The 141,190-nt window shown below is 30.6% G+C and overlaps 20 protein-coding genes and 2 non-coding genes across 27 annotated transcripts; 12 read left to right on the plus strand and 10 right to left on the minus strand.

Annotated features, from left to right (window-relative positions):
- Nucleotides 1-9,276: 9,276 nt before the first annotated feature.
- On the minus strand, nucleotides 9,277-16,065 carry GA2ox1 (gibberellin 2-oxidase). The gene is made up of 3 exons (NM_001247936.2): nucleotides 15,617-16,065; nucleotides 11,686-12,076; nucleotides 9,277-9,704 (listed from the first exon to the last, which is right to left on the minus strand). Exons 1-3 carry the CDS (start codon nucleotides 15,976-15,978, stop codon nucleotides 9,408-9,410), a joined length of 1,050 nt encoding a protein of 349 aa, NP_001234865.1. The 5' UTR covers nucleotides 15,979-16,065; the 3' UTR covers nucleotides 9,277-9,407.
- A 1,936-nt stretch (nucleotides 16,066-18,001) lies between these two features.
- On the plus strand, nucleotides 18,002-19,377 carry LOC101248580 (desiccation-related protein PCC13-62). Its single transcript, XM_004240172.5, has 4 exons — nucleotides 18,002-18,337; nucleotides 18,527-18,752; nucleotides 18,833-19,064; nucleotides 19,143-19,377. Exons 1-4 carry the CDS (start codon nucleotides 18,033-18,035, stop codon nucleotides 19,277-19,279), a joined length of 900 nt encoding a protein of 299 aa, XP_004240220.1. The 5' UTR covers nucleotides 18,002-18,032; the 3' UTR covers nucleotides 19,280-19,377.
- Nucleotides 19,378-20,008: 631 nt separating this feature from the next.
- Nucleotides 20,009-23,380, minus strand: LOC101265439 (uncharacterized). 2 transcript variants are annotated; one of them, XM_010323112.4, is made up of 4 exons: nucleotides 23,084-23,380; nucleotides 21,435-22,076; nucleotides 20,561-20,702; nucleotides 20,009-20,448 (listed from the first exon to the last, which is right to left on the minus strand). In XM_010323112.4, exons 2-4 carry the CDS (start codon nucleotides 21,967-21,969, stop codon nucleotides 20,394-20,396), a joined length of 732 nt encoding a protein of 243 aa, XP_010321414.1. In that variant the 5' UTR covers nucleotides 21,970-22,076; nucleotides 23,084-23,380; the 3' UTR covers nucleotides 20,009-20,393. The 2 variants fall into 2 exon arrangements, with proteins under 2 accessions (XP_010321414.1, XP_004239881.1); XM_004239833.5 differs by having other exon boundaries at nucleotides 20,009-20,453.
- A 2,214-nt stretch (nucleotides 23,381-25,594) lies between these two features.
- LOC100750256 (zinc transporter 6, chloroplastic) lies at nucleotides 25,595-27,545 on the plus strand. Its single transcript, XM_010322986.4, has 2 exons — nucleotides 25,595-26,504; nucleotides 27,156-27,545. Exons 1-2 carry the CDS (start codon nucleotides 25,833-25,835, stop codon nucleotides 27,468-27,470), a joined length of 987 nt encoding a protein of 328 aa, XP_010321288.1. The 5' UTR covers nucleotides 25,595-25,832; the 3' UTR covers nucleotides 27,471-27,545.
- A 985-nt stretch (nucleotides 27,546-28,530) lies between these two features.
- LOC101264826 (probable WRKY transcription factor 48) lies at nucleotides 28,531-31,204 on the minus strand. Its single transcript, NM_001365810.1, has 3 exons — nucleotides 30,800-31,204; nucleotides 29,383-29,526; nucleotides 28,531-29,108 (listed from the first exon to the last, which is right to left on the minus strand). Exons 1-3 carry the CDS (start codon nucleotides 31,174-31,176, stop codon nucleotides 28,742-28,744), a joined length of 888 nt encoding a protein of 295 aa, NP_001352739.1. The 5' UTR covers nucleotides 31,177-31,204; the 3' UTR covers nucleotides 28,531-28,741.
- A 2,351-nt stretch (nucleotides 31,205-33,555) lies between these two features.
- Nucleotides 33,556-39,019, minus strand: LOC101265132 (prefoldin subunit 3). The gene is made up of 6 exons (XM_004239832.5): nucleotides 38,671-39,019; nucleotides 36,413-36,470; nucleotides 35,002-35,073; nucleotides 34,435-34,554; nucleotides 34,245-34,346; nucleotides 33,556-33,883 (listed from the first exon to the last, which is right to left on the minus strand). Exons 1-6 carry the CDS (start codon nucleotides 38,817-38,819, stop codon nucleotides 33,806-33,808), a joined length of 579 nt encoding a protein of 192 aa, XP_004239880.1. The 5' UTR covers nucleotides 38,820-39,019; the 3' UTR covers nucleotides 33,556-33,805.
- Nucleotides 39,020-42,209: 3,190 nt separating this feature from the next.
- LOC101248301 (zeatin O-xylosyltransferase-like) lies at nucleotides 42,210-45,394 on the minus strand. The gene has a single exon (XM_004240171.2). It carries the CDS (start codon nucleotides 43,630-43,632, stop codon nucleotides 42,223-42,225), a length of 1,410 nt encoding a protein of 469 aa, XP_004240219.1. The 5' UTR covers nucleotides 43,633-45,394; the 3' UTR covers nucleotides 42,210-42,222.
- PHYB2 (phytochrome B2) lies at nucleotides 42,313-51,921 on the minus strand. Of its 4 annotated transcripts, XR_003246725.2 has the most exons (5): nucleotides 48,759-51,921; nucleotides 46,926-47,730; nucleotides 46,264-46,557; nucleotides 45,899-46,163; nucleotides 42,313-43,187 (listed from the first exon to the last, which is right to left on the minus strand). XR_003246725.2 is itself a non-coding variant. In NM_001330171.1 (4 exons), the coding sequence occupies exons 1-4, from the start codon at nucleotides 50,821-50,823 to the stop codon at nucleotides 45,962-45,964; spliced, it is 3,366 nt and encodes a 1,121-aa protein (NP_001317100.1). The 4 variants fall into 4 exon arrangements, 1 of the variants encoding a protein (NP_001317100.1); XR_011220953.1 differs by lacking the exon at nucleotides 42,313-43,187 and having other exon boundaries at nucleotides 45,700-46,163; nucleotides 46,736-47,730; XR_011220952.1 differs by lacking the exon at nucleotides 42,313-43,187 and having other exon boundaries at nucleotides 45,700-46,163; nucleotides 46,655-47,730.
- LOC112941599 (small nucleolar RNA R66) lies at nucleotides 44,542-44,617 on the plus strand. Its single transcript, XR_003247022.1, has one exon. It is a non-coding gene; the product is annotated as a small nucleolar RNA R66 (small nucleolar RNA).
- On the plus strand, nucleotides 44,722-44,810 carry LOC112941613 (small nucleolar RNA snoR118). Its single transcript, XR_003247034.1, has one exon. It is a non-coding gene; the product is annotated as a small nucleolar RNA snoR118 (small nucleolar RNA).
- A 3,628-nt stretch (nucleotides 51,922-55,549) lies between the features above and the next one.
- LOC101248012 (DELLA protein RGL1-like) lies at nucleotides 55,550-57,142 on the plus strand. Its single transcript, XM_010323301.1, has one exon. The coding sequence runs from the start codon at nucleotides 55,550-55,552 to the stop codon at nucleotides 57,140-57,142; it is 1,593 nt and encodes a 530-aa protein (XP_010321603.1).
- A 42-nt stretch (nucleotides 57,143-57,184) lies between these two features.
- Nucleotides 57,185-61,268, minus strand: LOC101264221 (DNA-directed RNA polymerases II, IV and V subunit 9A). Its single transcript, XM_004239829.5, has 4 exons — nucleotides 61,127-61,268; nucleotides 60,954-61,029; nucleotides 58,344-58,502; nucleotides 57,185-57,527 (listed from the first exon to the last, which is right to left on the minus strand). Exons 1-4 carry the CDS (start codon nucleotides 61,153-61,155, stop codon nucleotides 57,447-57,449), a joined length of 345 nt encoding a protein of 114 aa, XP_004239877.1. The 5' UTR covers nucleotides 61,156-61,268; the 3' UTR covers nucleotides 57,185-57,446.
- Nucleotides 61,269-62,071: 803 nt separating this feature from the next.
- LOC101263912 (large ribosomal subunit protein eL29y-like) lies at nucleotides 62,072-63,228 on the plus strand. The gene is made up of 3 exons (XM_004239828.3): nucleotides 62,072-62,177; nucleotides 62,280-62,407; nucleotides 62,983-63,228. Exons 2-3 carry the CDS (start codon nucleotides 62,306-62,308, stop codon nucleotides 63,061-63,063), a joined length of 183 nt encoding a protein of 60 aa, XP_004239876.1. The 5' UTR covers nucleotides 62,072-62,177; nucleotides 62,280-62,305; the 3' UTR covers nucleotides 63,064-63,228.
- Nucleotides 63,229-64,278: 1,050 nt separating this feature from the next.
- LOC101263613 (late embryogenesis abundant protein 1-like) lies at nucleotides 64,279-65,794 on the plus strand. Its single transcript, XM_019214003.3, has 3 exons — nucleotides 64,279-64,400; nucleotides 64,712-64,846; nucleotides 65,441-65,794. The coding sequence occupies exons 1-3, from the start codon at nucleotides 64,353-64,355 to the stop codon at nucleotides 65,522-65,524; spliced, it is 267 nt and encodes an 88-aa protein (XP_019069548.1). The 5' UTR covers nucleotides 64,279-64,352; the 3' UTR covers nucleotides 65,525-65,794.
- Nucleotides 65,795-77,897: 12,103 nt separating this feature from the next.
- LOC104647673 (S-protein homolog 18-like) lies at nucleotides 77,898-83,474 on the minus strand. Its single transcript, XM_069298612.1, has 2 exons — nucleotides 83,064-83,474; nucleotides 77,898-78,489 (listed from the first exon to the last, which is right to left on the minus strand). The coding sequence occupies exons 1-2, from the start codon at nucleotides 83,113-83,115 to the stop codon at nucleotides 78,005-78,007; spliced, it is 537 nt and encodes a 178-aa protein (XP_069154713.1). The 5' UTR covers nucleotides 83,116-83,474; the 3' UTR covers nucleotides 77,898-78,004.
- A 15,901-nt stretch (nucleotides 83,475-99,375) lies between these two features.
- Nucleotides 99,376-105,539, plus strand: LOC101263320 (chaperonin CPN60-2, mitochondrial). The gene is made up of 18 exons (XM_004239826.4): nucleotides 99,376-99,525; nucleotides 99,671-99,695; nucleotides 99,797-99,928; nucleotides 101,841-102,000; nucleotides 102,111-102,286; nucleotides 102,526-102,621; nucleotides 103,014-103,118; nucleotides 103,232-103,318; nucleotides 103,400-103,489; nucleotides 103,580-103,660; nucleotides 103,746-103,814; nucleotides 103,960-104,037; nucleotides 104,127-104,222; nucleotides 104,384-104,483; nucleotides 104,570-104,673; nucleotides 104,799-104,904; nucleotides 104,995-105,073; nucleotides 105,182-105,539. The coding sequence occupies exons 1-18, from the start codon at nucleotides 99,488-99,490 to the stop codon at nucleotides 105,279-105,281; spliced, it is 1,722 nt and encodes a 573-aa protein (XP_004239874.1). The 5' UTR covers nucleotides 99,376-99,487; the 3' UTR covers nucleotides 105,282-105,539.
- Nucleotides 105,540-106,009: 470 nt separating this feature from the next.
- On the minus strand, nucleotides 106,010-108,401 carry LOC101263028 (hydroxyethylthiazole kinase). Its single transcript, XM_004239825.5, has 2 exons — nucleotides 107,791-108,401; nucleotides 106,010-106,678 (listed from the first exon to the last, which is right to left on the minus strand). Exons 1-2 carry the CDS (start codon nucleotides 108,268-108,270, stop codon nucleotides 106,289-106,291), a joined length of 870 nt encoding a protein of 289 aa, XP_004239873.1. The 5' UTR covers nucleotides 108,271-108,401; the 3' UTR covers nucleotides 106,010-106,288.
- Nucleotides 108,402-108,993: 592 nt separating this feature from the next.
- Nucleotides 108,994-115,401, plus strand: LOC101262722 (beta-glucuronosyltransferase GlcAT14B-like). The gene is made up of 4 exons (XM_004239824.5): nucleotides 108,994-109,779; nucleotides 111,167-111,242; nucleotides 111,400-111,515; nucleotides 114,318-115,401. Exons 1-4 carry the CDS (start codon nucleotides 109,152-109,154, stop codon nucleotides 114,842-114,844), a joined length of 1,347 nt encoding a protein of 448 aa, XP_004239872.1. The 5' UTR covers nucleotides 108,994-109,151; the 3' UTR covers nucleotides 114,845-115,401.
- A 3,076-nt stretch (nucleotides 115,402-118,477) lies between these two features.
- Nucleotides 118,478-121,255, plus strand: LOC101262419 (GATA transcription factor 1). Its single transcript, XM_004239823.5, has 2 exons — nucleotides 118,478-118,953; nucleotides 120,535-121,255. Exons 1-2 carry the CDS (start codon nucleotides 118,789-118,791, stop codon nucleotides 121,111-121,113), a joined length of 744 nt encoding a protein of 247 aa, XP_004239871.1. The 5' UTR covers nucleotides 118,478-118,788; the 3' UTR covers nucleotides 121,114-121,255.
- A 407-nt stretch (nucleotides 121,256-121,662) lies between these two features.
- LOC101247428 (DNA-directed RNA polymerases II and IV subunit 5A-like) lies at nucleotides 121,663-124,019 on the minus strand. Of its 2 annotated transcripts, none has more exons than XM_026031259.2 (5): nucleotides 123,818-124,019; nucleotides 123,345-123,560; nucleotides 123,011-123,190; nucleotides 121,990-122,103; nucleotides 121,663-121,788 (listed from the first exon to the last, which is right to left on the minus strand). In XM_026031259.2, the coding sequence occupies exons 2-5, from the start codon at nucleotides 123,546-123,548 to the stop codon at nucleotides 121,663-121,665; spliced, it is 624 nt and encodes a 207-aa protein (XP_025887044.1). In that variant the 5' UTR covers nucleotides 123,549-123,560; nucleotides 123,818-124,019. The 2 variants fall into 2 exon arrangements, with proteins under 2 accessions (XP_025887044.1, XP_004240216.3); XM_004240168.5 differs by having other exon boundaries at nucleotides 123,345-123,557; nucleotides 123,818-124,018.
- An 11,522-nt stretch (nucleotides 124,020-135,541) lies between these two features.
- LOC104647566 (uncharacterized) lies at nucleotides 135,542-137,887 on the plus strand. Its single transcript, XM_010323108.4, has 3 exons — nucleotides 135,542-135,726; nucleotides 136,301-136,426; nucleotides 137,618-137,887. The coding sequence occupies exons 1-3, from the start codon at nucleotides 135,607-135,609 to the stop codon at nucleotides 137,714-137,716; spliced, it is 345 nt and encodes a 114-aa protein (XP_010321410.1). The 5' UTR covers nucleotides 135,542-135,606; the 3' UTR covers nucleotides 137,717-137,887.
- Nucleotides 137,888-138,841: 954 nt separating this feature from the next.
- On the plus strand, nucleotides 138,842-140,838 carry LOC101262116 (uncharacterized). Its single transcript, XM_004239822.5, has 2 exons — nucleotides 138,842-139,114; nucleotides 140,426-140,838. The coding sequence occupies exons 1-2, from the start codon at nucleotides 138,913-138,915 to the stop codon at nucleotides 140,614-140,616; spliced, it is 393 nt and encodes a 130-aa protein (XP_004239870.1). The 5' UTR covers nucleotides 138,842-138,912; the 3' UTR covers nucleotides 140,617-140,838.
- Nucleotides 140,839-141,190: the final 352 nt, after the last annotated feature.

Below are 141,190 nucleotides of genomic sequence, written 5' to 3' on the forward strand. Positions count from 1 at the left end.
TACCATATAATGCTTCAAATGGAGCCATATCAATGCTTGAGTGATAGCTATTATTGTATGAAAACTCCGCTAAGGGTAAGAAGTTATCCCAATGGCCACCAAATTATATCACACACGCACGAAACATATCCTCCAACACTTGAATCGTTCGCTCAGACTGACCATCGGTCTGAGGATGGAACGCGGTACTAAGGTCCAACCTAGTACCCAATTCCGCATGCAATGTTTTCCAAAACTTAGAAGTAAACTGCTTACCTCTATCTGATATGATGGATAGTGGAACCCCATGCAATCGAACGATTTCTGAGATATAGATCTTGGCTAGCTTCTCGGCATTGTAAGTCACCTTAACCGGAATAAAATGAGCAGACTTAGTTAACCTATCAACAATCACCCAAATAGAGTCGTACTTACCCATCGTCTTTGGAAGACCAACCACGAAGTCCATTGCGATTCTTTCCCATTTCCATTCCGGAATGGGCATTCTCTGAAGTGTTCCTCCGGGCCTTTGGTGTTCATACTTTACTTGTTGACAGTTTGGACATTTGGCAATAAAATCCACAATATCACGCTTCATTCTACTCCACCAAAAGTGTTGCTTTAGGTCACGGTACATCTTGGTTGCACCCGGATGTATCGAATACCTTGAACTATGAGACTCTATCAGAATAGTGTTGATCAAATCATCGACGCGGGGTACACATACCCTTCCCTTAATCCTCAAAACACCTTCCTCATCGATTGTCGCTTCTTTAGCCTCTCCTTGCAACACTTTATCTCGGATCCAGATCAATTTTTCATCATTAAACTGCTTTCCCTTAATCTTGTCAAGGAAGGAAGATCTTGCCTCCACACAAGCTAAAAATCCTCCCTTCTCATTTACTTCTAATCTCATCAAGTCGTTAGCTAGAGTCTTAACCTCTCTAGCCAATGGACGTCTAGAAGCTTGCAAGTGAGCTAGACTTCCCATGCTTCCCGCCTTTTTACTTAAAGCATCCGCTACAACATTCGCCTTCCCCGGATGATACAAAATAGTAATGTCGTAGTCCTTCAGTAGTTCCATCCATCTCCTCTGTCTCAAGTTCAAATATTTCTGAGTAAAGACATACTGTAGGCTACGATGATCCGTATAGACCTCACACTTAACCCCATATAAATAGTGTCTCCATTGCTTCAATGCAAACACTACCGCGGCCAATTCCAAATCATGAGTTGGATAATTACGTTCATGCACTTTTAATTGTATTGAAGCATAAGAAATCACATTCTTTTCTTGCATTAGCACTGCACCCAAACCCGAATAGAATGCATCACAATAGACAATGAAATTCTTACCTTCCACTGGCAAGGTGAGAATTGGTGTAGTAGTCAATAGAGTCTTGAGCTTCTGAAAGCTTTCCTCACACTCATCCGACCATACAAATGGGACATTTTGCTTAGTCAAGTTCGTCAGTTGGGAAGCAATGGAAGAGAATCCCTTGACAAATCGGCGGTAATAGCTAGCTAAACCAACAAAGCTCCTTATTTCTGACACATTAGTAGGTCTTACCCAATTCTTCACTGTCTCAATCTTAGAAGGATCCACCATCACTCCATCCTTAGAAACCACGTGCCCCAAGAAGGACACTGCATCTAGCCAAAACTCACACTTAGAGAACTTGGCATAAAGCTTTTTCTCCCTCAACATTTCCAATACCATTCTCAAATGCTCCTCATGTTCCTCCTTACTTTTAGAGTATATCAGTATGTCATCAATAAATACGATCACAAAGAGATCCAAATATGGCTTAAAAATCTCGTTCATCAAACTCATGAACGCAGCAGGGGCATTCGTAAGATCAAAAGACATCATTACAAATTCGTAATGCCCATACCTGGTTCTAAAAGAAGTCTTTGGCACATCCGTTGCCCGTATTTTCAATTGATGATAACCGGATCTCAAGTCAATCTTAGAGAAGACACAAGCACCTTGTAACTGATCGAACAAGTCATCAATGCGAGGAATGCGATACTTGTTCTTTATGGTTACCTTGTTCAACTGCCGGTAGTCTATGCACATCCGAAAACTCCCATCCTTCTTTTTCACAAACAAAACCGGAGCACCCCAAGGAGATGCACTTGGTCTAATGAAGTCTTTGCTCAACAACTCTTGAAGTTAGGCTTTTAACTCCCTTAACTCCGGGGAGCCATTCTATAAGGGGGTATAGAAATGGGGCGAGTACCCGGTTCAAGATCAATGCAGAAGTCAATATCCCTATCTGGTGGCATACCAGGAAGATCTGCAGGGAACACGTCCAGAAACTCACGGACCACCGAAACCGACTCAATCGAAGGTACTTGGGTAGTGTCATCCTTGAGATGTGCCAAGAAAGCTAAACACCCTTTACTAACCATTTTCTTAGCACGAAGAAAGGAGATGATACGCACCGGATTGGAAGTGTAGTCACTCTCCCACACTAACGGATCTGTCCCAGGCTTGGCTAACGTCACCGTTTTAGTATTACAATCCAAGATCGCAAATTGCGGAGAAAGCCAAGTCATATCCAGAATTACATCGAAGTCAACCATTTCTTGAAAGGATTTTGCCGTAGCCACTACCTGTAAGGCCGAGATCCGCAATTCTGACCTCAACCCCTTCACAAAATGGCGAATTCCGCTCTTGTGGACTGAAACAAAGTTGGGTGGCATACCTTGATAATGCACGAAACTTAGTCTCATATGCAATAACCGACATCCTACCTTGCTCTAGGCTCAAGAACTCATCTCTTTTCCTATCCCTCAAAGTCCGGGGGATATACTTCTCCATAAACAAGCTAGAGAATGAGGCCCAAGTCCTAGGTGGTGCCTCTGTTGGTTGACACTCAACATGTGACCGCACCACATTTTGGCGTTCCCTTGAAACTGATAACTCACGAACTCAACACCAAACCGTTCTACTATACCCATCTTGTGTAGTAGCTCATGACAGTCAACCAGAAAATCATAAGCCTCCTCAGATTCAGCACCCTTGAAAACTGGAGGTTTTAATTTCAAGAACTTACTGAAAAGTTCATGCTGATCATTTGTCATTATAGGCCCAGTAGTCAGACGTGGAAACGTGCCTATGTCCAATGAGGCATCCATACGAGGAGTCATAGTGGTTGCATGTTGTACCTCTGAAATCGGAGGTGTTGGTGCAGAAAACACTGGAGGTGCCTGACCTTGATCAGACAACCCACTAAGATAAGCGAGAACCTGATTGATCGTCTCTAGGGTAGGTTGGGGTGACAATTCCTCATTTTACACTTGTTCATTCTCCCCTTCCTCACCCTCTCTTACTACTTCCTCAGTCGGTGGAGGAGTCACCGCCCTAGCATCAGATGGGCTAGGTGTTTGTCCTCTTCCTCTAGAGGACGTCCTCCCACGACCTCTACCACGGCCTCTTGCCGTTGCTCTTCCTCGAGCCACAGCCCCAGTGGCTGGCTCAGACGCTTCTTGTCTTGCCGATGTTGGTGTTGGCGCAGTCGTGGTTCTAGTTCTAACCATCCGCGAAATAGAGTGAAGATGGTCAGATACCAATTTGTATCACCTAGATACCAATTGGATTCAAGTAGTAGCACGAAAGAAAGAAAGAAAGAATGGAATTTTCCTAAAGTCTTATAGCCTCTCAAAGAAAAGTAAAGGTGTCCCCCTACCGTTCCTTAAGACTCTACTAGACTCGTTCTTGTGTGATGAGACCAACGAACCTAATGCTCTGATACCAAGTTTGTCGCGACCCAAATCGGGCCGCGACTCAAAATAGAAATCAATATATATCAAGTAATATCATAAAAGCAACTATGATACTCAACATGTAGCAACAGCAAGTACTATATCATTAACAATTACCGTCAAGTTCACACATGAGGACTCAAGCCTCAATACCATACTCATTTGGGAATTATGTTCGTTATATTGAGTATATTAACATCTTTCAAGATTCATTATCTTTATTTCTCTTGTGTCGGTACGTGACGCTCCGATCCCCCTAATTCTACGTGTCGGTTCGTGACACCCGTCCCACTAATTCTACGTGTCGGTTCGTGACACCCGATCCACTAATTCTATGTGTCGGTTCGTGACACCCGTCCCACTAATTCTACGTGTCGGTTCGTGACACCCGATCCACTAATTCTATGTGTCGGTTCGTGAACCCGTCCCACTAATTCTATGTGTCGGTTCGTGACACCCGATCCACTAATTCTATGTGTCGGTTCGTGACACCCGTCACACTAATTCTATTTGTCGGTTCGTGACACCCGATCCACTAATTCTATGTGTCGGTTCGTGACACCCGATCCACTAATTCTATGTGTCGGTTCGTGATACCCGATCCACTAATTCTATGTGTGGGTTCGTGACACCCGTCCCACTAATTCTACGTGTCGGTTCGTGACACCCGATCCACTATTTCTATGTGTCGGTTCGTGACACCCGTCCCACTAATTCTATGTGTCGGTTCGTGACACCCGATCCACTAATTTTATGTGTCGGTTCGTGACACCCGTCCCACTAATTCTATGTGTCGGTTCGTGACACCCGATCCACTAATTCTATGTGTCGGTTCGTGACACCCGATCCACTAATTCTATGTGTCGGTTCGTGACACCCGATCCACTAATCTCATCACTTTAGTTCATCAAGCCTTCTTTCTTACCAAGGCATCATCAATCTCATTACTTTAGTTCATCACGCCTTCTTTTATACCAAGGCCTCATCATTAACAAAGAGATTAGGGATTTTCAAGATTTGGGATTTAATAACTTCATCATGCTTATATAATCACAATTATATAATTACATTCATGCAAGCATACAATTAAGCACATAGCAGGGTTTACAATATTATCAATATATATCATTCGCTATTAAGAGTTTACTACGAGTATGGTAAGAGAAACCATAACCTACCTCCACTGAAGACTAGTGATCAAGCAAGAATTTCCCAAAGCCTTGTGTTTTTCCTCTTCGTTCGTCTCTCTCTATCGATTCTCCTTCTCTCTCTTTCTGTTCCTTTTCTTTTTCTTATTCAAACCCTCTTTCTTTTACCCTAATTAGCATATAATTAAGAATAAAAGATGGAAATAATAACCCACTAATTTACTCAAGGTTACCTCTTTTAACCCCCAAGTAATTAGACTTATTAACATAAACCCACTAACTTTATAATTAAAGTAGGAATAGTCCAAAACGTCCCTTAAAACGTGTAAAGAAATCCGACCCAGACTGGGATTACGCAACCTGTGACGGCCCGTCGTGCCTGCGACGGTCCGTCCTGCAGGTCGTCGAAAGGCTCAGAGACTCAATTTCCACCAAAGAGTCTGTGACGGTCTGTCACGCCCGTGACGGCCCGTCCTGCCATTCCGTTACGAAGTTCAGAGAGTCGATTTTCAGTATCCAATTTCAAAATTTCTAAGTGAAACGAGACCCCTCGACGGTCCGTCGTGCTCATGACGGTCCGTCGTGGGTTTCGTCGTCTCAGCCTGTTTTTTCAGAAATAAAATCTGCTGCTCAAAACGACTAAACAGGTCGTTACACACGTAGACCGAAAAGAGATAAAATTATACTTATAAAATAAGTTCAGGAAGTAATAATACCTTAATATAGTATAAGTGCGTCTCTAAGATTTCGAACATAGGTTAAGGGGGTACTTGTGCATTTTTCCTAATTTTTTTTAATCAACTGAACATAAAAAGTATTGAAGAATAATTTAGTATCATACGCAAATTTTTTTTGCAATTTAGGGTACTTTACGTTTGCGCTTAATTATATTATCAAGGTTGAGTATAATATTGGAGCATATAATAATTAAAGTATGTGCATTCACTTATAACTTATAATTAATTATAATAAAGCTAGTAATTAGCTCTCCTTTCCATTAGGAACGAACATGCTCGATGCATTAAGTAAAAACGTGTGTAAGTAAAATTAAAAAATAATTAATTAGCTGAAAACATATGTTAATAAGAATGGAAAGAAGCAAAAGAATAAAATTAGTATCTCCATTGACTATAATTATTAAACAAGAACAAGACAAATATTGATCAATCCTTTAAATTAAAATTTGAAAGCCACATTACGAGAACAATAGTGAATGCTTTTTCATTTTTAATTAAAAATTTTAAATACAAATTTTAAAAATAGAGTCTCTTATTAATAAGGAGTGCTTTATTCTCGATAAGAAATTTCAACATGAAATCAAATTAGTTGATCACAAATCAAGAAATTAGGATCAGGTATAAAAAAAAATTAAAAAACATATTATTGAATAAAAATAAAAAAATTTGGTAATTTGGCATTAGGTAAGTTAAAGACTAAACATAAAAATCTAAATACAAATATCTTTTTGTTTTGTCAATTTACCTTTTTTGATATCTTCTTATTTATGGACCTTCTATTATATCGTATCAACACAGAAAAATATAAATATAAATAAATTTAAACATTCTTAATCGAATACCAAATGTCCACTCCTTTGTTCTAATTGTCAAATGACCGAATAAAAACAAAAAAACTTTACAAACAAAAGAATTTCAATTTCCAAAAACTAATCTCAAACAAAAAAATAATTAAACTTAATAGTCACTCATCAATTACTAAAAATTATATCTCAATAAATATATAATACCAAATATATCCATAGTGTATTCTGTCAATTATTTTTATAAAGATCCCTCTCCAAATTTTTTAAATTATACACTTGAGGAAAATAATAACAAAGTATACAAATCATATTGGCAAGCCTAAGATTAAAAATTAATTTGATACACTATGCATGCGTTGTTAACTTTAAGATCGTAAGATTAAAAGTAATGTATAAACGTGTCCTTTAACTTAACATATGTTGATATTTATACCCTCTAACTTTAGGTGTGTACAAGTAATTAATTTTAAATAGTACATGCCTTACGTGACAATTCGTGTGAGCTATACTCATCCTACCTGCCCTAGACGACTAATTTATATTATCTCTCGTCAAACATATGCGTCTATTTATTTAATTTTATACAAATTCAAATAATTACTTGTTCATATCTATAACGATCCAAATGTGTCATTCAACTTTATTATCAAATGACACATTTTCTTATGAATAAATAAATAAAAAATGGGGTCAAATAACACATTTTTATTTATTATCATGGCTAGAGTTTGGGAATTTTGGATGATATAAAATAATGGCTTGCGTAGTTAGATTAACTTTGACTAAAATTATTGTTTAACACCAATCCAAGCAATTAAAAAATATTCTTTAATTCTGTCAATTTATTTGATATCTTTTAAGCTCTAAAATTGCAAGTTGTAGAGCCTTTTTTTTTCAATTCTCACATGGTATTTAATTAAGTTCCCATTTCTATTTACATCCGTCACTTAAGAATACCTTTCGATTTCAATTTATAAGTTATTGCAAACGTTAAATTATAATCTAACGTTTCTTATAAGTTTGAGCAGTGTTATTAGAACGGAATCTAACACTAATATCCGAAAAATATAGTTTTTCAAGTCAATCAATGGATCCTGAATAACGAACTATTCAATATATAGATTTAACTATAGACGGGTTATCTATCATTATGGACTCGGAGATAATAAGCCCAAATACTTTTTTGGCCTTTGGGCTTGGACCATGGGCTATTTTGACCCGACCCGTCAGTTGGGCCTTATTGGGCCATTTTCCAGGCCATAAAGAACTTGGGCCTTTTTAACTAGCCTAAGTTAGTAAACATATACTGATTCACGATTTAAAGTTTATCAACTCTTAGTGCTCGTTTGGATTGATTTATTTTAGACACTTTTAAGTAAAAATAATTTTTAAGCAGTTTTAAAGTGTTCGAGTAAAGTTAAAAAATGCTTATAATATTTTAAAGTCAAAATAACAAAAATAAACAAAAAACCAGTAATTAAAAATCCTAAAACTATAAAATTATTTAGAATAAAATATTTTGTGAAATCATCCCAAAGGACCCCTTGGATATATAATCATATCATAATGAATTCTTGGCCAAACTATAGTACTGTGTCAGTTACAGTTCACTATTATTATTATCGACTTACGGAGTCAGAATTGAAAATAAAATTATGTTTGATTATATGTTTTCATAGAATATATTTAAAACATGTTCATATTTAAATGTATCTAAATATAATTTTATAAGTGAAAAGTAAGTTAGAGATTATGTTCTGACTTATTTTCAAAATCTAATTTGAAATTTTTATTATTGAGATATACTAATTTTCAATATAAATAAATAAATAAATACATAATTTATGTGTGAATTTAAGAATTTTTTAATAGTTTAGGGTATCTTTAATCTTTCAATGGATATCACAGTTAGTTTCTATCTGAAGTAATCATTAATTAAATTTCAAAGTTTGATTAAGTTAATGATATAGATGTTTCTTTTTTCTACTTGATCTAGTATTATTTACTCATCAAGGTGTATCCTAATTATATATGATGGTTCAGATAAAAAATAAGAAATATTTGATTTTTGGGATAATGCCCAAGTACCCCCTCAACCTATGCCCGAAATCTCAAAGACATACTTATACTATACTAAGGTCCTATTATCCCCTGAACTTATTTTATTAATAATTTTTTAGCCCTTTTTAGCCTACGTGACACTATCTTGTGGGCCCAACGATGGTTGACTTTTTTTTCAAACTAGTGCCGTGTAAACTAAAAAGGGGTAAAAAATTACATAATAAAATAAGTTCAGGAGGGTAATAGGGTCTTAGTATAGTATAAGTGTGTCTCTAGAATTTCGAGCATAGATTGAGGAGGTACTTGTGCATTTTCCCATAGTTAGAATGTAAAACTCATAAAATAACAATAGTTTTAGAGAAAATAAATTAATATTTAGAATTTATCTGATATAATTGGAGTTCGATCCATACATCACTATTAAAGAAGATAAATATCTACATACATGACAGAACATGTGAGTGATGAACTATGAATGAATTGTAATTTTAGAAATTAAACTTTTATTTGGACATCTATTTTACTTGATGATTCCTTGAATCTTCGAGAATTTGAAATATTTTATTTAATATCATGGATAAATAAATATTTGAAGATTAATTTTTTAAATGTACTCTCAAAATCTATACTCAAAAACATTAACTTAGATATGAATTTGACAAATTTGGATCAATAGTGTTTATTTAAAACATGAATTTATATTAAGAAGATCTCTCTAAATGTATATAAATATTTAATTGAGTAACTTAAATATGCAATGCATCCCCTAAGAAGTTATGAACTTGTAAACTTCACATTTGGACTCCACATAATTACATGTTTCATCAAGGGTTCGATATCTGAATTACATAATTTATTGCTAATAGCGTCATTCTCGAAATAAAAAAAATTCCAAAATTTCAAACTTAAGACGTTTGATTATTAATAGTTATTGTTTCATCATTTTCTGATTGTAGTCTGAAAAATTGATCAAGACGAGTGTCCCCAAGTCTCATCGAATAAGTAGCTTTCTTGTACTCACCCCAAGTGAATGGCCTATATAGATGATAAGGTTTGTGTGGTGTTGTAGTGACCAATTCTAAGGGACAACAAATTCTAGCATGGGGTGATGGGGCACCAAAGTACACCATTGACATCCTAGGTTTGCATGAATTCACCATGGCCCTATGCCTCACACTCTTAAACCTTCCATTTGTCAGAGCCTACACACAATCAGAATCAAACGTGATATTTAAAATTTCAACTTTATAGATTCTCAATTTCACAATGATAATTTTACTCGTAACATAAATATATTATTTGAGCAACAAACTACTAACTACGCTCCTAATTAGATCTTTTTATAATAGATTATGAAAGACAGTTCTACAATAATACTCTATAATATCGAATTATCATGACAAGTACATATATTAATTTCTCTAATACATTCAACCAGACGAAATCGATGGACCCTCCAAAATTTGAAAGTGATGAGTTATTATCAAGTAGAATCTTACATAGTAACCAATAGTTGGGCATCTAAAACCCCCCAATGAAGTGACACTGAATATTTGCAGTGTATGAGTTCAATTTTTGGCTCCCAAAGCACATGTAGCTTTCACTTAGGTCTACATACATACTTCATTTCTTTGCTTTTATTTTTTATCATGAGGGGTGGGGTTATGATAACTATGCACGAGTACTACTTCTACCTACTAGTATTAGTATTTCGTATTTTAATTTATGTGACATGATTTAATTTAATATATGATATAAAATGGTCTTTGACAATTTATATGGCTATGAATTATTTTATTAAGATAATGAAAGCAATTCTTTACGTCGTGCTATTTATCTGAATACCGAATCTAAAAATATTAATGGGTATCGATTAAAATTCAAGTTTGATTTGGTTGATTGATTGATTGATTAATTAAAGGGGTCCAATCAGCTCAGCTAGTTGGCTTTGTCACTATCAAAGCATAAGATAACATTCTATTGACTCTTTTCCTTATTAGAAATTATATTCCAAATTATTAGGGTGAAGCTAAGATAAAATTAATTTAATCGAAATTCAAAATAATTGATTGTTAATAAAATGACACTAGAACCTTGAGTAAGTTTTAAGAAACAAGACTTAATTAGTTTTACGATTAATCAAAACAATAAGGAATTAAAAGAATCCAAAAAAAAAAAATCGACATCTAAATCACATATATGAAAACTATCCTTCTAAGTGATTAGTAATGAGATTTCATATATCTTTTAATTAAAATAAGGTGAGATATTTAAAACATGATATCATTATATATATATATATAAGTTTTGAAATAACATAAAGTTAAAAATATATCGAACAAATTAAAATAAAGTATAGTTAAACGGAATAGAAAAGTGATATGCATTATTTGAAGAAAGAATGGGCTCAACATCTCATGAAGTATTGTGGAGTAAGGACCACATTGTGTTACCTCAAATAAGTCAAGAATTACTATGATGTTGATAGGTTCATTTATTCGAGTTTCTTTAGCACACTATTATTAAGAAAGAAATTCTTTCATCATAAAGTCTGTGTCCATTTAATCACAGTCTCTATGATGATCACAACATTATAAAGTTATATCGATTGACAAAATCGTCCTCTAAACAATATGAATTGACCCGCTAACACACGAATCATAACTTGTTGAAGGTCCAATACACTCAAATAAAATTGAATACTCAATTTCTATGTTACTCGAGGATTGATTTAGTCTTTATAATATCTAACTAAATATATTTAGTTTGATCTATTTGCAATTTTGCAAATATATTAAAAGAATAATAATATTCATTTTAATTAATTACAGATCAAATATGCTGAATTATATATCATAATAATAGTCAAGATAAAATTTATCCATTATACTCAATTTTTTCATAAATATTATCGTATTTCACTACTAAAAAGTAAGGATTTAGCAAAAAGTAAAATTCAACAAATTATAAAAACATCCAATTTAACTAGAGTCTATTTAAGCTACATATAAGTTATGGATTATCGATATATTTTGTAGTTAATTTCATGTATTCAGATAATATTTGTGCCATAGCTTACAAAGTACATTATTTTCAAGGAATTTAACATACATTCGATCAACGATATATTTTATATTTTTCGTAAAAAAAAATTATAATGATAAGATGAAAGAAATTACTGACCTGTAAAGTGTCTCCAACGAAGATGGAAAAAGCAGTATTCGGGTGAGGTGATACGGGGACCCACAATCCTTGTTGAGTTGATATTTGTAGGCCAGGAGCATCGTTTGATCTTAAGATGGTCAAGATCTGAGGGTCTGTATGCTCTCCAAATCCAATTTTACTTACCGTGGAGTTGCAAGAGTTAGGTGACGTGTCACAATCATGATGGAGAAGATGTGGGGTCCAGTTGAATGGAGGGTAGTGATTAATCCGTAGTAGAGAATCAGAATGAAGGTCCATGAGAAGATTACTGTAGACTGAAGTTTGTTGGACCCTTAATCCTTGTGCCATCAATTCTAATATCTTACATGCCAACTCCCTCACTGATTTTACATATCCATTTACTGCACAACTGTCATTTTACGAGTTCGATAGAATTTAATAATTTTAACGTTTATTGAAAAAAATATAAAAATATGAATTACGGTAGAAAATTAATAAGTAGAAATACATTCATACTAGTAGGTATGTGTACATTGTCTTATTGTACGTCCTTACTAACAATTGTAGTATTGTATTTGTAATTTTTGGTTTTTTCGTTTTCTGTTACTATATATTTGTTGTTTCACGTAGCTTGATTATAGAAATTATTTTTTTGTTGCAGCATTGTTCTGCTACTATCTATTACTTCATCTGACTTATTTTTCTTTTTAATCAATTAGAAAAAGAATGACACGATTCTATATTAAGTAACAATTTAGCTTTAAATGTCAATTTTATCCCTAAATGAAATGATTTATAATCACAAAAATATCGATTATTACTTATTTTAGATCACAAATTTCCCAAAAAAAAAAGAAGAAATTTTTAAACTTCATACTGAGTAAAATTAACTCATATAAAATGAGACAGAAGGGGTATTATTTTAATTTTAACTACTTCATGTTAACTCTTTTTTAGATTGTTTTTATCTTGAATTATCTAATAAAGTAGCTAGAGATAATATATGTATATACACTATTCTCTGCGAGCTTTACTTTATAAATAATATTAAATATATTGTTATAATATATAACATATTTGAAATAGCATATTTCAAATCAAAAAGTCAAATAAATTAAATATTATCACATCATGATGTAATTAGACTTTAATTTGTTGATAGATGTATAGTCACTTGGCAATCATCTTTAATAATTAATAAATAAAATGTTATTTTCATGAGTACATAACTTTTACTGTGTAAATAGGATGATCAACTATCACAAGCACATCATATCAATCATTCAATTATTATTATAGATTTTGTAGTTATGGATAAACACAAATGCCTATTGTGCCCCCAACTCCCATATGCTAGGAGCCTCATGTTAAAGGGGTTGTTTGATATATGAGATAAATCGAGATAGTTCTTGAGTACGAAATATATTAAAATAATACGATTCATAATTCTAAAAGTTTTTGGAAATTTGTATCTAAAACACGTAATAGACATGATTTACTATTACAATAAGTAATGTTTGACCCTTGCCCCATCTTATCATTTGAGCCTTGCCTTAGGCATAAGTTTGGTGTTACTCAATAATAATCGAATTTATAATGATCTTGACTCGGATATAATATGTTAGAATTATGAGTACGCTACTATGGCTGGAGTGGTATCTGATAGCAAGGTAAGTTTATTTCTTAACAAAGTTCATTAAGTATGTGTCATGTTCGATTATGATTCAGACTCATTCATCTCCGTCGAAGATGTAATTAGAATTTAAACTCCATCGGTGCAACCTTTAGGGATGGTTGTGTGTGATATATATTAGAAAGAATATAATACACGTACCAACTTAATTTGGTATTTATTTAATTCTTTATTTGATAGTGTTTTCAACCTATGTATAACTAATTATATATCTAAATATATTTTATTCAATATTATTTTTATATACCTAGTAACCATGTCATCTACCATACAAAAGTATTATTTTTATTCTAATTCATCCTATAATTTCTATTCTAATATACCCTAATCCATTTTAATACAACAAATTAAACAGTAGATAAGAAATTATGTTAGCAACTTAGCATAACTAATCTTATCATTACTAATACACCCTATTCAGTATAACTTCGACGCAACTAATTTAATATTTTACATATCTTTAGTTTAATTTCACAAGATTCAAAAGTTCTCTTCATTCTCGTTAACTTCATACAAAATCAAAACAAAACAAACAAATCGAAACAGAAAGATCGATGATATATGTATAGACAAGATTTACATGATGTTTTTTTGAAATTGAAGTGAATGTGTACCTAGTAGGATTCCCTTAAAAAGATCAAACATAGTGAGTCAGGTTCAAAGTTGTTACAGCTGGAACAACCAAACAATTCCCAAACACAAACTAGCACAAATTGACATATATATGTACTATATGGTTACTACTCATTCTATTTATTTTTATTCCTAAATTGACAAATAACAATGTTCATATCACTCTACTCATAGTGTCTTTTATTTAAAAAAAAATAAAAAATTATTGTGTTGTTCGGATAAATTTTTATGTATTTTAATTAATTTTATGCGATTAATATCAGTTTCCACCATAACAGATATCAGATAACTCTGTCCTATGATAGATGAGAAGAATTTATCTAGTTTTTTTTTTTGTTTTCGCTGAATTTTGAACGGTTCCCAATCATTACATTGACAACTAAGTCACGACATCCTAGGGTGCATGATAATGTTATTATTTCAATAGTCATTTTCATTTTCTTAAATAAGAAACAATAATTTTTATAAAATAATACTCCCTCCGTTTCATAAAAAATGACTTGGTTTGACTTGACACGGAGTTTAAGAATAATAAAGAAGACTTTTCGATCTTGTGGTTCTAAATTAAAAATAAGTTAAATGTACAAAATTGTCCTTTGATCTTGTGCTCTTAAACATGTCACGTGTAAAGTTTAAATTAAAATATTACCAAAATAGAAAAAAATCATTCTTTTTTAAACAGACGAAAAAAAACAGGTTATTCTTTTTGAAACGGGAAAGTAATTATTAGTTGGGTGAATATATAAAATATCAAACTCACAAGCTAACATGATACAAGTTAATATTCTTCAACTTCCTAATCCTCTTAAATTGTACAAGTAGTAACAATTTAACTTTATTACAAGTTAACTAGCACACAATCAATTATGCACAAAACATATAATAAAAAAATATAAAACATTTAATGAGATTCAATCAAGTTTATGAATAAAAATAGATTTCCACTATAAATTAAAATTAAAATTAATATAAAAATATCCAATTAAGGTTCATGAAAAGTACTAACAAAACTTATACTAGCTAATTATTTTTCAAATCTGCTAATACCATATAATCGAAGTCTTATATACATGATCCAACTAAACCATATATTATTTTACTAACATAATATTATTGCTAAACATATATCTCTCTCCAACTCACATAAATGAGATTTTACTCTAATAATATTTAATTGCATACCAAAATTTTAAAAACAAAAAAATTCAAAATATATGTAAAAAAAAATCCTCAAAGAACATATGTTATCGAAGGTAAAACAAAAAGTTCAATATGAAAGAATTTTTCGATACGAAAATCATTCTTTTTAAAATCGACAGAAAACTCTCAATCTTTTAATAGTTTAAGTTACATATACATTATTAGTTTACGAAAATTTCACACTATCATGTCTGTCATCTCTACTTGTTACACTATATAACATGTCTTATTCTCAAAATTACGAATCTCACAGTTTGATAATAAGAAAACTTATATGGATACATGAAACATAACACATCTTATTTTCAAAATTACGAATCTCACAGTTTGATAAGAAAACTTATCTGGATACATGAGACATCTGATCATCATACTGACAGTGTATATAACTTAATAATAAGTTAAACCAAAGTTTGAAGGTACCTGAACATTAGTGGATCACTTGAAATATTTTTTGATATTTGAGAGATGGACATATTAGGATTGGCATGAAGTAACAAATATTCAACTTCACCATTATCTCCATTAAACCCTATATTTTTGCAACCATAACCATATGGATTTGCTGGACCAGCACATTGTTTTTGAGAAAAAGATTTGGAAAAAAAATTATAACTTTCATCTTCCATTTTTTTTATAACATTTGTGTCAACACCATGGTTAATAACTTTGAAAAAACCAAATTCTTCAGAGGCTTTCACTATGAGTTTTAATATTTGTGATTTCTCTAATGAAAGGTCAATGATTGGAAGTTTAATATTTTCTTGAATTTTTTCAGAAACCATGTTGGAAGTTGAGGAATTATAATTATGATAAGATGAAAGAGAATTATGAAGAGAATTAATAATGTGTGTATATTTATATATTATATTATATTATACATGGAAGATATATATGGTATTTATAATAAATATATATAAGAAGAGGAGGGGAATCTATGAGGAGGGAAAATGAGTGGCATTGTATGGGACAAAGGGTGGTGTGTGTTAGATTAGGGTCCAGTGTTCGGTCTGTCTCGACTTAACTCATTTCAGTTTAATTTATAATATTTTAAAAATTAGTAATTTATTTATTTATAACAGACGATTTACAATAATAACCTTAGAGGTAGATATTTGAGCTTTTTTCGTTGTGTGTTTTTAAAATTACAAAATTTAAGAATATTTTAGTACATTATATATTTCTATATTGCTCTTACTTTTCTTAAACTACATATACAATTAAACTAACATGTATAAAATGAAATGGACCTAAGAATGAATTTTGTACTTCAAATTTAAAAATGAACATAAATATTTGGAAGAATTAAAATAAGAGGGTCAAAACGATTGCCAGTTGGTGTGTCTGACTTTTATCGATCAATTAGATAGGCTCAATCTAATTTTATTTAATTTTAGAGAATAACGTCATTTGTCTATATATTTGCAATTGTTAATTGATTCCAAGAATAACTTAATCATTACAAAGAAATATTTGAAAAATATCGATATAGTAGTTGGTTGTTACAAAAATGTTTAATTATAAATAGAAAAGAGTACTAATAAATTCAATATATTCTTCATATAGTAGTCAATAATTCCATACTAAAATGTTTCCCTATTGTTCTAAGGTTTTGATTATAGACTACTTGAATTATTATTCATTTTTATATCACTCGGATTTAATTTAACTCGTCTATTTATACGGGCATTTTGCCAACGTGATGCACTAATTTTCAGCTGAGCAAATAAGTTTGATCGTAGGGATGTCAAATAGACGGATTTAATTAAATTCGAACGATTTCAAATTCTGAAATGATGGTTTAATAAGATAGATAGAATAGGGGATAATATTAACATATCAATCCAATATCAAATGTGAATATGAATTTGAAGTTTACAGATTCTAAACTTATGATTAAACCCCGAATTTTTCAATACAAATACATAGTTTAATCAAGCATTTAAATTCGTCTATATCTGTGGATAATACATTGGGCTAACCCATAATTTCATAATAAATTTCAAGTGAGGTATACCTCGATACATGTTTATACACTAAGATACGTGTTTTTTGATATCATATACATTGAAATAGGAAAAGAGGTCAGCGGGAATAGGATGGAGGCAAGCACATGCAAATTACACTTAATATACACTAGATACATGTATTTGTATGTATATATATATATATGTGTGTGTGTGTCTAGAAAACCAGATATGTAAATGAGTGAAAATTGAGATGCGAGAGAGGCGAACGAGATTTGTATATACACCCCAGATACATGTGAATCTAGTTGATTACCTCTAAAGCAAATAAACTAACATAAGATTCACAATATTGCAAATTAACATACATCTACGTAATTATCTTCTAAACTATTGGAATTTATGTGAGTTACCCTTCTTTTTTCCTGCTTCTTTTGTAAAACATTGTGACGGTGTCAAAAGGAAAGTATCGAGTATAGATCCGATCAAACTCAATAGATTTAGTTCAAATTTTACATTGGTAGTACCACCCCTTAGAATAAGTCCTGCAATGTGTAATCTGAATTTAATCAGAGCTCCAATCCAAACTTCAGTAGCTACGACCCAAGAAATGTAGCGGTACCGCTTTAATCGGCATGGCTTACGGTTGTAATTACGTAAACAAAACAAAAATACAAAAAGAGAATAGAAAACTCCAAATTATATATTAACTTTTGATCCAAAACTTTCTCAACTGCCACTTTCCCACCTATACTTTTAGAAACTTGAATTTTATTACACAAACCAACAAAATAAAACATCATCATTAAGTAATAAAATAGATAAATAAATAGTTCCTTTCTTCTTTCTTTCTTTCACATTTAGCTTCAAAAATGATACTTGTTTCTCTTTTACTATTAATTTTGCATCTGTTGAGTTCAAGTTGTGATGAGTATTTTATAAATGATGGAAATAATTTGACTAAATCAGATGTGGATTTAATAGAGTTTCCATTAAATATAGAGTATATGGAAGCTGAATTTTTCTTGTGGGGTTCTTTGGGGTATGGCTTAGATAAGTTTGCACCTCAACTTGTTGATGGTGGACCAAAGCCTATTGGTGTTAGAATTGCTAAACTTAGTCCTCTTATAAGAGATGTCATTGCTCAATTTGGATTTCAAGAAGTCGGTCATGTCAGGTACATTTCCTCGTTTTAATTTGTTTGTCTGATTTCAACTTGACAGAAAGAAAGCGTTGGAATCCGTTAGTAGTCTTAATAAACCAAGGATATGTAAAACATACCATGGTTTCGTAACTATAAAATTATGGTGGAACAATAACACTTATCATTCTTTTTAGAACAGACTAAAACGGACAATTTATGCAGGGCAATCAAGAGTACAGTGAGAGGATTTCCAAGGCCACTCCTAAATCTAAGCATAGAATCATTTGCAACAGTGATGAATGATGCATTTGGACATCCATTACAACCATCTTTTGATCCTTATGCTAATGACATCAACTATCTTCTTGCCTCTTATGTCATCCCTTATGTTGGACTTACAGGATATGTTGGAGCTAATCCTAAACTCCACAGTCCTAGTGCCAAAAGAGTAAAAATTATAGTTTTGACTTGGGTACATTATTTATAATGTTTTTTCATGATCTGATTGTGTAAATATTTCAATGACAGCTAGTAGCAGGACTACTGGGAGTAGAATCAGGTCAAGACGCAGTTCTAAGAACTTTGTTGTACGAGCGAGGGAGAGAGAATGTAGAACCTTATGGGATAACGGTAACAGAGTTCACGAACCGAATATCAGAGCTGAGGAACAAGTTGGGACGCCAAGGAATCAAAGATGAAGGACTTAGAGTGAAACCAAAGTTGGGTGCTGAAGGGAGCATAAGGGGCAACATACTTGCAGGTAGTGAACGAGTCTCAGAAAAAAATTTAACATAGTTTTCTTATTAGTGAAGAATATTCAACTGACCGTTCATCGCAGGGGGCAAGTACTCGCTTTCCTATGACAGAACGCCGGAGGAAATACTCCGGATAGTGTATGGGAGTGGGGACGAGAGTAAACCGGGTGGATTTTACCCGAATGGAGCGGAGGGTCGGATAGCCAAATCATATCTTTGAGTTGGATGACTCTAGTTAAATCAGAAAAATGTAAAACTGTTGCTTCCTGCCTATTCAATGTCTAATAAAAAAGTGGGTAGAAGTGATTGTTGGGTATATTTTTGGTGTGTTTAATGTCAATTTATCCCCATTTTGATTCTTCATAATGAGATACCAATAAAATAGGTTCATAAATATCCTCGTCTATCTCATCCCGATAACCAAACACCTACTTAAAGTATTATGCTTCTACCTTGCACTCCCACATGACCCCAGCAACAGCACTGAATGTGTCCAAGGTATAGCTGAAAACAAAAAGATAACACCTACACGCCTATAGTATACATAAGTCTTTACACCGTCATGAAAAGTATTGCTATTGAACTTGTGATCTTGAGCGTTCCATGACGTTCAGGTTATACAAAGGGAAAAGGGTCTGAAGAATACTCCAACTTTAGCCGAAATTTTCTGTTACGATACCAAAATTTTTGGAGGACCTTTTACCCCTACAATATTTAATAGTGTATTTTCAAGGTAGATATGTGCCCACGTGGACATATTACAATTTATATTTATGCAATATTTTCTATGGACTTTCTCCCTACCATTCTTCACTTAAATGTCAGGTGAGTTCGCAAGGCAAAATGCTCCTCAGACCCTCTAGGCAATCAGTACATAGTTAACGCAAGCAAGCAAGTAAAAAAAGATACGGTTAGTAAACAAGTTAAAAGTTAAACGCAAGCAAGCAAGTCAAACAAGATACGGTTAGTAAACAAGTTAAAATGGTTGATCCGAGTTACACGGTTCTCGTTGTGAGTGTAGTATGCACCATTTAACTAGTCCAAATATCATAACATTTGTCTACTCAGAACAACACAGAAATTAGGCTTAGAAAGCTATTTTCCAATTTAAGACTAGCTAGTGATTAGCAATTCCGACCCATCCTTAAGAGTGCTATGCCAGGCATAGTGGTTATTCATCTCAATCAACCAGTATCAATCACTGTACAGGGTATACAAATTAGGCAGTCGTGCCGAGTCACTTACATAGAACTTCTTCAGGCAGGCACAGTGTGTACCAGAAACATAGTGGCAATCGTATTCATATTTGCATAGTTTGACAATGTCACTGAATTTCAGCTTGTGATACTTTTCGGACTACTCCATGAGTTAAACCAGAAGCCTGCTCCACTGAACTACAGAATAAGAAGCAAATGAAAACTTAGCCAGCTAGAATCATCAATAAGTACAGAATGTAAAGTATCCTTTTCAGATGATTATAGATTTATAGGGTAGTACATACTCAGAAGAGCCAGACCCCGCGATGCTGGCAGCACTGGTGGATAAATTAGAGTTTCCCTGTACAATAATGAACCTATTCTCCCTTACCCCGCCCGGTTGGACTGAATCATAAAAGTTCATAGTTGAACTTCTATATGATATCCCTGCATACAATATTGTTAACACCTAATCATCAGAAACTTTGCACCTTGAAACAAAATCTTGGTTCAGCAGTATGAAGAAAAAGAGGGAATGAATGAAAAGGAGAAGAAAGAAAACAAAAGGTTGAATCAATTGCAAAAAATGTGGTTTTCAAGCGACACTTAATAGGAAAAGGTATCTATATCAAGAGAGAGAAATAGAAAAGGAGAAGAAAGAGAATAAAAGGTTGAATCAATGAACATATATTTCATGCTCACTGATATTTTAGCATCTTCTTACAGTCATGAAGATGCTCACATAATAGGAACTGCCAAACTGGTATCTATTTCAAGAGAAACAAATAGAAGTTCCCAAACAAGAACGTTGACATATATAAAGAAGTAAGGAGATAACGGACAGCTCCATTATGATTTTGCTTATGTGGTGACAAGTTATAAAGCCGTTATTAGCATTATCTACTCAAGTAACACCTTATGTAGTCACTTAAAAGCATTACAAAAGAAAAAAACTGACTGCAGGTATAAAGTGTAATTAACATGACTTGACATACTGAAGAATAAGGGAGAGTGTAAATCAATTACTTTGGCATTTCTTTTGGGGAAGTCAAATCTGTCTCAATGAATAACGAGGAGGCAATATTTTGGTGTGAAATTGCATAAAAACTTGAGCATTGATATATTTCCACTCTAAAAATAGGACATAGGAAACACAAACTAAGAAATCAAGATCTTTACCTTGAAACAATACCACAAAAAAGAAAAAAATAGTAAAGAGCAATGCAAGGGAACTGCCATTCAGTGCTGATGAAGGCGGTGACGCTTTTACTGCTTTCATTTTCTTCAAAGCCTTCATTCGCTCAATCCGTGCACGTTTAATCATTGCGAGTTCCGCAATCTCTTTAATCAATTTCTGGTCAGCAGCATCCAATGACAATCCTCTGGGAGGTCTAGGAGGTTTGGGAGGCTTCTTAGCACTCGTGGATTTACGTTTTTCTTTGATTTTTTTCTTCTCTACTAAACTTGCCTCGTCTATAAACACACTAACACTCCCCTGAGTAAGCTCATCTCCATCCTGTGTATGGTTTTTCATATTCAATCCATTTTCAGCTTTAGAAAGTTGTTCACCATCTCCATTACAGACACTAGTGAAAAGTACATTCCCTGCTTTAGCATCCAAAGTAGAATTATTATTTCCGGCTTCTCCACTCGTACTCCTACAGCTCTCAAGATCGACCTCAAAATCACCTTCTCTAAATAAGATATGATCCATAAAAACTTCACTCAACAAATCTCAATCTCGTTACATTTAAACTAAACCAAACTCATAAATCGAGAGACACGGCCAGCTAATATCCGCTATCTGCTTCAAAATACCATCTGAAGTGGGGAAAATAACATTTTTTTGCAAAGAGTGTTAAATTCCAAAGGTTAATAACAAATGCAACAAATTTACGATCTCCTACTGATGAATTGGAGCAAGTGTATCAATTCTCTAATTCTTTTTAATTGAAGTGCAGTCTACTCAGTTTAAGTACTATTCAGGCATAAGTAATAAGTCCATGTAAGTAGCTTTAGTTCAAACTTTAATATTTTTTTAATAACCCTGATGTCTGTACTAATTTAACAGGATGCTTGTCAACTCCCACCAACAACAGGTACGAGGTAACTGTGTCTACAAAAGCTAGGACAAATGAGAAGAAATCGCCTGCTATTTTTCATCTCCGCTGCAATTTGGACCTAACCTCATGGTTCTCAACCCACCTCATTGATCACTAAGTCACAACCTTGGGTGCTCAAACTCCATATCTATATTACGAAATTCACCAAATATGTACAAAAATTAAGTTCAAAATCCAGTTACTACTAACATCTGATGTCACTCCTCTAGAATTTAGAACCCATAAAGCTCGAATCTTGATTCCACTATGGTACTAGTACTTCAAAATTCAGTACAATCACCAACTATAGATTCACTACTGTAGGTTAAACAAAAAGGAAGTAGTCCTGAATTGCAAAAGAAACAGTTAAAGATTTAAACTTTAGACACAAATGAATCCTACCATCTCAATAAAACCAAAAAAAAGTAGTAGTTCCTTTTGTGAAAATAGGGAAGGAGATTACGAAAACTGGGAATCGAACTCTCACCAACAAGCACGAAACTTTATATAGTCAACCAACTAAACTACTAAGATTCTCAACAAAAGTAGCTCAATATAATCAAATCACAAAGAAACAGAAAACCCCATCAGCTAAAGATTGAACAAAAACAAAACTTATTTATCAAATCAAGGCATTCTAAATCCTCTTCAATTAAATGAAAAAAAAAAACATAGAAAATTAGTGCTAAAATTCAGATAAAGTGAATTAGGGAAAAAAGAGAGTACCTTGAGAAAAAAAGGAAGACAAGAAGCAGATAGAATAAAGTGAAAGGGCATGAAAGAAGTTTAAAATACTTGAAGGAGCCCTTTGTTGAATACTAAAATATATTAGATCTCAAATAGTACAAGTTTCATTAAATGGGGTGGGTGTTCACAGTTTGGAATAAAATATTTATATCAAAAATAATCAAATAAAATCGATAAATTTTATATATTCTTGATAGTTATGTATATAAAATATAGAGCTTGTTATTAATATTTTTAATTATTTTATATACATTTTCATCGATCATTATTATATTTATTCTAAAAAGACAAAGAGCCTATTAGGAGATATTTATATTGTTGCATGTCTATTGTCGTTTGTGCAGTTCTTGGTAGGACTACAATTGACATAGACATATAACTATTATATACATCGATAATATATAGCTTAATATTAATTAGTAATTAATAGCCTAAAAAAAATATAACGAATTGTTTATATTTTTTTTTAAATCACACGCAATCAACCGACATCAATAGAAGATGTAGAATTATCTTTTCTTTCTTAATTTTAAATTATATAATTAAAGACGTTAGCTTTTCCGTTTCTTTAAATTCTCAAACTCAATTTTATTATTACTCTAATTTTAAAAAAAGAAATATTAAACACAGTTTACAACAACATAATGCATATTTGATTGTAATTTCATCTTTTTTTTCTACCAACCGATAGCAATTAGTTTATTAGAAAATGATTACCTACTTTTAAGAAATGAAAAAATATATATTTTTAACTAACCCATTAAGAAAAGGTTATATCAACTTTTAAGGAAGGATTATTTTAATTCTTTAGACGGCGACTACTTAGGTAAATATATATATATATATTAGTGCTCAATTAATCGTGTATTAATTATCAAATAATTGTAAATAATTAATCAAATAATATAAGAGACAATGTTTTTAATTAGAAACTATAATAACACATATAAAAGAATTATACAATAATTAAAGTTGTTATTACATAATGTATACGTAAAAAAATTTATATGTATACGTAAAAAATCATTCAAAAAAATATGAGTGTAAATTTTATTGATGAATACAATAATATATAAGAATATTACCAACAATTATAAGTTATAACTTAATAATAAATAAAGTTACCTTATCAAGAAAAAAAAGAAGAAGAAGAAGAAATAGAACCTGTTTAGAGAAAAGCAAGGGGAGCAAAAATATAATTTTAAAGAAAAAAAATAGGCTATTTTATGTAAATTTAGTCTACCGCTTGCTATATATATATATATATGTTAGTGCTCAATTAATCGTGTATTAATTATCAAACAATTTAAAATAATTAATTAAATAATATAAGAGAAAATGTTTTTTATTAGAAACTATAATAACACATATGCAAGAATTACACAATAATTAAAGTTGTTATTACATAATGTATACATAAAAAAATTTATATCTATATATAAAATCATTCATAAAAATAAGCGTGTAAATTTTATTGATGAATACAATAATATATAAGAATATTATCAATAATTATAAGTTATAACTTAACAATGAATACAAGAATGAAATTACCTTGTCAACGAAAAAAAAAAGAAAAAAGAAATAGAACCCGTTTAGAGAAAAGCAAGGGGAGCAAAAATATAATTTTAAACAAAAAAAAATAACTATAGAATGCCAAATAAATTTTTTTAATAAAAGTCTTTTTTTGTCAATAAATTAAAAATAGGCTATTTTATGTAAATTTAGTCTACCGCTTGTTATATTGTGTCATTTATTCCTGAAAATTTCACAATCTCTTTCTTGTCTAGTTTTAAAATAATGAATTTTGAAGTTTTATTCACCATAATTTTAGAGATGAAGTTGTGTAATGCTAAATATTCTAACTATTATTCTTTATAAATGAATTGTTGTCTTATTTTTTCTTTTCAACGAGTCATTTATTTTATTTTCATTAATGATTAATAATCGAACAGTCGATTCGAACTAGAATTGATGAATGTATATGTTATTTGGTTTGATTTGATTTTAATAATTTAAAAATTAATTAAAGTAATTTAATTTTAATTTTGACCAATAATCAACTCAAATCTATGCAAAAACACCCCTAACTATAAATAGTAAATTTGCACAATGACATATTTGTCTATGAAAAAAGAAGTTGTCTTATCACTTATCGTACATTTTCGATAAATTTTTGTCATAAAATTTTAGATACATATTTATTTTTGAATCATTAATTTCTCTATTTCCACACTTATTATCCTACATGACTGATTCTTTCCATGTCAATTTCAAAACTAAAACCCAATCCTCTCTATACCTGATCAAATAAACAAATATTAACCTTAATTCTTAACAAATTAATAGTGTCCTCAAATGACAATCGTATAAATACATTAATCTTACTAAGCCATAACTTTAAAATAAATCTAATAATTCAAGTGTCTAAATAAAATATAACGACGTAATAAAGTATTTGCACAAATCCAGTCAAAAGTGCCAACAATGGAAATCACACACAAATACCACTAAATTCCACAAAAGCACCACAAGTAATCCTAATGCAAACTTGACAAAACAAAACACTTCCTCATGCTCTCCACTTTCTTTACGATCCTAAAATAAAGCCATTTCTCATTTACTATTTTTAGTGATACTACTACTTCCAACATATCATTCAAACGAATTAAATTTATAATACGAATTCATAAATTTTAAATTCTGAAACTGACCTGTGTACACGAATATGGCTTTGTGTGTGATGGATACCGCGCGAGCTTTAGCATGTAGAGATGGAAATGCAGCAACAAATCTCAAACTCATTTCGATATTCGTCATTTTCTTCACTAGTGTAATCGGAATAACGCTGCCGGTTTTTTTAGCCCGGTTTTTATTTCACGGCAAACCGGTTCACGATAAAGCGATTTTAATAATCAAATGCTTCGCCGCCGGCGTGATTCTCTCTACCTCGCTTGTTCACGTTCTTCCCGATGCATTCACTGCACTTTCCGATTGTCAAGTTACTTCCCGTCATCCATGGAAGGATTTTCCATTTTCCGGTCTGGTAACTTTGATCGGCGTATTAACGGCGTTGTTAGTCGATTTAACGGCGACTTCTCATGTAGAAAGCCATCAGAATCAGGCCGGAGGATATACGGCGGTTGGGGATAGTGAAGAATTAGGGATTTTGAGTAAGAAAATTGACGTTGAACAGCAACAGAGAGAGGCAGAGGAATTGGTGAAATTGAAGCAGAGATTAGTATCGCAAGTTTTGGAAATTGGGATAATTTTTCATTCTGTTATAATTGGTGTGACTTTAGGGATGTCGCAGAATCAGTGTACGATTAGACCTCTTGTGGCTGCACTATCTTTTCATCAAATTTTTGAAGGGATGGGCCTCGGAGGTTGCATCGCTCAGGTAACTAAACGTAACTGATAAAGTTGTTTCGGCAAAGCTAACGTACAATAGACATCTCAACGTCTCATCTCTATCGTGTCAGTTGAATCAGTGTTCGATATTCACGATACACAATAAGGATAAATTGAGATGTCTAGATATGTATTCTCAAATTTGAATTATTTATTCGTCAGAAAACAAGTTTTAGAATTACGTCTAAGAATTGGTAAGAAACTTGTTATATATAGCAAATGAAACTATACTAAGAACTTGATTGAATCAACCAAGTGGTTGGAGGATAAGTGTGAAAGCTTGATTTTATGAATACAGAATTATGTGTTTGAATAGAAGTATTTGAAACTGCTAATAAAGAGTTTGCATATTTGGTAAAAATTGGTATAGCATATTGTTATAAAGAATATATTACAATGAATGGCTATCATAGATTTGAATAGAAGTATTTGAAACTGCTAATAAGGAGTTTGCATGTTTGGTAAAAAATGGTATAGCATATTGTTATAAAGAATATATTACAATGAATGGTTATTATAGAGAGGTCTGCTAATAAGGAGATTGCATGTTTGGTAAAAATTGGTATAATTTTTTTTTTTATAAAGAATATATTACGATGAATGGTTATTATAGAGAGTTCTGACTGTTGTTTTATTACAGGCGGGGTTTAGCTTTGGAACAACAGCCTATATGAGCTTCATGTTTTCAGTGACTACACCAATGGGTATAGTATTGGGGATGATAGTTTTCTCAATAACAGGATATGATGATACAAGCCCAAATGCATTAATCCTTGAAGGTTTATTGGGATCTTTATCTTCTGGTATACTAATATACATGGCTTTAGTTGATCTTATTGCTCTTGATTTCTTCCACAACAAATTGATGAGTGGACAACCATTCTTGAAAAAAGTATCTTTTATAGTTCTTGTTCTTGGATCTACATCTATGTCAATCCTTGCTCTTTGGGCTTGAAAATATATAGTGCAATTTAATAAACTTGTGTATCCTTTGTTTTACTTGAAATATGTATTCAGTGTAATTCTATAAGCATGAGTCTGTGAAGGTTATAGTATACAGAAATCTTATTTCTATCAATTTTCAATATACTTTCGACTTAAAATATGCATTTTCAAGTAATTTGAAAAAAAGGGAATACAGAAATGAAAGAAATTAAAATAACGAAATAATGTGTCATGAAAAAATCGTGTCATGTGCGCGTTAAAGTAATACGTTGACATACAAAGAAAAAAAGAAGGTTTTGTAGGTAGTCCCCTTATCTCAAAGTTAATTAACTACATAGTTGATATATGGTGGAATAGAGGGGTACCATCCACATTTATAGGTACGTACTTGGGACTTACCACATAGTTTTAACTAATTAACGTAGACTAAATTCAATAAAAGTGGAAAAGGCGAATTAATAGTATGTTTGACTAAGCTTTTACGATTATTATTATTTGCTTTTTTTTATTAAAAAAAATCTATCTTTTGTTTTTTTAAAAAGTACTATACACCAAGCAACTTGACATATAGATGATTCATACTAGAAAAGTGAAGTCCTCATAAGTTTTCCACTTGTGGAAACTTACCTTTAAAATTATTTAATTTCTTCACAACTTTTCATCTTTCTTATATATATATATATATATATATATATATATATAGGAAAATGGTGATAAAGAATTATTTATTTTCCAAGAAAATGAATTTTTTATAGGACAAAAAGAACTATGCTAATATATGAATTTTATCTAGTATAAGATGAAGCTAGATAAAAAATTTGTTATACTTATTGATAAGGAAACAAATCTATCCATATTGCTAAATATTTACGTCAAAATTTGATTTCCTTATTAGCACACTTTATAGGAAACCCTAACATGCATGTTGGACAACATATATACTTCTTTTCTTTTGTTTTTTCGTTCGTAGCTCGTTTTGAGACCTGACTAATTAAATTCAAAACATTGATTAACTCTTTGTAAATGTTTCTAAACCGTGTAGCAACAGTACTGATCCAGTGACAATTAACTAATCTGGTAAAGGTTTTATTATTGTTTGATAATGTGTATGTAATAAATGAGTAAAATGAGATTAATTTGATGAAAGACAAAATGATTTTACTACAAAGAATTCTACAACATGGAGAGAAAAAAATAACACCATTTAATAAAAGAACTTGCTACTATCAACTTAGCTTTCGAATAAATTGAGATCGACTATATAAATCGTACTCGCTTTTCCTACTCTTCTATAAGATCACTTCTCATACGTGATGACACCATATCTTGAAGAAGTCCATGATCATCTTTAGCCAAAGAGGAATTAGAAGAACTCCAAAACCTTTTTTCTTGTAGTGAATTATTAGTTGAAAATAAGGAAGAGGAATAATCACCATAATGACAACATCTTCCTCCACCATCACCACCGCCAACGCGGCCACCATAGGTGGTGGTTACCGGTTGAACTCCGACCCATCCACGTGGCGTTATGGGGCATGGATGTGTGTGAACACCTTCATAAGTTGTAATAACTATTGAAGTATCTTGAATTGATCTTTCAACTCTCTTTTTCACACCACATGATGATGTTGTGCAACGATAGTAGCTCCTGCATCCACAATCGAAAGTGTTTCGAAAGTGTTTCGTAGAATTTGTAATTTTAAATATGTCATGATATTTTTGGTGACTATATATAAGAGCATGTCATTAACCGTAAAATAAAAAACTTAAATTCAAATTAAAGAATGTGGAAATTTTTTATACCTTTATCAGAATATTCTTACTTGTTGTAATTAATAGGTAAACATAGAATGTATATACAAATTAAAAAAATATTGAAACATTTTGCAAATTGTATATAGATGAATATATTTGGTATATACCTTGGAAAGGGGCTATTTTTTACTGCTTTTTGTCCATATTTCCTCCATCTAAAACCATCATCCAAATGATCAATTTCACTCTTTGTCATGAATGCAAATCTTGGCTCCTTTTCCCCCTTTTGCTTCTTCTTATTAGGTTTTAACCTAAGCCAACAAAAACTCATATCACTTTTTGCAAAACTTCAAATAATCAATAAAATAAATAAATTTCTCGTATGATCATTCAACTAATAATTTTTCTCTCAAAACTTTTTTTAAAAAAAACTTTATGAGATAATAAGAGGAGTTTCTGGCCAAAAACATCATTACATATACCCCAAAACTTAAACTACATCTTAAAGTATCATTTTTAGCAGAAAACATATTTCAAGTATTTAAAAGTGAACAATTTTCATCCTTCTGTTAGATATCATCAAAAAACTATCGATACAACAAAAACATGAGCAGTTTTCACGGGACTATCAATAAAAGTTTTCCAGCATAATTTCATTACCTGTTATAAGAGGTTCTTGAAAAAAAAAATTAAAAATCTTAGACACTATTGCTTACTTAAACAAAAAATATTTAGTAACGGAACGAAGCTGGAGCTTAATTATCTTTACCATTTTTATAGTCAAATTGTATGTGATCAATATATTGATTATGTCTTGCATTTGACTTTCATTTTACATTATTAGAAGAGGAAGTGTTTATGGTGAGCACATGTACGACAGAAGAGGGAGCTGGAGGAGAAGCGCTATGAAGAACAAGAAGTTTTGAAGTTTAAGGATTAATTTCTACCAGGTGATGTCGAAGTGGAATTCATAAATAAGTTTAAGAATCTAAAATAGAGTTTTTCCTAAATTTCTATGAGAAAGTACATGAAGGCTCCAACAAACGCTCATTCAAGCATATTCAATTAAGAAGAAACATATTTCAACTAATAATATTTTTAATATCAAATTACATGAAAAATAAATTGAAAAAAACTATCAAATTAAAGATTTTGCATAATGTTAAACTCAATTCCAAGTTCACGATAGTATTTTGGTGTATCTAACAATAATAATTACAAGGGGTGACTTGTATTTTTGTGGGTAATCTGTTAATTAAGGATGAAAAATGTTCACTTTTCAAATACCTGAAGGATGTTTTCAGCTAAAAATGATACTTCAAAGACGTCATTTAAGTTTGAGGTACAGTTAATGGATGATTTTCGACAAAAAACTCATAATAACAGCGAACATTTCCGATATCAATATTGTATCAGAGCAAACATATACCCACCTTTCATTAAACAATTTCTTTTACACATTTGACCCCAAAAATAAAAATCAGTTAAATATTAGATTAATATTATGATTTAACATGGCTATAAAAACTTATCATATAGGGTTTACTTAAACTAAGTAAATAAAAAAAGAAATATTTTGCTTACTGTTTCTTATACTTGTGTTGATGATCATCATTAGCAGCTAATTCAGTTGATGATGAAGAAATCGACGATGAATTTGGTGTTACTGGTACGTTATTAATCAAATGATCAGATAATAATATCGATGATGATTCTGGAAGTGACGAACAAGTAATAAAACGTTGAGGTTGAAGTTGTTGCTGATGAGATGGAATCATTAGCAAATCGAAAATAGAACTAGTTGTAGTGTTATCATAACAATAATTTCGATGTTCGTCAACACCAAACATTGTTTCTAATAAAAAACTTAACGAATAATCTTTTTCGATATCAAACATGGCGTTGGAGCTCCAATTTGAAGTATTTGTAATCTCTGTTCTTACATTATTTTCTTTCTCCATCGAAAGAGATAATGTAGAGAATTTGTCTAAGTGTGAAGAGGACTCTTTGTGTTTATATTAGTGTAAAATAAAATTTTAAAAAAAAGGGTGGTCCAAGGGGGAATATTTTATAATTTTTCAACCTCGGAAATCGAGGTGCGAAAGTAATTTGTGTTTGATTAATAATTACGATTCAAAAATTAATATTTGACCAAACTTTTTAACGGTACTTAAGTATATACTCTTTTTTACTTTCTCAAAAATTGCTCCTACCGTTATCTCAAAACACGTTTATAAGAATTAGTTTGACTTATCGTGAAGTTTAAGAAAAAAAGAATTTTAAAATTTGTAGTTTAAATTGAATCATAGATATTTCTGCGGGTAGGAATTATTTCATTAAGGTTAAAATAAACAGATCAAAACTAAATTTATTGCAAAATATAAAACTATGTCATTCTGTTTTTTTTTTACCAACTAACAAAAAATAAATTAAAATAAAAAAATATTAATAAAATATCTTGATTTATTAAAATAAACGCTTTTAACTTCTCGAAAACTCGATAAAATGTGTCATTCAAGAGTTGGCAAGCATTTTCTCACGCGTTATTGTTGACCGGCTACCGGAAAATACTTAATTAAAATTATAATTAAATTGGGATACAAGAATGTGATTTATTTCCCTCTCTTTTTTCCCCATATATTTCTTTCTTAATTTAGTAATATTCCTTAATTATAAAAAAATAATAAATAAAAAATGATAGTTTATTAAATCACAAATTTAAATGTAATAAAATAATGGAGTAACTATAGTTAACAACAAAAATAATTTAAGAACTTAAGGTTAGTCTAGTATGAAAAGAGAATATTTTTCATAAAAAAATAATTCTTTTATTTATTTTTTAGTGTTTGATAATTAAGAAAAAAAAACATTATCTTATAATTATATTTATGTAATTTAACAATGGGAGTCATGATACACGTTATCAATTATATGCAAGCTACATCTAAGACTTTAACTAGTTTCAACACCATGCAATACATGAATTACTGTCACTGTACTGAAAATAACTTTTAACAGCAACAAATATACGCATTAGTTAGAAATGTTAAAAAAAAAATTAACATTATTCAATTATTATTAGATCTACCATTATTATAAACTCTAAGAACGAAGTATTAGTTACCGATAATTAATTACTATTAAAAGTTATTTTTATTATAGTATATATGGTCGATTGAATTGATAATCTAGACGTAGCTAGCTCCGCCGTTGAATCACATGGGTGTTTGTTAGTATTCTTGATGTTAAAATGGATGAGTTAAATTAAAAATTTTATTTTTAATATAATGAACAAGTAAAAATAAATAAAATCGAAAAATTAGGAGAGCAATTTTTTTTTTAAGAGACAAAGCACATGCTAATCTTAACGCGTTTTCTACTTACGATCTATTATTTTATTCGTTTACTTTTTCTCTGTTTTCTGTATTCTTTTTTCTCATCATTGTCATGGGCCATATATCATATATCTTTAATCTATTCGATTACTTTCTGCGTTTTAATTTATTTATTTGTATTTAACTTGATACGAAATTTAAAAATTAAAAATGAAATTTAATTTTATAATTTTAAACATGTCGTATTGAAAGTTAAAATTAAAAAGATTATAAAAACGAACGTAATTTTTTTTCAAACAAACTTAAAAGGAAAATAAAACAACAAATTAAAGTATATGAAATAATACTTCTTTCTTCTTCTTTTAGTTTTATTATCAATGTGGCAATGAAACAATGTTCATGATAAATTTTTATTATTATTAAACTATAATATAACACTATGATACTTTAAAATATAAATTAATTAAAGGTTACATTAACTTGCTTCCTTTTAGAGTTTAGACTACTTTTTTTGTCATACAAAACACAAAAAAATATGGTCAAAAAATAGTCATTGTATGTGTCCAAAGCATTCAATTTTTGATGTAAACTAATTTCTGTGTCAATTAAATTTGTCAACACGTACTTTTGAAATTCTACAAAGACCCCCAGAATACACTGTCTTTACTGAGGAGACAGTCATACCCCCACTCAATCAACGGAGGATGGTCAATTGAATATCCTTCGTCAGAACGAGTAATTTTTATAATTTTTATAGTATATCCATGAATTAATTAGTTTATATATAAAAGATTGTCATTTCTTAACTGCTACGATTTCTACTCTTGCTAATATATAGTTCAGTATATTCGTTGTTGTTATTAAAGAATCTGAAGTACAAATTTTGTTAAAATCTTGAATCCGCGTCTCCAACCCCAATGGCAGAAGACGCGTTTCTGGTCATTCAGTAAAGCCATACATACATAAATTATAGAGCAAACCATAATGAATATTTGACCTAATGTGTGAACTCAAAACCAGTACATGCGGCTGGCTACTATATATTGTATTTAGGAAACAACAAAACAAACATGATAACAGGTCAGATACTCTTTGACTCTTAGCTCACAAAATAAAGTAAAAATTGCTAAACTTGATGCAAAGATTTAACTCACTAACGATGGCAAAACCAAACAAATTCATGATTTTTGTAACAGCAGTTCAAAAATTAACCAAAAAGATATGAACCGTACTCTGTGATGCAATGTCATGTGTCTCATGATTCTTTGGGAGTGGTAGCTTGTCGAACTCTACGTTGATGAACATCCCAGTTGTATACACGAGCAGTTGTGACCTGAGCCATAGCAGATAAAAGAATAAGCATTACCGATGTTTCCAAAGATTAAAGTAGAAGAAGTTAATGCTCCCTCGGTTTCATGTTATGTGCCGTAACTGTGACTGGATACGAAGTTTAAGAAAGTAAAGAAGACTTTTGAATTTTGTGATCTGAAAGTAAAGATGTGTTCTTAAAGATATCATGTACAATGTAGGAATTAAAAATTATTGAATATCGAAAGCTAAAAAAATAGACTAAAAATGGAAGTAAGACATAAAATTGAAACAGCGGGAGCAAACAACACATTGCAATACTGCAGCACTTCAGTACAAGCTAAGTTCTACCTAGATGAGAGTTAATGCAGAAAGCTAAAATGTACCTGAGTAATTGTCACTTGATCCCTCAAAAATTGTAGATCAGCCACAAGAACCTCTAAACTGGCTTTTGCATTTTCCAAGTTTGTTTGAAGAAGGGCAGTAGCCTATACAGTGAACAAAATGTAAAGACCAATACTTCAAATATCCAAGAATGCATGCGCTTCAGAGATCTTCCAATAGCTAGTTACATACCTCTTCGCATGAATACTGTAGCATGACATTTGCCCCTAGCCATAAACACACAGATTCAGCATCTTCAATCTTAGCCCGGGAATAAATACCTTCTGACACTTCAAAATCAGCGACTAGTGCCTGCAACCAACGCGAAAAACCAAACCAGGAACAAGTTAACATGACAGTTAAATATCATAAGACAAACTACTAATAAAACAAAAAAATGGGGGGGGGGGGGGGGGGCAGGTCATTGGCTGGAAGTTATTAGTGAAGTAAATCAGGGGTAGAGAGTCGAGAGATCAAAACCCTGTCTGACTTTTTTTAAAGCAATTACCCATTTAAAACTCACAATTCAACTACTTAAAGTAATGAAGTGTAAGTAATGGGCTTAATGCTTTCTCACATATATCATATAAATACGATTTTTGAATTGAAAACTTAATGCTTTCTCACAATCAAATTACAGATCTAGTTAAATAAAATAGGAAAATAGTCTACTAATCAAGATTCAACTAAAATGAAAATGTCTAAGAGTGCTTCAGTAAAGTTCCATTCATCGGAAAAACATGCAGCACTGGGACAAACCTCATTGCTGTCCTTCTTAGCTTGCAAAGTAGCAACTATATCCAAGCATTTCTCTATGTCAGGAATCTTTGCCTGCATTGAGTGAAGGAGTAGTAGTCAATTGTCCACTTGTTAGCAAAGATAACATTATAAAAACATCAAGCAGTTTAAAAGAGAAACTCTCAGAATGACTTAGACTGATCATAGAATAGATGTCAAACATGTAAAATTCAAGGATTTGAGCAATACAGCATCTAAACAGCAACTTATAAATGGCGGAAATGAAAATTGTCAAAAATGTATGAGGCAATCTATATTTAGCAGGCTGGATTAAGAGGACACTCCCAATTCTATTATGCATAAGATGTAACGGTTCCTTTACACCACCATAGTTGGAAACTGTTCGCTATGCATATTTGGTGCATTCGGACAGAGAGAAAGAGACAGCAGTTTCAGAGGAAAGGCAACTTCCAGCTTTTAAATCTTCGTTTTTGGTTGGTAGATCAATAATGCTTCATAGGTGGCAATAGTGATGTTTAAATATTTGGATGGAACTTCTTCTGTATACATTAACCTAACCTGTCCATATTTCAATGGTCTTTTTGTATTGGGCAGGTATTCCCCCCTCTGTGGCAATCTTATGATATGAATTCAACCTCTACATGTCAACAAACAAAATCCCTTGTGATGGAACTTCTTCTGTATACATTAACCTAACCTGTCCATATTTCAATGGTCTTTTTGTATTGGGCAGGTATTCTCCCCTCTGTGGCAATCTTATGATATGAATTCAACCTCTACATGTCAACAAACAAATTCCCTTCTGTTATCGAATTCTAAAAATGAATCAAGAATTAAGTAAAACAAAACCCGCACTGACAGCTTCAAAATGTGGAGAAACCTATATATAATAAAGGAAATTGTAAAAAGGCTTAGGCTTCTATATTTTGAGGATTCATGTAGTTGACCCCAACTAGCTTGGGATTGAGGAAATGTTGCTGTTAAAAGTCATTACTCTGAAGAGTGACGAAACTGTAACTCTCATACGTTGGTCCCATTATAACTAAGTTTGGGCATGTGCTAAGAAGAGTATCCTATACATGGCTTCTGCATGAAGCAATAGATTCCAAACGCACATTCTAAATGTAAATTCTATTTTGATTTCTTTCAATGACAAGGGAGGACTATCTCAGCTTTAAGACTTCTCATCTCGGGAATCGCAGCACTAGATGCAAAGACTAAAGTACAATTCTCTAATTTCCGTCAACCTTACGGAAGAATCAACAAAGGGCCAGAGTGACATAAGAACATCTTCTCTTTTGAATTGCATTATGACCCTCTCAATTCAAAGTACAAGTCAAACCAAAGAAGTAAATATTAGGAATTACTTAAATAGGGATTAATACTGTGAAATTAAACAAAATAAGTGTACCTGAAGATCCCTCTGCTGGGCCAGAAGTTTCATTTCAACCACTCGGTACTGCTGAAGTCTGCAAACGAAGAACATACAAACAAAAGGAGACCATAAGTAAAGTAACCACTGGTTAGAATTTCTAACGCAGGACTAATTAGTTTGTTCTCGTATCTAATCTGGAGCTATGATTTATTAGTAACAGAAATAGTTAACAGAATGCATGAGATACCATTCATAAAGCTTTTGTTACATGAGTTCTATGTTAAGATTGTATTACGCGAAAAATCACAGGATTGAAACAAAAGCAGATTTCATTCCTATTTCTTCGGTAAAATGATATAACTTCTTTGATCTGCTTCTGAAAGACAAGTAGAACACAACATGCAATGATGCCAAATATGTATTAATTGATCAACCGAACTCAGAGGTATCTTAAGTCAAACTTCTGTCATCTTGCTTTTATTGAACTTTTACGCAATTAAGAGCATGCACACCATGCTAAATTTGTTTTTACGACACTGAATAGATGATACAAGAAAGTGTAAGCAAAGAAGTTATTATAAGTTCAAAACTACCAACATTTGGGGAGGACTTCTAGAGACTCAGTAGAACGATAAGAGGACATAAAGACTATGGGACTTTGACAATAGAACAGCACAGATACTGAATAACCACAAATTCCAGTCATTGCAAACAGAAGTACACACACTTTTCATATTTGTAGTCATACGGGTGAAGAAAGCAAGGAAAGGATAGCGATCGCTTTGGGAACACATCCAATCAAAGTTAAATTTCAGTGCTCCCCTAAAAAAGAGCAGATGGATCCTATTGCCTATAGCGAACACTCATTCCTATTTATTAATAGAAAGATCTTCGTCCTGCAGCTCAGGAAGAAAGTTCAATAATGTGTAAACACCTGAACGAACTCATGTGGACACTTCTCAGCCCGAGGATGGGGATCTCGGGCCTTCGCAAAATCAACGGCCTCAACAGAACTAGACAAGCATCTACTTGTCTAGATGAAGTCAGCCCGAGAAAAAGGAAAAAATTGACGTTATTTAGTCAAGAATGGATTTAAGGATCTGATTGCATAAGATTTGATCTATGGTTTGTAAAGCTGTAATGGTCTATTGTCCCTCCTTTTTCTCTCGTCATTTCCTTCTCTGCTTCTTGTCCTCTTCATTCTTTGCACTTAAATAAGACCTCACCCTACTTATAAGTGCAATAGAATTTCCAAGGCCTAAGAGTTACCCTACTTATAAGTTAATAGTATTTTTTTGATAAAGTTCAATTTATTTTTTTTTTGATAAAGACTTATAAGTGTAATAGAATTACCAAAGCCTAATCAGTTTTTTCATTTTTTCATTATCATTCAACAAACTTACACAACCACATAGTCAGCCATTCCATTCAATTTCATTCCAACGGTTATCAAATCCAAACCTGCTCATTCAAGTTTAATCTCCAAAACAACATAATGCTTTAGATTTCTCAGCAGCCCCAAGTCCAAGGACTCCATCAGAATTTAGTGAGAGACTGACAAAGAACAGAGAGAATCTATTGGTCAAGGTCCTACTAACCATTTACTATAATGCTTTCTTTAAAACGAGTCAATATAACATCTACTCCTGTTGATTATTTTTTTTCCACATGCTGACTTTTCCTTGAACGAAAGGTCTATCGCAAAACAAACTCTCTACCTCCTACAATACGTATAAGGTCTGCGTACACACTACCCTCCTCAAACCCCACTTGTGGGATTACACTGGTAATATTGTTGTTGTTGAGTTAATATAGCATCAACGTCGCTAAAGGTCTAATCCTTGCCTACTATTTCACCTTCGGTTTGGATAAAAGTTAAATATCAGCAAGGTTCAACATTCATAGAATAACAGAACTCCCAACAATACAATATCCTGAAGACTGAAACTATACTTGGTGAATAACCAATTTCCAATAAATATAAACTGAAAAATCTCTTTCAATATATGATGACTCATGCACTCAAGGGTGTGGCTTAGTCGTCAATAAAGTGGATTTAGCACCATGAGGTCGCAGATTCAAATTAAACGCTAATTGATTGCCTTTGTGGACATAGTTACTTGGTATCTAGATGCGAACAAGCTGACCTAGACACCATGAATTGGGCAAAACATTTCTTACCAACAACAATTACTATGCCTAAGTCCGAAATAAGTTAGGATCGGCTATATAAATCCTCACATGTTCATTTAAGCTCGTTTCAAATCATCATCATACAAAAATCGAAAACGGACCTTTCTTGTAGGAATGCAAGAGCAGAGTTAACATCGAGACCAGATTGGCTGAGATAAGACTGAACGTCTTGTACGAATGATGCCGCCGGTATACCTCTTCTCTCCGTCACTTCACCGGTGTATGAAGAACACGCCGCCGCCGCCGCCATCGCCGTCAAAGCTACTTCACTCTGATAGATTCGAAAATAATTTCGCTTCAGTAGTGAAGAAGAAAGAAGCACAATATGGAACGACGTCGTTAGATTCGGCTAATTGACAAAACGATGCCGCATGTATTGAACAAAATTTTGACCAAATGGTAATTATTCCACACAATAGGTTTCATATTGTAATTTTAAATATGTAATTTAGGATTATAATTTTCAATCTCAAATTCTTTAAAAATAAAATTTTACATGTATATATGTAATTTTTAAAAAAATAAATAAGTATAAAACTGGACTCACAAGTTTATGTTTTGTGATAAAAGATTCACCGTTTTAAATTTTGAAACAATAATTCATGCTCCGCTCAATGAGAAAAAATTGATCGTATGATATAAAATGATTATATTAAAAAATAACTAGTTGTTGCTATTGTTTATTGGTGGTTTTTTAAATAAAATTATATATATTTGAAAGTTTATAATCATAAATGTTTATTTATAAGAGGAACATGTAACGTAGATATGTAATATGTTAATGTAGCACTTCAAGATTTCTGATATCTTGTTTACGAACTATAGTTTATTTATTTGATAAGATTGTTTAAGAATTGATTATTATTTTTGATGATTTTCATTTTAAAGGTAAAACATTTCTTATCAAAAGCGACTTACGACTCGAGCTATATTCTTATTTTCTTTTTTCCTTTTGGAAAGTGGATGATTTAGTGATCAAAAAGAAAGGAAATAAATAGGTCACATACACTAGGGGTTAAAAGTGGTGATGATTGAAGATAGTGTTGGGCCAAGTTTGGAGATTGGGCTAATCCAAATGGGAAAGGAAGCCCACTTAGTTGGGAGGGATAACTATGGGGAAATATTTTTGTACACTGAGAAGTCGTTTTGCATGCAATTTAAGATATTATAATTTGGATATATGTATTTTTACTGCCAGATACACTAAAATAGAGAGATAAACAAGTAAGATAGGAGAGGGAATCGAGCGAGATTCGTATGTACTGTATATACATATGAATAATACTAGATATATGCATTATGTATGTATCTGAAGTGATTCATACTGGAGAATGGATGGTGAGCGAGATGAGAGAGAGGCGAGTGAGATTTTCTTTGAATAACAAATACATGTGAATCCACTTGAATATAATGTATCTCGAACAAATTATACACTAATTTGATCATGTGTATCTGGACATATCTGGAGAACCAAAATCTTATAAGATTCGTGATATTGCAAACTAAATTATATCTAAATAATCAACTGCTACTAAACTAACGAGATATGTGCAAATTTTTCATTATTTTATTTTTTTATTTGATTAGAAATATTAAATTATTTATCCTACCATTTATACTAAAATAATAGAATAAATTACGATATATAATGAAGGAAATAACTATTCCAAGATAACTTCTCATATTTGATCAAACAAAAAAGAATATTTAGTGTTAGGTGTGGAAGCATGGGTAATGATGATCATAATAAATTAATGAAGGACTCTATTTTCGAAGTATTTTGAGATCTAGATTTTTAGAGATCGTTGAACCATGTTAATTATTCTCTTCATTTATTTTTATTTATTATTTTTGACATATAAAAAAAGATCAATTATATTTTTTCATGTTTTTTCTAAGCATTAAATATTTTTTTTTCAAATAATTTTCTAAAACTTACTATTAAATATGATTTAACAATTTGGTAAAAAGTATATTAATAATTATTTTTTTAATGATGTGTTAAGTCAAAATGCGATAAATAAAGATGAACCAAGTGAATTAGAAATAATTACATTACAAAATCACCTACTGCACTCAAATAATTGAGATTATTTTTGTGCCAAAACGTTGGAGATTTCAAAACATGATTAATAAGATTAATTTTATAAAGTACAAAATTAATTTTAAAAAATTAAAATGTGCATCAAATTGACATGAATTAGTAATACGAAAAGTTGGAGAGTCGTCTAAATTTTTATTACTATGAATTTTTAAATATATTTTAAATTATTAATTATTGAATTTATAGTATATTCACTTAGTTTTCAGACAATATATATTAATTACTACCTTTTTTTCAAAAAAAAAAAAGTTATATGACACAGATAAAATTTCAAGAGTCAATCAGTTCTATATGTTTTCAAAAATATTTCAAATTTTTAATTTTTTAATTTATAAAACTTTTACATCGTTTTTCCATATAATACAAGTAAAAGGAAATAATACTTATCATTTTTAATAATACCCTTAATATTAATTACATGTTTCTCAAATCATTTCCTTATATCTAAAAAAATACTACACATCAATTAAAATAAATCTTATGATAAATCTTCATATTAATTATTATTTTTAAATTGAACTCTGGAAAGTAACACATATTTTTCCTCACTTGCTTCAATGTACCATCAATTTTTTTGGGTCCAAAAAAGATTTAAAAAAATAATGAAACTTTATTTTAAAATGAAATAATTGTGACGAATCTAACCTCATGTGTCATATATTCGTGTTTTGAGTTGTATCATAATTAAATCGAAAAAAATATCTTTTTTTAAAAATCGAAGCAAATAATATATATCGTAAGTTTAAATTATAATAAATATATAATATTATTAAAAAAAGACAAATAGTTGACTATTAATTTTCTATTCTATTTATAATATTAATTATTTTACTCATCAAATTCTTTTTTTTAATATCTGTAATCATACATCAAATACTATGTGTATATGATATAATATTTATATTTATCATTGTTTTATTTATTGAGAGGTATAACAAGCGCAAAATGAAAAGTAAAAGTTAAAGAAAGGAGTATTTATTTCTGTATATACTAAAAGAAATAATATTTTTCATATTTATCGATTTCAGCGTACTAAGAGAAATATTAAATTTTCATATTTTGTATTTAATATTAATTACATATTTCTCAAGATATAAACTATACCTTAATTATTATGAATGTTATAATGTAATATTTATATTAATTATTTTTTTAAAAAAAGTCTATATATACATATTTATATTTTCTCATATTGCTTTAATATATACCACCAATTTCGTTGGGTCCCAGAAAAACAGAAAAGGATATTTTAAAATAACACATTAAAAATTCAAATGGTTGAAATTTTTGTGAGGTGCTATAGAATGGTCGTTGTCTTTTATTAACCAATCAATATGTGGCAGGTGAATAATTAATGATAATTTAGTCTTTTTAGGGAAAAAAACATAATTCTAAAATATATTTTTTTCAAAAAAAAATGCATTAACAAGATAATATCAGCATATCCATGTAATGTTACATGAAACAGCAAAATTATTCATACAATGTCTAATACTTATTCCACAAAGTACACTCAAAATAGTAGTAAAAAAAGAGTTTTTGAAATAATCTATCTAGTGATATGCGCGATAAAATAATCCAACTCCATTCGAGAAGCACCCCCTTTCTCAGTAGACTTCCTCACGGCTTCTCCCAACTCTTTTGCTCTTTTCCTAACCTCGTCGCCTTCTTCTGATGCCATTAACTTCCTCACGACATTATCAATGGTGGATGCAGTGACCATCTCATCGCGTTTCTTATCCCATTCCGTTATAACCAGGCCTATTTTCAACAGTTCTGTTAACAAAAAACCATTTTTTGGGTGGTCAGAGTGTGTGGGCCAAGCAATTATTGGGACTCCCATAGTAACGGTCTCTACACAAGAAGTCCAATCACACGCACTTAAGAACCCGCCAATGGATGAATGAGCCAAGATTTCGGTTTGTGGTGCCCAATCTCTAACTAGTAACCCGACCCCGTTTAGTCTTTCCTCAAACCCTGCATGAAACTCAAATTCTCTATTGAGGTTTGCCCCGAGATAGATATCAGTATTATCAGGATCCTTCAACAACCATATGAACTTTTGTTTGCTAAGCTCTAAACCCATTGCTAGTTCCTTAATTTGTTCATCAGAAAATGAAGTCAACATATCATAAGATATGTAAAGAACTGAGTTTGGAGGTTGTTCATCCAACCAATCCAAACAGGGGAATCCATTTTTTTCATTCTTAATAGGCCGGAGAACCGGTCCTATCGCCCATTGCTTCTTGTCTTGTCCGATTCCAAGCAAGTCGATAAAAGTATTACTACCTTCCATTACTTTGCTTGTATTATGAATATCACCCGCGGAGCTCTTCCCTATATATTGAACTTGAAAAGATCCTATTCGCATGATCTCTTCGCAATACCATCCTTCAGAGGATGGTAGCTTTTGAAGTAGTTGTTGTTCAATAGGGATAGGCAATCCAACGTGAGGAAATAAGTGATCGCAATACATACCAAAGGCCGAAATCACAGGGCTAAAGATGTATGACTCTGCATTATCGAAAGATGAAATATCCTGAACATTATAACACATTAGACAGTCATGTATCATGATAATTCGTCTTGATTTAGACGAAATATCACGTAAGAAGGAAGTAATGGATTCGCGGAGATGCATGGTAACATTCCAGAATAAATGGAAGTGTTTAGGTACTTCACTAGGGATTTCAGGGTCGAGTGGGGTAGGAATCATTTCGAGGTCATGAAAATGAATAGTGTCTAAATCGCAAGGATTTAACATCGTGGCACGAGCCTTAGTGTCGTGATTGTAACTAGGTAGGCTAAGATAATGAACAGAGAGACCATAAGAAGAGATTAAGCAAGCAAATTGGAGAAAAGGATCAAGATGGCTTTGTGTTTGAAATGGAACCATAACTACAGCAACTCCATCACCTAATTGTTTCTTCAAGTTTGCAAGTTTCTCAGTGTTATCCATTGAAAAAAAACACTTTGAATTTTTATCTTTGGGATATGGAAATGTTTGATAAGAGAGTGAGTGAGAAGTTAGAAGGAGTTACTCCTTAAGTAGGCATTTGGGGGTGCCAAGAAATAAAAAATGTTGAAAGCAACCACATGGAGTAAGGTCTCTCTGTCTCTCATGACATCCCAAATAAACCAATAACTTTTTACTATTGAAATAAGCAAAATTAGTCTCTGAAAAATATCTTAATTTTGATCGAATTTATTGTTGCAGTAGTAAACTTTCATGAGGACCTATTACCTTCCTAGACTATTTAATGCCGTGATTCAAACATACATATTTGCCTACGTACACATAAAAAAAAATATAAAACTATAAATAGTAATGTGTCTACATAGACATATATATGCCTTCAAAATACACTATTCAATAGAAACTTACTAGGGATAAAATGATAATTTTATATTAAAACTATGAGATTTATGTAATTTACGCAAATTTTAATATAAACTCCTCTAATTCTTGTCGAGATAATAACCAATGGCTTTCTTTAGGCCCATAATAAATGGGCCGTAGTTGGCCCAATATATGAAGTAAAAACCCTAATTCCAGTCTCTGGGTTAGTATATGTACAGCTCCAATGCTTGAAATTTAATATATACTTTTTCTTCTTCCTCCTCTTGTTATTTTCATTTTTTCCAAATTTTTTTGTTGTGAATTATTGTTTTGCCTCTGAATTAAAACTGTTGAAATAATTAAGGATATGGTTTTATTTCTCTGCATTTTTATGCAAAAAGGCATAAATTTATTGCAGGAAAGTTGAGTCGCTTCACCCGTATTAATTTTTACTAGGTGCAGTGAATTTACATCCTGTTAAATCTAAAATTATATCAATTTTTTTTTTGTTTTGGGGTTTTTTTTTCCCCCTATGATGGCATGTAATCTTTGAGACCTGAATTCTCTATTTTGATGACAAATTACAAGCAATTTTTCTGAGGATTTTACCCCATCTTTTTTATTTGATTTGATTTATTTTCTATGATTTGAATGTAGTTTGAAAAATAAACGAAAGCTTAGTGTATCGAGTTTTTATTTTTTTAATTTTGAGATGATGATCGCACTGGGCTCTGAGCAGTTTGTTAAAACTGTTTATATTGATGCACAATTGCTGCCTAGAAAGCTATGTCTGATCACTATTTTTTTAAAAGAAAATTAGGTTTAGCAGATGTTTGATGTTTGGATATATGATATGAAATTTTTCGTACGTATAATTATTTTTATCTCATTGTTATCCTAAAGATTTCTAGATTTTGGGATTTTTTAGATATAAAATTTACTAATTATTTTTATCATATTAAAGTAAAATTTATAATTCATATCTTTGTTTTTTAAATTATCCATCTCATATAATAAGTAGGGGTATAAATTCAATTTTTTGGTTTGATTTTATATTATTCAGTTTTTGATTTTGAAAAAGTGTACCTCAATTCAAACCAAACATGTATCTTGATTATGTTTGATTTTTCCTTTTGGTTAATTCGTTAGGTCAATAATTAAAAACATAATAATTTTTAAAAAAATAATATTAAATTTTTTTAAATATACTTTTTTAAAATATAAATCACAAGTAAAATGTAAAATGCAATATTTAATAGTATATCAATTATAGATGTCTAAATATACAAAAAAATAAATTTTAAATCATAATGAAAACAGCTAAAATTATATATAATTTGATCTTTTCGATTTTCATTTTTTTAAAATCTGAAATCAAATCAAAAAACCAAACAAAGTAAATTATTATTTCAAAACCAAATCAAGAATCCATAAACCAATTCAAATTAGAATTCAATTTGATTTGATTTAATCCAAATAGTGCCCATCCCTAATAATAACTATTCTTATTAATACTATATGTTCTACTTATTTTTATCAACCAGTGACTTGAAGTATCAATATTACCACTTAATATGTTTAAGGTTACAAGATTAAAGAACAGTTTTGTATATTTAATTTAAATTCAATTTAGAATCACAAGATTCAATAGTTTTTTTTTTATATTTTTAAACTCCGTGCCAAATCTAATCAGATTACTTTTTGTTATAAAAGGAAGGGAATGCTTAACACATTATCATACAACTATGAAATTTTGTTAGAATAATACTAATTACAATAGCTTGATATCATCAAGCCTATGGTGTTATAAAAATTAGTCCTGTTACAGTAGATGCTTCAAAAACCAACAGATTATTATTCAACAGCACAAGGATGATTTCAATACCTGTATCAGTAGTTGCTCAGTCATAATGTACATTTTGTGATGAATATAGCTGTTGTTGAACTATCATTGAATCAGCATTGGTAGTTGAAGGATAATAAGGAAAAAACATCTTTCTGATTCTCTGATATACTGGACTTGACCATTCATAAGCTGTAGGATTCTTCTACACATGCTTAGCCCTAGACCTTGTTGAGTTACCCACAAACTATTATGGAACATATCTTGGATCAATTCTGGAGGAAGACCTTCACCAGGGCAAACAATCCTTTTCCACCAAAACGCACAAAAAATCAAATAAAAACTTTAACATTTTATAGGTCGAAGCATGTTGATATAGCTGGGAAAAGTGAAGAAGAAAAAGTTACCTGAACTCGATATGTACTATAGTTACTCCATCAGAAATTTGCTTTATACTTGGTCGAAGATGGACTTCTACCCACCCTTCCCGGGGTGGTGCATAGCTTGCCATAATCTGTAAGAAATCAGCGAAAACCTGTTGAATTCTGACTTGATCTCCATAGACCCTCAATGTCTTGATTTCGTCTGGAATATCACGGATAAGTTGAACTCCTCTTTCCCTCAATAATAACATCACTTGGCTAACAACAGCATCTATCACACTCGCAAGAAAAAATTCACCTTTCTCAAGCTCCAGGGAACTGTTTACAAGTTTAATGGTAAGAAACATTACAAATTGAATGAATCGAAAATTGTTCTAACGTTACATGCTTAGGCAACACTAGGTTAATGACCAACCTGTGTTCAAAAAATGAAGTCTTTGTATCTACGTTCGATATTCAAATGGAAATATACTGTCATACAGGTATACACCCTCACCTGATTCAACTAATCCAGATTTCTTGACTTCAACAATTGCATTAAAGCTGAATAAGCAGTGATCACTAGAACATGTAACTCATAAAACACTTGTACATGGACTTTGAAAGTTGTACTAGAGTATACGGTGTCATAGTAAACAGATTTATTTAACTGGGACGATAGAAGAAATAATTGAATACGAACTTACCCATCCTCAATATTGTCCAGATCAATATCCCTTATGATCTTGGACATCTGCCTCTCACAAGCAGCACTTGTTTCCAGAAACTGCTTCTGGTTTTCTGTCAATTCTGTGGCCTCTAATAATGAATTTGTAAAGCGTATACCATTTAGAGGATTCTTTAATTCCCGACAAATGTAAGCCAACTCTTTCATGTGAATGTTACTCGTCTTCTCTTGTTGTCTCTGCATTAGAGTTTTCTGCAATTCAGGACTTGCAATCTGCAAGAAACAAAAGGCCCCAATAATTTGGCCATCCACATTGACTCTCTTGTTTGCAGTCAAAAGAGCTTGAACAAATTTTCCATTTCGGTCAGAAAAGGAAAAAGGGAACTTGTCTATCTCCTGGCCTCCAATTGCCTTATGCAACATGATCATGAAATTTGTCATGTCGTCTGGGCCCTTGAGCCGGCAGAAAGTGCCAAAAATCTCACCAACCAACATTTTCCCAATGATTTCTTCTTTGTTCCAACCACTAAGTTTTTCCATCGCAGTGTTCCACTCAAAGCAACAAGTGTTCTCATCTGATACAAAAATGGGCGGGATCAGAGGATTAGGGCTGTGCATAATGGCCTTGTAATCACCTTGTATGCGAACAAATTTGTCCAGTACAACTTTTTGGGCGGTAATATCCTGGCCAATGAAGGAGACACCAACAATGTTATTTGTGTAGTCTTTGTTAGAGCAAGCATTAACCTCCACAAAAACCGTCTTCTTCAGTTGCTCAGCTCCAAATGTCCTTAACTTTATTTCTATGTTCTTATCTTCTTCACCTGTGATTGGTTTAGCAACAATATTAGGTTTTTCTCTCCTCTTTCATTTTCTGTAGGTGGCTGGGACACGAAGAGGGTGGATACAAATCAGTTTCAATTACAATGTACAATATACTCAAGCTACATAAACACTAAAGAAAGAATGTTGACACCCAGTGTCATGATTAGCCTGAATCTGATATTAAATGCAACTTCATTTTATACACCCATGGCTCTGAAATCACCTAGAGTTGATCAATATTGAAACTGACCAACCAACATAACTCATCTAATGTCTAAATCAGAAAGCTTTGACACAAGTTGTTACATGCTAAATGACACAATCTAATCAACACTTCATATGTGCTCAAGTCTAACTTTCAAGTGCATAGTGAGAATCTCCCCTTTCACCCGGAGCTGCCGTAACTTGGGCTCACAACTACTAACATAATAGCACTAATTAGTGGAAATTTTTGCAGAGAGTATGGGAGGCAATGTATAGGATTTTTTGAAACCAAAAGAAAAGGAGAGAAGTGAACAGTTGATAAAATATTAAATTTTTTGACAGAGCAGGGTAAACACATGTTTACGATATTATAAATTAGTCAATTCTTATCAGAAGCAGTATATATATCTTTATGAACCTGCAAGCTCTAGTTTACGCAGGAATATGGATAATACATGTTTAATGTATTAAAAGTGCCAATGTCAAAACATGAACGTAAAAAGAACACATCTTGCTAAGAGTTTCTTATCCGTAAAACCAAACATGCAACCCCTTCCCTAGGGGCATCCCTTTTCCTATAAACGAAAGACTATCACATGATCTCAATTACTTTTAATGGATGGAAACATATAAGCAACCATCATATTGTTGCATGATGCCAGGAGGAATAAGTAGTGATCACTAGAACCCGTGATAATCTTTGCCACTAAAATTTTTAAAAACCAAGAAGAGCAGACGAGAATAATCTCTCAATACAGCCAAAGGGAACTCCATAGATAATGATTTACTGGAACGAAAGAAATGTAAAGCAGATTGGTATAACCTCTTAAAGCTTTGCGGAGAAGGTTCTGCGCAGTTGTCTGTGATTCTTCATGGACAAGATCATGAACCAACGACTTCCCTATTGCTTCTTCAACTGACAACTCTGTCAACTCGGCAACTTTAGCATTCCATGCATTTATGCGACCTTCAACATCAACGGCAAATATGGGTGCTGTAGCAGTCTCCACCAATCTAACCATTTCTCTGGCAACAGATCTAAGTTCATCCATCCCTTGCAACCCCTCTTCCCGAAGCTGAACACGCACAATAGACTTTGAATTACTTGCATCCTTGAATGAATCACGTAGTATAAGCTGCAAAGAGTGAATTGCATCCATTTCTGCATTCTCCCATGGTAAACTGCGGTTCTTAACAACTTCCAAAAATGCCTTAAAGGAAGAACGTGGATGCATTTTCTGCCAATCATCTTTGTCTTCTGGATGATGCTTTGCACCACCCCACTTTATCTCACTCGCAGTGTGCGAACGGAACCAAAAAAGGAAATATTTTGAAGTTACATAAGCAACAGCCATCCCACAAACAGCAGCACCCAGAGAAGCTGCCTCAGGATACCCTGCATCAGCCAAACTATCAGTACTTAGGCCTGTTGAGTCCACATGACAAGTTAATAGCCACTCCACAATGCCCTTTATTTGGGCTGCAGTTGGTGTAATTCCCAAAGGATAGTATCTCCCTTGGTAGTACAAAGCAGCCCCATCACATTTCACAAGGTCGACAATACTTGGGTTCTGAGTAACAATCCCCGTGGGTGAGTCTCGGAGAAGCATGTCACATAACACTGTCTGTGTCCTCAAAACCCGCTTTTCAGCCAACTGCGATGCCAATTGTAATTCCATGTTTAGTTGGAGCCCAAAGGCCTGCATAAGGAATTCACAGGCATAACGAAGGGGGAAAGGAATGAACCGAGCTGAACTGTGGTGCCCAACAACCAAACCCCATAATCTCATTGCATTTCGGCCTCCAACAACTTCATCATCATTTCCATTTATAACAACAGCAAGTGTTAACGACGCAACATTTCCCATATTGACCATATACTGAGGGTGACAACCATGAGGAGCCCTAAGTGTTGAGCCAACTAAACATAAAGGCTGCATGAGTGATTCATCCTGAATAACCCTCACAGGGATGGCAGTGCAATCCACAATCATTCTAACCCTGTTCTGCTTAAACAAGAATCTTGATGCTTGTGGAATATCAGTAGCTGGATAATGCAAACCAATATAAGGCTCCAAATCCGATCTTCTACTCTCCGCCACGACCTCCCCATGCTCATCATCATGAAACTTATACACCATCACCCGATCATACCCCGTAAGCTCCCTGACACTCTTAACAACAGTATCACACAAAAGATCAATATCCCCACCAGGTAACGATTGCAAAAGCGAAATAGCTCTCACAGCTAGCTTCTGCGATTGCACAGCTCCAGCAATAGACAATGCAGGGTCCTCTGTTCTAGCTGGCTCTAAATCAATCACAATCCCCACATCAATCCTATGCAATATCGCATAAAAGGGTTTCCCCGAATTCTTCGAATGAACCCAAATCGGATTCAACAACGTAATTTCTCGTGCCCCAAAAGCACCTTCAAGCAAACCAGAACTCGAAGAACTAAAAAGGGTCCTCACATCCGTTCCAATCTTGAGAATTTCATTCTTCTCAAGACTTGGAACTGATTGCGGCATTATATCAAGCATCTCACATGCATTTTCACTATAAGCAATAACACAAAAACTCGCCTCTTCAACAGCTATCGTACAACCAAAAGGCTGAATATGACCCCCTCTTTGCATTTTATTCAAATAAGCAGTAATTTGATGCTCTGTTACAGATTCTGTACTATTTCTAACAGATTGTGAATAATCAAAATTCTTTCCAGATTCTCCAGATTGTTCAAATGCAGCATGTAGCCTAGCATCAGTAGTATATTGTGCTACTGCTTTGCTTAATGCATTAGTATTACTTGTACCTGAAAATTGCGATTGATTCTTCGGCTGATGATTACGATCATGTTTTCCTCTACTTCCACTCCCAGAAGCCATTTTTGAATCACTCAACAACAAGATTACTGCATATTTGAAGAACAACAACAATTTTTTTTTCTTTATAGTGAAGGAAAAAAGGAGAGAGAAGCAAGACAAATATATATACAAAAATAGAATAACTACAAATAATATACTTTAAATAGATGTTTAGAGATTAACAACTAGAATTGGTATACCAAAAAAAAAAAAAGTTGTTGTTATCTTGAAGATAAAAAAAAGGTTGAACTCGTTCGGTGCGTGAGATAAAAACTCGATAAGGTAAATTTTAGATTTGAAGAAATATATAATTGAATTTTTCTAAAATTATGTATAGAGGATTATGAAAAATTCTTAAACAATAGGGGAGGGTATGGAGATCCTTATTGAGTCTATTATACATCAACAATACAAAACCCTTTGGTAATTATTAAATTAAATTTAAGTGATTTGATTTACTATCGGCTCCATACAAGGGATTTAACAGTACTAGATAAGTCCAATATGACAAGTTCGATTTAGAAATCATAACTTCTATTTTCGAGTGAGCACTTTATGTATCACACATGAAGTCCAATATGACAAGCTTTATGCGACAAACTAGACTCAGAAAACATTGAGCGGGAATTGATCCTGGATCATCCTCTAAGTCAATTGAGTCATCCCGAAGAACTATTATTATTATTATATATTATTATTATTATTATTATTATTATAAAGATTAAAAAAAAAGTATATTGATTGTGAAAAAAAAATGCTACACTTTAATGGAGTAGTTAGTTAGGTATATTTGGTGACTATTGAATTGAAGAATGGCAAAAAGGTGTAAAGCAAGCAAAAAGTAGTTTTTATTTGTTTGATTCCTATGTTTTTTTTTAATTTAAAAAAATTAAAAAATTTATCCCTAATATTGATATAAATGAAAAAGTGCAATATATATTTACAATTACTTAATTTAAATTAAATATTATATATCTCTACTTTAATCTTCAATTGTCAATGAATAAGGAGTGTGAATAAATATACCTCTTAATATTTTTGCAAGATTTTTTTTTACCATTTAATTACAAAGTAGAACTATTTATATATAAAATAAATGCAATGAAAAAAAACAAAACAAAAGAACACTATCTAATACAAACAAATAAATTTGGCCCAAAAAGAAAAAATAAAAAAACATAACAAAAGTTGAACAAAAATTCAAAGAAAAGAAACCTGATAATTTGGACTCATTCATGAACCTTTTTTTTCCTTTTAACTTTTCTTTTTTCCCTTTTTCTTTTTTTTTTATGTTTATTTAAATTTGATATAATAAAAAAATATCATCTAGATTTAGTCTATTATTTTGTTTTCATGAGTTGGAAATATTTGTGGTTGTAATGAATTTGAATGTTTGTTTTGGTTATTAAAGCAAATCATTTCATTGGCTGCATTTGCAGATTGACCATGTGCAAAGATATGAAGAATTACCCCTTTGTCATTTAAGCATATTATAAAGTAATTTTTTTTATATCACATATTCTTATTTAAAATTTAAATTTACCTTTTTACACAGCATAACAATAATAACATACTCAATAAAATCTTTATCAGCTCAAGTATATCAAATTTATGTTAAAAAAAAAAAAAACAATAGCAAGTGTTTTTAAATGCTTATTACATAATCTTAACAAGCATATGAAAATATGTGCAACTAATTATATGTGTATGTGTTTTCAAAGTTGAATGTATGGCTAATTCTATGTGTAAACAATAATGATTAGGATTTTTAAATATACATATACACATATATATAATTATAATTGCATACGTTAAAGATATGACACTTGAGTCTAACTCAACATCAAAAGTTAGTTCATCAAAGAGACTAGATTATCATCCCTTTATCGATGTGAGACTTCTTAACACTCCACCGCACACTATTCCTCAATTGGAGCATGAAACACTTCTAAATAGAGGCTCAACATCGATGAACAACGAATTGGGATAAGTCGTCTTTGATACCGTGTGCCTAAAGAGACCAAATTCTCATCTAGCTACCGATCGAGACTTTTAACATATATATCATAAAATTACATAATCTTGATATATTATGTCAAAATTACTACTAATTCAAATACTATTTTCATTTACCCTTATTAATACACATTAGGCTTTGCCAAAAATTTAAATTCACATGTTCTAGATTTTAAAACAGGACAACTTATGAACTCAATATAAGTAATTTATCGAGTGAATTTGTTGATACATATATATAGATTTTCATCGAAATTATTGAATTCGATCGAATTTGAAAATTATATTGTGGGACTCACACATGTTGCTTCTAAGGAGAAAATTAGAAGAGATATAAAGAAAATAGGAGTGAAAATGATGTGTAAATTGGTGGTGGACAAGTACCTTTCTGATCACATTTTCTTCACGTGAAGATGGTACCATTATTGACACCCCCTATCTATATTTATCTTAAATGAGTTTTGCTTGTGTCAATCTTGGAATTTAGCTAACAAAAGATTGAGGTTTATTAAATTTTAATGAAAGACTCATTTATATTATTAGTTGAAAGTTCGATTCATTTTTGTTAAAATTTGTTAGAAAAAAGACTTATTTTATGTTAATTATTTGTTAATTGAAATGACAGAAATGAGTCAAACTTTTAAAGCATAAGATATATGAGTTTTTTTCTCAAATTTTAGGTGACATATTTGAACATTTTCTCTATAAAAAAAATGATTTAATTAATGATGTAACCGAATCATAATTAGCCTTGTAATTTTTTTTGCAAAAGGAAAATTATTTTTAGTTAACAAAAATGGTAGGGATGGACCTTCTCTTAAACAGAAATGACATATATGAGACAAACTTTAACGATTGACATGGACGAGTGTCTTGTCAAAGTTTTATGATATATTTGAGGCTTTTTCCCTTGTATAAATATACCTTTTAAATTGAGTTTAGCTAATATTTATGCATTTTAATTTCAAGTATACAAATAACTATTTAAATTTGTATAAAATTAAACAAGTAGATTAAAATTTACAATTTCAGCAACAGAAGGTGTTTCTCTCCCTATATTTTATATAGAGTCAAGCATTCGTTGGACAGGAAGTTGCCTGTAGTTGTAGAGTAAAGCTTGTGTAGTTTTGGAGAAAAGAGTCAATTTTCACGATCTGTACACAGTGGTGGAGTCAAAAATTTAAAAATAAAAATGTTATTATGTAAAGGAGATTGAATAACTTATATACATATGCAAAATAATTACTTTTTCCACGTCTACATAGTGGGGTGGCTGGGATGGGAGCTAATAAGTACGGGTGAGGATGAGCTGTGTTGGATGGTGGAACTGTCGAACTAACACAATCAATATGGAAATCTCTAGTTCGAGTAGATAAATAAATAACAATTCCAAGCTCATCGTCTCCTCTAGACCCTATCTATCCTACACAGGGGTAGAGTTAGGTGGGGGTTCGAGGGTTCAGAGGAATCCAGTAACTTTTTCGTAGATTCTATTTTTGTACTGATAAAGAAAAGGGAAGTGAAATTTAAAGTCCCAAACTCCTAATACTGGTTCCGTCTATATTCATCTGATGTATTAAAAACATATTTATGATGTACTTTTCCTTATATAGATACGTGAAAATTGTAATTTATAGTGTTTTTCGTATAATTTTTGAATATCTAAAACTTTTGTTTAAAATATCTAATTAATGTTATCGAATTTAACTTTAAAATATAATTAAATTTACTTTCGAAATATGTAACATAAAATTAAAATAAACGGAGATAGTAACTAACTCAAAAAGAATAAGAATTGATGAGTATATATGGGTGGATTCATAATTTAAAAATTTATGAAAAACATAATAATAGTAATAATAATATAAAATTAATACATATAATTGAGTCACAACTAAATATTATTTTTATCTTTGTATTATTCTCTTTTCTTTTTCCTTGAATTATATTACTCCTTGTTTAAACTACTACTTAAAAAGAAAACTAAAATATATACATCTTCAAAATTGATTTATGGAGGTCGATTTTTGATATCGACTATACAACTGATATAACAAAACCGACCTATTAATTTTTAAATATCGATTATTTATTTTTCTAATATTATTTTTTAGAGTTCGATTTCTATAAAAACACAATTATAAAAAGTGCATGTATATCATTTGGATGAAACATTTTGCATAAAAAATATCGAATTCGTTGGAATTGACAATTGTTTTTCGACCGTCTTCATCGTATTTTCCAAAAAAATTAAAAAAAACTAATTGTTTTTTCAAGTGATTGTTAATTTTGATTTCTTTTAAGGTGAATATTATAGTCAATATCAAAATGTTTGGATATAGTAGACAATATTACCAAAATCTCCAAAAACTATTTAAGTTTTGGAAATAAGGAACACTTCGATTTATTCGTAAAATGAGATTTTCAGATGCGAATTTTCTTTATTAGTCGAACCTCTAAAAGAGTATCGAGCATCAAGTGAAAAACAAAAAAATGAAAGGATTGGATATAGCGAGTCGGAGACCTCCAGGTAGAAATAAAGTCTGCATACACGCTTACTTTTAGCCAGACCTCATCAATGGAATAACAGTGATATTGTTATCTTATATAACAGACAATACCATCAAAATCTCCAAAACAAAAACAAATCTCATATATAAAAAAGAAAGACAAATAAACATGGATTAGTACCAAACTTGTCTTTCAAAACTTCAAAAGATTTGAGCAAAAAATGTTAAATGAAATGAACTTATTAGACATTGATCATTTTATTAGTCTTGATGATTGGGATTTCAATGTGGACGAAATAGAGCCGTTGATGAGCCTAACTCAATCCCAGAAGCTAGCTCAGAGGGAAAATGATCGTATAGGTGTTATAAAGAGTTCAAGTTCTCGTGTAGATTCGATGTGTGATCATTCTCATCAACAATCTCCATTGCCTTCATCATTCAAGATCCTGAAAGATTATGACACAACAAGGTTCATGAAAAGATCAAAAACAGAACAGAACATCATTGTTAGTGCTGAATGTATCAAGGAAAACAATGGATCCATGTTATCTACAGACGAAATCCTTCGTTTAGGTGCTGAAAGGTTTATCCAATCGTTTACCCTTCGTGGTGATCAAGAACCATACATGTTTAACCATCCATTCGCGAGCTCATTGCTTGACCTTCACGAGGAAGACACTAGAAATGTGTCACTAGTCGAAAATCTTCTTGCTTCTGCTGAGAAAGTAGGCCAGGAACAGTTTGATCGCGCTAGAAGGATTCTCAACGAGTTCTGTGATAAGCTGTGTTCCAACACTGGAAATGCAGTTCAGAGATTAGTATACTACTTTTCTCAAGCACTTCATGAGAGAATAGATAGGGAAACGGGGAGAGATACATCGAAAGGAAATGAAATGAAACGATTAGTACAGCATATCGAGCATTCATTGATGAACTTAAACCTCACTATGATTGCAGCACATCAGAACATACCTCTGTCTCAGGTGTCTCAGTTTGCTGCTGTTCAAGCCATTATAGATCATGTAGGAGAATCGAAAAAGGTTCATATAATCGATCTCAAGATAGGTAGTGGTCTGCAATGGACAATCTTGATGCAAGCTCTGGTCTCACATCAAATCAAACATCTCAAGATAACTGCTTTATGTACCAACCTAAAACATAAAATTGAGGAAGCACGCGAACGATTGATGGACTTTGCAAAGTCCTTGAACTTGCCCTTCTCTTTCAACATTGTGATGGTTAAGGATATGACAGAGCTAAAGAAAGAAGACTTTGAGATAGATGACGATGAATCAATTGCTATCTTCGCGCAATACATCCTTATGTGGATGTTAGCGCGACCAGACAAGCTTGACTCTTTGATGAGAGTTATCAAAGGTATAAATCCTCGAGCATTGATCGTTGTAGAAGTGGAAGCAAACCATAACTCACCAGTATTCGTGGACCGGTTTGTGGAAGCCCTGTTTTTCTATGGTGCATTTTTCGACTCGTTGGAGGATTGCATGAAGAACGACGAACGAAACAGGACAGCTACAGAACTGGAACACTTGAGCCAGGGAATAAGAAGCATTGTGGCAACTGAGGGTGAGGAAAGGACCATTAGACATGTAAAAGTAGACGTATGGAGGGCGTTTTTCGCGCGATATCGTATGGAGGAAATGGAGCTAAGTATGTCATCATTGTATCAGGCAAATTTGGTGCTCAAGAATTTTGCTTGTGGGAGTTGTTGCACACTGGAAATGAACAAAAATTGCCTACTAATTGGATGGAAAGGAACCCCTCTTAGTTCACTTTCTGCTTGGAAATTTTCTTGACATGCAATATATAACAAAAGAGCTACTAAGATAGTATCGCTATTTAGCAAAAGACGCCACTCTTCATTTCTTTACGCAAACACAATAAGAGCATGGTGAATAACAGAAACTTTGCACAAGTGCAAGTCTTCAGAATTTCATCTTAGTAAGATAACATGGTGTTTCGATCCAACATGTGACGGGATTCATTACATTGTACATGAACTACATGATGAACAGTTACGACGTTTTCCTTTTGTTCAGAATTAGTTTCTTCGAACACATCAAGAACTAACAGTGCATTCCCATAATGCAAAATGTAGTCTCAATCCCTCCACCTGTGACCACAGTTTGGGTTGCAGCAAACAAAGAAGAGCGTCATACCTTCTTCTCCCCTTGCAGTTGCCTGCACATATATCAAATGTTTCAGAAACTGTCTGTAAAGATGTTCGCTAGATATATGTTACATACGAGCAAGCAAATACAGGTCGTTATAGCAAGTCTAAAAGATAAGAGTCTTGATATTCGGTCTTAATTTGTCTTTCAAATAAAGAAGTGTGGAAGCTCTTAACAGACCACAATAGAATAAGGTGGTATATAGGAAATAATACACTGAAAGGATGATGTTATCTGGAGAAGTGAAAAGGTACAGACTGTTTGCTTCTATATCATTCAGGTAGTAGATTTGTAAATTCCAAGAAAAGTAGTTCCGGTATCCTAAACCAATGAGACTCAAGATTTCTTCGAAAATTTTTAGAAGGATTTACTGGACCAGAAAAGTTGTATGGTGGTTGTGTAGGGGAACAGTGTAAAATTTCCCAGTAGCTGAGGACAGTGAAATTTCTCTATGAACATATGATATACAGATAGACCAAGCTCCTACGATTGCAGGCTAACTTGACTTGGCAACAAGTTCTTTTCTACCATAATCGTAGTGCTTTCTTTCAAGATATTCTAAAGTGGACATATACAACAAGACACAGCAGGATATATGTCATGATTAATTATCAATGTCACAGAAACTACAAAACTATTTACTTTCACCATAGATTAAAAAATCCACACAAGATCAAAAGGCAAATATGAGAGGTATGAAGCTTTAAATTGTCCCAGCCACTGAAACCAGAAACTCTGGCATATTAGTAAAAAAAGATATGAAAGCAGTAATGTGCAAGCATTTGTGGCCTAAGTACAAAAGAAAGCATAGACAAATGAAAATGACCTGGAAGAAAACTGCTTCTCCATGACCACATTGAGAACATCGAACAGATTTTGTACGAGGCAAAGTTGGATCTGCTGCTACATCCTGCAATACTTGTGTGCGTTCTGCAGCAGAATGGTGTATCTCATTTCTGTACACACAGTTGTTTTCAGCAGGCTCCTGAAAAGTATGACAATAAGTATTGAGATGGAACTCAAAGTTGACATCACATAGTGATAAAAGAAAACATAACACTAAGAAAGTACTCATGAGTGCTAAAAGCTAGTCTACAATTTCTAGCTCTCAGTGATTTAATTCTACAGCTAGAATTAGCTGCACAAGTAAAGGAGGCAAATAAGAGACACAAAGCAAAAGCAGCATTTAACAAGTCACCAGATTCCATTTTGAATTAGAATTGTATTTATCAAAACATAGATGATCTAAAACCTTAATATCTACAAGCACTTCTTGGAAAATGAAATTCAAGTTTCAAACAGTAGCACAGTAAATAAAGCAAAGGAGCAAAAGTACTATCGGATAAACTATTAATAATTGGATAGGGAAGTCTACTCAGATAAACAATAGCTGGACAAGAAAGGTAATCTTTTAACTTAATTTGCTTTAAGGAATGAATGGAATTCAACAGGCAAAATTAATGGATGAAACAGCAACACAAAGTTTTTCCTTTATTGTTAAAACTTATTACAATTCAAAGAACCTTAAAAGATCTAGAAAATGATAGTAATTAGACTGCTATATGGAGTAGTCATTATGCAGCACTGAGTGAGAATGAGAATAACATCAGCAAAAAGGGCCTTCGCTGACAAAAGCTTGGTAAATTAAGAAGCGCAAAAGAAAACAAGTTGCATATATTGGGTATATCCAAATAGGTGCCCCCTTTTGAAGGAACAAAATCTGTGGCTGGTAAAATCAAGATTTATAGCAATAATCGTGCTAATTTTGACAAAGGTCCAGCTGCAAGCTGTTTATATCCAATCTCAACACATATGGACCTGATACAATTAGTTGACAACATCCACCATAAGAGTCAAGCTTCCCACTTGAATCCATCCCTAGCTTTACGGAACTCGAATGATCTGATCTTCATGCCCTCTTGCACCACACTCTCACTCTCTTTGCCCTCCATACACACAATATAAACATCATATGTGTACACATCAAGAGATAGATGTGGTATTAGGCTATGCTACATGGATCTTCATTTTCCTTTATTTGGTAAGCAAGAAACATTTTCTAAAGATGGATCTCTTCACATTGCTTGACTAACCATCTTGAACAGGTGTAATATGTGCCTTGGTGCTTTATATGGTTTCTTCAAATTACACTAATACAATCCATACCAAATACTAATACACACCCGTTTCGATTGTATAAACGAGTCTGTGTAACAAAAAGTATTTCAAAATACACAATATAGTAGATAAGTGGTAATCTGCATCAGCTTACGTGCACCTCAATTATTCCACCGAGTACCTGCTACCTCCCACCAACACATGTACCGGATAGCTTTGCCCATCAAAGCTTATACAAATGAGGTGTCTAAGGTCACCCACTTAATTGTATACTTAGAGGTGAGGAAGAAGATATCTTATTTTCCATGCCCTTCTAACAAGCAATCAGATGAGAAAGAACAAGAGATGAGAAAAGAAGTGAAGACTGCATAGAAAACTGCAGCTTGGCGTTGGTGATCAGATCATAGTTATGAGTTATCACTTCACCTTTTATGACACTTGAGCTCTTATTTCCGAGAAATACAGTGGACATGCAATTGCTAAGACAATTCAGATTTGACGGAAATGAGGTCCATGGCCCCAAAAGATTGTTACAGAGACAACTCAGACTTGAAGGGAATGAGGTCCATGGCCCTAAAGGTCGGTTATAAAGACAACTTCAACAAAATAGTTCAACCATACTACTGAGGAAATCCAATTACAAAATAGGAAGTGTTTGGGATGTATGAATTGATACGTGCACGGATAAGACTGACACCACAATAGCAATAAATTTATTTCACACTTTTGGCACAAGAAGTTCCTTTAAAAGTAAAACAAAATCTGCAGGAGTACACTTTATTTTCGACTAAATGCACTAGGAGATGTGAAATATTATAACTTAAATTTCAATCCAATAATTTGGAAACCTTAGGAAACATATCGAAGCATGTGAATAACAATTTGAAGATCCCAGATTCGACTCCAATCTATAACACACACTTGATGAACAAAATCACCCTCAGAACTTGTAATTCTGAGCTGGACAGCCTGCTCATGGATTCACACAAGCCATCCTGAACACCACAAACATAGCAAATAGAAAAAATCTCCCTTAGATACTAACAAAAGATTCAATCTTTTTAGACAAAATCCAGTAAGCTTCCTTGCAATTTCTACTAATAAGCCCCAAATTCCAAAACGCAAACTCACCACATTTGGGCTTTTCCTCAACCATACCCTAAACCCTATTCGTAACACTATACAAAACTTCAAAAAACCCCAGTAAAATCTAAAACATTTCTACGCAACTACCCTATAGGATGCTGGATGTAGCACAAGTTACCAGAATCAGCAGTAAAAAAAGCAAAAAAAAAATAAGTAGACTAATGGGTCGAACCTGATGGTCGCAATTACGGCAAGCATAAAGGAGGATCTTCTGCTCCTTATCTTCCTTTGGATACAAAATGTTGTTACTGCAATCAACATTCATGAAGAAATTGGTCACCATTTTGTTGAAATTAACACTTTTAAAATTTAATATTAGAAGAAATCAGAACAATATAAACTCACCATTCTCGGCAAAATTTCATAGTACTCATTTTCGCAAGTTTTTTCTTTGAATTTCGAAGCTTTTACAGAGAAAATTGAGCGATTTGTTCTAAGCTTTGGCTATGGAGTTGTTGAAAGCTTTTGGGGTTTTAATGGAGGTTTAAGGAACTTATTCTTTACTTTATTTAATTATAAAGGAACCCACAAACTATGAAAAATTATACAAAGGTCCCAATTTTTTATATTTTTTTAAAAATATTTTTATAAAAACTTTGATTAAAAAGAAATTGGATTAAATTTGATCTAATTGATATCAAAATCTAATCTTTCCACATTATATTATAAAAACGTGCTCATCATCTTTCCTTTTTGTTAGTAGTAATGCTTCTTTTTAATAAATTAAAACACACATGATGAGATTAAATTTATTCTTTTTTTATAATCATATATATGACTAGAAATAGAATATTTCATAATATTAAGTCTATCAAAATCATGAAAAAAATAATTACAGTAATAGGAGAAAACCAAAACATATTCGAAATCATCATTATTGCAAGTTTCATCACTATTCAGTTTAGCACACTATTAATATCTTTAAAATCAAAGTTACCCTTAAACGTTCACATTTTATAGCACATACATAAAGTTTGAGATTACCAAGTTAAATTTCAAATACACGCATGAAATTTGAAATTGGTTAGCCAAATTTTGAAGAGAATATAATATCTTCTCTATTTATTTTTTAGTCTGTTTAAAAAATAATAGCCCATTCTCTATGGACAATACTTTAATTTTAATTTTTCACGTTATATATTTAAAATTACAAAATTAAAAAATATTTTAGTAAATTTGACGTAACTGTAATTAGAGGTGCAAAAATAGATAATTTTCCCAATTTCCATCGAATTGTTAGGATTGGGCTTTTGTCATTTAAAAGCCCAAAGGCCCAATCAGAGACAAGACCAATTTAAGGCCTTTAATTTTTAACTCGGGCCTTATATAAACCTATTTATAAAACCCTAATTTCATTCTTCATCATCACCACTGAAAACCCTAACGCCGGCGGCAGGTATTTCAATTTCTCTCTTTCCCCTTTTTCGTGCATTTGTCAAAATGAAACATTATTGCGATTTGTGTGCTAAATTCTGTTGATTTTTGCGTCGCTCTGCAGTTTGATTGTGAGATCGAAGATCAGAAATGGCCAAGTCGAAGAATCATACCGCACACAATCAGTCCTACAAGGCTCACAGGAACGGAATCAAGAAGCCAAAGAGTCACCGTCACAGCTCCACCAAAGGGGTATGTTGAAAAAAACGTACTTTTTTGTACTTACCGATGTTTGCTTATTATGATATTTTTGCCGTTCATATCAGTTTGTTTTACAGCTTTAGCTCTAGGTTATCAATGGGTTTATAGAAAAATGAGTTTATTATTGTTCTGTTTAGTTACATTGTAGATTTAGAAGTTGAATCTTAAAAAGTGAAAAACTGAGCTGATAATGTGTTGATTTTGGATTTTGAAGTTATGCTTAAGCATAAATTTTACTTGGAAAAAAGTTTGAACTTTCTGAGTAGAAGCCCCAAACAGCATATACTTGCTGAAAATATTTGAAAATCAGGTCAAATTTCAAGGCCAAACGATGATAAGTTTTCAGAATCTGTTGTCAAAGGCATGGTTAGATGCTGGATAACTATAGCCCAGTGCTATAAGGTGCTAGTATTCATAAAAAAAATAGTGAAAACACAGGTTAAGATGTAGTTTCATGTAGTTTGAATTTCGGCAAGCATGAATGCGAAACATGTTGGGACTTGTGATGTATGAATGTGTAAGCTCGTTCTTTTTCGTATTCTAAGTTACTATATGTGTAAATGCAGATGGATCCCAAATTCTTGAGGAACCAGAGGTATGCTAGGAAGCACAACAAGAAGAACGGTGAAACTGCCGCAGAAGAATAGACTTAAGCTTAGAGCAATAGGGGCTTTCTGGATTTCTGTTTATCGCTGTTACTGTTATCCCAACCTTTGGGTTTTCAATTTTGTTTGTTATGGGGATATAGTTGCTACTTATGTGAACTAGTATTTCATGATTTCGTCGAGTATGAAAACCAATTTTACCATTTACTCGTTCGCTCTTTTGCAGTTTATTTTATTACTATTACTTATCAATCCTTGTCCTGTGTTCCTGTTTCTGTCTATTGATCTTTATTTGGACGTGTTTTGCCTAGTTATACCCAGTGTGATGAAACACTATTGAGTTTGTGATTGTTTATGGAGTCTGTGAGACACCAGGTGTGCTTGTGGCTGGTGATGTTGTGAATGAATAAAGAGTTCCTGCTGCAGACCACTTTGCTCCAATATACTTTCCCTTCATTTTCTGCAAGAGCTTCTGTGTTTGCTTTCGGTTAAACTCAACCTCAAAAGCTAGCTTATGATGGGATGATTGTCCAAATCTATATAGAAGTTTAATATTTCGTCATTTGGTGTTGACGAAGTGTGCTTAAGCCTTGAAGTGACGTCATAACATGTTGAACGCTTTGTCTCGCTTAATGTACGCTTCATTGTCATTATCAAGATTCTTCAACATATTTTTGCTAGTGTTTTGACGACACTAAACAATTGATATTATCGTAAAAAAAAATATTCAAAATTCGTTGTTCATATATTTGTCATTCATAATTAGTAGTCTTGGACTAAATCAATGGCGGAGCTAGAATTTTCATTTACGGGGTTTAAAATTCATAGAAATAGGCACACAGAGTAATCGAAGGAGGTTGGACATCTACTATATATACATAAATATTATTTTAACCATGTATAAATAGTATAATCTTCCGTCGAAGGAGTATCGTCTAAGATGGCTCCGCCCCTGGACTAAACATATATATTTGTACTTGTCTCCATTTGCACTTTTTTTCCTTCACATTGTGAGATATTTCATAAATGACAGAAATATAATTACAAATTCAGTTTCCTTAATTTGACATAGTAAAATTATACAGCACGATTGACTTTATAAATGACATAAAATAACATTTTTTTAAAAAAATAATAGAAGTGAATGGATAAAAACACTCTATGTAAGGCTAAGAATATTATATCCATATGAAGTAGGGTAAAAAGCAGCAAATCACGCTTTATCAATCAATTAAATTTACAAACTTCTCTATTTATAGATCCTCTACTTAAAATAATATATTAGACACCAAATTTGATATAATCTCATTAATATAAAAAAAAAATTTAAGATGTCAAGTGCTCAATTCAATGCTGGTGAATCCCATGCCCAAGCTGAGGTAAAACAAAATTTTACTTTTTTTTATATATATAATTGAAAAAAAATACCGGACGCATGATTTGAAACTCTATAAATAAATACCTTTTTACACTTTGAATTTCAAATTTCTTGTTTACAACAACGATTGAATCTGTGATGTGCGTCTAACTGATATGATAAATCACACAACATGCTTTTATCACTAAATAGAATCGACAATGTAACATGTGGATTCCAAATTTTGATCCTGAATATTGTTGTATATTTATTTAAATTATTATAATACATATTATTACAAATTCTGAATCCGTCTCTACGTTATGATATTAGGCCAACACTGAGCAATGGATAGATTCAGCCAAAAATGTGGCTAATTCTGCAGTTAACAAGGCTGAAAATGCTACCCAAAGAGCAAGTGAGTCAGCTCAACAAAATAATGACCAAAATGCTGGATTTCTTCAGCAGGTAATCTATTTTATGTAAATATAAAAAAAAATCAAATAAAAAATAACTTATTACATATATAATCGATAATTTTACCATAACATGTAGATCTTGCAATATATTTTTACCATCAGGTTACCTAAAACATAACTACAAACAAAATCCTAATAGTTAGTGTATATAAATTAGATAAAAAAAGATATATATATCCTTGAACTATCGTAAATGGTATGCAGATACCTTCCGTCACACTTTAGGGACATTGATGCCTCTGTCGTCTAAAAACTAGAGCACATATACCCTTTATACTAACGGAAATACACGAGTCATAATCTTATCCACCGACCCGACATTGGATCGATAGATAAGATTGTGTCACGTGTCCCTAATTAGTCTTTTGTTAGAGTGAAGGGCATATACACTCTAATTTTTAGACGGCAGAGGTACTAATATCTCAAAAGTATGACGAGGGTATCTGCATCCAATTTATGATATTCGGAGGTATATCTGTCCTTTTTCCTAAAATAAATTCATTTTCATCCGTGCTACGAGAAAAAAATAAATTTATTTTCAAATATTTAATCTTATAATATATGGGTTTTTTTTGTGAATCAGAAAGGAGAGCAAATGATACATATGGCTCAAGGTGCAATTGATGGTGTGAAGAATAGTCTTGGAATGGGATCAGAGAAGAAATAAATTAATAAAAGGAATTAAACACAAGTTTTAATTGCCTTTTAATATACAAATTCATAATATTATAAAAGTTTCCTGTGCCTATATTAGACACAAGTGATAATAATAATAATAAATTAATAATAGTAGCTTTAGATATAATTTTTTTTTTTGTTTTAAGATCTCTCACAAATAGCATATTTGACTATATATGATGCTTATATAGAGGTGATTTTAAATTTTTTTATGTAATAAAAGATGTTATGAGAAAGTTTATTTGGTTTAGAATTTCAACTTTTTTCCTATCTCTTGATCATTACTTAAACATTTGAAAACTTATTTCAATATATATTTTTTCGGTGTATATAAATATGAGTGTATTTTAATTTTTAAAATAGAGGTGTTCCAAAAATACAATAAAAGGTATCACACGAACCTCCACACAACTAAGTAGGTTTGAGTTTGAAAAATAATAAGAATTGAAAATCACTACAATTTTCATTTCTTATTATTTTTCTCTCTCATGAAGTCGATCTTTTCCAAAAGAAAAAGAAAAGTTAAATTTTGCCAATGTCAAATTTTCAAATTAATTTTTGGTAATATAATCATATGAGTGTTATTAAACATATACCTCATATAAATAAAACATTAAATTGATTCCGTTAAAATTTAACATCGTAAAACTAATCTCTTTTATGGGTATTAACACTCTTAAAAGGGCAAGAAAAATTGCTAAAAGAATAAAGAAAATTTAGAAAAATTATATATATATATATATATATATATATATATATATATATATATATTATTAATCTTATTTCTAACTCCAATCATGCCTTTTCTCTACATCATCAAGGCTAGGACCCATATAAAAGCCATCACCTTGTACTTTCCAATAACAACTTATTACATTCACATTCCATGAGCAATAAACATCTAAGTGATGATTATAAACATCAAACCTATTTTGTTTGTTACCCCACCAAAAATGACAAAAGAAAAGGGTACGTGCAAACGGCCAAGATCGAGGGACAAACTGAAAATGAAAATCATCGCCCACTTTAGGATGATGAAATCCAAGATCATTGTCTTTCGATGCACAGTGAAATGTTAAGGGTATATCGTTGTTTGGAAGAGCATCAACGATATGAACCTCAGTATAATATTCGGGCTTCATAGCTAGATCCCCTTGATGAGCATTGGTTAAATGCAAGAAAATTATCACTAAAATGAAAAGGATTTTAGTCATGATAGATATAATTAGAACTTATAATTGTTGATTTGTTGCAAATGTAGTAATTTCTCTTCTTTAGCCAGTTTTTATATTGCTCAATTGTTAAAAAATTAGGTGACTTTAGGGACTAATTTATTAAATGGTTGCTGACTTTTTCAAAGTAATATTAATTCATTTTTACTTGTTTGTTCGTCTTGTCTGTATGTACTGAATTATTTTGTCTTGACTGTGTTTTCTCTTTATTTTCTATACATAATTATTCTTTGATGAAATTCTCAATCATTTTTATTTATACTCTTCAAGATTTGGAAAAATTAAGAGAAACAATATTCATTCATATTGATATATATATATATATATATATATATATTAGTATACTATTACAAACTCCATTTATTATTATTTTAATTATTACTAACTCCAATCATGTAATTTCTTTAATTGACCTACATTAGGACCCATATAAAAGCCATCTTCTTGTACTCCCCAAATACAATATTCAACAGTTTTTCCATCATGTGAGCAATTAGAATTTAGGTCATCAGTGTAAACATCAAACTTAGCTTCTTTTTGACCCCACCAAAAATGACAGAAGAAAAGGGTGTGCGCGAACCAAACTCTAGGTACGAAATGAAAATGAAAATCGTCGCCCACTTTAGGATAATGATATCCAAGATCATTGTCTTTTGATGCACAATGAAACGATAAGGGTATATCGTTATTCGGAAGAGCGTCAATAATATGAACCTCTATAGTAACATTGGCCTTCTCATGAGCATTGGTTATATACAAGGAAATTAGCAATAGAATGAAAAGGTTTTTGGTCATAATAGACATATAATTAGAACTTATAATTGTTGATTAGTTTCAATTGTAGCAAATTCTCTTCTTTAGCTAGTTCTTATATAGCTCAATTGTAAAAATTAGGTGAATTGGAAATGATAAATTTGGTTAAATAGCTTTTTGACATTTAAACATTGAGATAAGACCATAGTATAATGCTTTTTTTAAAGAATTAAATTCAGAATTGACTTATATTTACTTGAAGTATACACTCATCTCTCAGAAAGTATTTGATTTTGAATTTTGAGTCAATACTCACTTAATTATGAAAATTTTACTAACAAAGTCACTCAACCTATTTAATTAATTTTTTAAATTAAAATTTGGTGATATAAATTTTTTATTTAAAAACAAAAATTTCAAAATATAAAAAATATTTGTTTAGACTATTTAATGACCCACCCATTTGATTTAAATGAATATCTTTTTTATTTTTTAAATATAAATAAAAATGTATATCAACAAATTTTAATTAACAAATTCGTTAAATAGGGTGAATGACTTTGTAAGTAAAACCCTCATAGTTGAGTGGTTTTTAAGGTAAAATTCAAAGTTAAGTGGCCTTTCGAGAAAATAATGTATAATTAAATGATTTTTGAGCTTTCTAAACAAATAATACATAATTGAGTTACCGTCTAAAATATTATCTCTATTTACTTGTATGTATCAACAATTGTCCATATCTTGAAACATAAAAGTTTGGTCAAATTAGAAGTGTTAATTATTTGTTTAGGCCCTTCTCATGAGCATTGGTTATATACAAGGAAATTAGCAATAGAATGAAAAGGTTTTTGGTCATAATAGACATATAATTAGATCTTATAATTGTTGATTTGTTTCAATTGTAGCAAATTCTCTTCTTTAGCTAGTTCTTATATAGCTCAATTATAAAATTAGGTGAATTGGAAATGATAAATTTGGTTAAATAGCTTTTTGACATTTACACATTGAGATAAGACCATAGTATAATGCTTTTTTTACAGAATTAAATTCAGAGTTGACTTATATATATATATATATATATATATAAATTGTTCAGTTTTGAATTTGAATCACTTCAATTGCTTATATGACATAATAAATGTAATACACATTGAAAGATATTTTTAAATCATTTTTTTTCGTCTTCTTCTTTCTTGTATTTTTTTCAAGATCTGTCACCACCGTCTTCCACCTTCTTTGCTAGAAAAAATAAAGACAATCACTACAATTTTCATTTCTTATTATCTCTTTCTTTCTCATGAAGTCGATATTTCCCTCCAAAAAAAAATAGTTGATTTTTGTCAAGGTCAATTTTTCAAATCAATTTTTTTTCAATGGTGTAATCATATGAGTGATATTAAATGTATACCTCATATAAATAAAAACATTAAATTAATTTCGTTCAAAATTTAACATCGTAACACTAATCTCTATTTTGAATATTAACATTCTTAAAAGGGCAAAAAAAATTGCCAAAACAAAAAAAAAGGATATAAATTGAAAAAATAAACACTTAGGAAAAATTAACCCAAATAACATTCATTTCATCATATGAATATATATAATCAATATACACTCTTACAAACTCCATACATATATTTTTTTCTTATTATTACTAATTCCAATCATGCATTTTCTTTACTTCATTAAGACTAGGACCCATATAAAAACCATCTTCTTGTACTTTCCAATAACAATAACTAATACTTCTATCATCCCATGAGCAATTAGGACTTAACTCATAAGTATAAACATCAAAGGCTGCATCTTTCTTACCCCACCAAAAATGACAAAAGAAAAGGGTATGTCCGAATAATTTAGGATAAAAATGAAAATGAAAATCGTCGCCTACTTTAGGATAATGATATCCAAGATCATCATCTTTCGATGCACAGTGAAGCGACAAGGGTATATCATTGTTTGGAAGAGCATCAACAACATGAACCTCGATACGAGAATCAACTTTCCCATTGGTTATATACAAAAAAATTATCAGTAAAATGAAAAAGTTTTTGGTCATGATGAATATAATTGAAACTTGTAATTTGTTTGATTTCTTGAAATTGTAGCAAATTCTCTTCTTTAGCTAGTTTTTTTTTATAGACAAATTGTAGATATTATGTGAATTTAATAGGGATATTTTTTTTGTTAAATGGTTTTTGACTTTTTAAAATTAAAACAAGATCATAATATGATGTTTTAAAAGAACAAGATATTTTTACTTGTATTAATAACTGGTCAAATGAGAAAGCATAAAGTTTAGGAGTATTAATTAGAGCAAATTACATAAATTTCATTAGTTTAGGACATGATAAAAAAAAATTAGAAGTATCATACTAATTTCTTGGTATATGCCCATTGACCAGTAAAAAATGGTCAGCTAGTATTAAGTAATAGGAATAACTACATAATTAGATATATCACCACAACATATACTATAACACATGCTTTCAAAATATAATATCACGTATCTTACCATTTATTAAGAGTTTTCTATCGTATATATATTGAAAAGGATAAACTTAGATACATGTATTTTATTACCAAATACATTAAAACAGGGCGAGGAAGAGCGGCAAACGAGATGAGAGGGAGGCGAGTGAGATTCGTTATGTGTACTAGATACATGTGAATCACGCTAGACACAAGAATCACGCTAGATACAAATTATACACATGTAACTGGGATACTAGATACATAGAAGAGTGGCGAGCGAGATGGGAGTGAGATTTGTTATAATCTACCTAGAACAATTTACTCCTAATTATTATCTTATGTATTCCGAGATTGTAACACCTCAAAAATTTCTAAGCTAAGGTCCAAATTTTTCTTCATTTGTGCATAAGGTCGTATCTAGTTATCCTTAAATTGTTCTTAGGTTAAGGTCAATTATTTAGTGTGGTAATGAATTTGCATATGAATTAAGGTCAGAAAAATTTCCTAGCATAATGTTGAGTTGAAAGTTTCCTTACCGATTAGATTTTGACATAAAATTCTACTTAGGTCAACTTCAAACGATCATATATCTCAGCACATAATATATTAGATGGTATGTAACCTAACAAATTAAAGTTCTTTGAGTCCTCTTTCCAAAGTTAGCCTCATTTTGAATTTGAAGTAAAAATTTATGACCATTTTACCATATATTACCACAACAGATCTTTCTGATACACCGAACTACAAAACCATTTACGAGTCATAGTTTAGATCCGTAAAATGAACTTTTAAGCCTAGAAATTTAGTATGAATTCCATAGACTGGATCTACGGTCTGTAACATGCACATTTAAAATAATAAAACGGTTGTTGCTATAATTTTCCGTTCTTGATTATTCTTTTCTCAACGCAAATTTTATTGTCTACAAATTCTCCAATTTTTTTATGACCAATTATTCATTTTTACTAATGGATCAAGCTGAGGACACACAGAAAAATCAAGATAATTAATCAAATTAATTTTCGTAAACCAAAACATTAACGAATAAAATAAATGAAAATAATACTAACACATGAATCAAAAAGGCAAAAATTATCAATAACTTATAAATCAAAAAGTAATATTATTCAACCAATTCCAATATTACCAATCATACATTTTCTCCATTTGATCAAGTTGAGGACCTACATAAAAACCATCATTTTGTACTTTCCAATAACAAAATCGAGTAGGAAAATCACCAGAACAATGTTTAATAATCAAGATCCTATTAAAAACCTCAAATACTCTTTCTTTATTATCCCACCAAAATCGACAAGAAAATCGTGTGCTTTCAAATATATTCATTCGGAACTTAAAATGAAAATCATCACCTACTTTAGGATAATGAAATCCAAGATCGTCGTCTCCAGATAAACAATGAAACTTTAAGGGTATTTTATCATCTGAAAGAGCATCGATAACATGAACCTCATATTGAAAACCATTATCGTCCACTGCCGCTTGACAGATATTAAAGATATATAAGGTCACGAATAAAATAAAAAATGTTTTGTTAAAGCTCATTGTAGATTTTTGTTTTTGCAACAATTTTTTTTTTTTTTACTTAGTTTATAAGACCACCACATATAGAGTGATATGTTTTTTAAGGAATCAAATTAGACATTAAGTCATTTTTATCTGTATTAACAATTGAATCTTTTTGTCAAAGTAAAATGAGAAAGCTTAAAATTTGGTCAAAAATTATTAAATTGTTTTGGCTCTTTTCAAAAAAAAAATTATATAAATTATGTCATTTTAATTTCTTGTTACATAACTATTGACCAGTTAAAAAATGGTCACTTAATATTAAATAATATATACGTTTTATTACTCCTTTTATCTACTTTTGTTTGTCATGTTGTACTTTTCGAAAATCAATTTAATTGATTTTTAGAGTTAAATTAGATTATATTAATTTGATATTTTAAATTAAGAATTTAGATATTCAAAAAAATACAAAGAGTACTATAAAAAAGAATGCAATTTTTTGCAAATATATCATAAAATATTAATTAAAATTTTGATCATTTGACACTAAAAAAGAAATTATAACAAATAAAAGTAGACGGAGGGAGTATATTATAAGTGCAAATGTTGAGGAGTTTAAGTCAGCCAGTCAGTTGACTAGTTTGTACTCCCCATCTTCTTTTATTTATATTTAGTATTTTATTTATTTTTAATTTAATATTTTAATTTTACATATAATGTATTTACAAAAATAAATCAACTTGAAATATTTATAAATTTGGTTAATTTCAAAATATCACACGTACTTCAGATGAATTTATGAGTTAGTTCATGGTATTGATCTTGATGGAATTTATCGTTTTATTGAGTTTTAGATTAACTTGTCTCGATGAAATAACATGAGTATTATTACGACTATTTTTATATCGTAACATTAGTTCTTGTAAAGCAAAACATAACAAAAAAATCAAAAGGCAAAAATTATCAATAACTTATAAAACAAAAATAATATATTATTCTACGAATTCCAATATTATTATTGCCAATCATACATTTTCTCTAGTTGATCAAGTTGAGGACCTAAATAAAAACCATCATTTTGTACTTTCCAATAACAAAATCGAATAGGAGGGTTAATAAGTTCTTTCGTTGTTGCTCGACAGATATTAAAAATATGTAAAGTAACGAATAAAATAAAAAAAATTTAGTCCAAGCTCATTATAGTTTTGAAAGTCATTATCATTTACGATTATTTTTTACTTAGTTTTTAAGACTATATATAGTAGTAATATGTTTTGAAAGATTCAAATTCTACATTAACTCATTTTTACCATGAAACTTTTAGTAAAATTAAAATGAGAAGCTTAAAATTTAATCAAAAGTACTAAATTGTTTTTGCTCGTAGAAAAAAAGTAGATAAATTATGTCATATTAATTTCTTGGTACATAACCATTAACATTTTATGATTTTAGGCATGTTAGTATAACTTTGTTTCACTGTACTTTTATCTGACACTAGAAGTGTTTAATGATATTACTTTACTTATACTATATATTATAAGTGTTATGCAATTTATAAACTTTCTTTTATATATTAGGTACTTACAAGATAGTATTAAAAATCTAACTTAAAATATTGTAAATTTGATAGAACTTTCAAATTTTACTTGTACGGCATAATTGGGGACTGAAAAAAAAGTGATCATTTGACATTGCCACATTTTATTTTTTTAAGGTGAATTTTCATATATAACTATTTAAAATAACTTAATTGTGCTTCATAGCTGTAGTTTGTTAATGATGATTCGTAGCTACATGTTAGGATAGGAGAGATGTGAGCAAGATTGGGAGAGGAAGAAGAGAGGCGAGCGAGAGATGGCAAAGAGTCGAGGTGGGTGAATTTTATATGTATATCAATTAGATACACTACCAAAAAAACTGTGTTTTTTCTTTTGAGAATTCGCAGGAAACTTATTTTCCTGCAAATTTTCATACTAATTTTCACAAAAAATTTCGTGTAATTTACAGTTTTCTTGTATTGATAATTGTATACATGTAACTAATATGTATATGTATCAATGTTTGTGTATTTGTATATTTGCATATAATTTGTATATGTATACGATTGAATCGAGATCACACATTTGTATTTGTAAATTCAGTCTCTCTTTCTCGCTTTATACAAACATAACTATACATTTGTATTTGTACAGTATGTGCTCGATTAATCAAGAGAGAGGGAGGGAGAGAGAAACAAACACAAGAGAAATGGACAAGGAGAGATTTGCATTTGTATAATCGTAAGTGTATAGGGTGGAGATATATGTATTTGTATTTTTATATCCAGCCTCTCTCTCACTCCATACAAACACAAACTCAAGTTATATATTTGTATTGTATAATTTGTGTTTGTTTAAAGTGAGAGAGACTATCAGAAGAAATCGAGAGAGAGAGAGAGAGGATAGGGAGAGGTGAGAGGCAAGAGAGAAATGACCGAAAAAGAGGAGAGTGGCAAGCGAGATTTCAGATAGAGAGAGAGGAAGAGAAGAGAGACGACTTCATAAATTTAAAGTAATTTTGGAAGAGCATTAATAATATGAACCTCATATCGAAAATCATTATTGTTCACTAAAACCTGATAGATATTGAAGATATATAAAGTGATGAATAAAATGTTAAATGTTTCGGTAAAAATCATTGTTATTACGATACCAAACTTTAAGGAGGATATTTTACCCCCTGAATTATTTAATAGAGTATTTTAAAGGTATATGTGTCCGCATGGACACTTTACTATTTATAATTATGTAATTTTTTATGTCCACGTTGACATATATAATACACTATTAAATAGTTTCGGGTCGAGATAAAAGGTCCCTCCATAAAGTTTGATATCGCAACAACAATTTCGAACAAAATTTAAATATATTTCAGACCGATTTCAAAAGAAAAAAAATAAATCTCTCTTGAAATCTTTCTGGATATTAATTACTTTGAAGGGCAAAAAGAAATGCAAAAAGAGTAATAAGAACATTTTAGGGAGAAAAAAAAAACAGAAAATATTTATTTCATTTGATAATTCCATACATTAATTAATTATTCCAATCATACATTTTCTTAATTTCTCTTATTGAAGGACCAAAATAAAATCCATCTTGCTTAAATACCCAAATACAAAAACTAGTATCACCCTTTGAGCAATGAGGACTCAACTCTTTAGTATAAACATCTATCGTTGCACGTTTATCGCCCCACCAAAAACGACAAAAGAAAAGAGATCGACCTTCGTCACTCGGATGAAAATGAAATTCAAAATCACCACCTACTTTAGGAAAACGTTCTCCCAAATCGTCTTTTGCCGATGCACAATGAATTTTTGCGGATTTATCGTTATTTGGTAGACCATTAATAATATGAACCTCAACACTTTGATCAGCTACGACTTGATAAGTGCTAATAATATATGATGAAATTATAAATAAAATGAAAAAACTTTTAGCCATGATGTAATTGAATTTTTATTTTTATTTTTTGGGGATTGTAAAAAATTCTCTTCTTTAGCTATTTCTTATATGTAGCTTAATTGTAATAATTAGGTGGCTTCAAAAGGAAATTTTATTAAATGGATTAGATAAAGATCATAATGTTTTAATATAATTAGATATAACATTAATTCATTTTCTTTTTTAACCTTTTTTAGGGGTTGAACTTTTAGTCAAAGTAAAAATGAGAAGCATAAAATTTGGTCAAAAATTGTTTTGGAGTAAATAATATAATTAAGAGAAGTTATTATTATTACTAACTATATGTAACAAATAATTTAAACACGAATTTTAAAAAAATGAAGAAAAAAAAAAGCAAAATAAAAGAAGTCCTAATATAATTTATTAACAAAATATATTTTTAATAAATATAGTAATTTATAATTGATAAGATAAATCAATTCCTTGATTTTCTCTTAATTTATTCTTATCTTGATTGTTTTATTATTCAGATTTTTTATATTTTATTACCATAGGTTTCAACATGTAATATTTTCTCTTAATCCTTTTTTTTTATTTTATTTTTTTTAAAAATGATCTTGCTTTTATCTTTTGATCTGATTTTTTTTTTTAGAAATTAGAATTTGATTTTTTTGAAATTTCATTTTGTTTTTTATTTTATTTTTAATCTCGAACTTGATCTTTTGGTAGGAAAAGAAATTGTTTCCAATGAAATTTTGATCTCACTTTTTGTGTTTTTTTTTTATATCTATTATATTTTTTGGGGGTGAAACAAGTATACTTAATTCTGAAATTTATTTTTTATAAATACATATTATTTGGAACCTGTTTTTACATTGATTTCTTTTTATTATATGAGAAATAAGTGCTTTAATTTTATTTTCTTTGCTAGGGCTTTTATACACATATGTATTGTCCAATATTATATATCTATTTAATTGTATGATTTTTGATTTTTGAATTAATTATTGTAAAAACAAATCGTATTGATTTTTTTATTGTAGTTTAAAATTTGAAAAATTGAGAATTATATGAAATAGCATGATTTTAAATTTTAAGGTTTATAAGCAAATTTAATTTTATGTCAATTTTTTTTATATCGATTTTATACCTATTATAATATACGATTTGATTCCATACCGATTCTGTACCAATTTTATATCAATTATATATATCAATAAATTAAAAAATAGCTTGATTTAATTAATATGAAAATCGTAAAATCAGGAGAAAGAGTAAAGAATTGAATACCAAATTTATTGGGGAAAAATAGAGTAAAAAGAAATATTTGGAGAGAGAATGATGGAATTTAGTTATTTTTTTTTAAAAAAATGATTATAATTAAAAGAAAGGAAAATATATGTTCATCAATGAGTTCGTAAATTTTAGCTCACTTAATAGAATTAAGCTCACTAAACATGGTTAAAGAAAAAAAATCATACTTAAATATGGAATATATATATTGAAGAGAAAGGAAAATATTTAATTATCATAATAAATAAATAAAACTAAATATAATTTAATTTAATAGTTATGACCTGTAATTAAACCTTTATTCTTAGCAATTAATAGTAAAATAGTATATTTATAAGATGTACTCTTAAATACATATATCAGGTGATTATATTAATTTCTTGGTATATAACCATTGACCAGTTAAAAAAGAACAGTCAATTAATATTAAATGATATCTACATTTTATTTTGGTTATGATATTAGGAGTGTAAATTTGAATATAGAAAAAATATTTGAAGTGATGATTTGACATAGCCACATTTTATTCTTTTTAATAATTAATTTTTTTGTCATTCAAAAAAAAAATAAAAAAAAAAATATATATATATATATATATATATATATATATAAAACTTAATAACTGAAAAAGATGAACCAAAACAAATTATTTACTTTTCAATATTTGAATATGTATAATTTATTTGCTTATAAACATAATAAATATACAATTTAATACATAAAAAATTAAACATGTTTTTTTTAAAAAAAATATATATATATAAACCTAACAACAGTTAATACATAAGAAATTAAACATGTTTTTTTTAAAAAAAAAAAGTATAAACCTAACAACATAAAATCATTATTTAATAAGAAAATAAAATATTTATGCTCGCTAATGATGATAGGAGCTGGTGTGTAGTTATGGTAGTATTGAGAGTAATGCTTGATGTTCGTCGATAGTAATGATGGTGGCGATAGCTAAATGATTTGATTAATCATTTTTGAAAATTTACGTGATATTATTTTACAATTTCAATGTAAATATTGAGTTATTTTAGATTTAATTTTTGAAGTTGAATTCGTGTTTTAAGTGAAAAGCTAATTACTTTTTTAAAAAAGTTTGACCAAAGACTTTATTTTATTTATTTGGCTTTTCAAAAAATCTAGTCAAACAGGTTATTAACAACTCAACTAATTGAAAGTTTAATATGTTTATTTAGATCTTATAGAATAACTAAGAGATCAAATATGTTAAAATCATATTATTGAACTTTTGGTGATAAATAATTTGTGTTTGATATATTTGTTCTCTTAATTATCGATAAATTCTTATTTTACTTCCTATAATATCATATTAATCTTTCAATTAATTAAATTATGAAATTTAATCCATTTGTTTGTAAATTTAACATAATTAATAACCGTTTGAATACTTAATTACTTTTTTGATAAGTTAATTTTGATTAAAATTTATGTTAATTTGACAATAACATAATTCTATAACTAGTAAAATTAGAGCACAAATCTACGTTGAGAAAAAGGATTTGCCCCTAATTTTATTAACAATTAATTTCATAAATATCAACATCGTTTACTGAAAAGTCTATGTACATGACATAATTAAATATATAACATATTTCTTACATAAAGAGACCAGTAATAACACATATTATTTTTAATTAATTGAAGATTGAAAATTATAAATTCTGAATCATATAATACAAGAATCAAATAAAATCCCAATAAATTCAAATATTATTATAGCCAATCATGCATTTTCTCAGTAATATCAGCATTAGCACCCAAATAAAATCCATCTTCTTGTACTTTCCAGTAACAAGTACGGATATCCGTCGTGGGTTGGGGTTTAGCGCAATATTTTTTTAAGTGCCTATTATAAACATCGAACACATTGTGTTTTTTACCCCACCAAAAATGACTAAAATAAAGATTGGTTTCAAAAAGATTCAACTTAAACCAAAAAGTAAAATCATCCTCCACTTTAAGTAATCGATTTCCAAAATCATGAGTTTTCGATTTACAGTGTATCCACAGAGGTATATTATTATCGGGGAGATCATTAATAATATGAACCTCAAAACGTGCGTCGCTGTCAACCTTTGTTGCTTCTGGAGTGATACTAACAATATATAATGTGAGGAGCAAAATGCAAAAGTTTTTTATCAAACTCATTGTTGATTGTTTTGTAGTAATTTTTTTTTTTTTAATTTTAGCTACATTTTATAGGGATATTAATCATTAATGATTTTGATTAAAATAAAATCTAGATAAAATCAAGTTTATTAAGTTTGACTAGATTTAGTCTATTGGTCAACTTTGGTAGTTGAATTAGGTGGTAGTTAGATTGAAGAGAAAGATAAATATGGAATTATCCTAATAAATAAATAAAACTAAGTATAATTTAATTTAATAGTTATGACTTGTAATTAAACCTTTATTCTTAGCAATTAATAATAAAATAGTATATTTATAAGATGTACTCTTAAATACATATATCAGGTGATTATATTAATTTCTTGGTATATAAACATTGACCAGTTAAAAAAGAATAGTCAATTAACATTAAATTGGTCAATTAATATTAAATGATATCTACATTTTATTTTGGTTATGATATTAGGCGTGTAAATTTGAATTTAGAAAAAAACGTAGCCTTATTTTGTTCCTTTTTAATAGTTTTTTTTTGTCATTCAAATATATATATACATATACATATATATATATATATATATATATATATATATATATATATATATATAGAAAAAAACATAGCCTTATTTTGTTCCTGTTTTTTTTTGTCATTCAAATATATATATATATATATATATATATATATATATATATATATATATATAATTGAAAAGGACAAATGATCTAAAAGAGAAAAATCAAATTAAAACAAATTATTTAATTTTCAATATCTGAATATGCATAGTTTTTTTGCTTATAAACATAATAAATATACAATTTAATACATGTGAAAAAGTATAAACCTAATAAAATAAAATTACAATTCAATAAGAAAATGAAATATTTATGTTCGCTAATGATGATGGGAGTTGATACGTAGTTAAGGTGGTATTGAATGTAATGGTTGATGTTTGTTAATAGTAGTAATAATTCAATTACCTAATTGGTCATTATTTAAAATTTACGTGAAATTATTATTTTACCGCTTCAATATAGATTTCAAGTCTTTTTTTTTTGAATTTTTAAAGTTGGGTTCGTGTTTTAAGTGAAAAAGCTAGTTACTTCTTTTCTCAAAAAAAAATTTAATTAAATACTTTATTTTATTTATTTGGCTTTTTAAAAATCTAGTCAAATATGTTAGTTCACAATTCAATTAATCGAAAGTTTAATATGTTTACTTAAACATTATAGAATAACTAAGGGATCAAATATGTCAAAATCATATTGTTGAACTTTTGGTGATAAACAATTTGTGTTCGACATGTTTGCTCTCTTAATTATTGATAAATTTTGATTTTATTTTCTATAATATCATATGAATCTTTCAATTAATTTAATTATGAAATTTGATCCATTTGTTTGTAAATTTAACATAATTAACAACCCCTTCAATACTCAATTACTCTTTTGATATGTTAATTTTATATTATTAATTAAAATTTATTTTAATTTGACGATAATATAATTCTATAACTAGTAAAATTAGAGGCAAATCTACATTGAGAAAAAGGATTTGCCCCTAATTTCATTAACAATTAATTTCATAAATATCAACATCGTTTACTGAAAAATCTATGTACATACCATAATTAAATATATGACATAAGACCAGTAATACACGTTATTTTTAATTAATTAAAGGTTGAAAAATAAAATTTTTGAATCATATAATATAATAACACAAGAATCAAAAGAGGAGAAATTTAACAATAATTCTTCACTCTCAATAATTTCAAATATTATTATTGCCAATCATGCAATTTCTCAGTAATATCAATATTAGAACCCAAATAAAATCCATCTTCTTGTACTTTCCAATAACAAGTACGAAGTTTAGCCTCGGGATAACCACAATAATCTTTTAAGTTCCGATTAAAAACATCGAATACATTCTGCTTTTTACCCCACCAAAAATGACTAAAATAAAGATTGGTTTCAAAAAGATTCAACTTAAACTTAAAAGTAAAATCATCGTCCACTTTGAGTAATCGATTTTCAAAATCATGAGTTTTCGATTTACAGTGTATCCACAAAGGTATATTATTATCGGGGAGATCATTAATAATATGAACCTCAAAATATACACCGTTCTCAACCTTTGTTGCTTCTGGAGTGATATTAACAATATATAATGTGAGGAGTAAAATGCAAAAGTTTTTTATCAAACTCATTGTTGATTGTTTTGTAATAATTTTTTTTATTTTAGCTACATTTTATAGGGATAAATCATTAATGATTTTGATTAAAATAAAATCTAGATAAAATTAAATTTATTAAGTTGACTCAGGGGTGGACTCACGTTGGGTCGAGGGTGTAATACACGATATATATAATTTAAAAAAAAATTGTATTTTTGTAGATGCATATATTTTGAATTTCCTTAATAACGAATAAAAAATAAGATCCCTTGAATATCTAACTACATGCTCAAACTTGTCTCCTGGGTGGGTCATCACTTGTAGGAATGACATAATGCTAATCCATGTTCCACACGGCCAAGGAAGCATCGGTTTTTAATCTCATTATGACTTGGTTGTTCGGAAGAGCAATTAATTCGATCAGAATAGTGGAATGGAAGGCAGTAAAAGAATGAAATACTCCTTTCTTTTCCAATCGCCCCGCGAAGACAGACGCTCGGAAAGGTTCTCAAAGGTATGGTTTTAAACTCAAAAAAATTCAAAGGGTCAATTTTGAAAGACTTATTTACACGTTTATATTTTTATTTTTCGAATCTCCTGAGCAAAAATTTTGAATCCGCCACTCAATTGACTAGATTTATTCTATTGGTCAACTTTGGTAGTTGAATTAGGTGTTAGATTGTGCTATAATTTGTAATTTTTCAACTTTGTAATTAATTAATTTAATTAGAAAAGAAATATATGTTTTTTTTTCAAAATTTGACTAAACATATTACATTTTAAAAATAAGTATTTTTGTCTTTTAAAGACTTGGTCAAACAGATTATTGCATAATTTAATTAATTAAAAATTTACTGTGCTCACTTAGATATTATAGGATTAAAATCAAATTTACTAGAAGAGACACAAATTGTTTTTTATACTTTCAAAATAAATTAATTTTACATATTTGACAAAATGTACTATTAATTATATCATTTTAAAGAGAGGTAAATGAAAGAAAATTCATATAAAAAACAATTGATATTGAAGTTAATTTAGTTCTAGCTAGTATCTCGAGTAGTAATTAACTAGTAAGTTACAAAATATTATATATTTCTTCTCTAGTATGAAATAAATTTCTCTTATTAAATATTGAGAAAATGATCCGATATACCTTTCAATTTTACTTTTTAGAATTGATATGCTCTTCGTTACGAAAGTGAATCATATATCCTTATAGCTCACATATACCCTTCATTTATTAGAAGTAAAAAATTAGTTTTATATTTATATATTTGACTTTTTTTTTTTCAAAAAAAAAATCATATAGGGGTTATATAATTCTTATGGCAAAGTTTAATTTATATTTTAATTTTTTTCGTACATAATTTTTTTTGACTTTGTTGATTATCATTATTTGAGTTTCTTATTCTTATTCTTATTTTTTTCATTACTCTTTAGTTTAAAAAAATTCAACTATTCTTTTGTGGCTATTATAACTTAAAATTATTATTAAAAAAAATTCAACTATTTTTTTGTGGCTATTATAACTTAAAATTTTTTTGTCTATATTGTAGTCTAATTTTTGTATTTGAAGAAAAAATTTAGTCATCTATACAAAGTTTTACAAGACTATTAGTATAATATAAATAAATTTTACCATCAAAATAATAAATATGAATTAGTCATTCAAATAAAAGAAAAAGTCAGAAAAATTTATTTTAAAAAAAATATTTGAGGAGGATTAAATAAATCCATATGGGGTTATATTTTTTTAAAAAAATAAAACTAATTTTTATTTCAGTTAGAGAAAAAAAGTATATGTGAGCCGTTTATAAATAAGTAGGGTTATATATAAGTCACTTTCATAACGAGGAATATATCAACTCTGAATGATAAAGTCGAGAGATATATCAGACAGTTGGGTAAGATAATTTTGTTCAGTATTAAAAAAATTATATAATATACATATATATTATTTTTAAACTAATATTAATAATTTATTTAATTTTTGTCATTGTAAAATATTTGGTTCATATGTTGTGTTATTTGACAATTTTTTTTAAATAAAGGAGAGCGACAATCTAGAGAGTATTTAATAGAGAGATGCGTTCTCAAACTAACAAGTTATAGCTTAAGTATGAAAAAAATAATAATTTAACTGCGTTTTAACATTTTATTTTTATTTTTATTAACTGAATATTAAACATGTTGAACCATACGTTTCTTTATTTACTTGTACTTATTACATGTTTGGTTCTCGAGAACCAAATTATATGGATATACTCTTACATCTTATTATTAATATAAGAAGAATTACAATTCATAATACTTTTCGAATAATTTTAAGATAAAAAATTAATCTAATTTAATTTAACTTTAAAAATTAATTAAATTAACTTAAAATAAAACATAACAAATAAAAACAAACAAAAATAATATAACACTAACAACCAAAAATCAAAATTTATTATTAATTTTTTAACCAAGGATGCATATATAATACTTCATAAAATCCAGGACCAGCAAAAAATCCATCTTTTTCTACTTTCCAGAAACAATTATGGACCTTATCACCTTCATTAGAACAAATATGTAGCATCAAGTTTTTATTAAAAACATCGAATACGTTTTGATTAATACCCCACCAAAAATGACAAAAGTATAGTGTGGACATTAAAGGAATATTCACTCTAAATTCAAAATGAAAATCTTCGCCCACTTTAAGAATATGATATCCAAAATCTGTATCTCCGGATGCACAATGATACCATAGAGGTATATCATTATTTGGTAGATCATTAATTATATGAACTTCCCAACGATTAATAAAGCTATCAACCGTTGATGTTGATATATATAAGATGATGAATAAAATGGATAAATATTTTATTGAATTCATGATACTTTGTTATAATATTTTTCTAGTTTAGATAGCTTATATATAGAGGCGAATAATAAATAATATTTTGTCTTTTATCAAAATGTTGATAAAATCAAGTTAATTTTCTATGTATTATGGTCTACTAAATTAAATGTTAAAAGAAAATTTCATTAAAATTATTGTTGACTTTTTTTCCTTGGACCATTTTTTTTTTTTAACTTTCATCTTTATATGGTCAATCTAAGTATTGAAAAAGAATCCATAAAAGTCATTTTAAATTATTATTTTTCGTTGATCATTCAAATATGAAAAGATTCGATCAATTAAAGTAACTTTTATATTGTTATTTTTTCCCATAGATCATTCAAGTATAAAGAATATTTCATTAATTAGAGTCATTTTAAAATTATTTTTTTATATGATTATTCAGGTATTGAGAAGATTTCATCAATTAAAGTCATTTTGAATTATTATTTTTCCTTATATGATCATTCTAGAATTGAATAGAGCTGTCAATATGAGTTGGTTGACTCACTTCATTCAGGCTAATTTATATAGACTTTGAAATTTTAGGGTCATGTCGGGTTAGCCCATTTTTGACGTGGACTAGAAAATAATTGGTTCAGCCCATAAGTAAGTGAGCTACGGACTTGCCAGGTCAGCTCTCTTTTCGTAAAAATATATATATTTTTAAAATTTTTAAATAAAATTATAATTTAAAAATAGTATCATTAAAATCGACAAGATAATATTGCATGGTGTTAGTGTTGATGTTACTACTTGTTAATCAAATCCACAAATAAAATTATCATTATAATATTTATTAAGTTTGACTTTCAAGTAAAAACATAAGTAGCTAAATAAAAATACTAACCTAATTGTTTTTCAACTATTATAATAAAAACAAAAATTATGACAATATTTCATAAGTTATGGCTTATGTAGTGATTCTTAGAAACTTAAGGGAATTTAATTTCACGATAAGTAAAAAATACTTTGATAAATGCATATGTATATATCTAACACAAATAAAAAATATAGAATTAAACGATTATACAGGGTGTGTAAAAATTAATTTATTTTTTAAAAAAAAATCAAGATTATTATATTTTGAAAGCGGGGTGGAGTAGAGTAACAAAATTTTGTTTTATTATTATTATTATCATTATTATGTATGTTCACACTTTATTTTTAAATTAATACTAATAATTTATTTAATTTTTGTCTCGATAAAATATTTTGTTCATGTGTTGTGTTATTTGACAATTTTTTTAAATAAAGGAAAGCGACTATCAAGAGAGTATAATAAAATAGAGAGATGTGTTCTCAAACTTAGGATTGTTCATGGTTATGGTTAACAACCAAACCAAACGCATTTCGAATCAAATGGATTTAAAAATTTGATTTTTGGTTTAGTTTAATTAGATTTGGTTTTTAAATTTGGAAAATCGATACTATTTGGTTAGGTTTTGATTTTACTAAAAAACAACTGCAAAAATAACCAAATCAAACCGACAAATTAGATATATAAACTTTATAATTATTTATATATTATTCATAAGTAAATCAAAAATATTTTGTTAAATTTTGAATAACTTAAGTCTTTAACTTTACAATTTTCTCAAGCCCAATGCTTTAGTCCAACTATAACAATCTCAAATCTAAATCCACCAAAATCTATTTTAGTATTTACCTATTGTACTTCACATAAAATAGTCACACTTTCTCTTAAATGAATCACTTTGTTCGTGCAATGATAACTCTAATATTACTTAATTGTTTGACTAAATTGACATTAACTTTTCTGTAGATTCTTCATGTACTTAGTGTTTGAGTCTATCAAGATTCATACTTCCAAAAAAAAAATTATTGTTTTCAAATCGAATAAACCAAAAAATCTAAACCAAATCATCAATAACCAAACCGATGGTTATTTTTTTGATTTGGTTATAGGAATTTAAAAATCCGATTAAATTAATTTGATTTTGATTTTAACCAATAATCGATCCAAATCAAACTACGAACACCCCTACTCAAACTAAAGAATTAAACATTTAGGTATGAAACAAAAAATAATAATTTAAGTATGTTTTTGATTTTCAACTTTCATTTTTATTAATTGAAAATTAAACATGTTGAACCATACATTTCTTTATTTACTTATACTCATTAATATAAGAAGAATTACGATTTATAATATTTTCGAATAATTTTTAAACATCTAGCTTTAAAATAACAAATTAACTTAATATAATTTAACTTCAAAAATTAATTAAATTAACTCAAAATAAAACATAATAAATAAAAATAAAACCAAAAAGCAAAATTTGTTAATAATTTAAGGACCAAAATTAATATTATTCCATATTATTCAAAACCAAAGATGCATAAATTTTACTTTATCAAGTCGAGGACCAGCAAAAAAACCATCTTCTTGTATTTTCCAGAAACAACTATGGATCTTATCACGTACATTAGAACAAATATGCTTCATCAAGCCTTTACTAAAAACATCGAATGAATTTTCTTTTTCACCCCACCAAAAATGACAAAAGAATAGCGTGGTCTTCCACGGATAATTCACTTTAAAGTCGAAATGAAAATCTTGGCCCACTCTAAGTATATCATATCCAAAATTGTGATTTCCGGATGCACAATGATACCACAGAGGTATATCATCATTTGGTAGAGTATTAACTATATGAACTTCCCAATGGTTAACAAAGCTATCAACAGTCGATGTTGATATATATAAGACGATGAATAAAATGGACAAATATTTTATCGAATTCATTGTAAATTTGTTTGTTACAATATTTTTTTTCTAGTTTAGCTAGCTTATGTATAGAGGTGAATAATATAAATAATATTTTGTCTTTATTAAAATCTAGATATGATTAAGTTAATTTCTTACATATTATGGTATACTAAATGAAGAATTAAAGTATATTTTATTAAAATTATTGTTGACTTTTTTCTTTTTGGGACCCTTTTTTTACTTTCATCTTTATATGGTCATTCAAGTATTAAAAAGAATTCATAAAAATCATTTTAAATTATTATTTTTTCTTGGTCATTCAACTATTAAAAAGATTTTATTAATTAGTAACGTTTAAATTTTTATTTTTCTTATAAATCATTCAAGGATCGGAAAGATTCCATTAATTAGATTTATTTTTAAATTATTTTTTCCCTTATATAATCATTCAAGTATTGAGACAATTAGAGTCACTTTTGAATGGTTTGTTTTATATCACTTGTTCAAGTATTGAGTAGAGTTGTCATTATTGACTAACCCACTCCATCTCGATTAATCTATACAACCTTTGAAATTTAAGGGGCCAAGATGGTTTAGCCCATTTTGGCGTGGGCTAAAAAAAGATCAGCTCAGTTCACAAGTATGTGGATTACGGGTTTGCTGGATTAGCTTTTTATAAAAAAAAAATATGCCCATTTTGACTTGGGATAGAAAATTATCTGCACAGCCCACAAGTATATGGGCTTGTTGGGCCAGTTCTCTTTTCGAAAAATATTTTTTTAAATAACTTTTATATAAAATTGTAATTTAAAAATGGTATCATAAATTTCGACAAGATAATATTACATCGTGTTAGTGTTGATGTTACTACTTGTTAATCAAATCCACAAATAAAATTATCTTAATAATATTTATGTAACGACCCATTTGATTGTTTTGAGTATTAAAGATTTTTATTTGATAAAATATTTTTTGATAGATTCTAAATGGGTGTTTTGGACTATTTTTAATTATGATTATGAAATTAGTTGGGGTACTTTTAATAATTTATTGTATTGGTGGTTAAAGAAATAACATTAAAATTAATAGTAGCGGGCTGCTTTAATTTTATCGCTTTTATAATTAGGCGTATATAATAATTAGGGTAAGATATTAATCTATAAAAGAGAGAAGAAAGAAAAGTAGGCGAGAGAACAATAGCTCGCACCCTTTGTCTTGACTTGCCCTCAACTCTAGTCAATCTCCAACATATCAGGTTACAGGGTGAGCTATTCATTCAAGACTGTGTTGGATTCTCTTGGTCATGGCATGAGGTCCTTTGTTTTCGGACATAAACTATTGTATTCATTTATTTTGGTGTCTTTTGATACTCTCAGATTTAGTAACTGAAGATTAGATGTCCTTGTTGTGATGAATTTCAGGTTTTGAAAAATGATATTTAATAAGATTTTGAGCTTCCGCATTATGCTTGTATTTTGTAAGTTGGGATTAAATTTGTTGGTTCACCCACCTCGGAGGTTAAGTGTGGGTGCCAATCACGACTCAGTTTGGGTCTTGACAATTTATTAAGTTTGATTTCAAGTAAAAACATAAATAGCTAAATAAAAATACTAACCTAATTGTTTTTCAATGATTATAATAAACACACAAATTATGACAATATTTCATAGATTATGCCTATGTATTTACAAACATAATCTATATTTAAATTTTAATATTTCAAATTTAAACTAATTTGGAGTTTAGACACTTTTTATTTTTATTATTCTATTTTATTTTTTAACTAATTTTTATTTGTTCCACGGACAGGTCTCATGCATATTTCTCAAACCCCACAAATTGTCAAGCTTATTTAGGTCGGATTAATTTTTTTTTTAAAAAAAAAGGACTTCAAAAATCATAATTCAACCCTATCAAATCATGAGTTAGGCCAGACTGACTAGCTCATATTGACCGGCTCTAGTATTAAGACAATTTTTCATCGACGACTACAGTTAGTTTTGAATTATTATTTTTCCTTACGTGATCATTCTGAAGTATCGAGAAGATTTCATCACTTTTTCATTTTTCTTTTCTCTTATATGGTTATTCTAAGTAACGAAAAGATCTCACTAAATTAATTTTATTTTTTTCTTACCAATGTAGACATCCAATAATGAAAGTCACACTAAAATCAGATTTATGTCTTAACAAAAAATATTTGTTTGCTACATATTTTATTTAACATATCATTTTATGTTAGTTAATTTTATTTTTATTAATGTCAGGATAAGACCTTGACTAACTTTAGATACACTAAGGGGACGTCTGGTAGGATGTATTAAAAGAAATAATTCATGTATTAGATGTGGTATAATTTAATACTGTGTTTGGTAGGAATGTGAGCCTATGTATAACTAATCCATGGATTAGTTAATACATCCTACATGGTATTATGTCATGTATTGTTAATACCTTCCATTTGGAGGTATTAACTCTAATACCATGGACTATTCTAGGTAAAAACAAAAATACCCCTCAAATCCTTTTAATATTTAATTTATTTTTTTGATTTTATATTTTATATTTATACTAATAAATTTATTTAAATAAATTAGCTTACAACTTTTATTATTTAGATATAATTTTTTGTTTCTAAAATATGAATTACTTAATTTATTTATTATTAATATAAAATATTATAAACCGACTAATATGTTAATGTTGATATATGAATTTAAGAACAATTTATAAGTAATATTGTCTCTTAATGAAAGTTCATTAAACATTACACAAGTAGTCTAAAACAAGAGTGTGTGTGTGTGTATATATATATATACACACACACACACACATCTCGAGTATAAAAATAGTTTAATTTATTTTTCTATTTTTATTTTATATTTTTATTTTATTTTATGATAAAGAGTTTTTTAAAATTTATTGATACAAAACAAAGTTCAATAAATTTTCTCTATAATCATTATAGTTGTGTGACCTTTTGAGTTATCAACTCTAATTTATTAAGATAACAATTATTTACTCTCAAATAATTTAAGTGAGAAAATAGTGAACATGACAATAAAAATTTAATTCTCCTAACTAGTTAAAAATGTTATAAAAAATAATATTCTCCGTTAATTATTTACTTTGACTCAATTACATGAAATATAAAATCTCATAATAACTCTAGGGTATAATTGGAAAGATTTTTTTTTAACTTTTAAACCACACACAAAATTAAATAAGAAACAACGAACCAAACACTTAATAAAAATAATCCCTGTATTGCTAATCCCTACATTACTTAATCCCTACATTATTTATTTTTGTACCAAACGACTCTTAAATACAAAATATTAACCAAAGATGTCGATTGGAAAAAATATTCACAACCCACTTATAACTCCTGACATGATATAAATTCAAATCTTTATGTACTTTTAATTTTTAATTAATACTAACAGTTTATTTAATTTTGTCAAGCTGAAATATTTTGTTTATATAAAATGTCAAACAATTCTTTTAAATAAAAAAGAGAATCAGTGCACACATCATTATCAGAAATACATTTTTAAACTAATAAATGATAGTTTAAAGGTGCTATTTTACATTCGCTCAAATTTTTATTAAAATTGAGATTATACATGTCGAAATCAAATTTTTGCTTCTTAAAATTCAAATTATATGAACACCGATCAACATTTTAAGATACATTTCCACATATTACATTTTATTAATATGAAAAATTTTGCAAACTTATAATATTTATTAAATAATTTTCAAACATCTAATTTCAATATAAGAAATTAACCTAATTTATATACTCTAAAAGTTAACTCTCTTGATAAATAAAATTGAACAAAAAATATACAACACAACCAATTAAAAAGCAAATTTTATTAATAATTTAGGGACCAATAAAATATTACTCATTCCAATAATACATATATGATAGTTGATCAAGTTGAGGACCAGCAAGAAAACCATCTTTTTGTACTTTCCAATAACAAGTATGGATTTTTCATTAGGTGAACTAGAACAAATATGAAATAACTTATTGTTAAAAACATCGAATACATTTTGATTTTTACCCCACCAAAAATGATAGAAGTAGAGAGTGCTTAGTATATGATTCACGGAAAATTCAAAATGAAAATCTTCGTCCACTTTAAGAATATGATATCTAAAATCTTTGTCTCCAGATGCACAATGATACCACGGAGGTATATCGTTATTTGGTAGAACATTAATAATATGAAGTTCATAACGATTAAGAAAGCTATCAACCGTCGATGATGATATATACAGAGTGATGAGTAAAATAGACAAGTTTTTTTATCAAAAACATTGTTGATTTCTTTGTGACAATATTTTTTCTACTTTGACTAGCTTATATAAGGATGAATAATTAAATAATATTTTGTATTTATTACAATCTAGATAAGATCAAGTTAATTCCATGCGTTCATTTAATTAAATATTAAGAAAATTTCATTAAGTTATTGTTGACTTTTTTTTTTTACTTATACGATCATTCAATTAGTGGTGAGGGAATTGTGTTACTAGTGAGATTTGAACGCTCGAGCATTAATTTATTTAAAGTGTCTGAAGTTTTTAAAGATATTCAAAATTACTAGGCTATAACGATATGATTTTTTTAATTTTTTCTCCTTATAACAAGTTATAGTATCAAAACACGTATCAATTAATAAATATTTATCAAAAAAAATAATACACATTTTATTTTTTAATTTTGTGGTTCTATATTTTTCTTATAACACCATTCAAACTATAGTTTTATGTTTTACAAAAAATCTATTTCGTATATTAGATATTTTATTTGACATGCAATGTTATATTAATTTACTTTTTTTTTTTATTATTATTGTTAGATAAGAATTAAGAACCATGTAGCCAGGATAAGATCTAGACTAACTTTAGATGCAAAAAATTTAAAATTTTGTCATCTAATTTTAACTATATCAATCAAAGAAATTAATTAGAATTTTCGCTAAATATCACAATTAATTTTCTTATTAACCAACATTGGTGGGGATTAGGCTTTAGCCTTGAGCTTAATTTATGTATTGATAGTAACAAAAATGCACAGTCAAGTATGTTTGAAATAAAATGTGATAAAGTAAAAATAAATAAATAAAATATAACACAAGACTCAAAACATGAAATTTATTAAAAGAATTAAAGTGATGTTATCTCACATTAATATAGATCTTAATTATTTCTCCCAACTATGCATTAGACTTAGTTGATCAAGTTGAGGACCCATATAAAAGCCATCTACTTGTACTTTCCAATAACAATAATGAGTTTTAGTATCAGAACAATGACGAGCCAAGTGCTTATTAAAAACATCGAACACATTTTGTTTTTTACCCCACCAAAAATGAGTAAAGTAAAGAGTACTCCTCAAAGCATTCATGCCAAACTCAAAATGAAAATCATCGCCCGCTTTAAGAATATGATATCCAAAATCTTTATTTCCAGAGGCACAATGAAACCATAGAGGTATGTTATTATCCGGGAGAGCATTAATTATATGAAGTTCGAACCAATCCGGCATTGCTATTATTGGACGCATGTTGACGATATATAAGATGATGAATAAAATGCAAAAACTTTTAATCGAACTCATTGTAGATTTCTTTGTGGCAATATTTTTTTTCCACTTTAGCTAGTTTATATAGGGATGAATAATTACATAATTTTTGTCTTTAATAAAATTTGGATAAGATCCTCTTCTTCTTATCCTTAATAATATAGCTATATTTAATATATTATGAAAAATTAATAATGAAGACATTCTATATAATTTATCATAGTACAGTCAAAGTCAAAACTTTAATTTGACTAGAGAATACCTCATGGATATGAAAGGTTCAATTTTTATTAATTGAGAATTAAAGTTACATAAGTTTTGAATAATATTTTAAAATATTCTTTTTTTCAAATTATTGATAATTATTAATATTTAAAAATATTATTTTCTTCGGAATATTAATAAAGAGAAAGATTACAACTTATATTAATCTATATTTTAATATAGTTTCAAACATCTAGTTTAGTTTTGAAGATTAGTTAAGTTAATTCTCATTATTTAAAATATAATAGAAAAAAGTTAACAAAGTGAGTATTAATTTTTTTTTTTAAATGTGAGTCCTTTAATTGACATTGTACTATCTATAGGTTATTTGGTCGAACTTTTAAAATTAGAAAAAATATATGATTGAAATGTGTTTTTTGAATTATTTTTTTTTTGTATATTTTTATGAGAACCAATCTATACTTCACATGTTGATCCCTTAGTTATTGATTAATTCTAATTTTATCCCCTATGATATATATGAGTTGGCACATTAAATCTTCAATTCATACCCTCCATTAATATGGATATTACTCCCCACTCCTACAAGTTTCAATATTACTACTTCCAATCATACATTTTCTCTAATTGATCAAGTTGAGGACCCAAGAAACCATCTTTTTTGTATTTTTCAGTAACAATGCCATCTTTTAGTATAAAAACATTTATTATAAAAACATCAAATATATTTTATTGTTTACCTCATAAAAAATGATAAAAATAGAGGGTGTTTTCCCAAAAAAATTATGGCAAAATCGAATAAAATTCATTGCGTACTTTAAACTTTTAATATTTAAAATCTTAATTTTAAGATGCACAGTAAAATCAGAGAGAAATATTGTTATTTCGGAAATTATTAATAATATGAATCTGATATTTATTATTCGGAAGATGAATTATAATAACATGAACATTCTTATCAGTCGTTGTTACTGAATAAATATGAATGATAAAATAATAACTGTTTTATTTAAAAATTACTATTAACTATTTTTTGGTTTAAAAATGAAAAAATATTGACTAGGTTTCGAAAAATCAATTAATCTTATTATTTAAGAAAAATCGACTTTTCGAATTACGGAGTCGCCACTTGATTTTGATAAAATCAAGAAAAATTTCAAAAGATTTAAAACAGATTAAAATCAATTGAAAAACAAAGGTTCGAAGTTCAATGTACATCCCGAGAAGGTATTAGGCCCTCGGGATGTCCGCTAACTTGCGGTTGACCGGCGATTTGACTAAATGACTATTAAAAATAAATTGTTAACTAAATAAAAAGAAATTCGTTTTAATATTTTTTATTTTCATTGTTATTATTTTTATTTATTTCTAAAGGGAGATATTTTGAGGGAATTAATTTAAGGAAAACTAAATTATGATAAAAGTAAGTAAAACAAAAATAATAAAATTTAAATAATGAAAATGGCTACCCCTTTAGGAGATTTTTTTAAAATTCTACCAAGATATTAAATAATTCAAACAAATAAATAATAGAGAAAGAAATATTTAAACTTGGGCTTGATTGCCCAAATTCATTCAATTGGGCTTTGGCCCACCTGTCCTAATCTATTTACTTGGGCCTTCTTTAAAAGCTGCAGAGACAAATGGCCTTTGGGCCTGTTAATAAAGGGGGGGGCTGAAGGGCCCTGGCCCAATCCTGAAAAAGAATCACTAAGTATACACAAGTGTATACCCTGCACCTGTTTGAATATATATTTTCCGTTACTTTTCCCTGTATTGCCCTGCGTATTTGTACCTGTACAATTTTTAAAACTTACTTAACAAGTGTATATCGTCGCCCGATAATGTATACTAATGTATACGGGCTGCACCCTACGTCCGCATTGTTTGCCTAATTCCGAATTTTAATTAGAATAGGCGTCCCTCTACGTTCCCCTGCCAATCACATTTTTTACACATATTTATATTATATCGTGTCTGTATATCAGTGTATACAGGCTGTATATCAGCCTGATTTTCAACTTTCGAAAGTTGAAACTCCTTTTCCGAAGCGTATCCTCACTGCCACAAACCCAGATTTCGAGTTCGGATTTCCTGTGCATTTTCGACATGTATACCAGTGTATATCAGATGTATATAGCTGGTTTACAGCTTCAAAAAAACATGCAGTCGAATTCTGCAAACTGCTACTTCCAGCAGCTCTCCAATGTCGGATTTCGACCTATAATGGGTCTTAAGACCTCCTAGACTTGAGATAGGCCGACTCAAAGATCTTTTAACTCGGAGGAATGCGGGAGTGGAGTCCGAAACGGACTCGAATCGATGTCACATGTAATGAAAAAAAAACAAAAGAAAAGGATTAACAACAGCCTTAAATATTATCATTAAAACAAGATCCTTAACAAAGCAAGCATTAGGCAAGAACGAGTTCTTTAGACTTTCAGACATACATAAGTATGAAACCTTCGGCAAATTCGAAGATAGCAATAGCCAACAACACATAAACTATTGTAACTAAAGTATGCTTTGAAATAAAGGGAAGTCATGCTTTCATTAAGATGTAGAAGTCAAAAGAAGAAGAGTTGTATGAACAAACAAAACAGACGATCAAACTCCGGAAAACATACACGTTATGATCATAGTTTTAAACATTTAGCAAACATAGAACGAACCCAAACGAAGCAATCAACGAAAACCCATGAATCTTCAACAGTTTCTTCACTACACAGATTAACAATAACCCAAAACGATCCTGAACACTAATGCATAAACAACCCACGCCATGATGAACTAGTGATAAACAGATGAACAGCACAAACGAGCAAGCGTAACAAAACTAAACTAAAAAAAAAAAAAAACAGAACCATTATGCGAGACGTCTTGCAGAATCAGACCAACAAACAAGATGTAACGTCTCATATTCACAGCAACATCGACCCTATACTGAATATTCGAATGTCAACAGATTTGATCCCAGAACGAGACAAAAGGACAGCACTATGAACAACAACACATATAAGGATTCAAAATGTCACCAGTAAACATCAACCATCACAGCTAAGAGCCAGCGCATCGACGCATGTAGACGAAAGAGGTTGGAAAGAGATAGACGATACCTTTTCCGGGGCAGCGACTGGGGCGGGAACGAGCAGCCACAGCAGCGACTTCACCACTTGCACCCAGACTCGAGTTTTCGACGATAACCTAATCAACTTTTCCAACTCTCTACAATTTCTCAGTTCGCGCCACAACAACGGGAAGAAAGCCAAGAAGCTTCAATCAACAATTTCTCGATTAACTTGTTCTGAAAATTCTTCTTTTTTTTTTCCCCAAAAAACCCCCCCGATGACTGAAAATGGAGGGTATTTATAGAGGGAGAAATGTCGGATTTTGAGGGGTTCGGCGGGTGGGTGATACGATTTTCCGCCCATTTTTGAACTCAAAATCGAAATCCCTTTGGGTCAAAACCCACATGGCCATTGCGTGTTGGCGAGGGTGACATTGACGATTGGCAGACCTGTTTGACAGGGCATGGGAGTCTGCGGGGTTGTTGGCGAGTCGCGTCTGAGTTTTCTGGGTTTCTGTCGAGAGGGGAAGGAGAGAGCGAGCGTGGGGGAGACGCGGGAGAGAGGGAAGGAGAGGATGAAAGAGGGGGGTCGCGTGGGGAGGAAGGAGCGTGGGTTCTGGGGAATTGGGTTTTCCGGGTTTCGCGTGGCTGGCTTGGGGATTTGTTTGCTGGGTTTCTTCATTTGCAGGGGGATCGCGTGGGGAAGGGGAAGAAGGGAAGGAGGTCGCGGGTCGGGTATTGGGTGTTGGGCCGGAGCGGGTATGGGGCTGGGTTGAAGGGTTTTTTTTTTATTTAAATGTTTTGGGCCGTCTGAATGGGAAGAAGTGGGCTGGGATATTTAAGTTAGTGTTGGGTTGAGGGGTTTTTGAAAGGGTGGGCTGCTGAAAATGTGTGGGCCTGGGAGTGTGGGAATTATTATAAATGAAGGTGGGCTGGAGTAAATGTAAGGTGTTGGGCCATTGGAACAAAAGGGCAGAGGCCCAAACTCGAATCAAAAGGGAAAAAGAGTTAATTAATATAAGCAAATTGATTTAAAACAAGACGAATTTGGTTAAATCTATTAACGAGCTTATTTATTTACTAACATGATTATTTAAATTATAAAATAACGATTCAAAAATATAGTTGTGATTTAAAGTAAACTAGATTAATAGAATACCTTCAAAACTTAAGATATACATATATACATATACATATGTAATATATATATATATATTCATATCTTTATTTTTATTTTTTTTTTAATTTTCGCAAGACTTATAAAACTAATTAACTTAAATAATTTGAAAACTCATGAAGCTCGATAATTAATTTATACCAACGCGGGTCAAAAATTGGGTGTCAACAATAACTATTTGGGATAATGCCCAAGTACCCCTCAACCTATGCCCGAAATCTCAAAGACACACATATACTATACTAAGGTCCTATTACCCTCCTTAACTTATTTTATTAATAATTTTTTACCCCTTTTTAGCTTACGTGGCACTATCTTGTGGGCCCAACAATGGTTGACTTTTTTTTTCGAACTAGTGCCACGTAGGCTAAAAAGGGGTAGAAAATTACATATAAAATAAGTTCAGGGAGGTAATAGGATCTTAGGATAGTATAAGTGTGTCTCTGGAATTTCGAGTATAGATTGAGGGGGTACCTGAATATTTTTTCTAACTATTTATTTATTTTTAATTATAAGTCTCGAGTTTGATCATCTATACAAGGTGACGACTGATAAACAAAATGCTAAGCTTTTGAATTTTGATCAAATTCATCATAAAAAGATTTTATGACAACCTCTTTTCTTCTTCTTTCTACTTTAACTAGTTTATATTGGGATGAATATTCAAAATGATTTTTGGCTTCATTAAGATCTAGGTAATATAATAAATATCTTAATGGATTTTAATTATAATTGATTGTTCTTCACCTTAATGAATGAAATATTTAAAGATATTTTGATGTGCTGTATTTACCATTTTGTCCAACGTGAGCTTGATGCTATGAATTAATTGATGTTAAAGCTATACGTTTTGTAGAAATAATAAAAACAAAAATAGCATCGTTATCGGACATTGCATACCGAAGATCTATTTTTCGTATATCGTTTCATACCGAAAAGAGGGATGCGTAACTCTAACAACAACAAGAATGGAACCATATATAGGCTCCTATTTTTACAGCATTTCGAGGTATAGGTTTGACCACCTCAACTCTCCGTTTCTGGCATGCTATAGTTATTAAAGTCTTTCGACGGCGAAAAATCGTTCGAATGCACGGGATGCACCTTTATTTCTTTTACGTCATTCACCACAATATCCTATCCACTCTCTTCAAATCGCAACTCGTAATTTGAAAAAGAAATAAAAATACCTGACTGCTTTTCTTCCTGAGAAAGATCAAATCTATAATCACACTTCAATTATTGAGCTTATTTACTGTTGAAAAGGGTATTGTTCATACCTTGGCCTTTTTAATTTGATAAAAAAGGAAATATACACCAAGCAAAGATATTTTAGGCAAACAATTAAGAGATTATATTAAGGAAATTATTAAAATATTTTTTTTTATTAAGATTTACATTTACTACTATTTAAAAATATATTTAATTAATATCACTTTAATACAATAGATTTCAAATCAAATCGAAAATATAAATATCAATATTATCTTCTTATTAATGATAGGACAACATCTAGCTTTGTGAGGGCTGCTTAGACCATACTTGTTTTTAATTGCATCTTTATTATTCCTCTTTAGTAACTCATACAAAACTTTTTTTTTATTAGAGCTTATTTAATTTAGAGCGTTAAAATTAATTCATAAAATTATTTATTTACTAATAAAATTTATTTTGACCTTTTTTTTTTTGGTAAATTTAATCTGACCTACTTAAATTTAGCTCAATCAATCAAATACGATTTTATCGCATTAAGTTGTTAAGCAACATATATTTATTTTGAAGAAAGAGTGCAGTCGGATAAAGTCATGGTGGTTTAAGCATAAGTATAGACGAGAGAGTTCATACGAACCTACGTCCTAAAAAAATTACACGATATATATAGATATATTTGGTTGGTCTTCTGAAAAATACATATGTATAAAACAATCGACTCCAATAAACAAGTGTCAGCCTTGATCCTACGGTAAAGTGTGTTTATTTTTGCGAAAGTGTTATTTGAATTAAATTATATATTTTATTATTTATTTAATAAAATAAAATATTAATTGAATAATAATCATATATTAATTACATTTTAATTAATAAAATTTAGTTTATTAACCTTTTTGTGAATTTTCATACGCTGAACCTATTTAGTAAAAATTATATATCTGTTATTGGGTTTGAGTTTTGACTTTTGAATATACATAAAAATTCTTAGAAGAGAGTATTCTTCAACAAGGCCGATTTATGATTAATCATACTTCAATATAAATATCAAACATTTAATGAAAATAAAAATAAAAATAAAATCATCTCTTTATTTTGGGAAAAGATAAAAATATACTTGTAGGTTTAAAAAATAATTCATATAAAATTTGGTGTGGTAGTAAAATATATTTTAAATTTTTTTCTTTCATGACAATTATTATATTTGAGTCGTGTCAATTAAGCGATTAATATTAACTCAGATCATAGAAGACATGATGAAATAACGTTAAAAACGACAAATAATTATAATTGAAGCTCCGACTTTAACCTAGACTAACAATAAGTTTAGATAAAACAAAATACATACCAAAATTTTAAATTAGTTTACAATAAATTAAAATAACTTTAATAGCACTTACATAAGCTCTTTCATATTTACCTTAATTACACAACAAAATGATCTACAAATACCAAAAATAAATTCTATCATACCAATCACACTCTATAAAATTAAAACACCACCAAATAAGAATCAATGCACAATATGTATTTTCGAAAATAAATATTAATTCAATATATATATATATATTCTTAAAAACACGCTTGGAAATAAATTCTATTTTCAACTATCTTAAATAAAAATAAAAGATAAAAATAACATTTTAACAATTTGTTTCCTCATTATTCTCCTCAACAAATTCTCAATTCTTTTTCTCCAAACTAGAAAGTTTTCAATGCAATAAATTAAAAAGCAACGAAAGTAAAAACAATTTTTTTTGTGAGTGCGCAAAAAACTCATTTTATAACCCCAAAAGTTTTTCTCTTTTTAATTAATTAATTTAATTTATTAAATTAAATAATAATAAAAGTTATTTAAAACCCTAAAACCCTAGTAGTTGTTTCTTCTAGAGCCTTCTTTGTTCTTCTCTAAATAAGCCCAACTTGTTCATATCTCCTCTCTTCAGTTCTCTCTCTTTTTTCTCAGCTGCAAAACTTTTTCTTGTAAAATTATGTATCGTTTTGCAGCAAAACTTGCTTCTAAATCCAGGTATTTTCTTGATTTTTGAATCTTTTTTCAAGCCCCATTTGTATATTATGCATAAAAATGTGTTCTTTGTATAATTGTGTATCATTTGAACTAGATTTTATGTTAATCTTGATTTTAACAAATACCCATTTCCTTGTTTGTACAGGGTTGCCAGAAGCAGCACCCAACAGGTAATTGTTTGCTTGTAGATCAGAAAAGTTCCAATTTTTTTTATGAAAAATGTGTTCTTTTTTGGGATTGGATTGGTGTTTGAGATGGTTATTGTATGCAGGTTGGTAGTAGGTTGAATTGGAGCAGAAACTATGCTGCTAAGGATATTAAATTTGGAGTTGAAGCTAGGGGAATTATGCTTCAAGGAGTTGAGCAGCTTGCTGATGCAGTCAAAGTCACTATGGGTCCAAAGGTTGTTTTTTTGATGCCCCATTGATGAGTAATTGAAGTTACAATAGCAGTAGTAGTAGTATTCATGTTAAATATTGAATTCAAGTTCTTGTTGTTAGTGATTTAGATATTATGTTTTCAACGTGTGTATGTTAGTACATTTTACTGCTCTGATTTGTATTGTGATGGATGTGCTAGAAAAATCTACTAAAGGGATCTGTCTGGAAGTGTAATAGGACCGCGGGGTTGACTTTTTATTTTCGGTGTCTTGAGATACGTAAAATTAAAGAACAAAGTAGAATGACACCATATGTTATATACTGGTTTGGATTCTATGTGAATCTTAGTCCAGTCTCCTTTAGTTGGAATGGTGTTCTAAGTATGTTGTAGTTTCTCTACGTCTATACTCTTATCTTTTCGCTCTTGATTGATACAATATTTCACCAATGATATTTTCCTCTCCTCTCTTTTGAATACACAACTATTTCTTTCAGGAATTTTAATGCTTGTTTAGAGTAAAACTCAAGTGTTTGTGAAGGTTTAGACAAGTGTTTATCTTCTTAACGTCTACTTTAATAGTTTCGCGATCTGGCCATTGAGGTCTTTGGCAGATATGACAACCCAAGAGATTTGATCCTTGGCAGGAATACTTAGATGATCTTTTTCCAAGAACAAGTGCATAGCTTTCATATTTCTTTGCTTGTAAGGCTTCATGGACTTCAAATAGACTTTATAAGCTTCTAGGGTTTCAGCGACAAATATGTGTTTTGGTACTTGTTTTCATAGAAGACGTTTGATAGCACCTTGATTACTGATTTACTGCTTTGAGATCTTGGGCATTGATCGTCGCAGAATCTTCCTATTTAATTCTACTTACTGTATATGCTTCCTTCTTATGAGATGCTGATTGATTCTTTTCCATACGGTTATATTTTCATATAGTTATTTTCCTTGATTTCCTTTAAAAGAGCTTATATGATAAGCTGGTGAATCCTTGCACACATAGAAAACATTTACATTTTGTCATCATTAAAACCAAACCCCAACACCGTCTATATCCAAGTAGCTTGGGTTCTTCTTTTGGTGAAGCATTCATGTCGACACGACTTGGGCGTGGGATCTGTACTCATATGGTCAAATGATTTTGGGTACCTTGACCAAAATCAGTGAAGAAATTCAGGACATATTCAATGGTTTCTAAAATCAAAACAAAAGCTAAGGTGAGATTGAAGAAAATAGAATACCTTGTAGATAGAAATTTCCGTGTTACTCCTTTCCTTTTATATCCTTTCAGGATTCTCCTCTCGATTAGTATTTTCTTCTCAAGTTCTCCACCTAATATCTCATAATTTACGTTCTATAATTCTACTTTTAGATATTTGTATTATTTTTAGGGGAATCTCCACAGTAATCATACCTGTATATCCTCGCATCTAAAATTTACATCATCAATGATCTGACCCCTAGATCCGTATCCGTATCGGACACCTGCACCCAAGTCCAATACAAGTAGATCTATATTAAGCATTTTAACATCTTGAATCGATTTAATTTTCATGCGTATTAAGTGCAACTCTAAGTGGCTTAGAGTGACTTGTCTCCTATAAAAGAAGCTTCGTCGGATTGTCACTAAAAATTTTATCAGTTCTGCTGGTTCTTGTTGGTTATGACTCTTCTTCCCAAGTAATTTACAATCAAAATGTTGGAAAGCCTAGCATCTAATTGTTCCCTTTCAATTATAAGTGAAATATGTTACTTGTTCTCTCTCCCTGTTTGTATCATTTGAGGTTGGAGGACAATTTGACAAGCCAGACTTGTATATTCTGATATACTCGGGGGGAAAAATATAAATTGGAGCACCATCAGTATATTCTCGTTTCTGCTCAGAATGAATTCACTAGGTGACAACTAATGTTTTATATTTATTTATAAAGGGTCGTAATGTGGTGATTGAACAAAGTTGGGGTGCACCCAAGGTGACAAAAGATGGTGTCACTGTTGCAAAAAGCATTGAATTCAAGGATAAAATAAAAAATGTTGGTGCCAGCCTTGTAAAGCAAGTTGCCAATGCCACTAATGATGCTGCTGGCGATGGTAAGAATTCGTATATAGTGCTCCTTCTCTGCATTTGTGCCTGGTTTGATTGTTAGTTCTAAAAATCATCACATCTCTGCTTCAAATAACTCTTTAACTCTGTATTTCAGGTACCACTTGTGCAACAGTACTCACCCGAGCAATATTTGCTGAAGGGTGCAAGTCTGTAGCTGCTGGTATGAATGCAATGGATCTTAGACGAGGTATCACAATGGCTGTCGATGCTGTTGTAACAAACCTGAAAAGCAGAGCACGGATGATAAGCACATCCGAGGAGATTGCCCAGGTATCTTTGCTAGCTTCAAACTTTTATGAATCACAGTCGGAAGGGGATCTTTTCTGGTACTGAAATCACATATTTTTAAAATTGAGGGGTAAAATAAGAACCTAACTTGCTCTTCGGTGCAAGGAGTAATTTTGAAACACTAATGCACTGGATAATGGAACGAGTTGTCAATCTTCTGTTCTAAAGTGTTTCTGCTGCACAATTTCCAATAAGGTTATGATATTATGACCCTTTGTTAGGTTGGTACAATCTCTGCAAATGGAGAACGGGAAATAGGTGAGATAATTGCAAGGGCTATGGAGCAAGTAGGAAAAGAAGGTGTCATCACTATTCAAGTAAGTGATTTCTTGATACTGTTAATGTTACGTGCATGGTCTTGTTTGCGATAATGGTTTGAGAATTTTCTGAAGTTTCTGGTCTGGTAAAATCTTAATTTCTTCAATGCCTTGCCCGATGTACTCTCAAAGAGAAGATGTTTGAGTTACCACAAAATTTATTGTCATTTGATCCATTTGAGTTGGTAATAGCAAAAAATAAAAATTATGCAAGAAATTGACATTTGGAACTCTGGTGGTCTTTTTATTACTCAGATAATAATATTGGATAATCCTTTTACTTACTAATAACTGAGTTGGAATAGTATGAAATCTTGTTGTAAAGACGTCACGCCAACTCATTTCCTTCGTAAAAAAAGATGTGACACTGACTCATTTCTAATATAATGCAGGATGGAAAGACACTGCTTAATGATTTGCAAGTTGTTGAGGGGATGAAGTTGGACAGGGGCTACATATCCCCATACTTCATCACAAATGAGAAGAATCAGAAATGTGTATGTCTTTAGTTTGTCGAATATTATCTCAGCTGCATGACTGATGTGGCAGTCTTTTATTTACAGCCAGCCTCTTTTTCATTTGGACTCACAACTATTTTGATACCTGACAGGAGCTGGATGACCCACTTATTCTTATTCATGAGAAAAAGATCTCAAGCATAAATGCTATTGTGAAAGTGTTAGAATTGGCTTTGAAGGTAGTCTTTATTCTTCTGAGATTATTGGAGGTTCAACTATGACCTCTGGAGTTGTTACTTACTCTTACTTCATATCATCAGAGACAAAGGCCCCTCCTAATTGTGTCCGAAGATGTGGAGAGTGAAGCACTCGCTACACTTATTCTGAACAAGCTTCGTGCTGGAATCAAGGTAATTTGCTGCTTTGAGTAGAAACATGTTTTCTTTGTTGATGGTCTGAATAACACATTGTTCAGCTAATTACATTGGAAAATAATGCAGGTTTGCGCCATAAAAGCACCAGGATTTGGTGAAAACAGGAAGGCTAATTTGCAAGATTTGGCTGCTTTAACTGGAGGCCAGGTAAGGAACTGTTTTGGCATGCTCCTGTATAAGATATTTTCTATTTCTTCATACATCACCCACATTTCTTCTCCGTGCATGATAGGTCATTACCGAAGAACTTGGAATGAACATTGAAAATGTGGAGTTGGAGATGCTGGGTAAATGCAAAAAGGTATATTTTTTGAGTGCATCCCTGCTCTCTGGTATTAATTAACGGTGCAAGTAAAGTACTATTGCAGTTCTTGTTTAGTTTTCCAATTTCTTGCTGCTGAACATTTCTGCTTTCTGTAGTCTCATGGCCTTTAATTTTTTTCTAGGTGACCATCTCCAAGGATGACACTGTTGTTCTTGATGGTGCGGGTGAGAAGAAGGCCATAGAGGAGAGATGTGAACAGGTATAATTTGTGTACATCTACACTTGTATCATCAATATATTATCCAAAACTGTGGGTTTGAACATATGTTGTGCTCTTTGTATTGACAGATTAGATCAGCAATTGAACTGAGCACGTCTGATTATGACAAGGAGAAATTGCAGGAAAGACTAGCTAGGCTTTCAGGGGGTGTTGCAGTGTTGAAGGTATGCACTATTACTGCAGTTTGAATTTCCCGAGAAGCTAAGAATGCAGTGAAAAGGATCGCTTACATGTATAAATAATTTGCAACTTTTAGTCTAAGCTCGCAAATAATCTAAAATAATTGTAGAAGGTATATTAATTTGAATTAGTATGGGTTTGCCAGGTAGGAGGAGCTAGTGAAGTCGAGGTTGGTGAGAAGAAAGACAGAGTTACAGATGCTTTGAATGCCACAAAAGCTGCTGTCGAGGAAGGAATTCTTCCAGGTTATTACATGTTCATGTCTCTTCGTGCCTGGTCCGTCTCACCTAAGAACCTATAGTGGGAGACTGATCCGATTCTCTTCATGCAGGTGGTGGGGTTGCACTTCTTTACGCATCAAAAGAACTGGACTCATTGCCAACAGCCAACTTTGACCAGAAGATTGGTGTTCAAATTATTCAGAATGCTTTGAAGGTCTTAACATTTTAACAAATTTTGCTATCACATTTGCGGATTAGATTCCTTAAGAGTCACTTCTCATGAATAAGTAGTTGTCAAATCATAATCAGTAATGTTTTGGAATGAATTTCTAATTGCAGACACCAGTATATACAATTGCCTCTAATGCTGGGGTGGAAGGATCAGTAGTGGTTGGCAAACTGTTGGAGCAGGATAACCCGGATCTTGGATATGATGCTGCAAAAGGTTTAAACGCTCATCTCTTGTTCCTTTCGAGTTTCTTCTATCTTCTGAAAACTAGAAATTAATCTCGTCCTACGTTCATCTATGCAACAGGTGAATATGTTGACATGGTAAAAGCAGGAATCATTGATCCATTGAAAGTAATTAGGACGGCCTTGGTTGATGCTGCTAGGTGAGACCATACTCTTATCCGTCTTCCAATTTACTTGCTCTCTTGGCAAGTTAGCGTTCTTGTTTCGAAGTTGAACTTGTGCTTTTACTGTTTTTGTTGTGTATGCAGTGTGTCGTCTTTATTAACTACAACTGAAGCTGTTATCGTTGAGCTTCCCAAGGACGAGAAGGCAGCCCCAGCTATGCCTGGTGGTGGTATGGACTACTAATGCACTAGAAAAGAACACTGATTCAAATTGCCTGACATACAATTTAGCACACAGAAATAAGAAATTTAAGGTTGTTGCTCATGGTACCTCAATTGTAACACTAGCAAGAGATGTTTTTGTAGGTTGAGAACTTGTAATATTTTCAAGACAATGCGGCTACCTCATTTTTAATCTACTTCCTTGTTCTCTGTGATTATCACTGAAATCCAAAAATTTTCCTGAGTAGTATAAATGAATTTTCTTGCAGTTGTGAGATTATATATTTGGTGAATGTGCAATTTTTTTGTATAGTTCACATTCTAAAATCAGTTTTCTACAGGAATGACAAAATGAAAATCATTCTGGTGATGTAAAAAATAAAGGGAAAATTGTATATAATAGCAAATTAATAACCTAAAATAAATGGAATAGTTAGGGTTTGGTTTAATTGTGTTCCATAGCAAACATTAGCTAAAATTTGTCATCTTTATACGAGAGAAAATTGTATATACACATGCAAAAATCTATATCTTCGTATTATACACTTAATTATACAATTTACAAACATTTTACTTCAAATATTGCAGAGAAAAAGGCCAATGAATTATACAATTACAGTGAAATACAATTTTCTCTAGTTTTACATATATTGTGTTTCTATTTTTGTATAAAGCGAGAGAAAAACATATATCTTCTTGCTATACGCTTATAATTATGAAATATACATACATTTTAATTTGATTCAACTGTATGCAAAGCAAATTTTATAAAAATATAGCAGCGAAATAGGCAGCGAATTATACAATTGTGCATTATACAATTGCAGTGAAATAGGATAGCGAATTATACAATTGTATATGTATAGCGAATTATACAATTTTATGTTTGCTATGGAACGCAATTATGCGAAGTTTGCTATAGCATACAAATATGAATTTTTTGTTTGCTGTATGTGAAAAAAGTTGCCCAAAAATAAATGAGAGTTAGATTTAAATGAAATGGACACATTGATTTCTCGTCTAAAAGCATTAAAGGTGGTTGATTCTTACTCGACTAAGTGCAGTAGCTTCCCCAAGTCCATATAACGAATCAATCAACAGTGTCCGCAGTGAAGCTGGACCTCTAGCCATGTCCATCCCTGTTTCACTTGCGACACCAAATATAGCCAATGCAGAAGCTGTTGCTTCCACAGCATGGGATGGATCAACAGCGACAAAGGCAGCAATGAGGGCAGTGACTGAACATCCAGATGCAGTAATCTTTTGCAACATAGGCACCCCATTGTGAACACAAACAACCCTATCACCGTCTGTGATATAGTCAACAGCTCCAGAAACAGCGACTACACTACCACTTTGTTGAGCGATGGACTTAGCAGCTTCAACAGCATCACTTGAACCATGTACACTATCCACACCCTTAAATCAGTCAAAATTGAAACAGATGAGAAGAGCAACAGAAGCAACTTCTCTAAATCTTAACTTGGAAAAGGTGAAAAAGAGAAGGGGGCAACAGAATCAAGTGTATATCGCCTTGACCACTGTTAGCAAAATTTGTCCTAAAAGAAGTATGAATCAAGCCATATGAATATTTCATCAGATTACTTGCTCTTCATTTAATGATTTCATTAATCCGTTCATAACTAGCCATATTAGCACATAGTTACTAAAAATGTTAAACCAACAACAATGACATATCTAGTGTAATCCCACGAGTGGGCTTTGAGGAGGGTAGATACACACAACCTTTTACCCCTACCTTTTCTGATAGACTCTTGGTACGACAATGTATCACCAAAATTCTCATCCCAATTTCAATCTATTTCTCGACTACCACTCTGCCCATACCATCAACAGGCAGAAATACCCCATTACACAAGTTCCTGACTACATCATAAGAAAATACAGTAACTAAGAAACTTGAAGAGAAGTTTGCATAAATGAAACAAGATTCTTCTCTTCCTCCCATTCTAACATCAGTAATATCAAATATCAGGTCATACCATGAAAGACCAAAATTTCGATAGACCTGATATCATCAAATCTTGAAAAAAAATGTCACCTTTGGTAAAACTAAGCATCTTCCAAGTAGGAAAAACTCAGATTACCAGATAAAGGACCCCTTTTGGGTCGATTTTCATACGAAAGAGAAAGCATTAGGAATGTATTCAATTGAAACTATGTCTTATAAAATCTCATAGATTACTATCTATTAAGCCAGTTCCATTCCTATTATTCAAATACTTCAGTGTTTTTCTACTCATGTTCAAGTCTCAGACTCGAAAAACTCCTAATACTGCACATAATGTCAGCACACCAGCAAAGATAAAATCCAAACTAATTATAAGTCCTTTGGCTTCTTTCATGGGTATACTACTCCTTAACGAAAATTCTGACTCGCCGCTGAATTGCATCATCATCACATATGTTAGAACATACACAACTATCACTTAAATAAAAACTATGATATATAATAAGATCCAAAGCAGATAAATATTTTACCAAAATTGATACTCAGAATATTGTGTTACCTTGGAATTTGAGTCAACACAACCCTTGAAAAGAGCAAGAATCTCAGACCCATTGCCTCTAACAACACTAGGTTTTAAAGCAAGTAGCTCCAAACACGCCTTTAACCGGAAACTTGACCCACCGGCAGCAACAGGATCAAGCACCCAAGGTTTTTTCGATTGATTCGCCACTTGTGCCGCTAATTTCATACCGGGTAGCCAGTCCGGAGTGAGGGTTCCGGCATTTATGCAAACTCCAAGGGCTTTTGGAGTAAATTCTGGGATTTCTTCAACGGAATGAATCATCGCCGGTGATGCGCCGGCGGATAACAGAGTATTGGCCATGAAATCCATTGAAACGAAGTTGGTTATACATTGAATTAATGGGGATTTTTGACGAACTAATTCGAAATGTGTCCATGCTTGTTTGGGCCAATCAAAAGGGAGTTCTTGAGCTCCCTTTTGGGGTTCAATGGTGTTACTACTTTTGTCTTCTTCCATAGGAGTCTATAAGCGAGCTGATAGCTCTGTTTGGATGATTGGATTATGAAAAAGAGGGAGTATATGATTGGATATGATATCACTATGTTACCGGAGATAGAGTGTTCGTAAATCTTAATATATTATTTTGTGAAATAAATATTTATACGATAATTGATATGATATTTTATACTATTAAAGTTATATTTTTATCGATCAGCTTTATACCTTTTTATCTAAGATCATATTTTCGATAAGAATGCGTCTATTTCATATCTAATTATCATTGATGGAGCCAGAAATTTCTTAAAGGTTGTTCAAATATAGCAACTTGTTATATTAAGTGTGTTCAAAATATGTTATTTAATCATTTCGTACATTATTATACTTGTAAATATGTTATTTTTTTCCGACGAAGTTGTCCAATTGGACATCCTTGACACTATGTAACTACACCATTGCTAGTTACCTCTGTCCAACACTTCTATCTTTCCTCAACCTCACTATATCCGGGTCGATAGTGGAGTCTCGAAGATCGAATTCAAGATCAAGAGTCAAGAATTGGGCCTTAGATCAGTATTTGAAAGTTGTGTTTCGAATAAGGACAAGGTTGAGTAAGATGATAAGATAAAAGAAATTTTTTTGTGAAATATTTTAAGATCTTTATATAAGAATTGGACGTCAAATTGAGTGATAAATCAAAAATATATTTAAATTTAGTTAATCGAATATAACATATTTTTAATTACGTTAATAATAGAAAAAATAAAATTAATAATTCGCGTCGGAGTGAGATTCTTTTGTATACGTGCCTCCATGAAACAAGAAATCTAAAAAATATATATATATAAACACTAGAAAGATATCCGCTATCGCCGGCAGCACTGATAATTTACAACAAAATGCACAACCACCACCTTCAACCGCCGCCGACCACCACTTCTACCGGCGGTGCCACCGGTATTAACAACAGTAGCATTTTCCGGATCACTTTTTCGACACCCTTTATCCTCCTTATCACCACTATATTCTCACTTCTCCTTATACTTTCCCTTTCCTTTTCCCCTTCTTCTACCTCTCTTCCTCCTCACCCTAATCCTTCCCTTTTCCCCAATTTCCATAACTATCTCAACTCCCCATCAAACCCAAATGACCAAAATACCCTTCCATCCACCCCACCCACCCCACCTTCAATTGCATATCTCATATCTGGATCCACTAAAGACTCTTCTAGAATCCTCCGTTTGTTGTTTGCTGTGTATCATCCAAGAAATCAGTATTTACTTCATCTTGATAGAAAAGCTACTCAGAAGGAACGTGATGATTTAGCAGTTGCTGTTCAATCTGTGCCGGTTTTTAAAGCTGCACAGAATGTAAATGTTATTGGAAAAGCTGATTTTCGATACTCAATTGGGTCTTCTGCATTGTCTGCTACACTTCATGGGGCTTCCATTCTTTTGAGGCTTTCGAATTCTTGGGATTGGTTTATTAATCTGTCAGCTGCTGATTATCCACTCGTTACTCAAGATGGTATGAAATGAAAATATTTAGTTTGAAATTTTTCGAAAAAGTTCAGGTAGCCAATCGATTGAGCTAACTGGGATTCTTTTGGAAAAAAGATTTAACTTTTATATTTGTTAGTTTTGAATATCTTTTGCTAGCTACTTTTTGAGCTTTTTGTGTGTTGAATTCCATGTTTTTTGAGTTTAGGATGTCAGATAAGATTGGTTGCTTTAGCGAGTAGTCGAAAAACTATGTGAAGGCGAGCATATCTTCAAAATGAACGTGTAGCAGTTACCTTGAGGAATTAGTTAAGGTATCTGCAAGCTGGCCCGGACACCATGGATGTTAATAAAAGAGTTATCTTTAGAATGACAATTGACCGAGTGAAAGATTTAGCTTTTATTTGTGTTCGTTTTCAGCTTTTCTTTTGGTAGCTACTTTTTGGGAGGTGTGTTGAATTCCATGTTTTTTGAGTTTAGTATCTCAATTGGAATCCTGTCTAAGATTGGTTTGCTTCAAGCGAGGAGTCGAAAAACTATGTGAAGGCTAATGGACTTGGTCGTCATAGTTCCATTGGTACTTGTGCAGGTGGGAGGGAGGTAGCAGGTACCTCTGGAATTAGTCAAGGTACCTGCAAGCTTGTCCGGACACCATGAATATTAGTAATAATGAAGTTTATCTTTAAATTGTCCATTGATCGATCTAAAGATTTTGCTTTTATTTTTGTTCGTTTTTTATTTTTCTTTTGCTAGCTACTTTTTGGACTCTGTGTGTGTGTAGAATTCCATGCTTTTTGAGTTTAGTATCTCAATAGAAATCTTATCTAAGAGTGATCTTCTTCTGCAATATCTTTAAAAAATGAACTTGGTGGACGTAGTTACACGGTAACTGTGTAAGTGGAAGGTAGCAGGTACTTTGTGGCATTAGTTGTGGTACCTGCAAATTGGCCTTGACGCGATGGTTATTAATAAAAGAGTTATCTTTAAATTGGCCATCGACCACATTTGTCATGAAGGGATTATTCATGCACTTGATGCAATTTGTTTCTCCGAGAAGTTTGTTAGAAATTGTAGAAGTAGTTCATTGAGGTTGGTAACTTTTCTATAAATAGAAATGTCTTACCTGAACAAGTTTGTTGGTATTTTGGTTGGCTTGCTGTAAGATTTTACATCAGTGAATTGTGTAGTTGAAATAATATCTCCTCCTTATACCGGGCTATCTCGTTGGTGTTTAATGATAACTGATGTTTGTGATGCAAATTCTTGTCATTGAACTGTGCCATTGGTGTGTTTGGATTGGTTGCTCTACAACATAATTGATAGAATATTTCATTGAATTTATTTCTCCCTATACCTCGATTTCTCTTTGTTGATGACCGATGATTTATGTGGTGCAAATTCTTGTTGATTTTCAGATCTTCTACACATTTTATCATATCTACCCAAGGATCTTAATTTTGTCAACCACTCGAGCTACATCGGTTGGAGAGAGTATGACTACATCCTTCTCCTGTTATATGTTTCTACATGTACTAACTTATCTAAAAAAAAAAAGAAATTTCTATATATAGTTATGTTTAAATGATGTGAACATGTAGATAGCTCGTGCTTCTAGAGTTCAGTAATATTGCTATTTTGGATTGTGTAGGTCGAAGAAGCTGAAACCAATAGTTGTGGATCCAGGGCTCTATCTTGCAGAGGAAAGTGAAGTATATTATGCCACTCAAAAACGGGAACTGCCAGATGCTTATCGATTATTCACAGGTGAGGATGCCGGTTATCGTTTTATTTGCTTCATTAGGTATTGAATTTGTGAATAACGTTTGTGCTCTTTTTCCTGTGATTGAGAAAAAATATTTTCTTGATTAGGAGGGACAACTATAACACTGAGAACAAGAAACTCTTTTATTAAGAGAAAGGAGTAAGGACTAAACTAGAAAATAAAATTGAAACAGAAATGTTATGCAGTATGAAAATAAGCAAAGTATGATATACATGGAAACTAACTGGAAAAGGTGTACTACTTGTGATGACACCATTGTTCCTCACTCTTCACTTTTATCTTCTTCTTTACTAAAATCAGAAAAAATAAATCCAAATATCATCAACAACTAACTACATCCCTCAATTCCTATTTTTTCCGTTGCTCCCCTCATCTGACGTCCACTCCTTCATCATCCTCTCGTAGTTTACTTAATTTTATGTTTTGCCATTTAAAAACCAAATCTATTGCCACAAGAACTATGGTTATTGTGAGGGGAAGAGGGGTTGGGTGTGGGGCATCCCAGAGAGGTGGTTTCAGAAGGAAATGTTTACTGGAGTCTGGAGATGTATAGACGTAGAGATATTACAAGTCTTTCACTTATCAAAGAAAAAGAGGAGTCTTTGACAAAGGAAACAGGGTTCAAATTCTAGCGGAGACTAAAAAGTAAGTTGATTTCCTTACATTTAATGAAGCTTTGATGGGTAAATGTACCCGATACTCATGGTGGAGATGCACATAAGCTGATTTGGACACCATTGTTATCTTACAAAAAGAGCCTTTGACAAAATTCTAGGGATTCCGTTGAAGGTTTCTAAGTGGAAACGACAAACCTATAATCCAGAACTGAAAGAGATTAGAAAGTTGAGGCAATTAGTTTGAGGCAAGTAGAACGTTCTGCACACGGTTTCAGATCCTTCACCCGTTCATTTTTTATTTTTTGAAGGGGAAATAAACCCTTCATCCATTCATTTATCAATACGGTTTTCCGTCATATATTAGGCTCTAAACGCTTTTGCATTTCTATCCAGCCAAAATCGGCAAGAGGTCTTGAATGAAGCAAATACAGTTTAGAATCCTCATCGAGCGGTAACCATAGTGGAAGTACTTTATTAGATGAAGCAGGGATAAGAAAATCTCTAAACCTCTATCTAGGAAGCATCTCCACAACCTGATGAGAAATGCAATGCATATTCAGGTGTCCTTGATTCTTGCCTTTGTACTATGTATATAAAAGACTAATTTTACTTAGAATTTTTTAACTTATATGGTCTCCAGATCTATCATTCATGCAAGCGGTCCAGGAGTCTGTTACTTGAAGTCTATACCTTGTAAACGAATGATTTGCAGTTGACCTCTAGCTTTGGATGAGTATAAGGGAAAGGATTGTCTTGAAACAATTTCTTTGAAACATGCATGCACCATGTAATCATAAAATGATTTTTAGGGGAAGTAATTTAGTGAAAAAACGCTCTTGGTATGATCTTTCAGTGAATGTAATGAAAACATATTTGATACGTTACTGAGACAAAGCCACATGGCACAACTTAGTTCATCAAGTATCAACAACGATAACAACAAACTCAGTGTAATCCCACAGGTGGGGTTTGGGGAAGGGTCGTGTGTACACTCAGACCTTGCCCCTATCTTGAGAAGGTAGACAGACATTAATCAAGTATCAAAACTATAAGTTTCTTTTTGCATTTTAAAGGAGGAACAAGCTACTCTGACTTTGTCTAGTTTTTTTTACTATAGGAACCAAGTACTTAGACCAATTCTAGTTGACGAGAGGGAGTTTTGCTCGGATGGTAAGCACCCCTCATCTCCAACCCAAAGGTTGCGAGTTTAAGTCACCAAGGGAGCAAAAGGGGTGGGACTTGGGAGCTCCTAGAGCCTCGTAAAAAAGGTCCAATTCTAGTTACATTCATCAGTAACCCTGCGTGTTATTATTCTATTTCTTTTCCATCACTTCTCTTCATCAGGCAGTCAACCCTTCATCCTTCTCTCTCAGTCCAGTTGACACTTGACATTATGTATTGGTCCTTTGAAACCCAACTCTATTGCAACAATCACACTATCCTTGCTAAGTACAAATAGCAAGTTAACATTATCCTTCACTATCAGTTGAAATATAATGAAATCCATCTTGAAGAAATTCCTAACCTCCAACGGCATAAAATTTGCAACTTGTGCCTCAACTTCTTTCTCCGCCATTTCAATTTGTCCAGCCTTCCCTTCTCTGCAGTTCATCAGTTGCTTATTTTGGCCCTGGAGGAGGGTGAAAAAGTAAAATTTCTTTCTTTTCAGAGTTAATGGGTTTTTAATTTCGATGAATGTTGACATATAAAGTTGTCCCTTTCATCTCTATAATGGGGTTGAAATATAATTAGCTTGATTGATAACAGTGCAAAACAAGGGGTTATCACTTCAGTTTGAAGCCATGAACTTTAGAGAATTATGCGTGTCAAACAGTGACAGACAAAGTAAATCCAAATAGAAGCGGTTGGTTCTTTAAATCTTGAACTTGAGCAGTTGGTTTAATTATTGTTTATTTTGATGCTGAAATTATTGTTCTCATATGTTTGGTATTTTTTAATTTTTCTTAAATTGTGTGTTTCACTTCACATTTTTCATTTCAAGCCCTGCATACTTTGTGTCTCTTTTGGATATTTCGTTTTTGGAAACATCTTATTTCAGAGAGGTGGTTTTTGCATTTGTCAAGACCCCTCATAAATGATGGGCTCTGTTTTCACGAGATCCTCTTCTTATTTGTCTCGTGACCAACTAATTTGTTCTTACTGCAGGGTCATCATCTGCTATATTGAGTCGGAAGTTTACCGAGTTCTGCATCTTAGGCTCGGATAACCTCCCAAGAACTCTGTTAATGTACTTGTCAAACTCACCATCCTCAGAATCTGTATATTTTCCAACCATATTGTGCAATTCACGGGAATTCAACGGAACAACAATCAACCACAATATGCAGTATGCTTCTTTTAACTCGAGAGCACAAGCTCGCCGGCTCAACTCAAGTGACTTCAATGACCTGGTGATGAGTAGAGCAGCATTTGCTTCCCCATTTAAGGCAGGTGATCCGGTTCTTGATAAGATCGACCATGAACTTCTCCACCATAATCGTGATGAACCAGTGCCAGGCGGGTGGTGTTTAGGTGACACTGAAACTAACAAATGTACCGTTTGGGGAGATGCTGAAATCATAAGACCGGGTTTTGGTGCAAAGAGACTCGAGAAACATTTTCTTGAGCTTTTCTCTAACGGATCATATTTGTCTGATCAATGTCAATATGAGAAGAGATCCTCCTCCAGATGATTAACATCTAAATTGCACGGACTCTGCACTTGTGTCAGATTCTTCAAAAATACACTACTTTTGGAGAATCCAACACACACTCATTGACATCTTTGACGAGTTCGAGCAATGTAGATTAACATAGCAAGGGGAGAGACAGAGATGAATACACTATCAAATTAGACAGAAGATATAACACGAGGTACTCATCAAACCACTTGAAATAGTATTAAATTGTAGTTTCAGCTAGCCAATTCTTTCATTGGAAGCCTATTGTTGTATAAGTCTTTTTGGGAGTTATTTTTTCCATCCAGTGCCCGCTCTGCGTCAAAAAAAACTTTAGTCTTTTATCTCTCTTTCGCAATACATTTTAAGGGCTAAAACTTAGCCCTGCTGAGGAATCATCTCCTATGAATCCTTACACCTTAATGTCATTGTTTGCCATTGCAATGGAAGATCATTGCAATGGAGGACTATTATTATCCTTTGATGTTAATATTGTGCTCATTTTTTCCCCTCTCCTCGAGGCACGCGTAAACATTATTATGTCGGAATATGAATACATGTTTGATTATTAAGATGTTGTCTCTAAATTTGAATGCTCGATAATTACAATTGTGTTTCTCAACATCTCAAATTGAATACATGTTATGATGGTTGTGGGTTGATGGTTGTTGGTGAGCATAGTTGACAGTAGAGCTTGTCTAGTGGTGGTTGTTGGGCGGTAGTGGCTGGCGGTAGTGGTGGCCGGTGGTAGTAAGCAACGGAGATGGTTAGTGGTGATAGTTGGAATTGTTGAAGGTGGTGATTGTGTTACATAGGTACGAGTCGAGGGATCGATGGTGATGCTCTAGTTTAAGGTTATTCAACTCTGAACTCTAGCTTGCATTATTCACTACTATAAAAGAGTATATATTTTTCTTGGAGAGACATCTTAAAAATCGCACCAATTCATGGAATATTCATAAAGAAATCAGATCATCAAATGTTGTTAACTTCAAAACCAAAGAGATCAAATTCGAAATATTGTCCAAACATTTCTGGCGTTCAAATACATCACAAGAAGGTCTATATCATATGAACTTCAAGAAATATAAATACATCACAAGAAGGTCTATATCATATGAACTTCAAGAAATATAAATACATCACAACAAGAAGGTCTATATCATATGAACTTCAAGAAATATACTAGGAATACACCTCGAACGACGGAGAAATTTAAGAGAAGAATTCATAAAATTGTACTTGAAATTTTTGATGAATAAATCACTTTTTATATATACAAAAAATTTAGGGTTGCAACTTATATATGATATAACCCTCAAATGTTCGAATTCTGGATATAAAATTACTTTTGATAAAGTGATTTACTTGAAAAATAGATTTTTTTAACACAAATCTAATTTGATCGAGTTTCAAAAACACCAAATAAGAAATGGTATGAAATAGTCTATCCTTAAACTTTCTTACTAGACTATTTCATTTCTAGATATTTCCTTTGACTACATGATTGATTAAGTTGATGTGTATTTTAAGTCACAAAAATAAAACTACTTTTATTCAACTTTATAATTATAAATAAAATAAAGAACACATAACATGACTTTTTCTAAAGTTTGCATGTGATATCTCACATGCAAAATGGTAGAGTAGTTGCAAACATTATAAACATGGGTAGGCCCCACCAATGAAGCAAATTTGCTCCACTTATATCTTTATATCCTATTAATAAAACAACGATCAAATCTCTATATAATAACGACGTTTTTTAACAAATAATATAATGAAAATATTACTATATAATCTCAAAAATGATGTGACTTCAATTTTTATCATTCATCGTTTCTTTTAAATCTTGAGTTAATTATTTTTTTTATTACAACTTTGAACTCATCATTGATTAAAAACACACAAAAATAAAATAAACTGTCACATGCATTATCGGAATAGTCAAAGATTTTTTTCTTCAAGTAGGTAATTATATTAAAAAAAAACAAACGTGTCACTCTTTTATTGGAGAGACTAATAATTTAATTTAGTGAGTTGCTTAAGCAGCCTGCGTTGGCTAATAATATAGTTTGATCGGTGGAATAAAAATAATAATTTTAGCATATTTTATTATATAATTAATTTTAAATTTTATTTGATTTCAAAATGATATTATTTTCGTAATATTAATATATAAAAAGTGAAATAACATAATTTCATGAGATATTTTTGGAATCATGTCCTTTTTTTCCTTATCACATAACCTCATGGTGTTATGACAATAATGATAATCAACTTTTAATTATTTATATTTGTATCCTATAGTGGAGAACAACGTGTAAATATTATATTCTATGAACTCTGATAAATATAAAATAAAATAAAATATATTTTCTCGTTCTAAAAAAGAATGATCTTATTTTCTTTTTATTCTGTTTCAAAAAGAATGATCCCTTTGTTTTATAACACTTTAATTTTAACTTTTCAGGTGGCATGTTTAAGACCACAAGATTAAAGGGTATTTTGATACATTTGACATAACTTTAAATTAGAATCACAAGATTAAAAAATCTTCTTTCTTTTCTTAAACTTCGTTGCAAGTCAAACTAGATCAATCTTTTTAAAACGGAGAAAGTAATATATATGTTTGTCAAGTTCATGAAATATTGGATGTACTTTCACTATGTACTGTTTTTGGTTATGTTGATTTGACATAGACCAAGTAGTACCTAAATATAATTGACCACAAAGGGATACCTACTTGTTATTGAAATAAATAAATAAATACAAACAATATATATATATATATATATATATGAGTATATAATTTACGTGATTTTAGACAGAAGATTATAAAAGTCATGAATTGAAAGTAATTAATAGTGTGTTGTCTCAATATATGCTTATTATAGTAGTTGTATTATTTCTATAGTTTGTTATTTGTTGTTTTTCGCATTCTGTTTATTATATTATTTTATTGTAATTTCGGTTTAAAATGCTTTATTACATTCTATCTCCATTATATTTTACTTTGTTATATTTAAACACAATTAAAAATATGATTGCACTCATTTTTTTAAGCCGAAATTTAAAGCGATAAGATTTACATATTTCGCTCTTTTTAACTTCATCAATGAAAATATACTCGTATATAAATGGTTTAAAATATTTTTTTCCTTTTTAATGAGTCTTATAATAAGTGAATCAAATTAATCGAAATAGAAAATAAATATTTCGTACGAAATAAAAAAATAAATAAAAACAAGTGAGATAAGTAGAGTATCATTTCTATGACAAACGTAAAAGGAAAGAAAATAAAAAAAAACAGATCAAAAATCAACATCATATTGTTGCCCCCAACTTGCCAATTTGCTATTCAATAATAAACCTTTGGCCTTTTATTAGTAACAATAATATTTTATTTTCGATATTTATATTTAAGTCTGATTAATCTGAATTCACACAAAAATAAAATTCATTCATTCATGAAGTTTTCTAAATTTTTTTTTTCATATCTCAAAACTTAAACTCGAAAATTCTGATTAAATAACGAGTCCCATTTACCACACGCCACGTTCTTTGGTGTTATTCGTAACAATAATTATTCTTTTGATTTTTTATCTTGTATTTAATATCATTGACTAATTTAAACTCGCACGAGATACAATCCATTCAAAAATAACGTTTTCTATCTTTTAATATCCGAAACTCATAATTCAATCCTCTAATTAACAAAAAAAAATTATTCACCGCACTATATTCTTCGATATTATCGTAACAATAATAACAACAAGAAGAAAGAGAGAGGAAAGAGAGTCTCTCTTTCTTTCCTACCCACCATTATTTCTCCCAAATATCTCTCTCCTAACAAATTCAAACCAAACACATAGCCAAAATAAAACCAAAAACTTGTTGAAAATTTTATAGAAAAAATTTCTTTCTATATTTTTATTTTTTTTTTTGAAAAGAATTTTATGAAAATGGAAACTATGTACTCAAAAACTTGTTTTATGGTAGATGATGATATTCTTAATTTCTCTTTAGATGATGATGAAGAAAAATATCAAACTTCTTCATCTTCTTTTGAATCATCAAACACCCTTGGATTTCGTCAAGATGATCACAACCCTTCATTTCCTGTAAGTAATTTGATTGACTTCTTTTTTCATGTTATTTTTTTTTTCATTAGAATGGCATTTTCGCGAATAAATTTAGAAAGAGGGATAATTTTATTTGGTGTAAACACTCGGTGCGAATAATTTTGTCTCGAAAAAAAATAGTAAGATACCCTTCTTGGTTAGATGACACAAAAAAGTGGAAGCGCTTGAGAATACCATGTTTGGACGATTTTACCCTCGACTCCAAAGGAGTCATTTGGAACACAAAAATTAAGGATTATACTAATATCTAAATAACTAATTTCAAGATTATTACATCCTGCTATTTACTAAAATGATGATTTTAGTATTATATATCAAAATATTCTTATTTATTTCATTTCACATATTAAGCGAGCTCTTATAAATTTATTTGTGGCTTGTTTGTTGATATTTTTATGAACCTATTTTAAAAAGTGAAAAAATTAAAATTTATAATGATATTTCTTTAACATGCATACTATTTAATATTATGTGATTATAGGTAAAATGAATTAAGAATAAAAAAAATTTAAATTATTTCTAAATTTAGAAAAAACTTGAGATAAATGAAAAAATAATTTCAAATAAATTCAAATGGTGGGGGTAAATACTAGGGGTACTTTTGGAAATAAAAGAACAGGGGTACTTTTGGAATTAAAAAATATGACCGACATATATTTATAATTGGACGTTGGCAGTCACTACAAGTGAGCTGTACGAATAATTACTATGTATCTGTTTTCCACTTGCATTACATAAAATACAAAATGACGTTTTTGTCCCTATGCATATATTCCTTTGAAATTGTTTTTTTTTTTGGGTACAATATTAAAATAATTAGATATTTTCAAGTTTATTATAAGATACAAATAGAAAAATAAAATAAAGTTTATTTTATTCTCTTTTTTCGAACTGCTTTGATTTGTTTGGACTCGAGTAACGGGTCTGTTAGAAATGATTCTTCTATCTTCTAGAATAGGATAGGAGTTTAATAGGATGTGAGTTTAAGAAAGAAAACTTTTAAGACGTAACGAAAGAAAACTTTTAAGACGTAATTTCCGTTGGAAGTAAATTCCCAATAAAATGTCTATTGAAAAATTCATGTTTTTTAAAAAAATAGTGTTTGTAAACTTCGAGTTAATCAAACAACACCATATAAATTGAAACGGAAGGGATAATATAGTAAGTTTATTATTCCCAAGAAGTGAAAAACCAGAGGTGATTATAAATGTTTATTTTCAGCTCATTGAGATTTAGCGGCAATTAATTTACCAATTGCCATTAAAAATATATTTTTAGCAGTAATTAACACTCTTTGTATATGTTCCTAAAGGCTTTAGCGATATTGAATCTAATGACACTTAGTTAATGCCGATAAAGACTTTAACACTCTTTAATAATGTCTCTATTTATTGCCGTTTGAAGTTATTTTTGTTTCTGTGCTACTCATAAGAGTTGCTTGAGTTGAGAGTTTATCGAAAACAACCTCTCTACTACTATTTTCCTCAAGGCTTAGACTGCACTTGTGAGATTACACTAGATATGTTGCTCGTAAGCGTATTAACGGGATACATTTTGCAGGATTATGTAGAGGAAGAATTGGAATGGCTTTCAAATAAAGATGCATTTCCAGCAGTAGAATTTGACCTATTCTCTGATCATGTCATATTTGATCACCACAGCCCAAATTCAGTACTGGAAAACAACAACAACAATTGCAACGTAAATCTCAAGGACAACGCGTTCACAAGCCACGCCTCTAGCCTCCTACAAGTACCCATGAACCACCCCGTTGGTACGCGAAGCAAGAGAAGGCGAAGAATCGCCTTGCAGTGTGACAACTCATGTGTATGGGGTAACCAAGTGAAGTTCAACAACACTAGTACTAAGCAAGGACTAACATTGCTCAAAATATCAATGGCTAAAGCTAAAAGAGGTACTAGCATTGGTAGGACGTGCCAGCATTGTGGGGTCGATAAGACCCCACAATGGCGTGCAGGTCCTACAGGACCTAAAACATTGTGTAACGCTTGTGGGGTCCGATATAAGTCTGGAAGGTTGTTCCCTGAGTATCGCCCCGCGAATAGTCCTACTTTTTCAGTTGAATTACATTCAAATTCTCATAGGAAAGTTTTGGAGATGAGAAAACAGAGGATTTAAATCAAGTATATAGGTCAGGGCTATTTATAGTTTTTAAATTTTTAGCACAATTAGTATAGAGTCTAGGTTTATTTTAGGTTTACTAAAACCATATTATTTGTATTGATTTCCATCAAAATCTACTAGGGTATTTACATGTTAACTTGGTTTGATCATGGTTTTTTTCATTTATTTTTCTTTTTTCAACCAATTAGATGTATTGTTAGTTAGAAGCTCAGATGAAAATTCTGTCTCCGTCACTAGCTGACTTTTAAGTCTTGCATCTCTACTTTTTTGTCTAACGTCTACATGAGACATCTTTACTTCAATGTGGCGCAGTGGTTAAAAAAGTGAGTGAAAATGCTCAAATCACAGGGTAGGATGGAGAATATTGGTGATTTTTCGTCATTCTACTCATAAACACCAAAACTAGTTCGATAAGTACTTAGTGAAATAGTCAAGGTACGTACGTGAAAGAAAAGAAAGCAAATACTACTAACAAACAGCTTCATTACTTCACTTTTTTCTGGTCACTACCTACATCTGAACTGTGTAAACATCAAAACTAGTTCAAACTACATATCGATAAGTGACATAACGACCTGCAGTCTCACTTGGTCTGATAATTTTCACGACTTGGCCACGTTTTAGTCCATAATATCTAGCAATTGGATCGGTGATCTGAATTCGAGGAAGCTGTTGTTTCAACAACACGAAAAATATTAGTCACTCGATGAGATAGAAAAACTGATGAGAATAATCAACAAAACGATTAGATCCTCCAAAAGTAATGCACTCTGGAGGATGCAACAAGGGTAAGGCCGCATTTTTTGGAGGGTCCAAGCAACATAGGTCAACATCGTTATTCAAATGCCAATAATACAAACTAAGACGAACCTGTGATTCTTTCACTGTATATTGTTCCAATAAACTTTTCTTTTCTTCCTTGGTAAGTGGCTGATGCTCAGGAACTATAGCATGATTTTTAACGTTTACTATCAACTCAGCTTCCTGACATATCAAACACGTAACTGCTTATTTATAGTATCAGTTTCAATACTTCAAAAAACGCCTTATCAACTAGTTATAATCAGCCCTACTACTTGAGTAGTAGCTAGACAACAACAACAAAAGTACCAAAAGGATGAAAGGTCAAAAAACACACACCTAAAATATAACAATTTTTGAGTTCCGTACCTGAATTATCAATGTGCAAGTTTTCTAACTATCTAAACTATCACCAACTATTTATCAAAATACACCCTCAATTATCAATCTCGTACCTGAATTATCATGTGCGAGTTCCCTATATCCCTAAACTCAAAACACACCTCAACTATCATAATTTTCAGGTTACAGAGTTTTCTAGCCATCTGCACTATCACCAGCTATTTATCAAAATAACCCTCAACTATCAATATGGTACCTAAATTATCAAGTGCGAGTTCGCTACATACCTGAACTCAAAACACATCTCAACTATAAAAAAAAAAAATCAAGTGAGAGAGTTTCCTAGCTACCTGGACTATCACCATATATTTATCAATATACACCCTCAACTATCAATATCATACTTGAATTATCATGTGCGAGTTTCCTAAATACCTGAACATAAAACACACCTCAACTATCAAAATTATCAGGTGAGAGTTTTCTAGCCACCTGAACTATCACCAGCTATTTATCAATATACACCATCAACTATCAATCTCGTACTTGAATTATCAGGTGCGAGTTTCCTACATAATTGAACTCAAAACACACCTTAACTATAAAAATTTATCTGGTGAGAGAGTTTCTTAGCCACCTGAACTATCACCAGCTATTTATCAATATACGCTTCAACTATCAATTGTTTCCTTTTTCTATCTGAACGATAGGTTCATTTCAAGTAAAGTAAGTAGAAACAATTAGTCACCTGGAAGACCTCCAAGTTTAACATTGTAGATACTTCACTTATGAATTGATCAGATTTGGGTGTCAATTTTTGTTTTACAACAAAAATTGCTTGGGAGACATCTTCTTGTCTTAGACGTTCAGCATAAGGTCTCATTTCCTTAACACCAACCTTTGCTCCTTCAGGGAAGAACACATATATCTGCAATCAATAAACTACGAAACTTCATTTGTTTGTTCGGATTTTGACTTAACACGACATTTAGAAAAACAAAATGTACCAGAACATTGTGATTTTAAACATATGGAAACAGGAAAAGAGACGTTCTTTTTTAAAAGATTTTTAGAACGCGCACCTTACTCTCATCATCGTTGCGTTTGGCTTTGAGAATTTCTAGGTCTTGTCTCTTCATGTTTACACCATACTTGTGAAGAAATTCTTGTTTTGACATTTTAATTTCAAATTCTTCAACAACATAGCCTCTATCATTCAACATTTCCATCACAGTTTTACGAACTTTGTAAAGTATCGTGACCTCGTGTTCTGATAGAGTACTCATCTTGACGTCCTACTAAATTCAAAAAAGTTTGATATTCGTTAAAGCAAATACGAATAGCAATCAACACATGATTAGACACATGTTATCTTCCACATGTAACACAATTAATCTCCCACTCAAAAAACAATATTTAAGCCTAAAACTATGAATTTTGTTCTATTTTTAGTAATTTTACAATTATAATATTCATTATCAAACTCAACTCCATACTCGACTTAAGTAAAACATAGACAGTAATAATTGTATTTACAACAACAAAAACAACAAACCTAAAAATTCCACGGGTGAGGTGAGGTCCGAAGAGGAGAGAATATATGCAGACCTAATAACCCTAACTCGTAGAGATAGAAAGACCGTTTAATTGTGTTTACAACAACAATAATAATATACTCATTAATCCAACAAATAGAGTACGAGAAGGATATAGTATATATAGACCTTAGTTATCCCTAATTAATTAATAGAGACAGAAACGATTTAAGTCAAAGTAAAGTTCATATATAATTGTGTTAACCACAAATAAAAGTTACAATTGGATTCCGTCGGTGAAAAATACGTTACGTTATGGAGAAAATATATGGGTTATTAATTAACTTCAATAAACTCCCCTATTTTATTATTAAAAAAATATTTTTCCTTATTTATTAAATAAATGTAAAAAATTATATCACAATTTGAGTCAAATACAAATTTGGACTTAATTTTAGATATAGTATCTACTAACCCATGATTTTGGGCTAAATCTCAGGAGAGAGTCCTAATTAAGTAAGACAAAAAAAGACCTTAATAAAATCTCATTTAGCTGTTATAAATAAAAATATTTTAAAAAATTGGATTAATAATTTTATAAACCAAAAAGGAGTTTATTTATTATATGGACTTAATTTGTTGCAAAGTTGAGATCATATAATTTAGATTTATATTTTAGGAGATTTTCATAACAATTATAATTTCTTGATTAATTGATTTTTAATTATGAATAGTGTCTTGATCAGCGTCAATACATTTTTAGAAAATTATTAATATAAAAAACTTACTCGTAAAGATTATAAAACTTACATTTTAAGAAAATTATTAATATAAAAAACTACTCGTAAAGATTATAAAATTTATTAGTTCAAGAGGAAAACATTACGAAAAGACTGTGAATTTCATGGATATTAGAATTTATTTTTTTAAAGTGTTTTTATTAGAAATATTTTTCAAAATAAATAGATTTTGAAAACATGACTAAATATTATAATCTTGTTTTGAGTCAAATATGTCTTAAATTTAGGATTTGCCATAAATTTTCAATGGATTTAATACAACAAGAAGATGATGTCATATTAATAGCTAGATTATTCTTCAATATAATGTGGGAGTCATTTGCTCTTTAATTAATCCTCTTATAACATGCACTATCCATCACAGCCTTAGTTTGTATTATATTGGTGAATTTCTTTTACTTTTAATTACAAGTTTTCGATTCAATTTAAATGTAAATATCAGATATTGGATAGAGAATTATAAAAAAACACTCCTCATCTTACACTCACGTGTTGCTCTTATTTGTTTCTTGTTCTTTTCGTGACCAATAATATAATTTTTACTATTCATTTTATGTTACTTGGCTTTTATATTCATTTTATGTTACTTGACTTAAATGGATCGTATGCCTCAACAAGTGCTGTTAAATTGTTCCATCCAAAAACACATATATGAGTATGATGAGTAATATCACCACAAAATGTAAAATATGAACCTTGATGTGTCAAAGTTTCACTATTTTGAGGTTCTCCAATTTTTGATTTTATATCAAATGTCACAATTGGATTAAGACTAGTAGGTATATCATCAAAAAAATAAACAATAGGTTGATTAGAAATTGAATAAAATGATGGCAAAAGAGATAAAATTAAAGACAAAACAAGAAGGAAAATCAAGGGGGAGTTGATAGTATTAGAAGACATTGTTTTTTTCTTAAAGTACTTCTGATTTAAAAAAAAAAATGAAAAAAATATAGTTTTAAAAGTTGACCAAATATTATAAACTGAAATTCATTTAATTTAATTTGAAAGAAAGTAGTCTAATTTTAGTCAAATTTGTCTTAAATTTATAGCAAGAAGATCATATCTTATTAATTACTAGATTTTGCTTTCACCATGAATGGATAATATATTTACTTTCTCCATTTTATTTTACTTTGACTTTTATATTACAAATAATTTTATTAGCTTATTTTAGCAAACATCATTAAATATTTAGATTACTATGTTATAATACTCTATTTGAATACACCTTCACTTTTACATTGAAAATTATTTTTTCTTAAGTTTTATTATCTTATTTACCAAATATCATTATATATTCAGATTACTATGTTGTAATACTATATTTTAATACACCTTCACTTTTACATTAAAAAATTATTTTTTCTTAAATTTTGTGTAACCACCCGCTAGGTAGTTTTGAGAATTAGGATTATTTTGACTCTTTATGAAAATTTAAAGGAATATTTTAAACTGTTTGGTAACCATGTTGATAATTTTTTGTTAAATAAGTATTATAGTTAATGGAAAGCCACATGATTAATGGATATTTGTGAATTTTAGTTTTACGATATTATAGTAAATAAAAAATGCATTCTTTAATTTTAAATCAAATGTCACAACTGGATTAAAACTAGTAGGTATGTCATAAAAAAAAAAAACAATAGGTTGATTAGAAGTTGAATAAAATATTTTTAATGTAATTTGAAAATATTTTCTAACTTTGAGCACATCACTACTTTTGTGCAAACAAAATGTAATTTTAATATGCTACTTATTTTCTTATAATTGTTACATGTAAATAGTTATTAGAAATTTAAAGTTTACATATGAGTTAGTCTAAAATTATTTTCTTCAATTCCAAAGACTTTTAAACTAAGCCATGCCCTAATTATATTTTCTTAGGTCTATCTGTGTTTGATTTATTCTAATTTTACGATATTATAGTAAATAAAAACTGCATTCTTCCTAATGTCTTTTTTTTAATTGTAATTTTACAAAAAATAATAAAAAGAAAATAAAAGTATATATGAAGAAATGCTCGTGAATGGTTCCATTCAACATTACATACAAAAACATCATCAATAACCCTAGCCTTGAGTAAAAATTGTGAACCATGAATATCCATTTCCCCTCTAGCTACGTGGCGTCCACTTTTTTTTTTTTAATTTAATTTCAAGTTTCACAATTGGATTAAGATTCTGAGGTATGTCATTAAAAAAAGCAACAATAGGTTGATCTACATCTGCAAAGGAATAAAATGAAAACTGATACAAAATTAAGGACGTAAAGAAGAATGAGAATCAAAGGAGAATTGGTAATATTAGAAGCCATTTGTGATAGAATATATTTTTTTTTTCGAAAATATAAATAGATTTTAAAAAGTTGACCAAATATTATGATTAAATTTCATGTAATTTAATTTGAAAGAATTAGTCAAATATGTCTTTAAATTTATAGCAAGAAGATCATATATTATTAGTAACTTAAAGATGAACTTTTTTAAATTTTATTTGCTTATTTAGCAATTATCATTAAATAACTTTTACCTCTAATTTTTTGCTTCTCAAATGACTCTTTTATATGTTATATTAGTTAATAGGGAAAATGCACAAGTACCCCCTCAATCTATGCCCGAAATTCCAGAGACTCACTTATACTATACTAAGATTCTATTACCCCTGAACTTATTTTATAAGTAATTTTCTACTCCTTTTCGACCTATGTGGCACTAGCTTGAAAAAAAAGTCAACCAGCGTTGGGCCCACAAGATAGTGCCACGTAGGTCGAAAAGGAGTAGAAAATTATTAATAAAGTAAGTTCAGGGGGTAATACGACCTTATTATACTATAAGTGTGTCTCTGAGATTTCGGGCATAGATTGAGGGGGTACTTGTGCATTATCCCTAGTTAATACTATACTTTGATTAGAGTTAATTACACTAATCTTTCTTATAATATGACTTAATTTTGAATATTCCTCATGTATTTTAAAATCAAACACTTGCACCTTTTATGATATGTATATTTGTTACACACCATATGAAGTATATGTGAAATATAATTATTCAAAGATATTTAGAGTTTATGAATAAAATATTTTTAATGTAATTTTAAAATAATTTGAAGTGAAAGAATAAATAGAGAAATAAAAATAAGATACTACTGTACAATAAATATAATAAAATCAAATTGTAGATCCTTTGTTCGAGTATAAAAATTGATCGAGTTCACTGAATTCAAGGTTAAAATCAAATGTTTTAAAATTTGCAATTAGAAAAGAATAAACATATAGTTTATAGAGATAAAATTGAAACAAATTACTACAATTATTGTTCTTATTCTTTTTTCTTGATGAAAATTAATTATTTATGAAAAGTAATTTATTTTTAATAAAAAAACTTTACCTAAATTAAATATTAATGAAATTGTGATTTCTTTTATCTTGTGAAAAATCTTTTTTTCTCTCTCTCTTTAATTTTTTTTTTCTGTATTCGTACTTTGCAACGCATATTCGAGAGTGACGCTTCCAACAGAATTTTCTCCATATTCAGAGCTCGAGTCTAGACCTTCGATTAAGGGTGAATCCTCCCGCTAATGTACTACAACTAATGTTGATGGAGCCTATAGTATACATATCTGATTTTGACTGTAAATTTTTTATTCAAGGTGAAAGGAATATATCGTCTCAAAAGTATGTAAATCTATATACTATAGAATTCAATAATGTATTAAAATGAAAAAAAAAAAATTCAATGGACATAAATCATTAATTGTGATAAAGGTCTTAATGAAATAAATTTCATAAAATGATGACTAAACTATTTTTTTTTTGTCATACGAAATCACACAATACTACACTTATATAATAAAAAAATCACAATGACAAAAAATATAACCTTACAATACACTAACATATATTTTCTTATTTCATCTGAATTACAGAAGACACATTAACACATTCAATATTTTAACTTATTTTATTAGAAAACTCGACTTATAGCAACATCAAACATTCACCAATTAACCAACAAACTTAAAATTAAAATAACACATTTATTCTCAAATTAAAAACAAAGTCCATCTTGTGTTGCATACCAATAACAAATTTGTTCATGACAAAAAGCTTCATCTCTTCAATATTGGAACAATTTAAATGAGGGCAACTTTCACATATAGCAAATAAAAAATTTATATTTGTATGTTATAGCAAAGTTTGCATAATTGTGCTCCATAGCAAACATAAAAACTGTATAATTCGCTATACATATACAGTTAAAGCAAATTGTATAAAACGAAGTGTATAAAACAAGAAAGAGAAAGACATTTGGGCAGAGAACTGTATAAAAACGAAGTATAAAACGAATTGTATTATTATAAGTATATAGAACGATTATATACAATTTGAATTTGTATAAAATGAGAAAGAGAGAAAGACAAAAGAGACTTGACAAGGAATATACAATTGAGTCAAATTGTATAAAACGAGAGAGAGAGAAATTAAATACAATTTGAAAATTGTTTAAAGAGAGAATGACAAAAGAAACTGGGCAGGAGAGTATTTTTATTATATAATTATAAGTATATCGGACGAATATATATGTACTTCCATGTGTATATACAATTTTCTCACGCTCTATACAAACAGAAATGCAATTTATACATTTCGCTTCTGTTTGTATAAGTGGACGATTAACACTTTTTCTTAGTTCAAATTTAAATGAATTTTTTATAGTCAAAAAGGATTATTAATTATATTTTATTTTCAAAGTTAGCCTTTTTCTTTAATGGGATTTTAAAGTATTTTTTGATTCTCATTGCTAATTTAAGAAAATATCGACCATAAACACAAATACTAACAAAAACATAATTTAAACATTTTACCTAAATACAAACTTATATTTTTCCAAAAATATTTTTTTTAGTAATAATACTTTTAACAAAAAACAATATTATCAAAATAAGCCAATTTTAAATATTTAATTAAAAAATAATGTTATAAAATCAAGCTCATGATAATATAAATATAAAGAGATGAAGATAAAAGAAGTAAAATGGAAGATAAGACTTTCTTCTTATTCAAGTGTATTCAAGTCTCATATGTATATATTACAATAGTGAATGAACAACCCTATTTATAGAGTGAGAAATCACTCCAAAGGTCACCATATTAAGTATCATAATAAATAGATACATTCTTATCCAAAAAGGTTCATGTAACCTAGTGAATATGAATGGTTGTTCATATACCAACCTTATGGACTATCCACTCATTCAATGAATTTATAACACTCCCCCTTGGATGTCCATAGATAATGTGTCTCGTTAAAACCTTACTAGGAAAAACCCTGTGGGAAAAAATTCTAGTGAAGGAAAAAGAGTACACATATCTTTTGATACGCACCATTTGTTGCCTCATTAAAAACCTTGCCAGGAAAATCCAGTGGAAAAAAACCTCGATCAAGGGAAAAAGAGTGCAACGCGTATTGTACTTCCCCTGATTAAAACATCACTTAATTTCTTGTGATGATGTCTCCAATTTTCGTACATTGTGATTGGTATATTTCTTTTTTAAAGAAAAAACTACACATTTCTTGAATATGGTATGTCATTTATCTCAACCAGACGCACTTTTGACTTGCTTCATGGAGGACTTTTATTTCTGCAGAGCAACATTTGCTTCATTAATTCCCAGGATATTATTGTGTCTCCACATGCAAACACATAGCGTGCTTGACATAGAGCTTTATGCGGATCAGATAAATATTCTGCATCTGCGTAATCAATCAATTTTGTCTTGGATTCCTCGGGATAGAATAAACCCATAACTATGGTCCTTCGAGGATATTCAATCATGTGCTCAACACCATTTCAATGTCCTTTTATCGGGGAGTAAATTTACTGCAAAACAAATATCTGGTCAAATATTGTTAGTAAGAAGCACTAGTGCCCTGATTGCACCAAGATAGAGTTTCATCACCAAGAAACTCTTCATCCTTCTTTTGAGATCAAACTGAATCATCATTTATGTCAAGTGATCTCATAATCATTAGGGTACTCAATGAATGCGATATATCCACATAAAATTGCATCAAAAATTTTCAGTATATGTGCACTGTTAGACAAATATATTATTTTTCAAATTAACAATCTGTAGGTCAAGACAAAATTTTGTCTTACCAAGACCTTTTCATAAAAATACAAGGACAATTAGGGTCATTCTTTTGTACCCTTTTTTCTTCCTTGACTATTTCAATCCATATAAGGATTATTGAAACTTTATTGGAAAAGTTTCTTTCAGACTCTTATATGCTTCAGACACCTCGATTGTTTCAAGGATTTTCATATAACATTCATTGTCTAGCTAGACATTACAATTATTCATTTACATGCATTCAAGTTTTCATATGCTGCCAGATCAAAACAAACCTCATTGCATCCACCAAATGAGAAAACATCTCCACTAATGTCAGGATTTTTGCGATAAACTTTTATGCCCCAAGGCACAAATCGTATTTGATATCATACGGTTATACTATCGCATAATAACTTATTTGTACCCCACTGACATTATACCTTAATTTATGGACTACCATCCAAAATGTCACTTTTCTAAGTGAAACAAAATATACTTGAATTGTGCATTTTACTTGGCCAACCATTTATCTGTCCACACTATATGACAGATTTGAATTCAAGATCCTCGTCACAATTTATATCATTGAGCGCTACCTCATATCAACGATACCGTTAACGGTTATTTGATATCGATTCCAACAAGACATAACTTATCGAGATCTCTTCATTTTTATTATCAGGTACCTGAACCTTTTTCAAGATTTTATGAAGTGTTATGTCAATGTGCTCTTTTATAGCACTTGCCTCATTATCATGACCATATTGATCATTTGCTCCTTCCTTATTTAAGGAATTTTATATTTGGAATCAATTGGTCTATTACGCTTTCGGCGTATCATAGACTCTGTCCTTCAAGGACTTTACATTGGAGCATTCGCAGCTGAATTATATCATAGGGTCAGTGCATTCATCTGACAACTGATTTGCAACATTATGCAACTGAATTATCCCTTGAACTTTAAGTTCACATATTTATTTAACGAGGATCTAGATAATTCATAATTAACCTCACACATAATTTTCAGCTGTCAATCATCTCTCCCCCTAATGTTAGAAAATCTAACATTCATTCCAACCTTATTTGGAAGTTCATATTTGTGCGTGGTGGAGCAATTAAAATCATAACCGCACATTCAACATTTTAGATGAAAATTATATGGTTCTTGACCCTGAACCAATTTTAATGGGAAAACCTTGTTGGTTTGATGCATACATGTGTTGCTACATGTTAAATAAAATTATCTCATACCAAATCTTATTTGGGAGTTTTGTTCTCATAACCATGATTTTGCTATAATTGGAGGCATGCAATTTTTGCTAAATCAACCAGCATTATCAATATAATTTCATAGTTTGGAACTGTGCTCTTAATTTTAACAATTCGAGCAAATAACCTTACAAAAACCAATTTGTAAGTTGACAATAAAATACATGGGACCATCGCATAGATGCATTAATCATATAGTTGCAAATCATCTACATGACAGGTGAATGGGTCCATATTCACCCTTTTATATGTTCCAAAAATTTTAGGGGATTACAGTCCCGACCTTAGCTGGTACAATGATCATTTTATCATGAGAACAAGCAACACAAGAGAATTCTTGAAGAATCTTTATTTCTTCATCATATAAATCACCTGAATTCTCAATCACGTTTGCATCACATTTAATCGGAATGGTCAACAGTCATGCCAACTGATCTTTATTTTAGTACACTTATAATTTTACATGTGATTTCATCAGCATGTACATGTTTGTATGGAACAAACAAGAGGAAAAGTGGGGTAATCTTTTACATAAACATTTATAACCCTCTTCGGTTATAGTGATTTATAGTCTCAATATTTATTTTCAATTCATCCGAAACTTAAAAAGTTTCTTTTGAGACTTACTACAACCCCAATATTATTCCTCTAATAATAGCACAACTCGTTAGAGCTTGCAATTAATTTTGTGTACTATCACATATTGCATGACATCATCCCTTTGGTGAGCATCTCCTTGAAGGAGGAAATTATATTATTATTGTCATGGTCAAAATCATTACGAGTAAGACGTCTTTCTTGCTTTACTTTTGTTGTACCACAGGTACACAACCAATGACAAATTTGTATTGCCACACAATAATGACCACAACCCTTATAGGCAAGAACTATTTCTTTCTTTTGCCCTTTCGATAGTTCATACCATAGTGACATATAAAACATACAATACAATTAGTCATTTCTGCCAAATAAAATTTATTTCCTCTCAAATCTCCCGTAGAGATGAGAAGTGACATGTATCATTTTTTTTTCTCAAACCTTCCATAGAGGTGAGTTGTGACATATATCCAACTCATAATGATTTTATCACATTTGGACCCATTCTCTTATAGAATGGTCGAGCATTCACGATACTCATCACAAGTCACATTCTCTTCAAGGAATAGACTAATTATTTATATGTACTTCATAAATTTGCATTATAAGCACATTGTCATGGTTTTAAAATTCATCATATTTCCATGACATACCTCAACATCACTTTGAAAGATCAAGTGTACCATCACTTTATCTTCTTGTATCATGATAGAGGATTTATAAACTTGTCAAATTATTGGGTTGACAACATTCTTAAGTCTAATGACCTTTCATACCATTTTGATAATAAAAATTGCCTTCAACATTTTGAAGGACTATTTGAAGAACTCATAGTGTTCTTCCTTTTATCATTACCGCAATGATGACTATTATAATTATGTCCCTCCATGCCCTTATTCATATCATTAATTATTTGTCATCTTTCAGACTAAACATTCACTGCTACCATATTCATATGATTGAATTGAGCAAGTCAACAGGCGGATTTCAGAGTTATCACATGTTGCTACCACATTCTTTTCAAGGAATGGAGCAAATTCAATATGATGAATTTCAAGACATTTCATCAAAAATATATTATTTTTCTTAGTCATCGTTTTATCATCAATATGGTGCATTGACTCAAACTCAATGTCTTATCCATATAAGGCGTGTTAGGCCGAATTCTATGGGACTTGAACCCAATCCTTATCATCATGGTGCATCAAAACATAAATTGATGTCTTACCCTCTTGGTGCGATAGAACATGAATCTACCGTCTTACCCTCAAACATTTTTCATTATGGTGCATCCGGACTTTAACCTGACGTCTTACCCTATTGGTACGATGAAACTTGAATCCATCGTCTTACCCTTAACCAACGGTATAATAGACCGAAGTACAACATAATTTACCCTTTGAGTCTTTCAGAACAATCAAAATAATATTCAAACTCATGCCATTAAAATTTTATACCTTCTTCTATTTAAGAAGTTTTGTATAGCATGTTATATTCAACCAATAGTAGTATATGTCTTCGATTCTTGATAATTGTTAGTGACTGAATATTATTTTTATTCTAAATCATAAAATATTCTAGAAAATACATACCTGATTTTATGCATATAATACCTTGATTCTCATAACGAGATCAACCAAAACATGAGTTAAAGAAAAACTAAAAATCAATCTTAATTGACTAGAGACTCGTGCTGATAACGTGTTATAAAATCAAGCTCATGACAATATAAATATAAAGAGATGAAGACAAGAGAAGTAAAATGGAAGATAAAACTTTCTTTTTATTCAAGTGTATTCAAGTCTCATATGTATATATTACAATAGTGAATGAACAACCCTATTTATAGAGTGAGAAATCACTCCAAAGGTCACCATATTAAGTATCATAATAAATAGATACATTCTTATCCAAAAAGGTTCATGTAACCTAGTAAATATGAATGGTTGTTCATGTACCAACCTTATGAACTATCCACTCATTCAATGAATTTATAACAAATAACAAGTTTTTAGAAGAAATAATTCTTAAACTTATATGTATCAAGTGTCAATGTTTCATATAAATCGAAACCAACAAAGTACTTTTTTTCCTTCTTCGTGACAGTTTATTTTAATTTCTTTTAAAAAATAATATTTAATCTTTTATTTTTTTTATTTCTATTGCAATAACTTATAACTACATGAAAAACTTAAAAAGTAATTTAGATCACAAAATTTTAAAATATACCTTTTCTTAAAATTAAATAAAGTAAAAAATAATAAATACTCCCTCCGTTTTAAAAAGAATAATTTAGTTTGATTTAGAATAGAGTTTAAGAAAAGAAAGAAAATTTTTTAATCTTGTGATTTTAAATTAAAATTACACCAAATGTATCAAAATGCCCTTTAATTTTATGGTCATAAACATGTCACGTGGAAATGTTAAAGTTAAAATATTGTCAAAAAAGTAAAAAGGTCATTCTTTTTTAAGCAAACTAAAAAGAAAATAGGGACACTCTTTTTGAGGCGGAGGAAGCATAAGTTATGACAAAAAAATACTCCCTCCGTTCGGAATTATTTGTCATATTGCGCTTTTCGAAAGTCAATTCGACTAATTTTCACAGTTAAATTAGATTACATTAATTTGATTTTTTAAATAAAAAATTAGATTTTTTTAAAAAACTATATAAAAAGTACTATAAATTGCAATTTTTTTTGAATAAATATGATGAGAAAATACATCTTAATATATTAAGTAAAATTTTTATAGTTTGACTCTAAAATTAAAAATTATGACAAATAATTCGGTACGGAAGGGGTATGAAATAAAACAGAATAAAATAATTCACTTGGCTATAAAAGTAGTTAACTCCCATTTTGCAATAAATTAGGAAAAACCAGACAAGTGTCAACTTTTATGGCCTCCACCAACAAGTTTATATGACAACACATCACCAAAAAATATATATATAGAAAAATAAAAATAAAAATACCATTAAAAGCAAATTTTCAGAACAAAAAGAAGAAAAAAAATATTTAAAGTAAATGGCAAATTTGAAACTTATAGCCATTATATCAAATTCAATTATTTCTACTACACATTTTGTCCCTTCTACTCTTTGCATCTCTAGAGCTTTTGTTAGTCCCACTAGACCTAATGAAATTGTAAGTTTTTATTTTCCAATTTTTTAGTTTATTTTACAAAAATATATATTATAGAAATTTGTGTTCGAATCAGTTTACATAACATTTAATTATTGTATGTAAGTAGATGTCATGTATGTACTCTTTCTTTTCAGAATATCGAGTAATTTTGTTCATCAAAAAGTTACTTGCAAAGAAGAATAATTTTAGATAAATCACTACACTAATATTATTGTGTCAGAATTTTTTTTCCTTTATCCAAGAAAATTGGAATTAAAATGATTTTTTAATAATATAATATGTGGTGGATCTACATGGTTGGTTATAGATTTTTAATAATTTTTGTTTAAATTATCAATTTGATTGTGAATTTAATTATTATTAACTTATTATAAATTCTAGATCCGTCTGAAATGTCGGATTGAATCGCCGAAGCAGGGCTAAGACGAATAGATATGAATGACGAAATGAGGTCTTCCCCCCTTACCTTAGTCAGACTGTGAATATGTATTATTTTGGTCTTGAAGTGATGTATTTGGTTGTAATATATATATAAATTATTATTATTTTTAAATAAATAAATTAATATTTACAGGCAAAAATTGATAAAGAGACAGCCCAAAAAATAAAAGAAGCAGCAGTAGCAGTGAAGGAAGGTGCACAAGAAGTAAAAAGTGTGGGGGATTCAATCAAAGAAACTATCTCTACTAGTGCTGGAAATGTAATTTCTCACTTTTTACCACCCCCTAAAAAAAAAATTATTTGTTTTTATTGTTCTATTATTTTTCTTATTTTATGACTTTATTTCCTAATCCAAGTAAAAATGAATAAATGTGATTGGAGTATCACTGATTGGGAAATGGATCGGTGGTATGCTTATATGGATTTGGGTGATTTTCGTTTCATGAATTGTTTTTATGGTTGAGTTAGGTCGGGTGTCGTATTTTTACCTGCAATCATAAGTCAAATGCATCTCTTTTATTGGACTCTAGATTAACACTACTTAGTTGGGTTTGGGCCTAAATAGTGTGTTAGAAACTTGATAAGGTTAAAATCCTTTCTTGATTCGGAAATAAACGAGTAATCTGCTTTATAGGATTTGAACCGTTCTTGCTTGATAAGCTAGTTTTTGGATTAGAGCTGGGCTCACGAGCTCTTGATAAATGTTTAATTAGTTGGGCCTGTGCGTAAATGGAGTGTTAGAGACTTGGAAAGGTTAAAATCTCTCATTGATTGGGAAATGAACGAGTAATCTGCCTTATAGGATTTGAACTATTCTCGCTTAATAAGCTAGTTTTTGGATTAGAGTTGGGTTCACGAGTTCTTGATAAATGTTTAATTAGTTGGGCCTGGGCGTAAATGGAGTGTTAGGGACTTGGAAAGGTTAAAATCTCTCATTGATTGAGAAATGAACGAGTAATCTGCCTTATAGGATTTGTACTGTTCTCGCTTAATAAGCTAGTTTTTGGATTAGAGTTGAGTTTACGAGCTCTTGATACATGTGTAATTAGTTGGGTCTAGGTGTGAATGAGGTGTTAGAATGGTTAGGGTTATGGGAAATGAACGGGTAATCTGTTTATATGAATTTGTATAATTTTCTATTCGTAAGCTAGATTTTAGATGGGTTCAGGAGCTCTTGATTCACACTTAATTAATTAGGTTTGGGCGTAACTCGAGCGTTAGAATTTCATATTGATCGGGAAATAAACGGATGGTTTGCCATCTGTGTATATTGATTTGGACAACTCTTTCCTTGTAAATTAACTTTCGAAAACTGAATTCGATTTAAGTGTCATGTCTTTACCCTTAAACTTTTGATGATTAAGTGACGATATATATAATTTAAACTCTTAATCTTATGCTGTTATTCTGTGCACTTTTTTAATGTTTCTCTATGTATTATTTTGATTAGGTAATTTCAGAGATGTCTAAGAGAGTATTAGATAAGGCTACAGAGAATGAAGAAAAAAGTACATGGGAAAATATCAAGGAAAAAGTCACTGGCAAGTGATTTTCAGTAATTCTTTTTTATTTGGGGAATAAGAATAAGAATAATTCTTCTATTCATTTTAAGTTATGGTAGTTTGATATTTGTATTTTAAATCAAGATAAATCTTTTTAGGATGGATAGACTACATTGTCATTAATATCAAATAAGATAAGATTATAATTACAATCGAAACCTAAATAACTAATGACCTTTCTTTTTTCTTTCTTTGTCGATTGTTTTAGTGAACTCGCTGATAGTTAAGAAGATGTTAGGTTCAGATGAATAACCTAAATTCGCAATTTATATGGTTTCTTCAGGGGAAATGTTGTTGTAAAGAGCAGAGATAGTTTCATCTGTAATTGCTTTTGTCATGGCGATCACCTTTTGTTGTACATACAATTAATTAGGGTTGTTCGTGGTTATGGTTAAAAATCAAATAAATCGCAATTCGATTCTAATCAATAAAAAAAATAGAATTTTGGTTTGGTTTGGTTTGGTTATGTTTAGTTTTAAATTTTGAAAGCTGGTATTATTTAGTTTGATTTTGATTTTACTGAGAAACAATCGTAAAAATAATCAAATCGAACTATCATAACCCTAATTTCAAGTCTGTCAAAAATTATTATTTTAGTCTATATCTACCATACTTCACATAAAATACTCACACTTTTCTTAATTGAATCACTTTGTTCGTGTGACAATAACTCTTGTATTTCTTATTTGTTTAGTTGAACTCACATTAGATTCTTACATAGATTGTTCATGTAATAGGTATTCATGTTTATCGAGATACATAAGTGTTCAAGATTTCTATTACTTTCATATCGAAAAAATCAAAAACACTGAATCAAATCGAACTAAAACTGTGACAATAATAAATTGACACTTATTTTTTTCGTTTGCTGTGATTTTAAAAATCTAAAAATCGACTTTGATTTGTTTGATTTTAATTCTAATCAATAATCGATCCAGATCCGATCTCGAACGCCCCTACAATTAATAATTGCAACATTTTACAAGGCATATTCATATGGAAAAAATTACAATTTATAAGTCATGAGGCTTAAAAGCCCAAAAAGATACTGCCCATCTACAGAACACCAGACCCGAATTTAGGCCCAAATTTGCTAATATAAAACACAAGGCGCCTTTTTCTAGAAGGAACCAAAAATTCAAAATTCAAAATCTAAAACCACAGAGAAACAGAGCAAATAACAATGGCGTCGAGATCAGATATGAAGGGATTCTACAAGCAAACGAAGAAAAATGGCGGAATCGCAAAGCCAACACATTCAAAATCATCATTGGTTGCTACTACTACAAACAAGTCGGTAACTCCAAAGCTAGCACCTGCTCGCGGCTCGAACATCACCCGGTCTCCGGCGCTCATCTCTCATGGATCTCCTGATCTGCAAGCTGGTAAGAATTTCCCCTAAGTTTTCATTTCGTACAGTGAAATCTACGGAAAATAATTTTCTGTATTAGTTTTTCAGTGTTCGGTTTGGCGTAATGTGAGTTACATATAACATTCATTGAGTTAATTGTTGAAAACACACCTACATGTATTTTGGAGTTTCATATCTGAATTATCAGCGTGCTAGTTCCTTTTCCTACCTAATCGAAATATCGTAATTGTTAGTTGAGCTGTGTTTTTGAGCCTATACTCATGTTTATACAATGTATGCTTTAATATAGAGTGCTGAATATAGTTTTTCAGATGAAAAATGTTAAACTGTGTTGCATAATGAATACAGTCTCCGGTCCTTGTTTCTCATGGCTCTTCCGATTTGCAAACGGGTAGGCATTTTCCCTAAGTTTTCATTTAGTTCAGAGGAATCTACGGATAATAGTTTTCTGGATTAGTATTTCAGTGTTAAATTGGGCGTAAAGTTAGTTACAATATGATATTCATACAATGCGAGCTGTTAGATAAGAGTATTAGGATAGTTTTTGAGGAAAAAAAGTTGTTTAAGTGTGTTGCCTAATGAATATATCCTCCGGTCCTCATTTCCTATTGCTCTCTCGATTTGCTAGTTGGTAAGCATTTTCCTTAAGGTTATACCTTCATATTACTATTTGTAAGTATTATTTTAGTGTAATTTTGCATATAATACATGTTTTGTATCAAAGTACTGTATTCAGATGGATTTGGCACGCTGTGTTGTCTCCACGAGTCCACCACATTCATTTAGTGCAGAAGAATACACAGAATGATTATTTGGATTAACGTTTCCTTTGTTTGGTTGTGCGTGAAGTAAGTTACATATGATATTCATACAATACAAGCTATAATGGATAGAGTTTTGAGTATGATCTTTTAGAAGATAAAAATGTATTCTTTCATATCAGACACATCAAACACTCCAATTTCCATCAGCAATCATCCCTCCGTAGTTCGTACTGACGTTGCATAATGAATTTTCCCTCTGTTTGTTTGTGATCAGATTGAATGACCTTAAGTTTGTTGAGTTTGATCTATAAATTATAAATTCATCTATTCATGCATCCTTTTAGATTTTGAAAAACCCAAATCTACAGTTTGCTACCATTGTTAATATGGCATATGAAAAGGTTACAGGATTGTATATAATGAATCTATCAGATACATCCTGTGCAAGATGCACATTCGTGACAGTTCCCTATACTTTCTCATTCTTCAAAATCAATACTTCTTCTCATATCAAGAGGTTTGCATGAATACTTACAAATTAAAATTACCCAAATTTTCAGATGGTTATGATGAGAATGAGGAGTTATTAAGGCAGTTTGACACGAATATGACGTATGGACCATGTCTTGGATTGAGCAGACTTGACAGATGGGAGCGTGCTAAGAGTTTTGGTTTAAACCCTCCTACAGATGTTGAGCCCATCTTGAGATCTAAGGTTCGTAACGAATGCCTGTGGGATGGAATGGTTTAACTTTGTTCATGTTATCATCGGAATATCTCTTATGATGCTTCGTTTACCATATCTGTTCGCGGTGTGATGGATCTTGTTTAGGGGAAAATAGTTACAGCAACTAGCTGTATAGTAGATATCCCCATTTCCTATAGATTAACATGACTACCTGTTTTTCCTCACTTGTTATGATCTTATGTTGCATTGATTATATTTTTGGCTAATCCTAATCCTAGTTAAATATCTTCTTCTTTGTGTTTTTGGTCTTTTATAATTGTCTTATAAATCACAAAGTGAGTGTCTTGTGTTTGGTTTTATTTTTATTCAATGAATTACAGTGACATGGCCTTCCAAAGCTTAATTGTTCATAGTGCTTTTTTTTCTTCTATTTTTTTTAAGCGGCACACCCCTTTAATATACAACATAGTTTATCCATTTTGAAAAATTAGTGATGAAAAATTATGATGGGTGTGAGTCAATGCAGCCATTATAGGAGACTGTTGAGATATGTTTTAGCTTTTGAGGATTACTCCTCCTGTCTTCCCACCTATCTTGGAGTCATCATGATAACATGAATATATATTCATAAAGGTGC

This window comes from Solanum lycopersicum, chromosome 5, assembly GCF_036512215.1.
Source record: "Solanum lycopersicum chromosome 5, SLM_r2.1".
Classification (NCBI taxonomy): domain Eukaryota; kingdom Viridiplantae; phylum Streptophyta; class Magnoliopsida; order Solanales; family Solanaceae; genus Solanum; species Solanum lycopersicum.

What these genes read in the sequence shown, in the direction of transcription:
- GA2ox1 (NM_001247936.2), bottom strand. Translation starts at nt 15,978, where the DNA reads ATGGTTTCTGAAAAAATTCAAGAAAATATTAAACTTCCAATCATTGAC. An exon ending in AGTGATCCACTAATGTTCAG is followed by an intron (nt 12,077 to 15,616) that starts GTACCTTCAAAC and finishes GTAAAATGACAG; the next exon opens with TTGTGCAGTAAATGGATATG. An exon ending in TCGTTGGAGACACTTTACAG is followed by an intron (nt 9,705 to 11,685) that starts GTCAGTAATTTC and finishes GATTGTGTGTAG; the next exon opens with GCTCTGACAAATGGAAGGTT.
- LOC101248580 (XM_004240172.5), top strand. Translation starts at nt 18,033, where the DNA reads ATGATACTTGTTTCTCTTTTACTATTAATTTTGCATCTGTTGAGTTCA. An exon ending in ACAGTCCTAGTGCCAAAAGA is followed by an intron (nt 18,753 to 18,832) that starts GTAAAAATTATA and finishes TTTCAATGACAG; the next exon opens with CTAGTAGCAGGACTACTGGG. An exon ending in AAGGGGCAACATACTTGCAG is followed by an intron (nt 19,065 to 19,142) that starts GTAGTGAACGAG and finishes CGTTCATCGCAG; the next exon opens with GGGGCAAGTACTCGCTTTCC.
- LOC101265439 (XM_004239833.5), bottom strand. Translation starts at nt 21,969, where the DNA reads ATGGATCATATCTTATTTAGAGAAGGTGATTTTGAGGTCGATCTTGAG. An exon ending in TTTTGTGGTATTGTTTCAAG is followed by an intron (nt 20,703 to 21,434) that starts GTAAAGATCTTG and finishes TATTGTATGCAG; the next exon opens with GGATATCATATAGAAGTTCA. An exon ending in GCGGGGTCTGGCTCTTCTGA is followed by an intron (nt 20,454 to 20,560) that starts GTATGTACTACC and finishes CTTATTCTGTAG; the next exon opens with TTCAGTGGAGCAGGCTTCTG.
- LOC100750256 (XM_010322986.4), top strand. Translation starts at nt 25,833, where the DNA reads ATGGCTTTGTGTGTGATGGATACCGCGCGAGCTTTAGCATGTAGAGAT. An exon ending in TCGGAGGTTGCATCGCTCAG is followed by an intron (nt 26,505 to 27,155) that starts GTAACTAAACGT and finishes GTTTTATTACAG; the next exon opens with GCGGGGTTTAGCTTTGGAAC.
- LOC101264826 (NM_001365810.1), bottom strand. Translation starts at nt 31,176, where the DNA reads ATGGAGAAAGAAAATAATGTAAGAACAGAGATTACAAATACTTCAAAT. An exon ending in CAACACAAGTATAAGAAACA is followed by an intron (nt 29,527 to 30,799) that starts GTAAGCAAAATA and finishes TTGTTGGCTTAG; the next exon opens with GTTAAAACCTAATAAGAAGA. An exon ending in AAAAATAGCCCCTTTCCAAG is followed by an intron (nt 29,109 to 29,382) that starts GTATATACCAAA and finishes TTGTGGATGCAG; the next exon opens with GAGCTACTATCGTTGCACAA.
- LOC101265132 (XM_004239832.5), bottom strand. Translation starts at nt 38,819, where the DNA reads ATGGCGGCGGCGGCGGCGTGTTCTTCATACACCGGTGAAGTGACGGAG. An exon ending in CTTGCATTCCTACAAGAAAG is followed by an intron (nt 36,471 to 38,670) that starts GTCCGTTTTCGA and finishes CTTCGTTTGCAG; the next exon opens with ACTTCAGCAGTACCGAGTGG. An exon ending in TACAGTATTCATGCGAAGAG is followed by an intron (nt 34,347 to 34,434) that starts GTATGTAACTAG and finishes TTCACTGTATAG; the next exon opens with GCTACTGCCCTTCTTCAAAC.
- LOC101248301 (XM_004240171.2), bottom strand. Translation starts at nt 43,632, where the DNA reads ATGGATAACACTGAGAAACTTGCAAACTTGAAGAAACAATTAGGTGAT.
- PHYB2 (NM_001330171.1), bottom strand. Translation starts at nt 50,823, where the DNA reads ATGGCTTCTGGGAGTGGAAGTAGAGGAAAACATGATCGTAATCATCAG. An exon ending in CTGGACAATATTGAGGATGG is followed by an intron (nt 46,558 to 46,925) that starts GTAAGTTCGTAT and finishes ACTTGTAAACAG; the next exon opens with TTCCCTGGAGCTTGAGAAAG. An exon ending in ATAGTACATATCGAGTTCAG is followed by an intron (nt 46,164 to 46,263) that starts GTAACTTTTTCT and finishes TTGGTGGAAAAG; the next exon opens with GATTGTTTGCCCTGGTGAAG.
- LOC101248012 (XM_010323301.1), top strand. Translation starts at nt 55,550, where the DNA reads ATGTTAAATGAAATGAACTTATTAGACATTGATCATTTTATTAGTCTT.
- LOC101264221 (XM_004239829.5), bottom strand. Translation starts at nt 61,155, where the DNA reads ATGAGTACTATGAAATTTTGCCGAGAATG. An exon ending in ATGAAATTTTGCCGAGAATG is followed by an intron (nt 61,030 to 61,126) that starts GTGAGTTTATAT and finishes TGTTGATTGCAG; the next exon opens with TAACAACATTTTGTATCCAA. An exon ending in GAGAAGCAGTTTTCTTCCAG is followed by an intron (nt 57,528 to 58,343) that starts GTCATTTTCATT and finishes ATATATGTGCAG; the next exon opens with GCAACTGCAAGGGGAGAAGA.
- LOC101263912 (XM_004239828.3), top strand. Translation starts at nt 62,306, where the DNA reads ATGGCCAAGTCGAAGAATCATACCGCACACAATCAGTCCTACAAGGCT. An exon ending in GTCACAGCTCCACCAAAGGG is followed by an intron (nt 62,408 to 62,982) that starts GTATGTTGAAAA and finishes GTGTAAATGCAG; the next exon opens with ATGGATCCCAAATTCTTGAG.
- LOC101263613 (XM_019214003.3), top strand. Translation starts at nt 64,353, where the DNA reads ATGTCAAGTGCTCAATTCAATGCTGGTGAATCCCATGCCCAAGCTGAG. An exon ending in AATCCCATGCCCAAGCTGAG is followed by an intron (nt 64,401 to 64,711) that starts GTAAAACAAAAT and finishes TTATGATATTAG; the next exon opens with GCCAACACTGAGCAATGGAT. An exon ending in ATGCTGGATTTCTTCAGCAG is followed by an intron (nt 64,847 to 65,440) that starts GTAATCTATTTT and finishes TTTGTGAATCAG; the next exon opens with AAAGGAGAGCAAATGATACA.
- LOC104647673 (XM_069298612.1), bottom strand. Translation starts at nt 83,115, where the DNA reads ATGGATTTTTTGCTGGTCCTGGATTTTATGAAGTATTATATATGCATC. An exon ending in GTATTATATATGCATCCTTG is followed by an intron (nt 78,490 to 83,063) that starts GTTAAAAAATTA and finishes TAATATCCCTAT; the next exon opens with AAAATGTAGCTAAAATTAAA.
- LOC101263320 (XM_004239826.4), top strand. Translation starts at nt 99,488, where the DNA reads ATGTATCGTTTTGCAGCAAAACTTGCTTCTAAATCCAG. An exon ending in CCAGAAGCAGCACCCAACAG is followed by an intron (nt 99,696 to 99,796) that starts GTAATTGTTTGC and finishes TATTGTATGCAG; the next exon opens with GTTGGTAGTAGGTTGAATTG. An exon ending in ATGAGAAGAATCAGAAATGT is followed by an intron (nt 103,119 to 103,231) that starts GTATGTCTTTAG and finishes GATACCTGACAG; the next exon opens with GAGCTGGATGACCCACTTAT.
- LOC101263028 (XM_004239825.5), bottom strand. Translation starts at nt 108,270, where the DNA reads ATGGAAGAAGACAAAAGTAGTAACACCATTGAACCCCAAAAGGGAGCT. An exon ending in GTGTTGACTCAAATTCCAAG is followed by an intron (nt 106,679 to 107,790) that starts GTAACACAATAT and finishes GACTGATTTAAG; the next exon opens with GGTGTGGATAGTGTACATGG.
- LOC101262722 (XM_004239824.5), top strand. Translation starts at nt 109,152, where the DNA reads ATGCACAACCACCACCTTCAACCGCCGCCGACCACCACTTCTACCGGC. An exon ending in TCCACTCGTTACTCAAGATG is followed by an intron (nt 109,780 to 111,166) that starts GTATGAAATGAA and finishes GTTGATTTTCAG; the next exon opens with ATCTTCTACACATTTTATCA. An exon ending in AGCTACATCGGTTGGAGAGA is followed by an intron (nt 111,243 to 111,399) that starts GTATGACTACAT and finishes TGGATTGTGTAG; the next exon opens with GTCGAAGAAGCTGAAACCAA.
- LOC101262419 (XM_004239823.5), top strand. Translation starts at nt 118,789, where the DNA reads ATGAAAATGGAAACTATGTACTCAAAAACTTGTTTTATGGTAGATGAT. An exon ending in ATCACAACCCTTCATTTCCT is followed by an intron (nt 118,954 to 120,534) that starts GTAAGTAATTTG and finishes TACATTTTGCAG; the next exon opens with GATTATGTAGAGGAAGAATT.
- LOC101247428 (XM_026031259.2), bottom strand. Translation starts at nt 123,548, where the DNA reads ATGAGTACTCTATCAGAACACGAGGTCACGATACTTTACAAAGTTCGT. An exon ending in TAAACTTGGAGGTCTTCCAG is followed by an intron (nt 122,104 to 123,010) that starts GTGACTAATTGT and finishes TTGATATGTCAG; the next exon opens with GAAGCTGAGTTGATAGTAAA. An exon ending in ATACAGTGAAAGAATCACAG is followed by an intron (nt 121,789 to 121,989) that starts GTTCGTCTTAGT and finishes TTGAAACAACAG; the next exon opens with CTTCCTCGAATTCAGATCAC.
- LOC104647566 (XM_010323108.4), top strand. Translation starts at nt 135,607, where the DNA reads ATGGCAAATTTGAAACTTATAGCCATTATATCAAATTCAATTATTTCT. An exon ending in CCACTAGACCTAATGAAATT is followed by an intron (nt 135,727 to 136,300) that starts GTAAGTTTTTAT and finishes TAATATTTACAG; the next exon opens with GCAAAAATTGATAAAGAGAC. An exon ending in TCTCTACTAGTGCTGGAAAT is followed by an intron (nt 136,427 to 137,617) that starts GTAATTTCTCAC and finishes TATTTTGATTAG; the next exon opens with GTAATTTCAGAGATGTCTAA.
- LOC101262116 (XM_004239822.5), top strand. Translation starts at nt 138,913, where the DNA reads ATGGCGTCGAGATCAGATATGAAGGGATTCTACAAGCAAACGAAGAAA. An exon ending in ATCTCCTGATCTGCAAGCTG is followed by an intron (nt 139,115 to 140,425) that starts GTAAGAATTTCC and finishes CCAAATTTTCAG; the next exon opens with ATGGTTATGATGAGAATGAG.